Source organism: Melozone crissalis, unplaced genomic scaffold, assembly GCF_028551555.1.
Source record: "Melozone crissalis strain CALT ecotype California unplaced genomic scaffold, PUWL_Pcris_2 ptg000027l_1, whole genome shotgun sequence".
NCBI lineage: Eukaryota > Metazoa > Chordata > Aves > Passeriformes > Passerellidae > Melozone > Melozone crissalis.
This window is the reverse complement of record NW_026535805.1, coordinates 35,507,169-35,625,359: the sequence shown is the minus strand read 5'-3', so window position 1 is coordinate 35,625,359 and position 118,191 is coordinate 35,507,169. Positions and strand designations below refer to the sequence as shown.

At 40.4% G+C, this 118,191-nt stretch overlaps 3 protein-coding genes across 3 annotated transcripts; 2 read left to right on the top strand and 1 right to left on the bottom strand.

The window, feature by feature from the left end:
* The first annotated feature begins 20,370 nt into the window (after nucleotides 1–20,370).
* SYNJ2 (synaptojanin 2) lies at nucleotides 20,371–76,148 on the top strand. Its single transcript, XM_054280644.1, has 26 exons — nucleotides 20,371–20,443; nucleotides 28,773–29,043; nucleotides 31,434–31,659; nucleotides 40,143–40,226; nucleotides 42,001–42,062; nucleotides 44,815–44,911; nucleotides 47,906–48,078; nucleotides 48,483–48,564; nucleotides 48,793–48,942; nucleotides 49,040–49,205; nucleotides 51,059–51,250; nucleotides 53,339–53,423; nucleotides 54,628–54,768; nucleotides 57,696–57,888; nucleotides 59,526–59,684; nucleotides 59,897–60,053; nucleotides 61,813–61,930; nucleotides 63,729–63,947; nucleotides 65,165–65,243; nucleotides 66,419–66,587; nucleotides 67,000–67,134; nucleotides 69,714–69,848; nucleotides 70,865–70,977; nucleotides 71,687–71,795; nucleotides 73,049–73,233; nucleotides 74,985–76,148. Exons 2-26 carry the CDS (start codon nucleotides 28,940–28,942, stop codon nucleotides 75,762–75,764), a joined length of 4,113 nt encoding a protein of 1,370 aa, XP_054136619.1. The 5' UTR covers nucleotides 20,371–20,443; nucleotides 28,773–28,939; the 3' UTR covers nucleotides 75,765–76,148.
* Nucleotides 76,149–76,350: 202 nt separating this feature from the next.
* GTF2H5 (general transcription factor IIH subunit 5) lies at nucleotides 76,351–108,088 on the top strand. The gene is made up of 4 exons (XM_054280646.1): nucleotides 76,351–76,354; nucleotides 105,116–105,140; nucleotides 106,025–106,120; nucleotides 107,688–108,088. Exons 3-4 carry the CDS (start codon nucleotides 106,086–106,088, stop codon nucleotides 107,866–107,868), a joined length of 216 nt encoding a protein of 71 aa, XP_054136621.1. The 5' UTR covers nucleotides 76,351–76,354; nucleotides 105,116–105,140; nucleotides 106,025–106,085; the 3' UTR covers nucleotides 107,869–108,088.
* On the bottom strand, nucleotides 80,834–104,887 carry SERAC1 (serine active site containing 1). Its single transcript, XM_054280645.1, has 17 exons — nucleotides 104,846–104,887; nucleotides 102,116–102,207; nucleotides 100,711–100,747; nucleotides 100,285–100,421; nucleotides 99,872–99,961; nucleotides 98,806–98,937; nucleotides 96,557–96,678; nucleotides 94,382–94,510; nucleotides 92,930–93,043; nucleotides 91,479–91,641; nucleotides 89,141–89,291; nucleotides 88,209–88,350; nucleotides 87,325–87,425; nucleotides 84,295–84,392; nucleotides 83,572–83,754; nucleotides 83,073–83,216; nucleotides 80,834–81,220 (listed from the first exon to the last, which is right to left on the bottom strand). The coding sequence occupies exons 2-17, from the start codon at nucleotides 102,204–102,206 to the stop codon at nucleotides 81,090–81,092; spliced, it is 1,965 nt and encodes a 654-aa protein (XP_054136620.1). The 5' UTR covers nucleotide 102,207; nucleotides 104,846–104,887; the 3' UTR covers nucleotides 80,834–81,089.
* Nucleotides 108,089–118,191: the final 10,103 nt, after the last annotated feature.

Here is a 118,191-nt window from a genome sequence, read left to right as displayed (position 1 = left end):
TGCTGGCATCTCTGAGCCCCTGTATCTGCTGTAGGGCAGTTGGAGGGGGTCATTGCTGGTATGTTCTTACCATTGTATAAGAGTGCTGTGAGGGCTTTGGTGAGCACAGCGCCCCCTTACATTACTATCACTATCAGCACTCACAGCTGTACTATGAACCTTAAATATCTACTGGCATTTCTTAAACTGCCTTAAAATGTGAGAATCCAAACTTTGTGTTTGATTGAGGTTTTTATGTCACTATAATGTCCAATGGCAACCTGGGACATTATAGTGACATAAAAACCTCAAAGGTTTTTATGTTTTGGAAACAAAGCCCAAAATGAGGGAGTGATGCTGTGTATCCCAGTGTTCATCTATCTATATATTATTATTTTAAATGAAATTCCGAGCCAGACACAGAATCTTGTCAAGCTTGGTGTATCCAGAAACTCATCAAGTTAAACTCTTGCAAAAGGAAAAGCTGCCTCAAAAGTAAGGGCCACACAGGGGTGAGGGTAATTTTTCTGACTATTGACTAGTTCCTGACTAGTTGAGTCATAGTTTTAAACTCAGTAAAGATTTTGTTTAAAAATTCAACAGCTGGGAGAGAAGTGAAAACTTAAACATAGCATCTGTTGCATTATAGTAGGAAAATATAAGCCAGGCTGCTTGCTGCTGGGATGGATTTGCTGAGCTTGACATAACTGCCCCAGAAGATTTCCATCTGACTGCACTCACCAGGACTCCACCATTCCAGACTGGTTATGCCAGCAGAGAGAACTGAGGAGTAAGAAAACTCTTCATGTGTCTTCCCTGTTTGAGTAGTGACACTTTTCTACCTGGTTACAAATTGGACCTACCAACCTTAAAGCAAGGACTTTTTTCCAAACCTCTAGGAAGGAGGTAAGTCTAGAACATTTCTTCCCTACTTTGAGAATGTTTATGCTTGTTTGGCAATAGAAACAACTTGTGCCAGTCTATCTGCTGCTTACAACCACAGTCTTAATGCTTGGCAGAAAGGAAACGCATCCAAAAAAGCCTCCCAAACAAATAAATCCACAATGCAACTGTTCATGAAAGTCTTCCAAATTTAAACCAAATTCTCAATCAGTAACAGAAGGTTGCTATCCACAAACTGGTATACTACAAAATAAGCCTGCAGGATGGCTGCAGGATTTGGGATCCATTTGAATGTGCTGTAAAATTATCACTAAAAAGGGCAACTTACAGGGACTGCAGTGGTTTCACAGGGATTGAGGGGCTGCTCCTAGGGTAAGAGTTGTTTGTAGGTACTGTCTGGCACAGCTCCCATGAGCAAGGAGTTAATATTGTAATTATCTAGTGTTAGAATCTAGTAAAAATGACTAGTGGTCTTAAGCCATTTTTAAATATTAAAATAAAACAGCCCTTCCTGAAGTGATTTTTTTTTTTTTGTCACACAATAAAAAAACCCAAAAACCCAACCCACAAGGAAACACTGTAGTGGATGCTTGTAAGGGAGTCTGAGCAGACACCTGCAGGTAGGCCCTGGGCTGTTTCTCATTGCTGTGGAGCCAGAGAACAGGAATCAGCTCAGGTGCACTGCAGAACCCTGGCTGGGTACAGGTGTGTGTGTGGCACACAAAGACAGGACAGGTGTGCACTGTCACTGTCTGGTTCCATCCTGCCTTTCCATCAGATGCAATGACACCTCAGCTGACCCTGTGCAGCCAGCTGAGATCTTACACAGCAAAGTGGTTCTGCCCTGTGCTTTGCCAAAGAGGCTGTGCTGGACAGCTGCTGGCCCTGAGGGCAGAGAGGAGGTGTTGAGTGTGAGTGTAGCTGACTTCTGGCACGGTAAGGAAACATTCTGAGAAATCTGTCTCAGGATACCTTAGATTTTTCTCCTATGGGACTCCAGCCACCACTAAGTTTAACTCAATAGCCAGCATTAGGCTATTAGTTCAAGTTCAGATAAACAAAAAGTCCTGTAATCACCCTTATCAACATGTACAGGTGTGCTTCTTAAAGCAGCAGGTTGCTTTAAAGTAGTCATAAAGACTTCTCTGCAGTATGTTGTATCCTGACTCATCCATTCTGAGCAGCAGCTTCTACAATTAAACTGAGTTTAGTTAATCTGAAAGGCATTCCCAGAGGCATTTTTAAACACACAGAGCATCTCTGCTTTTATTTAGGCAGACTATAAACTCTCTACATCAGTGTTTCCATGTGGAAAGGATCTGCACTGGTTCTGCCCCTTCCATGTAGTTTGCAATAAATCTCCAAGACCTGACAAAGTCTATTTCAAATTTCTGGAATAAGTAAAAAGAGAATTCTGCTGAACTCCCACAAAAATATGCAGGGAACATTATTCAAGATAGCTACTCTGTACTCTCAGCACAGGAAATCTGTCACTGCACCCACCTTTTTAAAAGACACAGGAAGTAATTGCAATAGCTCTAGGTGTCAGGGTCACTAATTACAGAATCTAACCATCAGTGGACCAACTGGGCAAAAAGCATCATAGAATGAAACAGGGGGAGGGACAGAGAAGAGGAAGGGTAACAGCAGGGCAGCAAGAAAGGCAATCCAGAGAGCTGCTTATGTAGAGGTAACTACAGCAAACACATTGCACAAGGTGAATCCTAGTGGACAGGGTCTGTGGCAGAAGGGCTCTTACTCTTGGATTCAGAGGGATGACACGAGCTGGCTTTCTCCAAAAGCCACAGCTTTGCTGAGCTTTTCCAGCCACACCCACACAAGGTCTTTCCACTACATGCCCCCTCCCTACCAAACTGCTGATAGTATTTTGGCCTGCCCACCCTCTGTGCTCACCCCTTCCCACGCACAGCAGCATTCCCGGGTTGCTGGGGCTGCTGGGGTGTCTGTAATGGTGACTGAAGTGAGAAAGTGTCCTAGGAATTGAGCACAGCCTACAGAGAAAGATGGTTTCTCGCCTCCCTTTCACCCAGGTAACTTTTGAGATCAACACACACATATTTGGAGTGAAAAAAAAAGAACAGTAGTCTGCAAATGAGTTTAAAAATTATGTTATCTTGCACATACACATAGTCTGTGGATTTAACTGGTGCATTAGGAATAATGTAACATACCAAATGTTTGTTCAAATAACTTTGAACCTTGGTATTCCCTCAGTTCTTCTCTTTTCTGGTCTGTTCCCCTCACTCTCACACTGTGCTTTGTTAGCTACCCCTTTACAGCAGCACTGACAGAGATAACACCTCATTCTGCAGTCCTCCTTTCCTTTCAAGAAAAACATATGCTATTCATTCTGCCCTCACCATAAATGGGGCTGTGAAATAGCTTGACTCCTTAGCCAGTTTGCTCTATTTTACCATTTTAGTTCTTATTTAATCTTCTCCAGTTCAACACTGGTAGTATACTGAGGAACTCCATTAACTACTGTGATTTGAACTACTTCACATTCACTGTCTTTTCAAACTATTCAGTCTAAGTTATCTTGCCATGAAGCTGCTGAGAAGCAGAGGAACACCTGAGATTTATTGCCCAATGCCATTCAAACTTTACAAAAAGCAGTTGAAAAAAGACCAAACCCCCAATCTTTCAGGTAAACAAATATGTTCTCTTCCTTCATAGGAATGTGTTACTACACTGCCTCTTGCTCCCCTTGCTCTTTGGTGTGAAAACTCTGCTAAATTTGAAAATTAATGGATAGGGCTTTCTAAAGCATGGGGAGGCATAGCACCACAAAGCATCTGTTTATAAAATGAAATGAGAGAAAGAAGCCTAACTTCATTTTAAAAGCACCACATATGCTGTACTGGAAACAACTCAAATGGAAAAAATGTTGAACATTTGATCACAGAAGAGTGAATCTATGCATGCAAGACATTTTGTTTTCCTTTTAGACAGTGACTGAAGTGACTGAATGACTCTTTTTGTTATGTGGGTTAGTATCTGGCATACAATCAGTAGTCCATTATCAAAGGCATGAGCTAGAAATTCTATATCTTCAGATAGATGCAGCAAACAAATCCCAAACCTTAAACGTGGGGAATGTTTCCAACTGAATTTTGATGTGCCAACTGAGATTCTAGATATAGTATTTCAGATTTTGGAGAAATTAACCTACTCATTCCAGAGATGTAAGGTTTTTCTCAGTAGTTGTAGGATGGTGGTACTGGTTGTGAGGTGGCTAATTTGATTGTATTAAAGATGTGTTCTCCAAATAGAAAACTATTTTTAAACCCTTTTTTCATTCAAATACTTGAATAAAACTGAAACTTTTAAATGGACAGTTTATGTCCAACTTTCACTTTTGTTCACCAAAAACCCAAAAACAAAACAAAAAAAACCAAACAAAAAACCAAAAAACAAAAACAAAACAAAAAAAAACCAAACCACCTTAGTTTTACTTTAGTTTTGTGTTTTATATACAAGAAAAAAACCAGAACTGGAATGTGAGAGAACTTTAAGATATAAGCCTCCACTGGGTTTATATATACATTTCTGTTAACATAGAACATGTGCTCCTCTCATTAACAAAATCCTGTTATAAAATACTACAGCTGTAAATAGCCATTACTGGACATAAACACAGTTAAGATGTCCTGTTATGTTCAATCAACTCCCACTAAAGTTTGCACACAGAAAATTCATAAAAGATACTCTCCCTTGAATGTCTGATCCCACTGAGGGCAAACTAGAGTTCAATAAGCTTTAAATGAATTAACATTCATTAGTTATGAACTGAACATGGAAATGCCATTCTCTTTGTCCTCTCTTCCCATCCCCCCGCAATTTCTAAATGCCTCATTTTAAGTCTCATCTACCCTGCATGCTCCTTTGTTTTTTCAAGTATAGTCTGTGTTACCAAATAGGACAAAATAACTAAAGATTTTTATATTAACAGAATTCATTTACAAAATCATAGTAAGAGGGATCAAAAATCAACATTTTCCTCAATAAACAGAGTGTACCATCAAAATTATCCAGAAACATATAAAGTCCTGCTGTCACTTGCCTGACTGCATTTTGTCCTTGACTTTCCTAATTATTTTATTATTTGGTTACTCTAAAAATACAAGGGTGGGGGTGTCTTATCATTTTAAATTATTTCCTTTTCAGGTCAATTGTCAGAATCATAACCTGCTTTCTGTTGTGTTCTTGCATTGTCCACTCTTGTATTCATCTGTTTCTCTCTGGCTAGTTACAACATCTCAACAGACAATGAAACTTAAAGGATTCTGAACAGCCATGAAAACTGTGCTTTTCCTTCATACAGATATGGAACACCAACAGAATAGTGAAATTCTTATTTAAGAATGAAGATAGGAATCCCTTTGTTGCAGGCAGTCTCTTTAGCAGTCCAGTGTCACACCACCTGTGACAATGATGGCCACTATGTACTGCTGAAATGCCATAACTGGCAATGTGGGATTGCCTCTTCCTGGAGTTTTCTTCACAGCTGATTCATGGACAAAAGGAAGGCATTTTTCTTTTGCCTCATCAAATCTATATCCCTTGGTATGGGGTAACCAGTAAACTCTGCTTTCACTGTTGATAAGCAAGAGAGGTGTGCACAATTTTTGATGAAGAGGTATGTGCTCACTGAGGAAAACCTTCCAGCATACTTGCTTCAGCTCTTCCTGTGCAGATATTAAGCAGCCCACTAAATTCAAATTTTCTATTTTATTAAGCATTTTGTTTTTCCTATCAGGAGTTCCAGAAAATGAGGCAAGAAGCAGTGGAAAACTCTGTGGCTTCCTAGTCCTTTGAACATAAGAAAAGGATACCTACAACTAATCATAAGCATGTCAGTCTGGAAGAAAGAATAAAAATTTTATCTGGTAGTCTGGTCACTATTACTGCCTAAATAAACGTCATCTGACTATTGCTGCTCTTCTGCACATAGTTTTGGGATGAAGAATGTTAAGCTTTAAACCAGCTGCTGTTACTGAAAATAGTCTCCTAATAAGAAAAGGCCTGTGAATGCAGTGGATCTGCCTCTCCAGAGAGCCCTCTTTCACTTATCACACAGAGTTAAAGTATAGGTGGAAGAGGAGGTGAGAAATTCCACTGACCCCCCAGCAATAGTTCTTCATTAGCAGCATTTCTAAAACTGTTAGCACTCCACCAGAACATCTCTCAACCACTTCTGCTACACCTTCAAGAGCTTGAATTCACAGCCCAATCTTCTGCCAATCTGGAGCTACAGCCTGCAGCCAGATAGACCCTGACTCAGTCTGAGCCTAAAGCTAGGTTGCTTCCAGTCCAACCACCTTGAGCAGCCAGACCTGCACAGTTCATTCACTTGAGAAGGGAGTTTATTCACCCAAGCAAGGAGCTACAAGATTTAGGCTACTGATATACTTAAAGTCAGGCATATGTTTAGCTCCTGCTGAACCAGAAGCTCAGGTCTGAGCCCACCCACCTATCTTCCCCTTCCAAATAATTGATTAAAGAGTAATACAATACAGACTAATTAGCATTAAAAGTTTCTTTTTCCTGTTGTAAGGATCATGGACCCCAATGGTAAGGAATAAGGGGAGCATGTCAGGAAAGGTTGTTAACAGGAGCAGAAATTTGAAAATATTGTCACTAACTGAAGCAAAGAAAATGTCCCTGCATCTCTCCTCTTCCACTCATGGCAAGGTCAAACATTCTTTGTCAAAATCTGAACAAAGCATACTAATTTTCCCCTCATGTTTCTCATGCTTTTCAGTTATTTTTGAGGAAATGCAGTGGACGTTGGTGACTAACAGTGACCTAGCTCAAACTGTATTGGATTGTCTCTGTAACAAAGTACCAGATGTCTTTTGCACACAAAGTTCTTTACTAGGCCAAGAGAAGTGTAACCAACTAGAATAGAAAGCTCTTCTCTCAATTTCACCAACAGTGTTAAGAGTTGACATTAAAACCCCACAGTTACTTTCAGAGCAACATTTTGAGCACTTTAGCCTAGAAGTTATAAATGGTTCTCTGTGTCAAATTCAGCTGTAAAAAAAATTCATTCTAATGTTAGCTAGAAAAAGTGGAAACATAGTGGAAGTTTTTGCATATTAGCAGCAGTTACTTGTTTTGAATGCCATGTGCAGGAAAAAATATGCTAAGACATTTCCCCTATTTCTTCTTTACTTGCTAAAATCAAAAGTTTGTCATAAAAGGCAAAACCCAAACTGTTTTCAATGACCTTGCAAACACACACATTTCCTGAGGAATTTGTGACCACTGAGGCTGTGTGCAAGTGGCCAAAAATCCTGAGGAAATGCCGTCATATATTTAATCTCAGAGCTTCAAAAAGTTACTGAAAAAGCTATTTCAGTAGCATAATATTGGACAAAGAAAAGTATCTTATGGTTGCTTCCACAGTGTATCATCAAAGCTTTTTGTAGAGCTCCAGACTGCAAAGTTCACTCAACAGTACATAAAGACAGACAAGAAATACTACAGGGATACCCATCCTATACCCCAAAGTCCAGGATATGGGGTTCACACAGCTATTCCAGACAGAGAGCAGGCAGCTAAACCAAATACTCCTTGCTCTGTCCAGTTCTTCTAAACTCGGTCTTGCAACATCCCTGTTGTTCCTCTTCAGATGGTCTTCAGCCAAACAAACAATGCCACCTGCTAAGGTGGCATGCAGGACTCTTTTTCAGGGAGGCAGTAATCCAGACCCTGGAAACACCCATTATCAGAAGGACCTGGGAGCAGGAGACATTCTGATGCATAGCAATGCTTCCAAGGTAAACAAGGGGCTGGGGAGGAGAAGGGATTAGAAATTCAAGCCAAATGGAGTGACTTTGAAAAAGATAGAAGTGTTCAGACATTACACTGAGGTAACCACTGAGGTAGCAGCTGAATGCTTGAAAATATGCACAAACACAGTGTGGACATTGTCTTCAACACAATTTATGCCACAGGAGTTAACAGGAACTGAACTTGGTTTAGTAGCTGAAGCCTGTGTCCTCCTACCATGGGGGCTGCCCCTAACATACCACTGCTGCAATTTTGTTTGAAATGCATTTCACATAGTTCCACAGTCAGCAAACATCATCAGACCTTAAGGATCCCCATCCCTCCCCTTATGATACAGAGGTAGAAGGACCTCCCTGCCCCTATGAAGACAGGAGCTGGAAAAGGAGTTGGAAAGAGAAAAGGTAAGCAAATGGACAGAGCTGCAGACAAGAGATATTCTACCCTCCAAAACAGTCCCACTATCCTATACATGCCAAATAGCAGAGAGAGCCCACTGACCTGTTGCTTCTCCCAGCTGAAGGCTGCAGGGGCAGCAGCAGATCACCTCCCACTTTTCAGCTGTGAGAACATTCAGAAAGCAATGCAAAATATCTGTGACTGCTCAAAGGTAGAAAGGGTGATAAAGAACCAAAGATGGGTGAAGAGGGGCAAAGAAGCTAGCATGATGAAATTGTCAAGACAGGAGATTAAAAGGAAGGAAAACTCCAAAGAGAAAGGAGGATGAAATGAAAAATTGCTGAGGAGGTAATGAGAGTGTATGGCCTGGGGGACTCCTTAAATGACTGCAGGAATTAATGCTTCCATGATATTCACATACATAAGGTCCAGAGCAAGACAGCTCAACTCCAAATGTCCACTAAAAGATGATCTGTCAATCTCAACCCTTTCCCTTAAAAATGGACTTCCATGCATTGAAACACAGTCTGGTTAGATGAAAAGATCTTATCAAAAAGAACGCATCCCAAATATATTGAGGAAGGTTCCCGTACAAGCCCTAAATTTAGATGTCAGTCTTTGTGAAGGAGGTTTGTAAAAGGAATGGGTTTATTTACTGCTACTCGTCACCATTTTCTGATTGTTCCTTTCTCAGGCTTATGTTTCTAACACAAAGCCTAATGAACTGACTGACTGCTTTTTCAGTGGATGTACTGCAATGCAACACACTGAAGAGATCTGTTTGTAAGAGCTTAGAACAGACTCAATCAGAGAGTGTTTTGTCATACACACTGCTAAAGGTTCCCAGTCTGCCACCTTCATCTGAGTTTTTCTCTCACTTATCCTTATCCCCTCATAATGATTTGAGGTGCTAAAAAATACTATCCCAGGTGCACCAATCCTTTCTTCAGTATTTTACCCAACAAATCTGACAGTAACCTTTTTATTAACAATCCTAACTTGTGTGTTCTTGGACACAGTGAAAAGAACTAACAACAAAAATTACTAAGGAGTTAAAACACAGGCAAGAGAGGGACATACCTGTGTCCTCCCAGTGAGAGTTTGTTCTCATGATGGAGTTTAAAGGGGACTGTAAAGAATAATTCCTTAAAGGCAAAGACACACACAAACACACAGACAAACAAACAAACAAAAAAAGTGGGGTTTTTTTTCTGCTATTTTTAAACACATAAGTGTATGATCCAGGGCAACTTTTTAAAGTAATGTGACACAACTCTCTTGGGCAGCACTGATTAAGTGATACTTTAATAATTTCATCTCAAATGAGCACTTTTCTCTAGGGAAAGAGTGAAAGATGTCAAAGACATAAACTGATTTTTGGTCTGCCATTCACATTGGGTAGCTGTTAGAAAGGAATCCCTTTCCTGTTTAAAATTGAGCATGGTTAATCTATGTTCTTACATCCTCTAAAACTCCCAAACTTTGAGCTGTGTGCTGTCTTGCTTTTTTCTTCCTGGTCACCTAATTTCTTAAGTTTCTGGGTAATTTCTTTTGCTTTACCCAGTACTTTTCATCTCACCCTACACACTATAATCAAAGTTTAGGACTGGGCCGGGGGGGGAAGCTTCATGCAAACACCAATCCTACTTTCCACGCCAGACCCTTTCAAAATGCATTGTTAAGGAGGCACCATAAACAAAGATAAAATCAATCTCCTTTCGGAATTACTGCTGGTTATAAAATAAATAAACCAGATGTGTGTGACAGAAAGGCAGTATCTGCTTTTCAGTTTTTTTCCATCACGTTCAAAGTAAGCCGGGACTGTGACATTCCACCTGGCAGCGCACAGCCATGACCGACGTTCTCAACGTAAATGTGAGACAACAATAACAGTTTGCAGTTTTCTCTACACCTTAACTCAAATTCGTGATGTTAAAAAAAAAAAAACAAACCAACAGAATTCTGCGTGGTTTACTCGTGTATGAATAGGACTACACGTTCTGCTAGAGATTACAGCCAGTTTTCTCTCATCTGAACACACTGGCGAACCTGTGCCTACCTCTTCGCTCCTTCTCGGTGAACCCCGGGAAAAAACCAGCACTCACCCTGCACAGAGTCACTAGGGAACTGTGATGAGAACCCTGCAACACCAGAACAAGTGCGCTGTGCCTTTGCCCGACGCTCTTTACACCGCGGGACAGCGCGCAGTGGGAGAGCAGCCCCGAGGGGAGCTCCGTGCCGCCGGGGAGCGCGCCGGGATCCCGGGCGGCCGCTCCCGCAGGAAGCGGGAAGGAGCGGGGCAGCAGCGGAACAGCTCCGGCGCCTCAAGGCGCTGCTGGGCCGGCCGCGCTCCCGGCGGCTCGACGGCGACCTTCGCCACCCGCGGGGGTGGGGAGCGGCACGGCGGGGCCGGGGCGAGCAGGGCCGGGCACAGCTGGGCTGGGAAGAGGCGGGCCGGGCCCCACAGCGCCCCGCCGGGCCCACAGCGCGGCCGCCGCTCCTCCCCGCACCCGCGGGCTCCTACCTGTGCCGGAGGAGGAGGAGCTGCGGAGCCAGAGGGACAAAGTTAACTCTGGAAAGTTTACCGTGCGTGGGAAGAGAGAGGCGGAGAGCAAAGGGGAAGGTCGCTCCCGCTCCGCCGGCCGCAGCCGGGGCTCCCCGAGGAGGCGGCCGCAGCGGCGGATCCGCCCGCGGGGCCGCTCCGCTTCCTTCGCCCTGCGCTGGGCGCCCCGGCCGCGGAGGCACTCGGGGGCCTGCTGAGGCGACCGGCGAGGGGCAGCGGGGCACGGCCGCCCTCCTGGCCCGCCTCCCCGGGAGAAGCGGCCAGGACCGGGGACGAGTTCCTGGGGAGGCTCCCGCGGGGCTGCCGGCGGCCCCCAGCCCGCGCCGTGCGGCTCCTGCGCCACCGTCTCCGGCGGGACCCCTGCGCCCTCCTGCCCGCGGCCGGCGGCTCCCATGGCTCTGAGCAAAGGGCTGCGGCTGCTCTGGAAGCAGGAGCCGGGGCCGAGCGCCCTGCTGGAGGCGCGCAGCCGCCAGGACTGCCTGTTGCTGGAGGCCGGCACCGTGGCGGCGCTCAGTAAGTGCCTGCGGGGGCGGCCCTGGGGGCCCGTGGGTGTCCGTGGGTGTCCGTACGTGCCCACCTCTGCCTGTGAGGGGACAATGGGGTGCGACGGCAGCAGGCGGTGCCCAGGAGCATTGGGGCACTTTCCTCCAATGGCATAGAGAGAGGAAGGGGAGCGGAGCCACCTCCAATGGGATGCTGGCTGCGGGGAGCGTCTCGCCTCACTTACACCCGGGCCTCCAGCACGGCCCTCCAGGCTTGGCCCCTTGCTGGCGCATTGGGGTGAGCCCCGGTAGGTGCCGTGCATGGAGGGCTGCCCAGCATCTCCCGATCCGCGTTCCATCGCTGCTCTGGGCATCTTTAGCGTCCTCACCAGCAGCCGGGGTAGAAGGAGCAGGAGGGGCCACCCGGCTGCGGTGGGGTCTCGGCACAGGGCACCTTTAGGGTACAAGAATTATCCCCTACAGCCTTGGCTGCAGAGGAGGGCCCAGGTAATGAAATCAGGTCCGCAGCCTCTTGAGGAAGTTTCTACTCAGCTATATCAGGCGCTAACCACGACTGAAGATAGCCAGCTCACAACAGAGGGACGACTGACTTGAGATTTGTCTCCCATAAAAAACTCCTGGCTTCTTGCTGTGTTGCCCCTGTGGTTTGACCGCTATTTGGTTACTTGAGTGTCTGGCTCTTACTGGAGGAGTCACGTAAACGTTCTCAGGGTTGTCTCACTTTGTGCTTTTGGTACTTGTTGGGCCTGAATTAATGCAATGCTGATGTCGCTAATGTTGAGGCAGACACACAAAAATTAGGTGACTGAGAATTCAAGGGGCAAAAAGTAATGTAGGAGAACACATGCTTGTGCTGTGTTTTTAAATTGTTTTCTGCATAATACCTATGTCTGCAATCATGCTGCTGTCCACAGCATTTTAGGAGTCTGTGTTCAAGCAGCTCAAACTGTAGTTTGTAGTAAGATCTGTGTGGACATTGTGATTTACACAATGTCACTTCAGGATCTGGGTCCACTGAGCTGAATATTCCACAGTGTACACTGGCAGGACATGCAGAATAAAATGATGAAAGCAAGAAAAGTCATCAAGGGGCAGCTGATTTTCTCAAGAATGGTTCTGATAGTGGGAAAATTTTGACCAGTCATGGAAAAGATCTTATTGCCACACTGTAGGGATTTTTGTTTGTTTTGTTTATTATATTTTATTAGAGTTTCATGTTGTGCAATATTTTGGGTGTTCCGTTTCTTGCAAAATTCTTTGGTAATAGTGGACATAAATGTGTTACATTTTTCTCGAGGGGGATTTTGTGTCAGATTTCAGTGAACTGGCAGTGCAAAGTCAGTTAGTACTGAGCAGAACTTTACTCACTTTCCCTGAAAAAAAAACCTGTTGACATTAAAACTGAATACTAATGGGGTTTGGTCTGTATTTTGTTATTCTGATAAAAATCTAAAGCTTCCTAACGCCAATGTGCATGAATAAAAGGGAGAGTCCAGTATTCACCTAGCCAGCCCTCAGCCACCTGTATGACCAGTGGTTGAAATGACTTGAAATCTCACTAATTAAAGGAATCATCAACACTGAGTAGTTTTTTCTCCCCCAGTGTTGCTATCCCCTGTTTGAATTGCTATGCCTGAAATGATTTAGTGGCTGGGAAGTTGCCCAGATGAAAAGGATCTGGTGGTGCTGCTCAGCATCCATCTCAACATGATCCAGCAGTGTGCCCAGGTGAACAAAGAGGCCAGTGGCATCCTGGTCTATGTCTAAACAGGAGTGTGTCCAGAGACGGACAATGGAGCCAGTGAAGGATCTGTGGCACAAGCCCTGTGAGGAGCAGCTGAGGGAGCTGGGGTTGTTCAGCCCGGAGAAAATGAGGTTCAGGGGAGACCTTATCACTCTTTACAGCTGCCTGAAAGGAGGGTGTAGCCAGGTGAGGGTTGGCCTCTTCTCCCTGCTAAAAAGTGAAAGGACAAGAGGACATAGCCTCAACTTGCACCAGGGCAGGTTTAGATTGGCTATTAGGAGAAATTTCTTCATGGAAAGGATGGTCAGGTATACGGAAACAGGCTATGAGGGAGCTGCTATGCCTGGAAGTGATCCAAAAGTGCGTGGATGTGGAAGCTGGGAATCATGGTTTAAATGATGAACACAGTGGTACTAATTTAATGGTTGAGCCCAATGATCTTGGACATGTTTTCTAATCTGAATGATTTTGTGATTCTATGATTATAGAATTTATCCAGTCTCTCTTAAAATGTGTTAGAGGAATTCTGAAGTAGTGATTTGTATAGGGTAAAGGGCCTGTTTGCCTTGCCTTTTGGAAGTCAAGTGTCATGTCTTGAGATAACTGCAGTCATGTCTGTGTTGGCATTCAGCCCACTCCATGGTAATAACTTCGTCATTTTATTTCATTTAATTCCTCTATTCCTTCCTGGGTTGGTTCCTGTATTGTGGGAAGAGCTAGTTTGTCCAGTGGAGCCTGTTTAGATAACTTCTGTTTATGCAGCAGAGGACCAGAAAAGGAGGGAAAACCAGTAGTAGGTATTGTGCTGGTGAATTTAGAAGAATTGTGAAGAGGAAGCTTCACAGCAGGGTGGTAACAGAAACAACATTAATTCTGTTTTGTTTGACTTGCCTTTAGGTTGTTGCTAACCATAGAACTCGGCAGTGGGAGGTTAACATAAACTTTGTATATGTGTGGTTTCAGACATACTAGTTCTAGGATTGTGTTAGTTTTGGCCTCTCTGTCTAGTTTTCTGTTTCTAAAATAAAGTTCTTTAAAAATTGCATACCTGTGGTGAGAAGGAGTTATGCAACTGTGCCTTATGCAAACCTCTACAGTAAATAAAAGCAGATTGGTATACCTGGAGCACTTAAATTGTACAACAGTTTATGTAGTTTTGCAGTTGCACCCTCATGTAAATAGAACTGTAGAGAGGAATAATCATAGATGGACAGTGAAGGCTTCAGAAGAAATTTTAGTCATTGCTCTTTTTTTTTCCCCCCCCCCATGGGTACCAAGTATCTCTGCCCTTGAACAGGCATGACATCTGCACTTGTGTAAAGTTTAATTGCTTCTATAATAATTTTGTACTGGAAGAAATTTAAATGCTGAATTTGACCTAGTTCCGGTGGCAGAAGGGAATGAGGATTGTCCTAGAAGTGGTGTTACAAAAAAAGAAATTTGAAAAAACACACACTTGTGCAGAATCAATACAGGCTATAGACCGCTGGCACACTCCTCATTAAAATAAACACTTTCAAATGTGTAAGCTAACAAATTGATGCTGTCTTGTGAATGGATGACTTAATACTTTTTCCTCTCTTGATATCTTATAAAGATAATGATGACTATTTTAGTCACAAATTGATTATGTTTCATCATTTCCTTACTGCATACACAGATTTAATACCTGAAAAATATTTGCATCCTTAATATCCTTTGCATCCTTTCCAGTAGTGGGAAAGTATTGTAAGGATCTCTAATTGCCTGAATGTCAGCAATTTATAAAGTGAGAACTTGTCCTGTAATGGAAACCTAAACTAAAGAACTTTTGGAAAAATCAAGAAATCAAAACTCACTGCAGGAAACCTAGTTGCATATCACTAAACCCCTTAATCTGCATAGTGATGTGATATCAACAGAAGAGTTTTCTGTTCTGCTGTAAGTTGAATAGTATTTTTGAGGATAGGAGTTTGTTTTCCTTCTCTCATGATGTCACTGTAGGGTGGAGGGTAAAATTCACTGTTTTGAATTGAATGACACATTTTGCTGGAGGCTTTTTTTCCCCCCCTATCTGCTGGCAATCCTAAAGCTTCCAGAAGGATGGGTGAAAGCCTGGGACAATTCTTCCAGGAATTCTCTGAACTAGAAGATCCATATATTCTGCAGAAGAAACTTAAAGTCATGAAGGATAAAGAAAAATTGTCATTGATTTAGAAATTTTTGCTTAATACAACAGGGAGTATAGTTAGAGATGCTATTCCTAGTTCAAACACGTTACAGTTTCAGTGGTTTGCAGATGAAGTGAACTGCACAAAGTAGTTCTGGATTGCTGTCAAGGCAATTGCTAAACTAAACTAAGGCTATGGTGCTGAAAATATGGTGATTTAACTTTATTATGGCAGGTAGTTTCAGTGAAAAGCTGTCAACAGGAGTGCTCTGCTATTGAATTTCAGCATAATAATATGTTTTCTCAAGGGCAGAGCCAAAGGCTGCAGAGATTTTTTTTTTTTTGCAACCTCTTTGATTCTGCAGCTGTTTTATAAAGGATATTACATCACCTGTTATGTTAAATCCTAAATGACCATGGTGTCTGGAAAGTACAGAAGTTCAAAGCTGATACAGTGTGTGTTTTTGCAAATATGTCTGAGGTTTTTCCTGACTTTTACCCACAGATCTGGGAAGTTAGCCTTTACTAGAGACAAACTTACATATAGTTAAGGTGTGTGTACACTCTGAGGAGGAGCTCTGTGCCTCCTCTGCTGCTTCACTTGCAGGTGTGTGTGTGGTTCTCTGATGCAGCAGAGTGAAATCAGGGTAAAGCCTTGCAGAACCAGGAAGTAGCAGTTATTTACCTGTGCTTTATCTTTTCCTTCTTCTGTACAGAAAGCTGTTTCTGTGCTCTATGTACATTCACTGTTTACAATTAGCTTTGCTTTTGTGGTTATGTGAAGAACTGTGCCACTGAGTGGGGTGTGGAAATCAAGCACCAATACTTGTGTAAGTACTGTGAATGCATTTCTAAGCATTCTATCCAAAACAGTGAGCCCTCCACCATGGCTCATTTCTACTCCTACACCCAAATATTCATACAGCTAGCACAAACTTCTGTGAAGTTTTCTGTGGTTTAGTGGTGTTCAGACTTTTCCATTTGTGGAAGCAGTCTCCAGAGCAGCAGTCCTGTCTTCCTTGGTTATGCTGGCACTGGGCACTTGCAAGCTATGGTTTCTCAGGCTGAATATCACTGCTTTAGATGATAGGAAAAAGTGTGTGTTGCAATTCTTTCACTATTGTCAAAATGCAAACTGGGTGCAGAGAGGAGGGAAGATGTGTTTGTGTAAGTGTAGAGTGTTGATTACAAGGCTTGTTTTCTATGCTAGGAGACAAGTAGTGGTTGTGATGGATGAATTCTTTGTAGTGGTTATGTCTGTAGTGACTGCTGCAAGTTTCTATGCAAATATGAGTCATCTATGGCAGAAACCACATAAAGATAATGGCCAAGCTTCAGAGAAATCACTTAGGGACTTCCCTTTTATTTTTGTGACTGCCTGTAGCAGCATGGAGCTGGCCAGTAGAAACTTGGTGGTTTCATTAATCCATTATTCTTTGATTGTGAATTAATATATTCATATATGCACATCCAAGTATGCAAACATTGTCTCTCACTAGGAGCAGATTGTTCTCAATCTAATATAGAAAGCCAGGGAACTGGTCTTTCCAAGATGCCAATTTTCTATTTTGTTCATTGTCTTTTCAACCAGAAATGTATCTTACTAGAAAATTAGTAAATACATTGCTTAATGTTTTAACTATTTGGATTGTCTTAACTGTAGCTCTGGCCACAGACTTCTTCCCAACTCTGCACTGCTTGGCCTGTATGGTGTTTCTGAATACAGTCTGACTTTCATAATGCCTGTGTAGCTTGGATAGAATGTGAACAGGAAGATTTTAGAGGTGAAAGATATTGAAAATACAACAAAATAGTTTAAATGTGTCTGCAGATGACTGAAAACACAATTTGGAGGTAATCATCTAAACTCACATCACAGCAGATATTGGACTTATTTCTAGGTAAGGTGCTTATTGTAATGTATATACAGGAGTTTGGGTATGAAACTTGTGTTTGATTATAGTTTTCCCCTGTTTCTGGGGAAAGTTCACACCTCTTTCTCCCAAATGCTAAATGACACAAATAAAGCCATCCCATAACACCAGTCCTATGTTTCTTAAAGTACTTAGAAATATGCTTGATATTACATTTTTATAGCAGTACCCTACAGCCAAGCAGGTGACTATTTCCAGAATTGGGCTGAAAAATCACAAGGGAGAAACAGAATCTATAACTCAGTCTCAGACTCTTTTTATTTTATTTTTTTTTTCAAGAACTTCTCCTTCATTTTTATCATGAAGTTGCAGGTATTACTGTGTCTGTCCTTAGTGTTGGACTTGGAATTTTGGTACCTTTCTCTACCCTCTTACTCCAGTCCCTGACCTTTCTGGGGTCCATATGCTTGAGAGTTGTGCTGATTCTTGCTGAAGTCTGGGGGTTCAGCCCTAAGGAGGGATTGAATGAAGGAAACTGCATATGTTTGTTTGGCCAGTTCCTTCTAGCTGGTAAATTGAAATTGCAGCTTTTACAAGCAAGAAGTCACACTTGGTCAGGCCATATGGTGTAATGTAGTTGTATATCTTTTCATGGTGTGGGGATTTTTGGCTCCGAAATATTTTATGCATGGAAAACATCACTTTTAATTTATTATGTTGCAGCTTGGTTTCATTGAATTATTGCATGCCTCTTGTTTTACAAGGGTTACAGTGTTTCATAGAATTATTTCCCTTTAACTCTTATGTCAGTTTTCAGTGACACAAGTAGCACACAAGTTTTTTCTCTGTGTAGCCACAGTCTTTCTGATTCTGACTCATGTCCTAGCATTCCTCAAATGCCCTAGGAGATCTTTTAGGTTTTGATGACAGTTATTTGAGATTTCAATGAGATTTTGAGATTTATAAATACTTCTTTTTAATAACAGGATATGAACCTGGCTCAAGCCCTCTTCAATAATGTGCTTTGTGCAGCACCAAGGAGTTTAACAAGACAGGACGCTTCAAATTCCATTGGTATCTTTAACAAAGGGAATTTACACACACCATGCCCCCAAATGTGGTCCATAGGCACTAAGACATTCTGGCTTCTCTCTGCATGACCCACAGACATGGCTGTGTCTGTTGAGTGTCTTCCTTTCCTGCTCCTTCCTTGCAGGCAGCTCTGCTGGTGCTGCTGTGCAGGCACAGGCTCTGACAAGTGTCCTGCCTGGAACAGCAGCGTTCCTGTACCAGGACTGCCAAAACTCAGCTCTTTGGCTGCGTGTTTAGAGCAGTCCTGTGCCAGCTGCTGATGGGTGTGTGATGCCACTGGCTTGACCTGGGAAACTCCAGTGGCTTCCATACATGCCAGTGGCAGGTACTTCTTGCCAGCAGTGGAATGAGCCATGTGTTGCCTAATTCTACACTGCAATAAATTCCATTCTTTTGGATTGTGCTCTTACCAGACACTCTAACAGCCAACTTTCCAGCTTGTAATTCTATTTTGAAGAGCATTGCCATGCTTTTGAAGTGACTTTTGAAATGCTTTCAGGTTGTGCCTGGCCTGCAGCTTTATGAGCTCCCACATCTGTCTCAGATCTGAATCTCTTGGTGTTTCCCTTGTTTTAGATTTCTTCCTAAAGCTGGAATGTTTGGAGCAAGAATTTTGGTTTTGGTTTTCCCTTTTTATTTTAAAGTAGCACAATTATTTTAGCGTAGACAGCTTTTAAAGGAGGGTTTAAGAAAAAATTTAAGAAAAAATTGTCAGTATATTGTTGCTGCTCTTTTATACTTAGTAAAGATGCCATGGAAAGTGAAACATCACCTTTTTAAACCTGCTTTTTTTAATACATAAGAAAGCCTTGATAGGGAGGTTTTTTTCAAAGATAGTAATGTTGTTATAGTCTATCTAAACTGGTTTTGTGAAATTGAGTTTTTTTAAATGCCTGAGAACTGAGCTTGCTGAGTCTCAGCCCTTAAAATGTGTCATTACTGAGTATTTAAATCATTACTGTCCAGAGGTTTATGTTATGCAATAAAAATCACTTTATCCTCTGTCTGCTGCTTATGCTTTGCTTCACTGGTGTGTGTGGTATCAACATTTTGCTAGTTTCTCCGATTTACTCAGTGTTCTAAGAAAGTAGAGTAAGTAAATTGCGAAACTATGGTAGTAAAAACAAAATTAAGAAAGAGTTAAACAAGTCTTCTTTATTTGTCACAAATGCAAAAATTGAGATAAACATGTTTTAATTACTCTTGGGGGTTGCCTCTGCTAAGGAATTTTGCGAAAGGAATTGTCCTTCATTTCACTTCAAAGTGTCAGCAATATATGGGATATTTATTTGTTTTCTGTGTTTCTCACTGAGCTCTTTGCCTCTTGAGAGTTATAAAGAGAAGTCTCTCTCTTTGCTCTTCTATCATCCATTGCAAGCAGTTCAGTTTGTCCTTTTTATACCCAGAGGTTTCAGGTTTTAACTGCTGAAGTTAATTAGGAGCATAAGATTGCATATTATTAGCAAATCTCTGAAAGTATTATGTTGCTGTTTATCTGTAGTTCAAGAAGTAAAAGGACATTTGAGGGTTACAGTCTATTTTCCTCATTTGGGAGATTAACCTTGCTCCTCATTGGGAAATATATACAAAATGAAGTCTTACTCATTCAGGAAGTATGCTGGTTTTATGTTAAAGTAGCCAGTGGCAAGTTTGATCTGTGGTCTGGCTTAATGTCTAAATGTTCAGTATGTGCCCATTGAATGTGCTTGTTGCAGAAATGCACAAATACAACATGACCATCTGACCCTTTATTTATTTAATTAACTAATTCTTACTTCACTAAAATATGTGTAATTCCTCTTGAAATCAACATCTGGTGTTGTGTCTACATCAAATCATGTTATCTTGCATAAAAAATTCCAGTTCTGTCTGGAATTAAACTGAGTCTGGAAGTATAAACTCTCTCTTTTTGTACATCAAGACATATCAATATATTATCATCAAGCTATTACATTTTAGCTTATGGCAAGACTGATTTATTCTTGCTCTTATTTTAGAACAGTGTAAAGTTTACATGTGCTCATGTATTTATTTATTCTGACTTATGTGGCATCTGTACCATAGAATAAATTTGTTACTAACAACCAGGTTGATTTGAAAATAGAGTGCTCTTTTTTCTTTTAGGGTGGTGTGTGGAAATGTGCATTTCTGTCCCATCATGTTTTAATCTCTATAGTTTTACAGCATTTTAAACCTACCTTTGCACTGTAGTCTTGTTGACTGAGAAAAATCAACTTAGGTAGCATTGGTTCCTATGCAACAGGAATAAAAGCAATCTGAAAATTTTATGAAGACTGGATAACTAAGTTTCCTGCCTTTCTCTTTATTCCTTAGCTCCAGAAGAAAAGGATGCAATTAAAGGACAGTATGAAAAGCTTGTGGATGCTTTCGGCTGCTTAGGAGAGCTTCAGCTTAAATGTGGTAAGTCACCATCTGTATGCCTGAGATTATAAAATGCCCAGACAATGCTAAATGACAAGTGGCTAAAGTTGTCTAATTCCTTAAATTGTGAAAGCTAGTTGCACTTTGTCATGTACAGTCTTGAAAATATTTGTTTCTTTTTCTGTTTTGGGCCAAAACCATATTACTGAAAGATGGATGGATTTTTTCTTAATTTGTTTTGTCTGACATTCTTAGCTGCCTGAAGATAATTGCCATTCTTCTTCCCCTACCACATTTGTCCAAGGCAAGCTATGATTTCTTAATTCTTCTCTTCTTTAAGGATCATGTTTAGACACTGATTATCATGGTCATCTGAGAGTACAGTACTGCAGATTGCCAGTTCTTGCTGTAATGCCTAATTGCCTTTAATCATACATATGGATAAGGATTTGCAGAAGAGGGCCTCTGGCTTCAATTAGTATAGTGAGAAATGTTTATTGTCATCAATGTAAATTTTGGTACAGTTTGGGAATCTTGATTTAGCAAAGGACTTGTCATTACACTGCCTGCAGGAATGTTAATGGAAATAACATGTTTTAAGAAGAGAACTGCAGTGATTGATTTGAAGATAATAGGGCCTTACACAGTGCTTAAAAATCACAGATGATTTAGATGCATAAATAAAAAAGCACTGTACGTGTTGTTCCCGGGCTGGTACAATGAGCCCTAATTTTCACTTGGAGAAATGACAAGACTTTTCCATGTAACTTGATGCTTGGTCAAGGAGTCTACCAAAGGGAGTAGTGGTGTGAGCACTGGTGTATTTAGGCCAGTAGATATAACTGTGTAGTTTTATACCCTGCTTGCCATTTTGCAGCCTGAAAACTATGGCTTGAAATTGACCTGAAGAGGCAACTGCAATCTGAAGAACTTTTGTGTCATAATTTAAAACTGTAGGTCCTTCTAGTCTTTTTTAATGAATGTGGACTTTTTGTTTGTTTTGTTTCTTGTGGAGTTAATTAGACATTTCTCTGGAGATTTAAATCAATTTGCTAATGTAATTTAAAGCGGAGGACTCGTGATTAGTTTTTCTTGGCACATGGGTCTGTTTTTCTTCATAGAAGTCTAATGAATCCTGTTGTAGTAATAAAGGAATGTAGCTATTTAATCCAATCTCTTCAAGCTACATATAAGGGTAGTTTTTGTATGTGGTGGGAACCAAATATATCCAATTTTTGTCTTCATGTTAAAAGGTGAATGATTTCAAATGGGCCGTGAAATATTCTCAGCCTTACTGTTTCTCATGTCCTTATTTCTTCTCAAACAACATATGCTTAACTTCAGTGCTCTGAAAGTGTGAGGGTTTTTCCTTTCTGAGCTTTGTCACTGTACCTCTGCCTTGTTCTAGTATTAATGACAAGTTCTGGTAGAGGACTTGCTTTGGAAGGGATTGTTAAAATTCAGTGAAAAGTCAGAGGGTCATGCTGTAATGGTAAGTGAAGGTAAGCAAACCTTTTCTGCTTCTGAATGTTTCAAAAAGCAAAGATACATGTCTGCTATCTCACTATTCAAGACGTAGCCTGAGTTTTTGTCACAGTCTGGTTTAGACTTTCCATCTTACATGTGAGTTCCATCCCTTTAGCTGTTGCTTATGTAGAAGATTAACACTACAAAGTAATTGTACTGGGTTTGTGTAGCAAGGTTTTGGTAGCAGGAGGGGCTACAGCTGTGGCTTCTCTGAAAAGCTGTCAAAAGCTTCCCCTGTGTCCAATGGAGCCAATGCCAGCAGGCTCCAAGACAGAAGTGCTGCTGGTCAAGGCTGAGCCCATCAGCAACAGTGGTAGTGCCTCTGGGATAACAGATTTCAGAAGAGGGAAGAAAACTGCCCAGCTGAAGCTGGAGAAGGGCAGAGTTAGAATATGTGAGAGAAAGAGCTCTGCAGGCACCAGGGCCAGCGAGGAAGGAGGGGCAGGAGGTGCTCCAGGTGCCTGAGCTCAGATTCCCCTGCAGCCCCTGGTGCAGAGCATGGGGAAGCAGCTGTGCCCCTGCAGCCCATGGAGATCCATGGTGGGGCAGAGACCCACCTGCAGCCCATGGAGATCCATGGTGGGGCAGAGACCCACCTGCAGCCCATGGAGATCCATGGTGGGGCAGAGATCCACCTGCAGCCCATGGAGATCCATGGTGGGGCAGAGACCCACCTGCAGCCCATGGGGTCCATGATGGAGCAGAGATCCACCTGCAGCCCATGGGGTCCATGATGGAGCAGAGATCCACCTGCAGCCCATGCCAGAGCAGGGGGATGCCTGAAGGTGGCTGTGACCCTCTGGGAGGCACACTGTGGAACAGGGTCCTGGAAGGACCCATGCAGAGAGGAGCCCATCCTGGAGCAGGTTTACTGGCCAGATTTGTGACAGTTTGTTCCAGAAGGTCTGCACCTTCTGTGAGGGACCCACTCTGGAGCAGTTTGTGAAGAACTGCAGCCCATGGGATGGAGTCATGCTGGAGAAGTTCAAGGAGGACTGTCTTCCATGGGAGGGTCTCCATGCTGGAGCAGGGGAAGAGTGTGAGGAGTCCTCCCCATGAGGAGAAAGGAGTGGCAGAGACAATGTGTGATGAACTGATCACAGCCCCTATTTCTCTTCCCCCTGTACCACTGGGGAAGAGAAAATTGGGAGTAAAGTTAAACCTGGGAAAAAAGGAGATGTGGAAGAAGGTGTTTTCCTCATTGTCCTACTCTGTTTTGATTTGTGATAAATAAAACTAATTTCCCCAAGTTAAGTCTGTTTTGCCCATAACTGCTCAATGATGTCTCTCTGCCCTTATCTCGACCCATAAGCCTTTCATTTTATTTTTCTCCCCTGCCCAGCTGAGGAGGGGAGTAACAGAACAGCTTTGGTGGGCACCTGGCATCCAGCCAGGGTGAGTCAAACGACCACAGGAATGCAGTGGAGCTTTTTCCATTTTTGTATAATGTATTTTAGCAGCTGCTAACAAAGGCATAATTTGCCAGCTCTTCTCTGGGCTTCAGTGGTTGCATAGACTTTGTTCAGAAGTATCAGCATTTTTTCTTACTACTGGAAACATACAGACCATAAGTATTAAATTAACCGAGACTATTTGTGAAAATACATTCCACTGAGATGTTAAGAGTATATTTGTAGAGCAGAAGGGAAAACTTTCTGCCAAGACATGAAAGATGTCTCTGAACATTTTAATTAATCTGTAAATATCGCTACTTAGAAATCCAAATAAATCACATTGTATGCCTGCCAAAATAGATCATGCTTTTCACAAGAAAGTAGATGAAATATGTGAAACTGACTCACAAAGTTAATGTTTCCCACCAGTAATAACATTCACTTGTATGTACTTATGTCTGTTAACATGACTCACTAAGTTCTTTTGCTTTCTTTTGTGAGATGGATGGCAGCAGAATGAATTGTACAGTGTCTCTGAGCTGTACCTCAGCCAAGATTTTGCTGCCAAAGAAGATCTAGCAGTGACAAATACATCTTAAGCAAAGTGTTAAAAGAGCTGGCTTTACAGTGTTTTTTCAGATACTGTGATGTCAGGAAGAGATGCATACATAAGGGGATATTTTAACACCATCAGCACATAGGTTGTTTGATTTAATACAGCTGCTGTATTTGGGGAGGCATTCTGAATTCATGAGATTGTGTATATATTCTCACTCTTGTACATATACAGTGTATAGTTGAAAGGAAGATATTTTGAAAAGGACAACTAAGTACCTGTCTTCTGTTCCTTTTGCACATATCCTAAAAATGTGGTTGTGTTTAGAAGAAAGAGAAAGAGGAGTATCTTTGAGACTAAAATGATAGTTTGGAAAGTCTTGGCTCTTTTCATAATTCTGTTGTAGATATACTCAGGAATTTTCAGCTAGGTGGTTAGAATGTACTGCTCTCCTGTGTTCTGTTGCTATTTTTGAAGATAGATGAGAGGCAAAATTGGTTTTCAGTGGTCTACAAAATGGAATGGAGTATGTGTGGAGTGGAAATGGAAAAGTCTGAGGGAATACATGACTGTGATGAAATGGAGAAAGAGCAAAAATTGGAGAAAATTATTTTGGAAAGAAAAGGCAGTCTTGAGTGAAATAGTTACAGTTAAGAAGGACAAAATAAGAATTGAATATTGGACTCCTTTTCACTGTAGCTCAAAATAGACAACATTGAAATCATCCCCTAAGCTGCAGGGGAAACAATTGCCTTGAGTTGTGTAGACAGGTTAAATACAGAAACTGCAGCTTATTATTGTACAGTGTGACGTACCAGAACTGCATTTCCTGTTCAACTTGGATAAAGGCAGTTGGTTTCACAAGAGCATTTGAAAAAACGGATGGAAATTATTATTGTCTTGTTTCTGTGCTAAATATTCTTCATCCTCTGCCTCTGTTGTGCAACCTAATAAAAGGGCATTCAGCTCATATCACTGTGAGCAAAACATTTCTTACATTTCTTCAAAAGTCTTCTTTACAGATTGTTGTAGTGATTGATAGCTGTAATAGGGCAAAATAATGATCTTGGTCACAATACATGAACATTTGTACCCATTTATCTGAAATCAAAGTTTGGCCATAACTTTGAAATATTTTTTTTTTCTTTAGTACTATATGTGGGTCTTGCTTTTTCATAGATGTGTTGCTGTAGAAAGCATGACCAGTAAGGAACACTTCACTTCTTGCTCTAAAATTATTTCAGAGATTTCTTTAAAACATTCCATGTTGCATCCCAAGGACAGGAAGGACATTTCTACAGTTGTGACCTTCAATTGAAGTTCTTACATTCCTAAATTACTTTCTTCTATGTGTACAGTTTAGAAGGCTAGTATTAATGAGGATTTTACTTTAAACTACTTGTGTAAGTTAAAGGAGAAATAAAAATATTTTTATTTTCCAAGGTGGGGTATGGTAAATAGTCTACAGCTGACGTGTTTGGTGATTGGTACCAAGAGAAACTGACCTGAAAAGGCAACTGAAATCTGAAGGACTTTCATGTTATAATTGAAAACTGTAGGCCCATCTAGATGTTGCTGGTAAAGAAGGGAAGACAAGGAAAGCCTTCTCTGTGTTTAGCTATATAGCTTAGTGGTGAGTAATTTCTTATACCTTAATGGAAACATGACTAAAAGATCATAGCACAGCTGTGTTTTGGCAGCATTAATTCTGCTGTGCGAGGTTCTAAAAGGGTGAAAGGTTGACAGGAGCATTACCTCCATTCAGAACCCAATGGCTACGTCTGTGCTGTGAATAAAATGGGGAGGACACAGGCACAGAGCATAGGATATTGTGATCAGCTTGTTCCCTGTGCCAAGAGGACATGTGCATCAAGCAGGGATCTTCCTCCTACAGACAGTGCAGTGATAGCCCAGAGCTGGTTCCCAGGACCATTGTCCAAATACCACCTGGAATGAAAGTGCTATCAGAGGATGGGGCTTGGGACTTTTTTGCAAGGTACAGATTCAGAGAGATTTGTGTTGAGCTGGGGCTATGATGTTATAGGGTTTCTGCATTGTCTGTTTTGCAGCAAATGCAAATCCTGAGTCATTTAAGCAAATAAGAGAAGTTAGAGCTGTTCTGAAGACCACCTCACTCACAGCTGTTCTGAAGACCACTCACTCACAGCCTGGGAGGACCAAGTAGCAAAGCAGGCTAGCTTTAACATACCTTAAATCTCTCTTTTCATCCTTTTCCTCCAGTTTCTGGGCTGTAAGTGTGAGCTCCTTTGCCAGCCTGTCTCTGTTCAAAGGTATCATGAGAAGTGCCTGGTGGTTGCTCTCTAATTTGGAGTACTGTAGAGAGATTATTCTGTGTGAATGGAACTGTAGAATGGCTCAAGTCAGAGGAGACCTTTATAGACCATCTACTCCCAATGCCCCTGTCATGGACAGGGACACTGCCTCTAGACCAGGTTACTCAAAGCCCCTTCCAACCTGGCCTGGAACACTTCCCAGGGGTGAGGCACCCACAACTTCCCTGGAAAACCTGTTCCACTGTTTCACTACTCTCGTTGTAAAAGAGATATATCTTCCTTATATTCAATCTAAATTTCCCCTCTTTCAGTGAAAAACTGTTGCCCCTTGTCTTATCACTACAAGCCCTTGTGAAAAGTCTCTCTCCATCTTTTGTTATAGGCCCCCCTTCAAATATTGAAAGGCTGTAATAAGGTTTTCCCTGAGCCTTCTTTTCTCCAGGCTGAACAACCCTGACTCTTTCCTGTGGAGTTGCTGCCCAGTGGCAGAAAAGTATCACAGCTTTGGAAAACCAATCTCCTTACACTTCAGGGAAAATGCAATACCTTCTCAGGCATGATTACTTTTTTGGAGCTTTTTAGCTAGTGATTTAAGGGAGTAGAGATGCTGGACCTTGCAGTATGTGGATAAGTATCCCATTTGGGGGTGAGTGGTTGAGTGGAGGAGATAGTAAAAAGAGTTTATAGTCTCTGGTAAGCAAAAGTAAGTTTCTAGCTAAGGCAAATATTCCTATTCAATTCCTTCTTGAATTAGAGGATTATTCTGTTTAGATTCAGTGATTTTCCACTGGTTGCAATGTCCTGCAACCAGGACAGAACCACAGGTAACAAGCTCTGTATTATTAAGCTTTTGTTCTCTTTGGCTAATTTAATGTTGACTTTCTCATTTGATGTCTTCTGAACTGTGTAGGAAAGCTTTACGTCACCGAAGGCAATGAAAGTACTTGTACTCTTTGTTCAGCATCGCTGCCAGGCAGCTCTCCAAGTCCTTCACTACTGTTTTTTTGTGACTAACCAAGCTGACTGATATTAAGGCATGCTAATAGTGTTTCTGTGTATTGCTTCCAAAGTCTTGTGAGTGAAGGTTACTTTGAGCTGATCAGTTTTGCATGGTTTCAGCTAAGTCACAGAAGCTTTTGGCTATCCTGAGAGACTGCTAACTCCTCCTAACCCTTTCTGGAGGCTGCAGGGCAGTATTTGGTCAGTTATGGACTCTTGTGGTGATAACTGATGTGTCTCCTCTTTTTTATTCTTTATAATTACACAAAGTCATGTGCAAAGGAGGAATAAACTGTCAGTATTTCTAGCCCTCTGCTGCGATATCACAAGCACGGAAAATATATGTCTTGAAAGCACTCAAGAAGGAGAACACAGCACAGCGTTGTTACAGAAAGAAATGTGATGAACAGAGCTTTCTAGTAAATACCACCTACACTGGCCTTTATACAAAACTGGAGTCAGCAGAACAGAATGAATAAGATCTAATCTCCCACCTTGTCCTGCCATTCCAGTCCCACGTGCCTACACAAATATTCTGGCCCTTCTGAAAACCACCCCTAACTCTACCTTCTGTAGCCAGCCTGTTATCTGAAAGCAAGGACTCCCCTACTGGTGTTTCAGAAAAAGAGTAGTTGTTGTGTGAGAGCTGGTGTGCATTTCCAGACAGTGGGTCATGCTGGAGGGTTGAAGAGTGATCCTAAGTGTTCCCTTTTGTGGTCTGAAGCCATATTGTCCCAGATTGTCACTGTGCCCTTTGCTAATTAACTTGCTCTCGGCAGGTCAACTGTTGGTTCTGCTGTGCTAAATTAATAAATCTTGGCTCATTTCCACCTTTTCTTACTAGCTAGAGTGACTAGGATGACATTGTCTCCATTTCAGGCCAATTTAAGTGAATCAAGCAGTTTCTTTGTAGCAAAACCAGCATTTCCAGAAAAAATTGTTTTACTGTTTCTTAATTACCAGTTCAGAGAGAATGAGCAGAGGTGGAGATGGTTCTGTGTATGAGAGATCTGATTACAGTGATGTTCTCCAGCTCCAAATTTATCTTTTAGCCTTGGGGCCCTGAAGTTCAGCTGCTTCGTGATTTCACAGTTATGGCAGCTGTAATTGTTTTAGTGATAGCTGAGGTTGTTGTTGAATCATGTACATGCTTTAGTGATACAAAAAGCAAAATCTTAAGAATTGGTAATACTGAAATTTTACAAATGTCTGAACATGCCCAGCTTCAGCTGAAGCCAATAAAGAATCTGAATGCTCTATGTTCTGTAGGGTGATGAAATTGACTTTTTGAGTATTGTTCCAATGGTAAGCACTTTGCTCTTCATAAAGTCAGTGGGGAAAACACACTCTAGTGCAACAAAGGATGTCGATGGAGAGGTGTTATGGGATATTGTGCAATTGCAGTCACTTGTCTGCAGTTAAGAGGAATTCAGAAATGTGAAGAACGCGGCCTGCGTGCCTGTTTTTCCTGTTTGTTCTCTCGTGAAGCAAAGACGCTGGCCTCTGCTGGAGCCCTGTCGGCACTGCATGTGACAGGACTGATGAGGAGCCGAGTCCCCCTGGAAATAACCCTTTTGTAACTGTCTGTCACTTTCTAGGTAACGCTCGGCTGCACTTTCTGGTCCTGGTGACAGGCTGTACGTCGGTGGGCAAAATCCTGGATGCTGAAGTTTACAAAATTACTGCAACAGATTTCTGTCCTCTCCAGGAAGAAACCAAGGAAGACGAGCGCGTTACTGCCTTGAAGAAAATACTGAACTCTGGGATGTTCTATTTCTCCTGGCCTAATGCAGGCTCAAACTTTGACCTGACTGTGCGGGCTCAGAAGCAGGGTGATAACAGCTATGAATCTGGTAACTCGTTCTTCTGGTTAGTACTGCGTGTTCTACCTGAGTCTTCTGTTGTCCCCACCTGTATCTCATTGCTCAGACTTTCTCAGAGGGAAGTGAACATGCGCATTTCAGGTCCATCTCCCTTCATTTCATTGACATGTCCTTTTACAGGGCAGGTGGCTTTAATGAATTCATGGGAACTTGTGTTTAATTAAAATTAATCTGATAGTGAAGTGCCATTATAAAATGACATATTATGCTTCAAAGGGGGAAATACCAGATATATATTGCTCATACTACAGAAACATCTCTTCTATGTCATGAATAGTTTCCCCTGCAGTCCTTTTAAGTACTTTTCTTTAGAGTTATCTAATGGAAACCTGTGCTTGAACTGTTCATAAATCCCATTGTTTGCACTGAAGTATGTGTTATTTTTTAGAAGTAGGTGTTTGAAGTCTGTAGTTTATTGTTTCAGTAATGTGCACTAGTTTTTATGTTGAAAACATCAATATTAATATGTTTACAGCTCAGTGCAAACACAAATCACACAAAACAAAACTGCTGCAATACACAACTCTGTGCTTTTTACTTTCTTGTGCTTATAAAGCAAAGAAAAGTTATCTCATATTGTGGTAAGTATTGGTTGAGGGGAAAAGGGAAAACACAATGCTGGGTTGATGTAGTTCAGTTTGTTTGCTTTGCAAGTTTTGGCATAATGCTTGCATTTCTATACCCTTCCCCACCCCCACCCCTTCTTTTTAAACAAAAAGTCACACAGCAGGCATAGCTGTTCTGGAAATAAATGAGGGTTTGATGTAGGTGGAAAATAACTGGTGGGGTTAAATGTGAATGTGCTGCTAGAATGTGCAGTGAGGCTTGTGGCCCAAAGTAGGTGAATATTAAATAAGCAAAAAAGTTCATAATGGGTGATAAATTAACATGAGAGAGCAGTTCAGTTAGGCTAAATAATCTTTCTTGCTATGATGTGATTTTGACTGGTAAGATTTAGTGGGTTGACTTTAAAACTAAAGAAAGATACATAATAAATACTTGCTTTCAACTGTGCTAATGATGCATCCCTCTCCAAAAGGTGACCAAGCATTGTCAAGTCAGACACATGGCAGAAATTTGTTGTACTCCAATGATGAGACTGCTAAGATGACAATATCCCATAATAAAGAACATTTAAAACATCTCCTTTTCCCTCTACTGTCTTTTGAAACTTTTTTCTTGGAAGAGAAGTATATTTGCTGCTTCTGGCTAATCCAGAAGTAAATTCTGAAGAGTTTCCATTCTGCAGTATGTTGTAGAACAGGGAAAAGTGGTGACAACATCACATTAAAGGCAAAAAATTGCTCCAAAAATTTATCTTGAGGTATTTAGGTGATATGGGAAATTTCAGACAAAAAAATAGATGCTTGAGGAAAGTAAACAATGAGATAAATAGTTATACAATGAAAAGTGTAAGATGACCTTAGTTATAGGCAACGCAAACTGCCTGTTTAATGAACTGCAACAACAACAAACAATTCTACTGGAATTTGCCTGAGTGAGGACTTCCTATGCAAGTAGAAGTGGGAGAAAGAGGTGGAAGAGATAGCAAAAATTGAGCTTAAAAAGAGCTAAATTGAGCTAAAAAAAGGAGCTGCTTTTTCTGTTACATATTTAGATTAAAAATGTAACAATGCCTTGCACCTTTTTTGGTAAATGCTGTACTCTAAAAGAACAATTCTTCAGGGGTTTCACTCTCTTTTACAGATCCTCTATTGAGCAATGCATGGCCATAAAAGATATTTTCCTGGCCCTCCTATGTAACTTAAGGCACATTTTGAGACATGAAGTAAAGAAACACTTCATAATAAAAGAGACTAGATTTGTTAGTTAGACGTGACAGGTTTCTTGAATTGTTGATCTTGAAGGTTAGAACAGATGTTCCTCTTCATTTTAGTAGTACTTTTTGCAATATCTCCAGTGACTTACAGATCCAGTTTCTGCTTGGAATTTTTTTTTTCTGAAAATCCTGGTGGATTTTGAACCAGTTCTTCATCCTGTAGTGAATGCTAAGGTCCAGGCAGTACTTTTGTAAAAAAAGTGATTAGCTTGACATCACTGTAATTTATTAAAAGATTACTAAATATAAATTTCTGGAGCTGAAAGAGGTGACATTTGCATCTGAATTTATAAGACAGGTACAAGATATAAAGACAGCACCTTGGTGGCAGCTGTGTGGTTAAAATTTGCCACGTTCAGTTCAACATAGTAGTTCACAAGGGTTTCTTCTCGATATTTCCTGGGCAGAGATAAGGTACAGCAGAAAAGGGGTCATAAAACATTACTTGATTAAATTAGCGATTGTTGTCAGGTGGCACCCATGCCTGTCTGTTTGTTTTACTCAGTAATGTCTCTGTATGTTGTTGAACCTTTCAGGAACCAGCTATTGCATGTGCCCTTCAAGCACTACCAGGTGAACTGCTCCGACTGGCTGCTGAAGGTGGTCTGTGGGGTCGTGGACATCCGCACTGTTTATGCTTCCCACAAGAAGGCCAAAGCCTGCCTCATCTCCCGCATCAGCCGCGAGCGGGCCGGTGTCCGCTTCCACGTCCGAGGGGTCAATGATGATGGACACGTGTCCAACTTTGTTGAGACAGAGCAGGTAAGTGCTTGTATCCAATGGCTTTGCATCATTTAGTCCACTCGTGTTTAATTGGGGCAGAATTTTCAACGAGAATTAAAGAAACTCAGCAAGATTTTTTTCAAACATTATTGCGTGGCAGATCTGTTTGTTCTTGTCCATTAAGCATTTCTTTGCAATCTGCTCTTCTTCTCTGTTTCTGACTTTTCCATTCACACGGTTTTCACTAACACTTTTCACTTCTTTCCTGAGTGTGAAAGTCTGGCCATTTGATACTGTAGTGAAATGTAGACAAGGGTTTTTAAACCATTCAGGAAGGTGTCTAGCAAAGATGCTAGAACCTCATCTTTGATTAGTAAAGTTCACTGTCAAATCATCTTTCTCTAGTAAAGAAAATGTTGAAAAAATAACATCATCTCAGAGTCAGCCAAATTCCAGTTCAACTAATTTTGGAGGAGACTGCTTTTATATTCCCCACTGGTATGTGGGGCATTCTCTCCAATGTGAGGTAGTATGACAGTTTTTATACATACGTGGTGAAAGCCTCATTTCCAGCTGATGCTGAGACAAATTATGTGTGTGAAATGCATTCAGCAGGCTCCCTTGATTGGCACAGCCAAACAAAACAACTGAGTCACTTGGTTTTATTGCACATGGTTTAGCTTGCTGCCTTGAAATTCGGCAAAAAGCACTGGACCATGAAGAATCTGAAGTCTTGTGTGCCAGCTGAAGTGAGTGCTTTCTTACTCAAGTACAATCACCTTTTCCTTTTGGAACTGAAGTAGTAATTACTAGCAGTCAGAACCATCATACAGAAATGGATCACTGTATAAACAGAATAGACAAATGGCTAGTAGTTTTCAACAAAGAACAGGGATTTGCTCCTAGAATTTGGTTGTTTTCAGCATCTTCTGGGCATATCTACAGAGCTGGATATGTGGTATAGATTGTATGTGTCTGTATATGTAGGTGCATGTACAATGAAAGTAAATTGCTTCTGTGATGCTCATAAGGGGAGCATGAAAGAGTGAGAGCAGCATGGAGACACTTGAGCTGTGTCATTGCAAGCCTGTGCCTGATGGCTGAGGAAGGCACCTCCTCTCAAAGGAGCCCACACTTTTGTGGGCTGACTGCACTAGTATTTCCTCATGGCAATGTGTGAATGTAGCAGCTCTCACCCAGTGAGCTCCTTCCTGTTATCCCACTGCATGGGCCAGGCATGCCTTCAGGCAACTGTTTGTCCAAAATCCAGCCGTGTTTGGGTACTTTCCGCATTTCCTCTAAGATGTTGTCTTTGTAACACTGCGTTAACCTTTTCACCTGGTTCTGCCTAAAGGCACATGTAGAGCTACCTTAGATTTGACAGTGCTTTGATCCTCAGGAGGATGCTTGGAGGAGTTGCAGATTGGTATTCCCCAGCCTGCTGGTGAGGTTTGATTCCCAAGAGGTGCTCAAAGCATGCCCAGTGTTACACATGTGACTTTCTGTCCAGTGGTCAGAGTTCTCTCTGGGCATGTGGGTGACTTTTTGCTCATGTCCCTCCTTTTCCTGGTTTGCCTGCATTTTCAGTTAGGCTGACAGTTTTCCACTTAGTGTTCAGGCTCCCACAAATTCTGCCTGTTGGATGTGAAGTTCTTCCCCTCTAGTGCTTGGGTCTCTAATGTCAGCCTTTGAATTCTCTGCTAATAATTCTCTTGTGTGCCACTGCTCCAAAGCAACTGCAAGTGAACTCTTGCAACATCTACACCTTTCTAGAAAGTCTGTCAGTGCATTGGGAGATACAGCTATGTCTGCTTACTGGAAAGTGGAATTTTCCTTTGGAACCTGGGGACAGAAGAAGGGAGATCTGCCATTTTAGGTGATACCTGGTACATTCTGCTATTTCAGTTGAGTATTTTCTTATGAATGTTAGTGCAAAGCACTAATCCTGTTACTCAGGATTTGAAGAATGTTCTCTTGATGAAATGCAAGGGAAAGAAAGTCACTTGGCAGTTGACTTATTATGTGAAATACTTTTGCTATCCTGCTCACTAGGTGGGTCAGAAGTAACTCATTTTATTTTGTTACACTCCTGGAGTACATCATGTTACAAATTATTAGCATGAAAAATAAGTTGGCCTTTGTATTTCAGCAGAAAACCTGAGGATTGGTCCTGGTGAGTGGCAAAACAGTACTTGATTGCTGATGCTTCCCTTAGCTGGGTCTGGGTCAAGCTTTTCATGGGAATTGCTGTGTTTTGTTCCCATTCAGCCATATGCTGAAGTGGGAAAACCGAAGGCTTTTAAGTGTTTTTTTTTCTACTGGGCAAGCCAAAGTGCAAGAGTGAAATGGCTTTAGGGTGAAAGGCTTGAGCAGGTTCAAAATTATAACGAGAGTTTGCAGTTTTAAAGGGTTGTGTGGTTTTGTTTGTTTTCAAAAGCCAAAGCAAAGAAGGAAAAGGTTGCTGTTACTAATGGTGCTAAACACGTTTTACCAAGCTGCATGTCCTAAGAAAGCAAAGTTGGGCTAACCACTAGGATGCCTGAGATCTAGTTCAAGCTGGCATCCTCTTGCCATTAGGAAGGAAGAGTCCAAGAATAAACTCCTACTTTCATAGTAAACGACTGACTAATCTCCTGTGAGGTAATATCTTGGCTGAATAACATTTTGTTTCCATTTGCTGGAGCCTGTACAGTGTAATGGTATGTTGGCTATGTGCTTTCATGGATAAATAACACCCTAGGATTCTGAAAACCCAGGACTTTTCCCCTCTTTGTAGGAATTGCTTCTAACATTTTTCTGTTTTTAGAAGAGGGAGAAACAATTAATCTTATCTCCAGGCAGCTCTTTTATGCATAGATGGTATGCTTTTGTCTCCCACTGAGTTAGCCTTGTGGCATTTCAGCTCTGCAATGAGTCATTTTTTTGTGGGCTCACTTAACTGCTCTGAGTCAGTGTTTGAGAAGAAAGGGGAAAAAGTAAAATATCTTCACTTTCTCTTTAAACAAAATAAGAACAACTTAGAGTATATCTTCAAGCTTTTTGATCATTTGTCTTGTGCCTTTATGAAGAAAGAAGAAATAAAATATTATAGGAAACACTTAAGGAAAAAGAAAATGAAGGGAAAAGAAGGCAATCCCTTCAATGTGTACTTTCAGATTTGCTGACAAATGTTTTGTAATGGGATGGTGTCCCTTTCTACTTGCAGTTCTTGAAGTATTGCAGTTAATTCTCAAGCAGCTTTTAAATCAGTCTGTTTCTCAGTTGTAGCTTAAATGTTTCCTTTCACCTTTTTTTCCTCTCCTAGTAATCCTTTGAAGTTGAGACTGTGTTGCATTTTTATAATTCTTTTCTTCTGATACCTCTGAGGAACTAGAAATGCTCTCTTCAATTAGTCTGTATGCCTGTTACTGTTTACATTTCAGTTCTTCTCCCAGTTATCCTCCAAAGAGTTACACTAAAATCTTAGTATGTGGTTTACAAGGAACAATTCTAATTAACCAAAGACAAATAAATTGTTTCAGTTTTTTCTCCTTCGTGGAATTGTTCAGTAAAGAAAATTGAAACCTTGAGAAAGCACTAAAAGGAAATTCCATGAATTTGAATTAACCTTCCCTTTCTTCCAGTTTCAGAAAAAAATGTCAGACATGGATTAAGGAAAATGATCCCTATTTCACAATACCTCCTAGACTGTATTGGATAGCTCTCCAGGAGAGGAATGGATGCAATCATGTGGTTGATTTATTTTCTGGATCAAGTTTTAATATGACCGCAGGCAGGGCAAAAAGGATTATTTTGGCAGATATATCCTTGGGTCCCGTGGTCTGAGCTAAAGGCACTCACAGAGAGGTGTGTTTAGGCCATCTGCTGTCCACACTCTCTGTGGCAGAGCTGGGGATCCCCCAAGCCATCTGAGTATCCATTTCATCAGGCACTGTGTCTCTGTGTACCCCTTGAGTTTGTAGTGAATTTTGCTGTTTGAAGTTGTGACCAAATGATTATTATTTCTAATGAAGGTGGGTGATGGAGATTAATGAATAAACTATTCCAAGCGATAGATGGGCACAGCATGCTGGGATCAGAACACCAGTGGCTTGACACAGATGTTTGCTTCTTGTCCAGAAGCTTTTTAGTAGTACCTGTGTTGTCATCTTATTGCAGGGGTTCCATACTGTTATCTCTTTACCCAAAAGTTCCATACCTTCTTGGTGTTTCTTGTGGACAGCTCCTCAGAGCACTGACTCATCTTCACAGAGCAGCCAAGTGACTCCAGTTCCTTCTCAAGCAGCCACCCCACTCTTTTATAGCACTCTTCTTCTCACTGGTTACAGCTGGGGCCTCTTAAAGTCAGGCCCGTTCCTAATCTTTGATAATTGGCCCAGCTGCAACTCCTTAGGGGTAAGATTACTTTCTACACTATCTTTATTTTCCTATAGTCTACAACCTGTGCATGAAGTTTGCTTACCAGGAAAGATCCTTGGATTGCAGGGGCAAGGTCTGGCCCTATGAAACAGAAGAGAAAGATTGAAAACTGTCCCATTGAACTGTCAGTACTATCACCCTTAATCCTGAGCTGGAGAAAGAAGCCATAAAGAGAGTCTAAGACCACAGAAGCTGAAAGAAAAACAAGGCAAATTCTAACACCAGAGGTCAGAAGCCAAGTAATCTATTGTTAAGGCAAAGAGGTCTTTCACATGGGTTAACTATATAATTGCTACAGTGCTGTCTGATGGGAACCTGGTCTGGATGTTCATGCAGCTGACAGGGTTGGATTGTAGTATGGGCCAGAACCCTTGAGATTAATGAAGTAGACCTCAAGTGTTTTGAGGATTGGATAGGAATGAACATTCTCCCTGGGGTACATAGGCACCAACTTGCTGTCATTTTGGATCTAAGACAAGAGATAAGATTCCACAAAGACAGAGATTTAGCAGGATGTATGAATCCTAATGAGCAAGTGTTGTCCAAAAAGTAACTGATTGTTGTTGAATTTCTAGGGAAAAACCAGTATGATCATCTTGTCCATGAGAAAAGGAAAACAGAGGACAGGAAAATTCTGGACATGAGGCATTTAACTTTTCTTTAAGTTTCTTGTCTAAAAGAAATGTTCATCTTTTGTCTAGTACCTTAGAAGAAGGGAAATGGCTCTGCTAGAGGACAGGGTAATAAAGTCAATACTAGAACAACAAAAAATTGGGATGGATATGTGCTTGTAGAAAACATAACATTGTGCACAAAAACTGATCAAGGCTGTGAAGAATACGAGAGAATATGTCCATGCATAAACAACAAATTTGGGATCTTTTCTTTATGAGTGTAATTTCAGTCTAAATATATTATCAGTGCTTATTTAATATTTCAGCAAATAGGGTTTCTTACAGTGTATGTGGCTGCTAAGATTATATCCATTCCTGATCTGGAAAGCTGTGTTAGTCTTTAAACCTGCTTTCTTAACAAGTCTGCTGGTAGGAAGTCTGTTGCCACTAATATTGTAAGATCAAGAGATGTGTACACTAAAAAGGCAGTGTCAAGATCAGGGGTCATGTTCCTTGGAATGGTGAATGAAGGATAGTGAGTATTACTGAAATTGAGGGAAGATTTGCACAGTTATAATGCTTAATGAAATGGTTAGAGTCGGTTTAGGAAGGAATGACTGGCAGAAAAGTCATTTTAATGAGTCTCCCACTCATTAAAAAAATATTAAGTCTTTTTCCAACTCGCTGGCAGCTTGGAAGAAAATAATTTTGGATTCATCTGGGTCATGAGAATGAGGTGAAAGGATTGTGAAAGACCAGAGAATTGCTCCAGAGAACAGAATGATGAGCCCTGTAAGCAAACAGGAAAAAAAGCACTTTCTGTGAATTACGGTGTTGGAGAGGCTGTGCTCCCAGTTCAAAAACCTCATCTGATTTCTAAAAGCTGCACGGCAACATACATTAAAAATGTCAGTTTCTTTAAAATGCTCTGCCATCATAAAAGAATCCTGTATTAGAACTCAGCTTCACAGAGGATCCCCCAGCCCATCACATCAAGGTTTAGGCATCCTGTTTAGGTTACAGGAATGATCAACTAGTTTGAATGCTTTGGTTGTTGTTCAGTTCTCTAAAGGGACAGCTTAATAGAGCAGAAAACAGAAGAGGTAATGGGTCAAAACCAGTGAGCAGAAAATATGAGTGGTGCTGGTAACAAACATCTGTTAACTCACTAATAAGTGGAATTAGAGCATCTGTTAATGCAGAAATAAATGTTTGGTCAGTATTTTTCTTCCATATTTGGCAGGAAGCAGATAAGTTATATATTCATGGTCTGTAACTGAGGAAATACTTTCCATTTAAACTGTAACTCAGAAGGATGTTAAACTGCAGATACTGAATTAGTCACTATCTATTTATCAGTGGGTCTAGAGATTTGCAGCTGGATGTCTAAAAGAGCTGGTCAAAGAAATACTTGAGCTGTCAGTTTTGCACTTAGGTATGGAAACAGGGACTTCCCAGAATACTGTAAAGAACATTTGATCATCTGTAGCAAGCTGTTTGAGTGGCCGTCTTGTACTTCAGGTAAAGCTTTGTCTGTATTTGTCATCCTTAAGTGTTTCATTTCTACTCAGTAATTGTTAAGATGATGATTGTTGCCAAAATTTTAAGTAGGCCAGTCCTGATTTTTTTTTGCACAGATTCAGGTTCATTTAGTATTAGTCAGGATAATGCTGGGACTGTAGTAGTGCTATTAATTTGCTTTACCTTGGAGTGAGCTTCTTTGGGTCCATGGCTATGAGTGAAAAGATGATTCATTGTGTAGAAGTCTCTGACTCATCTTGGCACGACCTATCTCAGGGAGAATGTGATAAAAAGGAAGAAGGTGGGGCTGCTTATTCCTCTCCTAGTCCAGCTGCAGAAGGAATGATCTCTTCTGAGCACAAATGTACAAAGAAAAGGCATACCAGTGTGTTGCCATGGAAATTTGCTCCTGCACTCAGGTGCCAATAATGTTCAGAAAACTTTACTGGGAGAGCATATTTTAGAGCCACATTGCTCAAACTGTGGCACAGGCCTTGCAAGAAAGCTCCTCTGAGCAACCCCTCTCTTGCAGGGGGTTGTGCTACGATGGCATCTAACAGAGAAGAGGGTTCTTAGTGCTTTGGTGAGAGATTAAAAAGATGGAAACATAGTTTTGCACTATGGCTGGACTGGCTATCCTTGTAGCACTAACATTTTGTCCATGATGAAGCCACTTAAATCATCTTAGTGAAATGGAGACAGTTTCAAGTGCTCTGCAAAAATATGGTAAATATTAGATAAATGTTTTGTCACCAATTTTATCTAAATATCTCTTTTTCACACATGTAGCTCTAAAAACTGTACATTGATAATGCTTATGAAGACAAGAGGTCAAAGTCAGGTACTTTCCCTGAGCCAGCCATTGGCCACATCTAGTGGCAAATCCAAAAAGACAAAAACACTTTGAAGCTTAGAGAAATCCGTTTTCATGTTCTGTTCTATTTTCAGAGCTCCTAGCCAGCTGGCAGCAGCTGTGCCAAATGATATGATGTGGTGAGAGTAGCTACCTGGATAACCTGGATACCATTCCTCCTCAGGGCTGCAGAGCAGGCATTGTCATGCATGAGATAACAGAGATGTGTATCATGTGTATCATGTATCCTCCGTGGAGAGCAGCCAGGATTCCACTGCTAAGTATAGGCCAGAGGAGGGAGCTGGGCTTTGCACAGTTGCTCTGTGGTCATATTCAATCTGAAGATAGTACCTTTTATGCTAAGTTAACATAATGTAACACTTGCACTGGGGACTGTGGATGGGGGAAGGCAAAAGGGGAAATTGGTCTTTGTTCTTCGTATGGATTTGACCCAAATCAGCTTGTTAGCAGTAGTCCTGAGACCACATAAAGGGAGAGTTTGAGGTCTGGTTGGGAAAAGAAGAATTTGGAACCTCTTGTTGTGAGCCCCCTTGAAAAGAAGCAGATCACATTGCTGCTCACTGTACCTCAGGATGGGAGAGGCAAAGCTGCTGGTTTCACAGAGTTTTATTTGGATTCTCTGACAAGGCACAGCATGCAGTGAAATAAGAAATGGTAAATACAGCAGGAGATAAGCTTATCCTCCACCTGACGTTACCCATCATCAGTCACAAGGAGCAATGACATTTTGCACAGTTGAGTTTTGTGAGAGGGACAGAAGGAGAGTGTATGCCTGGTCTTTCCGAGAGTCTCCACCAGCAGCTCAAATCCAACTTGATTGTGGGTGAAAGATGTGGTGGTGTTTGAAGTTTTCTCCTGTTTCTGGTGAGAAGTGAGTTGAATCTGCTGTGATGACATGAAAGCAAATACGTTGTGCTTTGTTCCACTGCTTGCGAGACTATGGAAAAGAGGCTGAGCGGTAAGTGGATACAGGGAGATACATGGTTTACTTTTTTTTCCCTTTGAGTTCAGTGTCTTTAGCTGTCACCTGATGAAGGGGCCTCAGGCTGACAGATCTAACTGCAGAACTACTTTCCTTTTTTGTATTTTTGCAGACAATTTACTTGGATGATGATGTCTCTTCCTTTGTGCAGATCAGAGGTTCTGTTCCACTGTTTTGGGAGCAAACGAGGCTTCAGGTAAAGAAATAATCAGAAAGCTTACCTTGCTTCTCTCTCTTGCTACTTACAATTTAGAATTAACATAAATATATATATATTATTTTTTAATATGAGCTTCAAAGCTCATTCTGCGGAAGTGATGAGCTCTTTCATTTTAGATTTGCCTTGTAGAAATTTTGTGTGTTTAGATAAACAGAACTATGCCAGACAAATGGCTGTAGGTGACTGAAGTTTAACATTTTTGGGTGTTTGAATGCCTCTACAGGGAACTGTTTGTAAGGGACTGTGTCCTGATGTTATAAACTGAAGCTTACAGCTATATCTTTGTAACATTTTCAGGTTTATTCCTATGAAATGCCTGGTTTTCTTGATGATATTGACCTCCATAATACAACTGGAGTGTTTAGGGATACCAGTGCTCTACAGGAGCATGCTACTGTGAAACAAAGTAAAATGTCTGGATGGTGTGTTTTTGAGGTTTCAGTCAAAAGGGTGAAAATGATCTAATCTGATCTTTTGTGAGTCAGAGATGTAGGATTTCATAACAAGATTATTGCATCAAATATATGGTCTGTGACTTGCAGCTTATATATACTGTTATAGGGCCAAATAAGAATCTTCCTAGCACACTTTGCATTCTTTTAACAGAGGGATAAGCAGCTGAAATCAGTATGCACATATATTTTGTGCGTGTTAGTAGAGAAAGTACATTACATAACTGGTTTTTTAAAGATACTTTAAAGGTTACATGATACTTTTTTTGATCATTAAACTAGAACCTATGTACTATTCAGAGGCACTGAATTTAGCACAAAAGGAAATGACTAAAAGACCCCTGTTGTCTTTCAACACCATCCAGTGCAATACTTGCTTCTTTTTATAAAGCAAGTTTGTCCATATGGTCCATATGATTGTGCAAGTCCTGCCCATGGTGTAGCTGTATCCATCATGTAGCACTGTTGATCTGTATGTTACAGAGCCCTCAAGCATTTTTGGCTATTGGGTAATATCTCTAGTTAAACAGAATTTTTGATTTTTTTTTTAGTAGGCCTGACTTTTTTGCCTAATTGGATTAGATTATATACTCTTACTCCTTGCGTGTGAATGTACTGGCACTGGTGTTAGAAAGAATTGCAGAAACCAACCTCATGAAAAACAAATAAAGATGGTGAAGTATAGGAAACAATGCATGATCCTATACATATTTAGGAGTGTAGCTTTTGGAGAGGAAATAAGCCCTCTGTAATAATTTTGTAACAGTAGCTACCATTCAAAAGGAACTTGAGGCTACTGTTGTTGACATCCACGTTAAAAGACCTGTTAGTTTGAGGGTATAGAATTTCATCCTTCATATTTTGAATCACTGTTCTGATACTTTTGAAAGAAGTCACAATACACAACCCATGGAACTGGCATAAATGTATCCCTCTCTACAAGGCAAGGGCAGTAAGAATGCTAGGCTCACAGAATACTCGTGTGAGGCAGTGTGTGCTATTTGCAAGAGGGAGCTGGCAAAGAGATGTGATTTGTTTGGCCATAAAAAGATGTGTAGGTATCCCTTTGCTTAATGGTAATTGTGTTTTCACTTGTAATTGTAAATGTTGTCTAATAAAAGATGGGGCTTTTGTGTTAAGGATGTTATGTGTGGGGGTGGTTGGAGTCTGTTAGACATGTCTGGTGCTGTTAAAAAAATGTTTTTCTCTGAAGGAAAAAGGGAGACATCTAGTGACTTAGGACTTTAGCAGTTTAAGAAGGTTTTTCTATTTCTTGGTCTTCTAATATTTTATTTTAGGTTGGTTCCCGCCATTTAAGGCTCAACAGAGGTCTGGAAGCCAATGCACCTGCCTTTGACAGGTAAGTTTCATTCCACTTTGGCATCAACACAGCAGCTTGGCATGTATCCAAGGTTCCATAACTTTGTCTTCCTAGGAAATCTTGAGAAACCTCTCTCAGATGATGTGGCAAATCTTCCAGGTGTGGCAGATTATTAAACTGGTTTACTTAATTTAGTGACTTCTTTTGGTGCTTTCTTTCCTTCTTGTTTTCAGTGGTAATTGAATTAATTTGGTCTTCTAGCTCATTTCTTTAAAAGTTTGGGAATACTGAGTGATATGCAAAAGAAGTGTTTATGCAAACCTTTGTGTTTATGCCAACAGATGTGAGTTTACACTTATGGTACACAGGATATGTGTGCTTTACCACTCTAACAGAAGTAGCTAAAGGGTAAACACTATTTTCACTCCATTCTGCATTTGGTCTTTTCTTCATTGTTTTCCTCCTACGCAGAAATAGCAATGCCTTATTCTGTGACCAGTGTTGTATGATGCTATTATGCTGATGCTTTCTATTTTATGCAAAGACTGGCTTGTAAACATTTAAAACCCATTAAGACTCTGTTTGTCAGCTAGAAACTGTAGAAAAAGACATGCATTAGCTTGATTCCTTTGGATGTCTGACTAGGAAATGCTATCCTCTAAGGGTATATTTCTACTGATATCCATGGGAACAGTGCCTGAAAAGCACATGAAGAATTTGGTCTGTGGGAAATTTTCACCTTGTAAATGCAAGTCAAGTGATTAATTTCTGTTTTGGTTTGGTTTTGGCAGATCAGATTGTATGTTGATTTTATGTAAGACTTCTTTATTACTTCAACTGTTAGCACACAGGACATTATTGACTGTTAATGGTTTTTCTACAGTGAAGACCCCAAACGGGATTAGAATCTAAAGGGGCTATACACCATAGCAGTTTCTGCTCCAGAGGTTCTTGGCCTGCATTCTCCAAGCTTTTAAGGATCTTAAATCCTACTGAATTCAATGGCCTTTGAGACCCTTGGTCTCATGGCCATCTGGTGATGTGATAACTTGCCCTGCCAGTGTCTCTGAAGCTCCATCCATAAAGGTTTGCTTTCCACAACAGAGATATTTTGTGCAAGAAAACAGTAACTTATTTAGCATTCTCATGTATTGCCCATGGAATTAACTACCTCAGGAAGTAACAACCTTTTAGTCCTGATCCTAGTACAACTGGTGAATAGCTTTCTCCTAAAACATGCACTATACCTCCTTTTCCTTGTGCCAATAAGTTAGATGGACTTAGGGATCTCTCTGCTAACAGATCTGCAAAAGACAGTCCTTTGAAAATGGGCAAGAAAGAAGTGACTGTTTATATGGAAAAGTACACTGGAATTTAACAACCTGCTACAGCTTTTCCAAGATATTAATTTGGCCTGTTACATTTAACCATGTGAGAAATGGATGGTAATCTTGTTAGATATTTTTTCCATCCTCTGTCTCTCTCCAGAGAGACAGATTTCTGTGGAGAAATCCACGGGGAGCTTTGCTTTCAGTATTCAAACAGGTGACTTGAGCTTCAGTAGTTCTGTTGTAAGGAAGCAACACTGCCAGAGAGGTAGGATCTTGATGCTGGTATCAGAAGGGTGCCAACTACATGGGATGAGCTGGCATACAGAGAACTGGTTGCAGAATCAAGAATGCACCAGAAAATATATTTAGCTGTGTTTTCTGAAGGCAATGCTGATGACTTCTTTCTTTTCTCCTCTTCCATGGTTTTCTGTGTAACTTATTTCTGGTTAAAGGATTTAAAGAGTAATGCCAGAAGCTGTATGCTTCCTGGTTTTCACACACTTTGCCATTACATGCTATTTTGCAGTGTGTAATAACTTCTCATTTTTGTGAGTTTATTTTTCTTGTCTGTTTCCATCCAGCTTCCTCTTAAGTACTACTACAGTGTTGTCTGTACATGATGGAAATCAACTTTAAGATCTGATTATGTCTTGATGAACCAGCACAGCTTCTGCAGACCATGCATTCCAACTTGAAAAAGATATTTGAGGGGAGAATGGGTGTTTCAGCATCTGGCTTAAAGCTCTTAACTTGAGTCCCTAAATGTCAGGCTTTGAGATTTTAGTGACATAGACCAAAAAATGCAGCCCACTTTATACTTGTCCTATTTTGAGCTTTTCCTGCAGATTCTGAGCCAGACAACTTGGCTAAAAGGACCTTTGTTCTGAGCCAGTGCAGCAGTTCTTATGATTAGTCATCTTCCTGCTTGATTTGAGTTCAGAGTGAATGTCTCCATGTTGCAGTAGCTCAGAGATGTTTGAACCCTGTCACCTGTGATGTGTGTTTGGACCTCTCTGGCCTTGGCACTGGAGTTGTAGGCCCCATTGCTGCTGCTGACTCTTAGTCTCAGCTCTGCAAGATGCCAGACAATTCCTTTTGAAGTGTAATACATTTTCCTCTCTTCTTGTCTTTCCTGTGTAGTTCCCAGGATAACAGCCAAGAGGTAGAACCATGAAGAGCAATGTCAAAGCTAACAGTGACATAAAAGATTAGGGCCTATTTCCTAAGACACTTCTTTCCTAAATTTCAGTACAGAATACCGTATCTATTAATTGCGCACTTTCGCCATTTTTACTTTAATAATTGATTGCAAGGAAACTGAGAAAGATGTCTGTAGATGATATGGCAAAGACTTTCTGCTAGATGAAACAACCAGTGATCTCTACTTTGTATTTTGAAAATGGCAGTAGGCAAAATAACTTAGTTTTGTTTAGTACCTATTATGGTTGCTTTTGCTGTAGGCATATGATGCTTCTGAAAGAGCAGTATGGAAAACAAGTGATCGTTAACCTGTTGGGAAGCAGAGGAGGAGAGGAGGTGCTCAACAGAGCTTTTAAGGTAAAAGCAATGATTTTCTTTTTAACCTCTGATTTCTCTTGAGCCTCCATGTTCTTCTGTTTTCCTTCTACCCCAGGAGGTGATGAATAGTATTTCTAAAGAAATTATGTTAACTCTTTACCACGTGTTACCTACTGAGAATAGTGCTTCTTGGTTTCACGGCTTAGTTTTCAGCACGACCTCTCTGCTTACCTCTTCATACATTTGCTTACATTCTCTTAACCAAACTTTAAAAGAAATTGCCTGAATGCTCCTAAGGATAGTTCACATTTGCAAAAGTGAGTCATAGCCAGCTTTGACATTGTATGCAGCCACCTATGCAGTTCCCTGGGATTGCCGGAGCTGTCTGGGGGCTGGGTGAGCCTTGATCTCTGAGCACAGTGACCTAGCATCACTGAGCTGTCTTGCTCTGATTGTAATGGGAAATAGCTATCTAGCACTGTTTTTGTTGGGAGTTGGCTGCCTGAGCACCAGATGACAGTTTGGTATACAGAGAGAGATTTTCCTGGCCTCTAAGTGTCCCCAGGCACAACTAATACCTGAAAACAAGGATGTCAGGCATTGTAGAACTAAAGCTATGCTGCTTTCTAGTGTGGTATTCTTTTTAAACTTAGTGTGAACTTAAAGCTGCTGATTGGCACTGAGTGGGATTTGCAGCAGTGCAATAGCTGCCTGAATCTGGCTGGGGGTTGATGGAAGTCTGCCTCCTTAGGTGCTTGTTGCTTTAGCAAACTGACTTAGATACTTCAGAAGTTATGTTCCTACAACTAGTGATAGGATGATTTAAGTACACACCTACAGTAAGTGCCATGTGTATATCATTGGTAGAGAATGATACCAGCAGTTCCAAGCTGAAACATTTATTATGTGAAACTAAACAAAATAAAAATAGTGCTTAAATAATAGTCCCTGATCTCTTTCCCTCTCTGTTGCAATAGTGAATTTAGAGGGAGTGTCAAGTTTGTTGTCACTTTTTCTGTGTGACCATTTCCTCCTCCTGCAAAAGAGCTGGGAAGGACCATCTACTTCCCCAGCAGAAAATGATAAAGTGAAGGTCTCCCCTTGTACAGAATGTGGCCAAAGAAAGTGATTAATGACTAAAACTTGCAAGGCAGTGAGGAAGGCACAAGAGTGGAGTCTGGTCCTGGTTTCTGTTTTCAGCTGCTTACTGAATTTCTGCATGACATGGCTAAGACTCTGTAATCTTTTGGTTTCCATCTCCTTAAAATAATGTTGCTTGTTTGTTTTGCAAACCCTACTGAAATTTAAAGGTTAAAGATAACAAATTCTGAAATGCTGAAATAACTTACATGGATAAAAAATCACATTTGTTGATAATTTGATACTTGTATTTTCTCAAACTCTCACATTCTTGAAGATCATGTTCTAGCCAATATCATCCAACCAGACATTAAGTCAGAGACTGGGCATCCCTTGAATAAAGACCTTGCATTTGTTAATTTAATTTAAATAAATTTTAAATTGTTTTGTCTAAATTGTTAGTTTTTTGCCTATTTTAGAAATAAATAAACTCTGAAAATAACCTGTAAGCTCAAATAATTTAGACTGACACCACTGAAAACCAAAGTTTTGTATTAGTTCAGAATGATTCCTTGGTCATTTCTTTACCTTTTTGTTTTCAGAAATGAATGTTAGGAAAGAATATAAAGTTAATTTGACTTTGATGATTTAAAAGGGCTTGAATTAAAAATAAAGTAATTCATAGGAGTGTGATTAAGTTTGCAAGCTTGTCTCCTGTCATTAGTTTCTCCATCTTTTTTTGCTTTTATTTCTTTCTCTTCACTCTTGCTTCAACCTTAGTAATTCTTATCAGCGTTGGTTCAAATGATTCTTGTAATTACTGCTGCTGGGCTCTCTTGATCAGAATGTCACAGTTACCACCATTCATTTACCATTTATTATGCATTACCTGAATCAGACCAGACCAAAAATCAATACTGTTCCCAGGAAATGCTGTTCCTCCCACAAGCCTTCCCTATAATAGATGTAATTATGTTTACAGTAAAAGCAGGACTGTAGTGTAGAGTTGCAAATACTCTGACAATAATTCACACTCCAGCAGTGGGTAAATGCCATCCTCAAGTGCATTACTAGTGCCAGCATCTGTCAGGGCAGATTGGGGTGTCAACAGTAACAGTCTGATGAAATACATTTTACAGGTCTCTTTCCAAGCACTGCCTTTAAATTTCTTTCTGCAGGAAAGGCTTAATGGCTTACTCAGTACAATTATGCTGGTGTAACTGCTACATGTACACTTTTAATGTAATATCAGATTTGTTTTGTCCAGTGTGTGTCACAATGTAAGTGGAGAAAATCATCCATCTCTTGGCGTGAGAATGTGCTGGAGGGAAGAGAATAGACGAAGGCTTGCACAGTTTGAGTTAATGTAATGGTTCTCTCTGCCTTTCTTGTGGAGAACAGGATGTATTACTGTTGCAGATACCTTAGCGATGTAGATGTACTGTGGCAGATACCTTAATGAAATTTGTGGTGGTTACGGAAATGCATGTGAGGTCATTGAAACTGGAGATGAAGTACTTGAGGCTATTTGTGCCTCTTCTTTCACTTCTGCAGTTTACCACAAACACTTTATAGTGTGTTTCCTGGAGTGTAATTGCTTGCTTACTTCCTCCCCCTGAGCCTGCCTAGAGCATTGCTAGTGCTGTCCTCACCTCATGCACAGAGGTAGCAGCAGCCCATTGCTGAAGGGCTGCCACCAGCCAAGGCACAATTCTATGTATACTTTGCAGTTACAGTTTTCCTGCAGGACAATTGGGTTCTAACAGTCAGGTTTACTTCTGTGAAGAAAACAAACAGGGAACTTCAGTTGCTTTTTTCATGTCTGGTCTTTCAAAATTCCCTACGAGCTATGTGATTAACAGTCAAGGCTAATTAATGATAAAAGCTTGCTGGTATCAATCCTTACACGTGACTTGAGCAGGATTTTTTTCCTTCCTTCTCTTATCTAAACAGAAACTGCTATGGGCATCTTCCCATGCAGAAGACAGTCCCATGATAAACTTTGACTACAACCAATTTGCAAAAGGTGGGAAAACTGAGAAACTGGAAAATTTGCTAAGGCCTCAGCTGAAGTTGCACTGGGAAGACTTTGGAATCTTCACAAAGGGCGAGCATGTAAGTCCACGGTGAGTGTCACTGCCCCTCTGTCCCAGTGTAGCTGGGCACTGCTTGTGCTGGCCTTCCCAGGTTTCTTGCTGTGTTTGGACCATGACCATAAATTGACCATCTTGAAATAAAATTTTGAGACAAAGTGTAGTCTTGGTGCTAAATCAATGATTTGGCTTAATTGCGTCTCCATGGTTTCAAATCTGCAAATTTACCAGTGCGTGGATTTGCTAATATAGTGTTGCAGATGTAATCAAGTAATTAGATGTGTTAATGGAATATATTGTGCACAGTGTGCTTGCACCGTCAATACGTGGGTGGGTGTATTCAGGCTGAACATTTGATGATCTTGTTCAATCAACTCATGATTAGATGTTATTTTAAAATATACCATTTTCTCCTCCCTCCTCTTTGGTTACCAAAGTCTGCAGACAGGTACTTTTCGAATGAATTGTTTGGACTGCGTGGATCGTTCTAATAGTGTACAGTCCTTCGTTGCACAGGAGGTGAGTGTGTCAGAGGACCTTCCATGGGATACCTGTAGTACATACATTGACTGTTCCATGGGAAAGACAGGAAAGAGGCTGTAAGTCTCAGTTATGCAGGTCAGTCTTGCCGCTCTATGGTACAGAATGGTGCTGGCTGGAATACTGAGGATAAAAAGCAAAAACACATTTGAAAACAATATTGGTTTCTTTTTTGTGTTTTTTTTTCTCCTTCTGCACCTAATCCAGATACTGTTTGCTCAATTAGAGAGCCTTGATTTGAACTCTAAACCTATAATTGAGCGCTTTGTGGAATCCTACAAGGAGATGTGGACTCTCAATGGTCAAAATCTGAGCAGAGTATTTAGTGGCAGTCGTGCCCTTGAGGGGAAGAACAAGGTAAAGAAAAATGGCAAAACTCTTTATTTACAAGTAAAGAAAGATGTCCTATTTATTCTTCAGTGTCACTTGTATTCATAATTCCTGTCTGCTGTAGGTTGGGAAGCTCAAGGATGGTGCCCGCTCTGTGTCTCGTAGCATCCAGTCAAATTTCTTAGATACTGTGAAGCAGGAAGCCATTGAGCTGCTGCTCATGGGTGACTTCTACCGTGAGGAATATGCAGACAAGGGCAAGATGCTCATGGACCAGACTGCACTGCTGGGTAAAGCCAGTCTAAATGCTCCCCTTTGTTCTTGCATCTGCTTTTAGCTGTCAGATATAAGCAATTGTACCCTCAATCAATATACAAGCTGCTGTTGCACAGATCTGTTGTTTAAAGCACTACTTTCAAATGACCGTAGCACAACTCTTGTGCTTATTTCTCATATTTTGTTTTGAAAATGTTTTTCTGTTCTTTGATAGTGATAATCTCTGACAGTTGAGATCTGAGGTCCAATCTTAGAGCTGGACCAGAGGGAAAGATTTTAGGGCTATATTCCCAGTCTGCCCTGAGTTTGTCTTGAAGAAGTCTCTTGAGCTCAGCCCTTTTATCTCCTTAATTGTGTCCTTGCTCTTTGCACATGCTTTTAGCCATTTGGATCTTTAAAGGCACATCTTTGTTATTTTAGTTCATTTCCTGCTTTGTTCCAGGCCCCTAATAGTCCACAGCATGGACATATTTGTTTGCACCCATCTAGAATAAACTCAGCTCTCTCTGAGAAGATATTTGCATGCAAAATATAAAATAATTTCACCCACAATAAGTATTGGGTGGTCAGTTTATTCCAGAGAACCATTCAGCACCACTTTAGTCCTGGGCTTGTTCCCTGATGTTGACCACAAGGAAAATGTAGATTACTTCTCTATGCCTGCCTGCAAGTTGGGTAGTTAATGATTAACTCTGCTTTATTTGTTTAGACAGCAGAAGCACATTGCTAATTTTCTGTACTCAGCAAAATAAGTGAATATAGCAGGGGTTTTTTTTGAAGAGTTCTTGCCCAGCTAGAGAGGCATGGCAGTGCTAGATTTGTACTGATGTAAGACTGTGCTGCTCTCCATCTTTCCTTCCACATTCTAAACTTCTAAGGGCTTTAGTTTAAGTTGTAACTTTTGACATGCTTGATTGCTTGTCCTGGTTTCAGGAATAGAGTTCATTGGCTTCCTCGTGTGTGGTATAATGTTGTGTTTTGGATTTGAGACCAATGAATGGGTGAGTGCTTGTGTGCTGTACTTGGTTGCCAGCTGTGTTTAAACCACAGCAGGCTGGTAACACACACTGAGGGTTTTAGCTGTTGCTATATAGTGTTTATACTAAGTCAAGGACTTCCCACTTCTCATGCTCTCCCATTCAGAAGGCTGGGAAGGCTACAAGAAGCTGGGAGGGGATGCAGCCAAGACAGGTGACTCCAAAAGGCCAGAGGAATGTTCCATACTAAATGATGCCATTCTTGGTATATAAATTGGGAGGGGAGAAAGCTCCCCCTCCACCTGAGGGCTGCTGCTTTGGAACTGACTGGGCACTGTGCCACACTGGTTTTGTATATTCTAATTCTATTTTTATTTTCCCCTTTTCTGTCCTGTTAAACTGTCTTTATCTCAGTCCATGTGTTTTCTCACTTTTACTCTTGGGATTCTCTTCCACCTTTTGCTGCAGGGGCAGGGAATGAGCTGGGATAAGTACTACTTAGCACTGGTTGCCCAGTGGGGTTAAACCATGACAGTGCTATAGACTAAACTGAAAAGATTATGAGAGATAAAAGAATTTTTGCTTATTACTTGAAAAAGTACAGAAAAATGTAAACTAAAAGCCTGTGAGCAGCCATTCCCAAGCTTTCAAAGGGTGCCTGGTTTCTGGAAGAGAAATTGCTGACATCAACCCCAGTTATCTTGTAGCTACTGCCATTGCCATAGGAGTTATTCCCTACCCTTTGTATTGTTGCTGCTAGAGTAATGTTATTATTTCAGAGTGACTGTGCTGCTGCAGTGGGGATGGTTTCTGTCCTTTTACAGCACATTTTCATCCTTTTACAGTTTCTTCTTTTAAACACCATCTTTCTCTCTCCCCTCTTCTGTCAGTAACTCCAAGTATTTTGAAGGCCATGTCAGAGCGTCAGTTTGAATTCACAAGCTCCAAGCGCGTTCGTGTTGCCACGGGGACCTGGAATGTGAATGGGGGAAAGCAGTTTCGAAGCAACATCCTTGGCACCAGTGAGCTGACAGACTGGCTGCTGGACTCTCCCAAGCTCTCAGGAGTTTCAGAATTTCAGGGTAAGACTTCACAGTCAAAATGTGTAAGCAGTATTTGCTGGCATCTCTAGAGACAGTGAGTCAGGACACAAGATTTGACCAGCCTTTTAAAGGCAGTACATTTTGGAGGGCATTTTCTGTCAGTTCTTAGGGGTATATTCAGCTTCTCCGTGCTTTTGCTGCCCTGCAGAAGTGGAATGGTGTGCAAGCTCCTGACAGTCAGAGTTCTTTGAACACTTTGAAACAGTCCATGTGACTGTTTCAAACCTTCAGCACGTCAGAATTCAGAGCTCTCTTTCATGCCATCTGGAGATGTATCTACCTATTCTGCACTCTGTATATAATTTTCTTCTTCCATATCTCTGTTCTTTGTTCTTTGTCGTAAGCAGGAGCTACATGCTTAGGTGCCATCAGAGCATCTCGGTCTCTCATCTGGAGCTAAACATATCTATGCAGTCTGGACTGTGAGCTTGTCTGGAAATGTTACTATCAAAGCCTTCAGACAAAAATATTTACTTTGTTGAAGGCAATATTTCCTTTCTTTAGCAGTATAGAGAACTCTTATGCTTGTGGCTTGATGAAATTGGCTGCTGAATTTCTTATTTATGGAACAAGGTCAGGTATTGCAATTGATTCACAGATTTTTTTATTAAGGTAAATGAGAAGGGAACATTCTGTCATTTAAAAATTGAGTGGTTGCAAAACCCATGCTTTTGTTGTTATAGTGGAACATTTAGTTTTCTGCAGGCATCACAGGTATAGTCCTGTACCTAACCTTGTAGCTCAGGAATACATTCCTCAAATCCTTGGCTCCCTTATACAAGTTGTCTCATTTGAACCCTTAGTTCCTGAGTGGTATGTGATTAGGTGCAGACCACTGTATTCTGAGCAGTCTAGGTAAGTGATTAGTCCAGTCTTTTTCAGAAGCACTTCAGATGGGTTAGCACATGACTGTGCCCATAACACTAAAATTTGTTGAGAGCCTGTCATGTGTTAGCCTTGCCAGACTGTCCCCTGAGAGAAGCAGAGGAGCAGGCAGCTGTGACATGGTAGGTCTGAGCAGCTTCTGGAAGGGAACTGAGTTATGAGTTATGTGAATGGGCAGGGCTAGGGTGCAACCATGCAAATGTCTGAACCCATGTTAATGCCAGTGCAGTGCCTACACAAATGGGCAAGTGTTCAAAGACAGATGTCCAAAATTATTAATGGGAAATACATGTGACAGTGCCTGTCTGGTTAAGCTAGTAAAGGAGGCTAGCTGTCATGCTAGTTTCACCCTTGTGTCTGCACAGAGTTGCTGCATATGCTGCTTTTTGTTTGTGATTTCTGAGTCAGATTTGATTTAGGTTCCTCTGTTTGTCTATGTTTGGATCTTCATGTTGAATTAAGTTACAGTCACTGTGGTCATATGACACTTTAAAAAAATTTAAAACTCTTTAGGCAATGGACAGACCTAATGGGTCAACAGATTTGCTTCACACTATTTTATGACAGCATCTGATCTTTGATGTTTCCTCAGAGTAATATCTACAGTGCCAGGGAAAGAGGGGTGGAGGTTATTGTGCTCTAGGGTGATCTAACCTTAAATATAAGTGATCTAAGAAGGACTTGGAAGAAAGAAGGCAAGAAGAAACGTCAGAACCATCCTTAAACTAGATAAATTTGCTAAAGGCATTGAGATGGAGGTGACATAGTGGTGTCTAGACAATTAAGTTCAGTTACACAGGAATCTATGTCAGAAAGGAGGAGCACGTTGGATAAAATGACAAGAGGGTAAGAGATGGTGACTAGTGAAGTGTTGTGGCTTTAGTGATGAGTGGAGTGTGGGAGAGGGGGCTTAACACTGCTACAGTATAATGTTCTGTTCTGAACTGCTTCCTGCAGGAGACATGGAGACCAACTGGTGGGAGAAAAGCAGGAAAAAAATTCAGAGGAACTGCAGGGGATGTTTTATGAGATTAGATTAAAGGAGCTATGAATATGTATATCTTGGCAGGGGATACACAAGATAGAAATACAGGAAGGATCTCTGACAGAAATTAGAATACAAATCATTAGAAGAAACAACAAAATTGTAATTCTGGCATGACTTTTCCTTCCTGCCAACAGATGATGATAACTGCCCTCCTGACATATTTGCAGTGGGATTTGAAGAGATGGTTGAATTAAGTGCAGGCAACATTGTGAATGCCAGGTACGTAAAAAAAAAACAAACCACCAAACAGACAAAACCTACAAAAACCCCTAATCAACCAACCTAAAAAACCAACCAGCTAAAAAAACCCCTTGCAACTGTAAAAAAACCCAACCCAATGAAACAAACAAAACTCCAACAAAAAGAACATAATCTTCCCCAAAGGAACTGGCCATGTTCATTTTTATGGTCACTGGGCTCACTCAGTTCCAAGTCTGTTGTTTGCAACCATAGCTGGAAATATATTTTCCATTAAAAATGTCACTGGGATGATGTTGAAAGTGCTCAGTTTCCTAAGTCTCTTAAGTCTTTATGTTGTCAGAGAAGAATTGTGATGGTTGAGCTTGATCTAACACTTGTCCTTAAAGCTGTGTCTGATGTTGGAAAAATGTGCTTAATGACTACAAATATAATTGCCATTCATGTGGGAATTCTAAAATTGTCTAAAAATGTCTCTGTGGCTAATTGTATTTGTGAAAATTGTAGAGAAGATGTTAAATGCAAAGCCTGAGGTTGGCACATCAGCATGTGCAGTAGGCTGTTGTGCTTACTGATCCTAGTGAATCTGAATGGAGGTGGAATGCTGAAGATCATGTTTCCAATGCTGATTCATTAGGCTGGCCACTTAGTTGTCTGTTTTGGGAGTGAGAAGTTACAGCAGTGCTTAGTGTGGCTGCTGGGCTGGTGGTGTATCTGCATGGATATGTTGACTTTGGAGAAAAGAAAAAGCTAGATCCACTGATGTGAAGGTATATGCAGCTATTCACAAACCTTTGCTAGGAGCAGCCAACAGCTGTGAGTAGCCAGTCACCTTCCAGTCACAAAAAAAGTTAAAAGTCATGAGATTGATTTGGAAATTTGTTTTTATGGTTATGATTGCTGTAATCAGCTTCCAGTTATCCCCAGTGAATGGGTGTATCCAATGTCATGTGAGTGTGGGTGTTTCTAAGTGTATTAGACAAATCCCTCACACATCCAGTAGCAGGATAACTGTATGTGTGTGCTGTGCCTGGACTCACTGACCCTGCTAACTCTAGGCTGCCTTACAAGGAGGTATTATCAGTCTCTGCCATGCATTCTACAGCACTTCGTGTTCTACAGCCTAATGGGATGTCTGTAAACCTAAGGCACAGTTAGTCTGTTCATTTTATTGACTGCATGTGGTTTGTTTTGATTCCATTAAATGATTTTATGTTTGTTCCAGTACAACGAATAGAAAAATGTGGGGAGAGCAGCTTCAGAAAGCTATTTCCAGGACTCATCGCTACATTCAGCTGACATCAGCACAGCTTGTTGGTGTTTGTCTTTTCATCTTTGTACGACCATATCATGTCCCCTTCATCAGGTAAAAAAAAAAGCCAAACCAAACAAACAACTACAGCAACAACAAAACAAAAAAACCCAGCAAACCAAAACAAACAAAAACCCCACCCCAAAATAAAACTAATCTAACAACAACAACAAACCTCAAACCAACTAGACAAAAAAAATCCCCAAAACCCACCCTCTGTCTTCAGTGACATCTGGTGTTGCAGCATGGCCAGAGAACATGGGGAGGACTTGCTCATCTTGGTGGGAGTCATGCAAACCTGTGTTCTGGTCTCTGCTCAGCATGGAGAAGGGGCATGCTTCCAGACAGCAACAAGCTGGAGTCCATCTCCCTGGACAGCACAAAGGCCAGGCAGCCTCAGTGCCTTCCTCCAGGTAGCTGCAAAGCCAGGCATGCTCCAGGTGGGCAGTCAGGGTGTAGCACCTTGTTTGGGTGCAATCTTCCTGGGAATGGAATGACCTGGGCTGGTAAGTCCAAGAGCGTTTGATGCACTGAATGAAGGAAGTGCCTGCCTCTGCCTGAAGGGCAGGTTTTACTTCTAGCCCTGTACATGATTCCTTATGGAAACAGGGATAGTTCTAGACCTAAAAAGAATGGGGGAAAGAGACCTAATTTTGGCCCTTGACATTTTATAGAATTGAGAGGTAAGAAAACCCATTAAGTGTTTGTCTTTCCCAGATGGCATGAGAACCAGAACTGTGTGCCCAGTCAGGAGGGTGCAGAGCTATGTATCCTCTGCTTACTGGCTCAGCTGTCCCTGGAGAGTGATCAAATTCCTCCTAGAAAATTACCCATGGGGCTCCATGCATTAAAATGCCTTTGCTGTGGGCAAGAATTATGCGGGCTAAGTGTAAAAGAATTGTGCAGGCTAAATGTAAATGGTTAGGAAGTGAACAATTAGCCAAAACTATCTTTGGGCATCTGTCTGACCTTAAAGCCCCGAGATCCAAACACTCTTTTCTAACCTCATATTATGGCACTGATTTGCCACTGCATTTTGTGATTAAAATATCAAAAGCTGCCTTTTTCTTCCCTGTGATCTCATATCTACTGAAAACCTCAGAACAGAGCTTGTGCAACATCAGGGGCTGTAGGCCAGACAGAGCAATAAAATGCAGGTAACTCTGATGGTCTTGCATTGCTGCTTTCCAGTAATCTTTCTTCAAAATTATTTAAAGAATTTTTTTTTTTTTGCTGCTGCTGCTGCTATGAAGCAGTCCAGAGAGAAGTGTTTCTCTCAGTTTGTGACTTTTCACCTGGCTTACAAAAAATTCGAGTAATCCAGTAAGAAATTTGTGGTTTAAGTGGAAATCAGAAGCAGAACAGCATAGTGGTTCTATTGCAGTTGTCAAACTGCTGGAAATTGGATGTAGCCCTTTGAAACTCAAGAGAAAAAGGGAAGTTGATTTTACTGACCAAGTTTCATTATTTAATGCAAATTTACTGCTATGTGCTATGTGAGCATAATCAAATCTAACCTGTATGCTTGCATATTTTTCCCATGTCTAGAAGAGGAAAGGAAAAATGATCAGAAGTGCAAAAAAATGCTTCTGTGCTTACAGAGATTGAAGAGATTTAGACAGAAGACAGAGAATAGAGAAATAATGAGACAATAGCTGGTTTATACATCAGTGAAATGATTGATGAAGTACAAGCAGCTGAATTTACAGCGGGTTATTTCAGCATAACCTTTGCCATGAATGAAAATCAGTTGAATACCAGCCAGGAGATGGGTAGGCAGGCAGCAGGAAGGGAGAACTTTAGAGTGAAAAGACTGAACACCGTGCTTCTGTAGGAGTGCTTAAAACCCATTGTTTCATAGAAAACTTTGATGTTCCTCCTTTGCCTCCCTGAGGGTGTCTTCTGGTGGTGTCCTGCTGTCAGGAAAAGACAGGAAATTAAAGATAGAGAAAAAAGGTACAAAAGATGGGGGAGGAAGTGAGAGGAAAATGAAGGGGGTGGGGAAAGGAGACCTGTAACATCTTGCATCATTTACATCACGAATTTCTGAAAATAACTCAAATAAGACTTAGCTGTTTTCTGCACGTCCCTTTTTAACATCAGTAATATTCTTGTCAGATCTGCTTGATGTTTTCTCTGGAAAGTAAAATTTTCTCACTGGGAAAGGCATGCACTGTACTACGGTTGGCTAAAACAATGATCTCACCATTTACTTATCTGATCAGACAGCCATGCTTTGTTCTTGGAGTAGCCTGGCTATTTGGGAGAAATTACCCTGAGAGCAGGTGGTCTGCTTTATCAAATTATCTTTCTGTAGTGAAGTGTGTGCTAATCATCACATTGAAATACTAAGTGATTAGCAACATGGAGACCTTAAGCAATTTGTCATCAGTACAGAACTCATTTGAGAAGTTACATATAAATAGTTGTATCCAATAATCTCTGATTTTATCACATCTGATTTAATGAAGTATGGGTTATGATCTGCTGCTCTTTAATTAAATGGAAAATGCATCATGAATTGTGAAGTTGGGTTTCAACACATATGAACAGTAAATTGTTAACTGTCTGAAAAGCACATTCCCATATGTTCAAAAGTAAAAGGAAGCATAATGGTAAAATTTAGTTATTGTCAATATTTTAAGGATCATGGTAGAGGGAAACTTGAAAAGTATATTCTATAGAAATTCCCAGTATTTCAGAAATTAGGTTGTGCTGGTCTGTTTGGAAGGGACGAGAAAAGGAGAAAAATATTTTCAAATAGTTTTCTGTGGTATTGTATTGTATTAAACTTAATTTGAAACACAAGTACATGAACATCAAGAAACTAAAAGATGTGCCTGAAAGCAGCAAGCTTTCTAGAGGGGAAAGGACATGGCATTGTAAACTGGCTTTTCCCTTTATATTGCAGTCAAAGTTAATTGAATGTTTGTCCCTGAAGCCCTTTACTCTGTTCCCTTTCTATTTTTTTTTTAATGCAGGGATGTAGCAATAGACACCGTGAAGACAGGAATGGGAGGAAAAGCTGGGAATAAAGGGGCAGTGAGCATTCGTTTTCAGTTCTATAGTACCAGTTTCTGCTTTATATGCAGTCACTTGACTGCTGGGCAGACTCAGGTGAAAGAGAGGAATGAAGATTATAAAGAAATCACACAGAAACTCAGCTTCCCAATGGTAAGTGTAGATGTATGTGTGCTAAAAGTATTGGAGATAAAGGTGGTATCTTTACATCATGAAAGCTGGTCTCAGGCTGCCTTTGATGACAGGTCATCAAAGAAGGCATCTCAGTACCATGAAAGAAAATGTTAGCAAATAAATAAATAAATAGGGAAGTATGTTTCACAGAAGAGTAGGTACTACCAAATGTGGCACTTGCTTTACAAAAGTACTAATCCTTTGAAAAACCAGAGTTGCTCCAGTGCTTGAAAAGTCCTTGGCTTTGAGCAGTTAAGCTCTAGATGACTGATGTTGGAGCTGGAGAGCGATACTGATAGCTCTTGCTGGCTCTAGTGAGTGAGAATTCCTGAAAGACCATCCATGCCATTCAGTGCAGCAGTGCCTTGGCTGTTTCTGGTCGGGTGTGATGGATCAATTCTTGGGCACTGGCATGGTACCCTCTGTTCCCTTCTTTTCGTCCTGAATGTGTCACTCTCAAGGAACTGCTGGCTTCTCTCAGAGTGTGGCAATAGGCACCACTGGTCTGCATGAATAACTTTTCCCCTAAATTGTGTCAAATCAGTCACCCTAGTGTTTTAATTCCAGCTTGTCTCCTCAGGCCAGTCGATAACCCATGGGATTTGGTGGCAGGGCTCCTTTGCTTCCCTTAATGTTGATTGCTTTAATTTTCTTTCTTGAGCCTCTCTGGAAAGGCCTAAGCCAGGATGGGATTGGTTGAGTTTGTGTATTCTGGTTAGTCAGCAAAAAATGTCATTTAGTTTGCAAAGCATAAAATTTTACCTTCCTGTTGTTTGTAAGGTTTAGAGGCTTGGCACGTGCAGCATATCAATCAGTTGGTTTATGTAGGAGCTAATAGTGACAGACTGGACGTCCTGCAAAGAGGATCTGTTCCAAATGGCCGTAAAGTTGTGCTTATGGTAGTTTTTTCTTCTAACTCGTTAACTATTTGATGTCCTTTACACTTTGAGCAGCTGAAGGTACCTTGTGTGTATAATGCATATAAAGAGTGCCCTCTAGTGCTGTGACAGCCACAGCCTGGAACGTTTCCCTTATGAATCTCTGGTGTTTAGAGGCTTATTGCTGTGCTGGGAAGGAAGAAAAAAAAAAAAAAGACTGTTTAGAGAATAGGATGCTAAATTTAGAACTGGAGTGAATTTTCATTGACGTTTGATTTCAATACCTTTACAAAACTATGACGTGCACATAAGATCGAATTTGGAGGTTGTTCTTACTCAGGAGCTTGTTGCTAAATTTGCCTTGGTACCAGAAACACATTTTGTGTTATATTTAGAATATGCAAATATATGAATGTGAAATGTCTTAAGGAAACAAACATATTTTGAATATTCATGAGAGACAAATTGTGAATATAAAGCTAGGATCCAGCTTAGACATACCTTCAGGAAAGTGGGGTCAGAGTCTGACATTATTGTTTACAAAATTCAGCTCAGTGGAGTGCCAAAGCCAGAGAAGGAACCATTCTATTTTAGCACAAAATGAATTTTGACAAATAAATTGTGACAAGTAGGTCCAGTATTTAGTAAGTCAGAGACGAGTACTACATTTCAGTGCATTTTAAAGATGTTTTCATGAATGTGATTTAGCATTAACAGTATTCTGTACCTCAAAACTAGGGGCAGAACATGTTCTCCCATGACTATGTCTTCTGGTGTGGTGATTTTAACTATCGCATTGATCTAACGTATGAAGAAGTCTTTTATTTTCTCAAACGTCAAGACTGGAAGACACTTCTGGAATTTGATCAACTACAGCAGCAAAAATCCAGTGGAAAAGTAAGGCAGTGTGTCTCATTTTCTTCAATAACTGCATGTTGGCTGGGTCTTTCTTATTCCTTGAGAGAGTAAAGAGGTTGCATTTCAGACCCTTGTTTGTAGCACTTGAATGCAGCAATTGGTTTAAAAATCAGAGCATTGTGGGGAAGTTGATACATCACAGTGGCAGCTTTCTCATCTGTAACTTAAAGAGATGTTCTTTATTTAATTAGATTTTTAAAGACTTCCATGAAGGGACTATTAATTTTGGACCAACATATAAATACGACGTTGGCTCGGAGGCTTATGATACAAGTGATAAGTGCAGAACCCCAGCATGGACTGACAGAGTGCTTTGGTGGAGAAAGAAACTGCCCTTTGAAAAAACAGGTGTGTAGAATCCTTCTTTATCCGAAAGTTGTGTTAGAATTCACCTAGAACCCATTAAAGGGGGCTTAATCTACTGAATGGTGCTTTACTCAAGCAGATGTTCTTTCAGCTTCACTGGATTAAGTGCCAGAGATAGAGAAGGCCCTTTTTTCTTGGGGGTATGTGAACAAAGGCTTTACGCTGCAGGTGCTGGGAGCTCACTAAGGAACTAAAAACAGCCCAGCTGTAGCAGTACAGAAATAATTCTGTTGTTTTTCAACAGAATCATTAGTCCACATGAAGTTTCTGTGTTATAATGGCTAGATAGTTAAAACTGCACTTCTCAGCAGATGTAGAAACAGTTTTCTGTAATTTCTTCTGTACTGGTAATTCTTAGGAGTAATTCTTCTAAGTTATAGAATTGGGGAGGTTTCATTCATTAGTCCTGATAAAGTACTTTGAATTCATGAGTGGCCAACACAACAGAAAGGCCATTTTCACTTGTTATTCATAAGTTGCAGTTAAGAAATAAAAAGTCTTTCTTTGCATATCAAGAGATAGTTCTCATAATCATTCTTTTAGTCTGCAGGAATATATATCCCCCAGTGTTTCTAAAATTTGAATAAATTCATATTAGGAGTGTAATTGCTGGAGAGTTAATTTGATCTGTGCCTGCAGATGTGGTTTTTCACATGCCTGGAAATTTCTGCTTGGAATCTAAGTCATACCATGACTATGTTAAGTGTAAAAACTACAAAGTGAAACTGGGGCAGTGAAAGAGTGCATGTCATCATGATAGAGTTATTCCCTCTTATCTAAGGAATGAAAAACAAATTAAAATGAGGAGCCTAAACCATTGATAGAGATGCAGTTCAGGGAAGAAAAGCTGTATGAGATATAATACAGAAGTTAAAACAGCCCCCTTGTGTAGGTCTGCCCCAGCTGGCTCACATGGGTCCATAACTGACTGGTACATTCCCAGCCCTGCACAGCTTTCTTAGTTTGCTGCCAGAGTTCCTCTCCTTTAGTGCTGGTGGCAAGGCTCTTCTGCCTCTCAGCTCTTATTGTGTTGCATCTTGTTGTTGCTATAGGCTAAATGACTGCTTGCTTTATGAGAAGAAAGTGTAGCCCCAGTGTGAGTGACTAGGATGAAATGCCATATTCCATATTAACTCATTTTCAGCTTCGCAGGAAAGAGGGACAGAGTTATCCATTCAGTCAAACACTGACCCAAAAACTTCCTTGTTACTAACAACAACAGAATACCTCACTCTAGTGTCATGTCTGGAGCACTTTCTGTACCTTAAGGGTTGCAACAGAATAATTTGGAGGTTGGATTTTCATGGGTTTGGTTTCTCATATCTCTTGTGTATTATTCCTCCAATCCCTGTCTAATACTCAGATTTACAAAATAGTGTCCAAGTGCAATGTCTGGTTTTATGCTTAGTGTTGAGGTAGGACATAAAATACTAATATGACTATGAACCCTTGTTGTACAGATCATTAATTGGGTGACATTCTGGTCAACAATTTTGCAGGTTCTTACTCTACTGATCAGCTATCTCAGTTTCACTCCCAGTCCTTTCTCTTTTTTCTTTCTAGTCCCTAACTTCTAAATCTTGTAGGATACAAGCTCTTCTTTGAATGATATATATACAAGAATTAAAGAACCCCCACCGCCCACTAGTAGGGTCTGTGGAGAGCTTCCTAATAAAATAGTGTTTAACTGCTACTAAAACTGGATTTGAGTGACTTTTAAATTATGTTTTGTGCTGCATAGCTGGAGAGATCAATCTTCTGGACAGTGATCTGAGTGCTGATACTAAAGTCAGGCATACCTGGACCCCTGGAGCCTTGATGTACTATGGGAGAGCAGAGCTGCAAGCATCCGACCACAGGTAACTAAATAATCAGAGAGACTTTAAAATGTGCCATGCTGAATTACACCTTCAGAGCAAGGGACTAAGTCTGATTGAAACAGGAATTACACCTTTATTCCATGTTCAGTATCTGCTTCATGGGTCTTTTCCTCTCATGGTGAGTTTTATGCTAGAGTGGCAAGTATCTAAAGTCATGTATTTATTTTTCCTGCACGGTGATTGCAGCTAGAGTTGGATAAGTTGCAGCAAGAGGTATAGAAAACAGAGCTTTCTGTTATTGGGTTTGAAAAGCTCTGATACCTAAGGAAGCTGCTCTGATGGATTTCCACTCAGCTTGCTGCAGGAGAGGAGGAGGTAGGGCCTGAAGAGGTGTAAGCAAGGCCACACAGGGACGAGTTTGGCCTCTTCACTCAAGTACTCAAGTGTGGGGCTTCTGTGCCCCCTTTAAAATGGGAAATGGGAAAAGGTAGAAAAATCAAAGGCCAGTGTTTCTGGTTGATCTATATAATTGACTTCTCTTTAGGGATGTGAATGACCTATCTTTAATAAAATTGTTCTCCACTTCTGAGAAACAAATTCTGAGATAAATACACTTTGAAAGGTCCCTTATATTCAGAATATTTCCCTCACCCCTTGCATGCTTTGTGGAAATGCTACAATATTACTCCTCCTAGCAATGCTTAGTGACCCCTAGTAGCTGTCTGTGTGCTTCTGGTGGTGCTTTTGCATTCCAGGACTGTTCTGTATTCCTCTAGCAGTGAAGGAACATGCCTCTTGCAATCAATTTCTCTGTGTCAAGGCTCTGGCATTGCTGTGTTCTGCAAAGCACAGCGGAGCTGCTGCTCTCATTATGTAGGACCCTGAGGATGGGATCTGTGAAACATGACTGTTATACATGCTTTTCTATTTCAGCAAACTTGACTCCAAAAGCTGCTTTTTAATTACAGTCAGCAGCTTTGCTTTCCCAAGGTTTGTGCTAGAAAAAGGGCATAGCTGTATCTTTGTGACATATGGAAATGCATTATGATTCACAATGCTTATGGAAATAGTTAATGCTTCCTATACATTTTTCCCCTTTGTTATCCCTTTCTAGCCCTGCTGTTGTTGCTTTCATGTGTTCTGGTAATGTGTATTCAAGAGCCAGGACTATTGCAAGTAGAAGACAGCAATTTTGACATAGTTGTAAGAGCAGCTGTCCCAGTCACTGGTCTGTGTGTATATGCAGGTGAAAATCTGAGAGTGTGGATTGCGCCCACTGAGATGAGATGAGTTCTACTCTTTCAGCCAGCTCTCTCAATTTTATTCAAATCTAACACACAGAGAATTTGTAAGAAATGGCTCAAGAAGCAAGTTTGCAGTGTTGGCTGCTTTAGTGTAATGAAGTGGCACATATTTGCTACATGACAATGTTATACATCTAGAATACCTTGTCCTTAGTTTTTATAAGAAGATATGTGGCCTTGTCTAACAGAAAATCATATATTTCCGTATATATTAATAATATAATATGTAATAACATAATATATGTAGATGTTTGGGGCCACAGCTGTTTGATAATGAGTGAAGTATCCTGAAATTTTGGTCTGTAGGTTTGCCATAAGTGCTTCATACAATTGTTATTTCAAGTCACTCATGGTGTGTCTTCAGTTACATTCAGCTAATTCAGGACAGGGAAATATAGTTAATAGTGCTCAAGACATGATGTTAACCACTGCAGAAAAAATGAATCTTACCTGTTCTCCTTCTTTATATAGATTTTAATTTTATATAAGCAGTTCTTATTTTTAAATTAGTATTTTTCCTTTGTTTTGTGTAGGCCAGTATTAGCTATTGTAGAAGTGGAAGTTCAGGAGGTTAACGAAGCTGCCCGTGACAGTGTTTTCCGAGAAGTGTCATCTTTCCAGGGACCACTGGATGCCACAGTAGTGGTGAATCTGCTGTCACCAACACCTGAAGAGAAAAATGAATTTCCTGAAGACCTGCGTACAGAGCTTATGCAGATGTTTGAGGATTATGGCACTGTTGTTCTGGTCAGGTGAGTGTGGCATGTGAAATGGCATGGCATTATTAAAAACCACAGACTGTCCTGACAGAGTTAACTTTGTATTGGAATATTAGGTATGTAGAATTCCTTTACTGCACTTTCAGTTCTTCATTAGAAATTGAATGCAAGTGTTTTGAATATCTTACACCTCTCAACAATCTTTTAAAGAAGTAATCCAGCAGGTCTCTTGTCTGACTGAAAGAGGATTTTATTCAGTACAATGCCATAAAAGCAGAGACTTTGATGTAAATCATCATCTTTAGATTCCGGCCTCATTTCCAAGCATTGCTGCTTCTGGTGGATCCTTGGGCCCTGCTTCACCTCCTCTGGGGGGGTCTGCTCTCTTCCACCACTCTTTCACACTTGGCAGGAATTCCTGGCTGGCTCTCCTTCCTGTTGAGGGTCATTTTGCTTGTTTGTTAACAGTACAGCTTCTCACAGAGCTGTCACCCACTGGGTTTGAGAGGGAGAGTGTGATACCTTCTGGCAGAGCAGCTTTATTTCATTCTGATTGATTCTCTACAGGGCTCCAGCACAGCTGTGAGACTTCTGTTTTGAGAAATACAGGCAAAAGACCTAACAGTGACCTCTGGGAAACACTGCCAAAAACTTGTTCATGTTTATTTGATTCATTTGTTAGTGGAGAAAGCTGATGACCTGTTATTGTGTAGTTTTATGAAGTACTGATATAAGCTGAGGGTTCCAAAGCAGCTGTCCAGGAAAAACAGCACCACCTTGCTTGTAAATGAAAGGAGCAAGAAAAGAACATGTTTTGGTGGATTGTTCTTGGTTTATTTTGTTTTTAATTGCTTTAGATCTTGTTGGAATACTACTCTGGGAACATCACATGTCATCTGAGGTGTAGGATATGCAGAACCACAGAAGTTAGTCCAGAGGGACTGGGTATCCTGCCAACAGCTACTGAGATGTTTGTCCTGCTGTTCCAGGGTGATCCAGAAAAGGGCAGGGTTCTGGGGTCATACAAGGGAGGATTGGAGAGAAAAGGAGCCCAGCTGGGATTCACAGACCACCTGTTCCTCCTCAAAAAATGGACTTGTGAATGAAAATACAACTAAGACCAACTGCACAGCATTGCATATGTATCCTGTATATAGATCTATATGGTGGATTTCTATCATTCTAGCCTTCAAAGGATTTTATTCGGTGGTGAAACAAAATGTTTTTTCTCCTCTGCCTTTTTTCATTAGGATCTGTGGAGGTCAAATGCTGGTGACATTTGCAGACAGCAAGTCAGCTCTTCGTGTTATGGATATAGATGGTGCCAAAGTAAGCCTTTCTCAAACCTATAATAATAATTTCATAACAAATTTCTCAAAAGTGGTTGCTTAGAGTGAAGTACTTGAGTTTCTACCTAAATCAAGTAGCATTATTTCAAAGAGTTATTGCTCATGAAGTCCTTTACTTTCACATCTGCTGAGGCTATTAATGCAGTACTTTAGTGTCAGGATGGCATGAGGTGACTTTTCATGGATCCCAAGCAGTGCTTAGGATCTGGCCTCTGACACCTGTGCAGAACACGGACTTGTTCATGGTTGTGGCTGCTTGAAGCAGTTCTCCTGACATTCTGTGTGACTTCATACTGTTGCCAAAGAATCCTCATGATTATGGTTTGGAGATTTTTTGTTTCTTCAGTATCAAATAGGTTCCTTCTGCTAAGCTGTGACAACATGATTCATTGGCTTCCATGGCAAATCCAGCATTAGCAGTAGGAGTTTACCTTTACATCCCCTGCTTTTCCTTCCCACACACATACTCTACAAATCATCGACCCCCTGTTGAAAAAACTGTTTGTGACTGCCCTGTAAACTTAATACTGAAGTAATGGACTTTAACTCTCATTCTTCTTTCATATTTGCAGTTTTATCTTCTAATTTGACTCCTGCTATTGATGTAATTTCAAGCACAGACTGAAACACAGTTGTGTGCACACAGTATGTGAAGGTGCTGGGAATCTGAGTTGGGAACTTATAAACTGATTTTCCTGTCAAAGCTGCTGGCTTGTCTGCATTTCATCCTAAATGTCATAGAGCAACACACATAAGCAGCTGAAGTCCTAATGTGTTTGAAAATACACCTTCCCACGTACATCACATATGAGATTTTTCTGGTCAGTCTCCTTACAGGTAGCAGTAGATACAAAACTCATGTGTGTTTCAAAGCTGCTGACTCAAAACCAGCACCCTCTCATGCCAATACTGCTATTCCAGTGTCATTTTGACAATATTTGATGTATCACCTATTCCTCCAGTGTTTCCCAAAAGCATCAGCAGTGCTTTTGAACTGTGAAGCTCATTTTCTTTCAAGAATATTTTTACAGTCTGGAAACTTGGTTGTGGGGGTAAGAACATTCTGAACAGGCTGACAGAACTTGATTATTCTGTTCAAGCATTCTTGTTTTTTGAAGGTTCTTGGCAAAGGGAAACAGTTCTTTCTGTGCTTAGGTTAGAGGCAGAACAGTGAAGATCCAGCCCAAGACTAAGGACTGGCTAAAGGGCCTTCAGGAGGAAATTGTTCGAAAACGGGACAGCGTTGTCCCCATGTCCCCCACGGCAAACTCCCACCTTCTGGAAGAAAATTTTGACTTCTCAAGTTTGGACTATGAGTCAGAAGGTAAGCAACATGCTTCTAAGCTAAGTAGTGAGAAATTGCTTTGCTGACTTTAGTTGCACAGAGTCAGTGCAGGACAGTATGAGTGTCAGTGGTACCTTAATTTGTAATGAAGCCACACTTATTAAAAAGGCTACTGTAATTAAAGCCATGACCTGACTCTGTGCCTTGGCATAGAACTGTTACTTAGATCATCCTGTCAATTCAGTGTTATATGTTAGCAAATTCAATGTATGATACAGCTGCCTGTAGAGACACACTGTAATGAAACACATGGCGTGGTTACACAAGAATCTTAGGTAATATATATTAAATTATTAAATTAACTGATTATATAGATTAATTAATTGAGAGTGTAGAGAGACAGAGAATGACTTTTCTCATGAATTCTTTGTTATCTAATATTTTAATCCAGGTGATATAGAGGATGAAGATGATTATTTAGAGGATACTCTGTGTCAACACCTAGCAGCAGACACAGCAGAAGATACACACTGTGCATCCACAGCTCTTTCAAACAAATCTGGACAAACCCCCCGCCTGTATAAAGGTAAAGTATCCCCCTTCCTTAAGGTAAGACCTGAAGGATTGTTGTTTGTTCTCCTGTTGTATGTATTTCCCTGTTCATTTATATTTTCATTCTATGTTCTCCTGTAATACCTATTAATGCTCAACTCCCCTTGAGTTAGTGACTGTAGTTGAGGTCCTCAGGCATAACAGCAATACAAATGATGAAATTCATGATGATTCTCCTTCTCTCTAGGCTAGGGCAAGGCAGGAAAGCTGAAAAATGCTTTTCTAGACAGAGGAAATTAAATCTTTTTATCCATTTGATGTTGTTTGGCACCAGAACATACAACAAAAAAATTGCATGCTATTTTCTTATTGGTGAGGGCCAAAGCAAAATCAAACCAGAAGAATCCTGCTGATTCAGTGATGGGCTCAACTCTGTCCTTTGAGCAGTAGCAGTGGCAGAAGAGTTAGCTGTAAGCTGGGAGGTTGCTGTGTTCAAATTATTTCAGAGGCCTGAAGTTTCTCTTTTGTTCCCATTTGATTTATTTGTGAAGGAGTCTAGGTTCGTGGAATATATATACATATAATAATTCTATAGGTACCTCATGAATGTGTAACCTTTTTCCTCAGTTACCTGGCTTGTTTGCACATTATTGTGAAGTGACTTGGTAAAAAGAAGATAAAGCTGTGGAGAGAAAACTGATAAAAACTGAGGCAGGAATGAGCCAAGCCAGTCTTACATTGGGATGTGATCAGGACGTGCTTGAGTGGCCGAGCATTGACAGGCTGGGATATGTATTAAACACCTGGTTGTGACAGCAGTGATTCAGTAGCTGTCATTCTGCACTCTCTCAGAAGTGCTTTGTCTTCTGACATAAAAGTGAAAACTTTTAATACCCTCAAAGGTTGAGTCAGAAGTAGAGTTCAAAAAGATTAAACGAAATTCATACACTTACACAGACAGATTTTCCAAACAGAGTGATTTATGGCTTTCTTGCCCACCTTGAGTCACAGGCTGGGTTCAGTGTGCCAGACCCACAAGCCTATCCCTGAGTAAAGGAGTGATCAGTCACTATTAAATACTGTGAAGTCAATCACTTTGTATTATAGGGTGCCTTGCCCTCAAATCACCTCTGGCCTATTGTGTGATGATTCATTAAGCCACAGAGAATTGCAGTGAATCTTGTCACTCACACTAACTCTTCTCCACAAAAAATATCACAAAGTAAATAGAGGTAATGGAGTATGGTTTGAAGGGGGTCAGGGAGGGGTCATGGTCTCACATAACTCAAAATATGATATATTCAATTAATCTTGAAGTGTCTGCAATTTCAGATTCCTCCATAAGCTCCCAATTCTGCCTGAATACCTTCTAATTGAAGGTATGATGACTGTGTAGCTGGTGGTAGGCACGGATAGAAAACAGTGACAGGCACAATAGTGTATGTGTGTTTCTGAGGTCAGGGAAGGGCACAGCTTTCACGAAACTGATGTCCCTGCCAGCAGCCTTTCAGGGATGGAATTGAGTGGTAATGGCTGGCTTTTGTTGTGTTCACTTTTACTGCCAGAACTTCAAACCGTGCCTCCAGGTGCCTGCATGACTCCTCGGATCCTGCTGATGAGCCCATATCTGCAGCTTAGAAGTACTGAAAATGCAGAGAGCGCGGGAGGGCGGGCTGGGCAGACCACAGGCTCTGTCTCTGTGGCTGCCATCTGCTGCTGAGTGGGAGCAGGAAGCTGTGAGGCAGCTCGTGATCCCCTGCAGAGCACAGTTCTCCGAAAAACAAGGGTTTGTTTACAAATGCCTGAAGTGTAAGAGACTGCTGCTGCACAATTCCTTCCCCATCTCTCCAAAACACAGGGACAAAACTAAACCCAGTGGATCTTGGAGCTCTAAAGAACAAGAGCTGCATAGCTGGGCAGCCATGGCAGGGGGAGAGGGCTGAAATGAAAGTCCACACTATAGCAGATGGAGAAGAATAAAGCAATCCATACTTCACCCCTCTCCAGCTGTCAGAAGGGTTTAGGTGGGATGAAAGACTGAGTAATTAGTTAGTGATGTAAGGTGCAGCCAAGAGCCATCAGATTGAGGCAGCTGTACCTTTTAGGAGATGTTGCTGGAAAGCAGAGATGTCATGATTGAACTGTTCAGACAGATTTTTCTCTGATATAAAAACAGTTCTCCTGTGCAAGAAGAGGTGCCTGATCCTCAAATGGAATTCCTGTGTTTGGGATGGAAAGCAAGGAATTCACCATGACTAGCCATGACAGTTTGAATGGCAGCAGGTTGCCACCAAGTCTGGCTGTGAAAATCTCAGAACCTAACAAGGTGCCCAATAACCCTGGAATGGGATGCAGGCATTCTTTGTGTTGGTGCAAACAGCTAATAAATGGTGGAAAAGGAGAGAGAGAGAAGCATTTGACAAAAGGGGAGATGTTTCCTGCAGTGGGAGCAGGCAGACACGGGGGGAGAGCAAAAAATGTGAACGGAGCTGTCGTGTTGCTGCGAGACCTGGCTGAGGCTTGCCACTCATGGTCACCTCTCTCCTGATCTCTCAGAGCTGGTGTGCCTCACCCAGAGTGTATCTAACACAGACACTTGCTAAATGTCCCTAGATGATGCAGACCTCGCTGATTTGAAGCGGGAGCTGGAGGCCAGCGGGGAGCGCAGCCGCCGCATTCCCAGCAGGTCTCTGTCCATCCCTACCCGGCCTCGGCCACTGCAGCCACCACAGAGGCCTCCCCCTCCCGGTGAGTTGAACTCTCTCTAATGTGGTGCTGGCCCCAGCTGAAGAGCTTTAGCCTGTCCTGTCTGGGTGACAAAGAAGGTCATACCTTGTTCTGAAATGTCAGGTTGTCGAGGGACTTGGACTTGCTTTCCAGCCTGTTTCAGCCTGAGTATTACTGCTATTAGTAATGGGAGAAGTTTGTCTTCAGGAGGACAGACACTCCACAAAAGAAATGTTTTTAGTAAGGCTAGAATAGCAAATATGTTTCATACTAGCTCACCACTCAGGTTAGTGAGTTGAGCAGCCAGTTTGTGGCAATAAAGATGATTGGTATTTATGCCTGCTGACTTCTGCAGTCACTGAGTGTTTTCTTGCAGTTTTTTGGATTCTGAATTAATTGTAATCAGAATTTTAAAAACCTTTGAGAAAATACTTATTCTGGACAGTTTTTGTCCTTTTCTTCTTCCCAAGCAATTCTTGTGTTTATGAAAGAAATGCAAAGTGGATTATGATTTTCAGTGAGGCACAAGGGGAAGTGATGCTTTTTGTTAGCTCTGCCCCCCTGAGATGCCATCCAGAGCTGTGCTGCTCCTGTTTTTATGGCTACTTCTGGATGAAAGCTGATTGCTAGATGAGCATAATCATCTTCGCCTCCTGTATTAGACAAGCTATACATCATGTTTTTCTTGCAGCCCAAAAGTCTCTCTTTTGTGTACATTTTCCAGACTCAAATTAGAAGTTCTGTGACGCTCACCTGATAGAAGATGAGTTCTTTAGGATTATTCCCATTCATTTTTGAGTCTGTTGCATAGAAGTGCCAACATTGCTATGTGTATTTCTGTGCCTAGAATGCAATGGTAATGCTCAGCTGAGGTTATATAATTAATTAAATGAAAGAAAGACTAACTACAAAACTGCTTCCTGAAAGAGTTCAAGATTTTGAAAGGGTGATGGAATGCACATTGGTTTTGCTCCATTGCAGATAAAATTTTGTACTGGCTCTTGAATGTAAAAAGCCATTTTTTATTCCTCTTCCAGCTGGAACATCAGGCAAAAAGTCCCCCTCAGATGGTTCCCTCTCTCCAGGAAGCCATTCCACCTGCTCCATCCTGGCAACAGCAAAGCTGCTTCCCGGAGCCCCTCAGCAGCCAGTGAGTCCTGCTGCCCAGCATGGCCCCTTGGCACTGGCCTGTTCCCTCCCATCCACACTGAGAATCACTGCAGGATGCACCTGTCACACCAGGAAGGAAGTCCATCACATGTCTGAGCTGCAAATGCCAAGATAACTTCTTGTACTGTAATACTAAACTGTAGGCCTGTTAGGCAGCACAAAAACATTAATAAATGGACAGGAGTTAGGAAGGCCAAAGAGGAAGAGAGAGAATGAGTGGTGTAAGACCAGGGCATTGTTGCTGCTTTTTGACAGATGCTAACTTGAATTTTTAACACTATCATCATATGGTTTAATTGTTTTCTCACCTCTGTTTTGGTGAGCCATGCTAGTGCCCAGAATGCAGGAAAAGTCTCGACCACTGCCAGCAAGGCTGTTAGTCTCCTGAGGTGACCAAGACCAGAATGTGGAAATGCCTCCTCACTCCTGCCTTGCTGGATGAGGATCCTAATGCCTTGAACAAGGGATGGCTGAGGGAGCAGCTGTGGCACTCAGGCATTGGCCTTCTGTCAGCTGCCAACAAAGATGTACCATTTGCTAAAAAATTCCCATTTCTTTAGTATTTATAGATCACTGACTAGCCATTTGCAAGAACAGAATTTCACAGGTGCATGAGCTTAGCTGCAAAATTAGAGGTGTACAAGAAAAATCAGTTTTCTCAAGATGATTTTCTCCTTTTTTTTTTAAAGCCCAAAGTCCGGACTGGAATAAGCAAACCTTACAACGTCAAGCAGATCAAAACCACCACAGCTGAAGAAGCAGAAGAAGCTATTAGATGTCTTATGGAGGCCAAAGGAGGTAAGCCCAGCTTTCTAACTGACTTCTAAAAATCTTTAAATAAAGAAAAATGTAGGTGTGTTCATTTCACCATAGCCCAGATGCACATACTCCTATTGGGAATTTCACCTGAATACATTCTTGCAAAATTGTATGTGGTATTCTCTGTCAGTTCTGATAATATTAACCTTTTTTCAAAATTATTAAAATTTTATTTTTTGTTGTAGAAACTGCTACTAGTAGAACCTTGGGTTATTTATGCCCAGATTTAGTCAGAAAAATTAAAATATAAAGATGGAGTTTTACTAAACTGATGGTGCCTGTGTTAGCTCAGAGTTGCATAAACGATATTTGCTGCTCTATTTACTGAATGCTCACTATTCCAAGCAGAACTACAGAGCAAATGCAGCTCTAGGAGGAATAACCTGGATTCTCTTCACATTTGGACAGCAAGTACAGCTGTAACCTAGATAAAAGCTTGCACTACTTCAGCTTGAATAGCTAAGCTAAAAGGCTACTCTGTGTTTAGGCTCTCTGTGTAGTCCCTGGAGAAGAGAGCTTCTTGCAAGGGCAAGTTAGGGCACAAAATTACTGTAGGTACTGTGAATGTACCCCCCAGGGCTGCATGCAGTCTTTCTGCTGATGCTGTGAATGAAAATGGCTACCTGAGTTTGCAAGGCTCTCAGTTTAGGAGAAAACCACCCCTCTTCATTTATACCTAGAATGAATACAATCTGCAATAATCCCATTTATTCAGAAATATCAAAAAGGCATCTTGATGTTTGTTCCTCAGGGATGTTCATTTCATTTTGAAATCAGATTTATTCTCCATTGATTTTGAAATTCAGATTCATTTGGTGTGGGTAAGAAAACTAGTCCGGTCAGCATCACTTCCAGTCCCTTGTTGGCATTTACAGTTCTTTCTAAAACATTCTACAAGATGCACTTGGTATCATTAACTTGGTTTTCCAGATAATGGCAAAAGGATGCTCAGAGCTTGAGCCCAGTACTCCTGAGCCCCCAGCCAGTGTTTTATCCACCTGGCCCAATGGTGGCACAGCACTGCTGGTTTGGCATGAAATTATTTCAGACAGGGAAGTTTTCCCCTAACAGCCTCTTACAGATGTTACAGGATTGCAAAGCTCTGTGCTTAGTTCCAAAACCTGAGCTGGCCCTACAGGCATGAACATTTTGGGAGACATGGTTGTGAAAGAAATTATCTTGGATCTATGTTCTGATCAGGCTGAGATGCCATATTTGCTTTTGCTTTTCAGGAGTACAGGAAGATGCAGTAAAGCCTGTTCCAGCCAGAAACCAAACTTCCTGCAAACCTGAGGCTCTTCCCAGCATCACAAAGTCAGCTTCAGGAGCGGTGCCTGTGCCTCATCGTCCACCACCCAAAGTTCCAACTCCAAAGAAGCCAGTGCCCCTGCAAAGGACAGGAGCCAAGGGGGAAAATGTAAGAGAGTTGCAGCAAAATGCTCCCAGCCTCCATTACACAGTGTGAATGAATGATGGAGGTTGGAACCACTGTGAATGCCTGGCTCTTTTTTGCACGAAGTCCTGTCAAGTCAGCAGGTGCTGGGATAATTTTGTGTATTACAGTCACAAAGGCATAAAAATGCAAGAAAGATTGGAAAGAGAGCCATATGCAGCTTTTCTATTTGTCAGTCCATTCTCTTGTTGTTCTTCTGGTTTGTCTAAACCTTATCAGGATTTAAGACTCATTTGTTCTTTATCACAGCCTCTAATTTTGACCATGAGTTGTCTGCTCTGTAAGGATTTGAGGCAGCTTCTTCATCAGTTCTGTGTCCTGTGTCCTTTCTTGCTTTTCTTACACACCTTGTAATGGGATTCAGCCTTTCAGTTTGAATTCTGGAGTCTACTCAAGAGTTCATGGTCTCAAAAATACAAAGCTGTAGGTGTTCAGGCTTTAATGTATGCCAGGTCTCTACAATGGAGACAATAGTTCACCTCTAGAGCTGCTAAAATGATTATCTAATTTGTAAAGCAGTTTGAGCACAAGAGGAAAGACAAATATAGCATTTATATTCTTCCTTTGACAGAATCTCTGCTAAAGAAGCTCTCTTCTAAATTGTTAGGGCTCCTGCCTTACCTTCTTTTGGTAAAGGCATTCACCCCTTCTCTATAATGGACTTTGTGCTCTCTTTACTTAGCAGATTAACCAAAAAACCCAACCCAGACAGCACAGTCTATGCCGAGGATCGTCAGTGTGTTTTGTTTAGGTTGTCACCATTCCCAAGGCACTCTTGAAAGGTGCTGAGAGGGATTGCTATTTTGGTGTTAGTTATGTGGGAGCTTCTGCAGGAATAGATCTATTTCAGGCTGACTGCCCTGGAATTCCACTCCTTCCTCCATCTGAGGGAGGTCAGATGGGAGGTGTGTACTTGAAAACCTCTACCCAATCCCCCTCTACCACAGTCAAATGCAGGCAACTTAACAGCACATAGGGAGAAGTGGCACCATGAGATACTGACTAAATATTTTGCCTGCATTAAAAAGCCTGTACGTTATCTTTTAATATTATGCAAGAGTAATAAAGAATTTAAATGCTTTCATTCAGTCACACAGAGTGTGAGAAATCTGAAGCAGTCTTTGCTTCTCCTAGGCTGAGCTGGGCTTGTTATTTATATACTTTTAAATGGTGGATGTATGCTAGGCTGGACTTTGAGACCTTATTTTTATCTTCAGTTGCCAGCATCAGTAAGACAGGACACAGCCCTTAATGCATTTATTGGGTTAGCTTAAGCTAATTCTCCTTCAACCTTATCTATCCAAATAAGCTACACCTAAAGGCATGGGCCTCCCCATGCAATCTTGCTTAAGTAATATTAGTCAGCAGAGAGATGGAACAAATAAATAACTCCTCAGAACTGTGTTAATTTGGCCCAGAGCAAAAATTCTAACCTGCAAAGGGACATGGTCAGAAGGAGATGTGACTAAACAGGCTGTAGGGTCCTGGTCCTTCACTAGCTCTCTGAAGGCGAGTGCAAGGTGCAATGCATGAGCCCAGAGCCCAGCAGGTACAGTGGAGCACTTGCTGTCAAGCCTCCTCTTTGTAGTGCTTTTTTTTCCTTCCAGGACTGTCAGCTGTTCTTAGTAATGCTGTCAATTAGACTTGCACCAGTAGTGACTCAGAGTTTAAGGTCCCTTTTTGTTCTCACATTTCTTCTTCTATTTCCTCCTCAGGCCATGTCTCCAGAAGACCAATTCGACCAACAGACAGCACAGTCTCCTTTTGGCTTGCTAGAGCCCCATCTAGATGCTGTAGCTATTCTTAGACCAACCAAGATCACTCCAGTCCCTAAACCCAGAACACAAGCTGGGAAGCCTCAAGAGAGCAGGGGGAGCAGTGAAAGGCAGCCCCTGTCAGCGAGCACAGCTGAGGCCATTGTGCTGCCTCCTCAGAACGCTCCCTTTGCCCCAAAGGTGCCACCACGAAGGAAGAAGTCGGCTCCTGCAGCTTTTCATCTCCAAGTTCTCCAGAGCAGTGACAGCCCCCTTTTCAGTGGGTCACTGTATAACTCCAACAACAACAACCCTGGCTCCTGCCCCCAGACTCATGGCCCTGCTCGCTCGGCTCCCACAGCCTGTGCCGGCCCCGCAAACAGCACAACTCAGCCCTTGGCACCCAGTGCTGCAGAACTGATGGGGAAGCTCCAGGGCCCTTCTGCACCAGCAGGCCAGCATCCACAACAACTGGATACCGGCTCCTTGCCAGAGAACGCCGATCTTCTGGACCTGGACATTCATTCTTCCTTCCCTCTTTCCACACAGGCACTGTCAGCTACTTCTCCAGCACACACTTCAGAAAATTTAAATCACCCCAATGTGAAAGATTTCAGTCACTGGGTTACATTTAGTGATGATGAAGACGGCAGTGCAGTGGCAGACGGGTTCAACAAACTGCTCGTCTTACAACAAAACAAAAATACCTTAAAGAAAACAAATACTGACTTAGAGTTGTAAAATTTTACTCCCTTAGGGTTCCAAAAGAAATCATAATTATGATGCAAAATTTTAAGAAAAAATCTTTTTTATATTTAATGAAATAGATCATCTGTCCATGCTACATTTCATTTTCACATTTAAAGATACGGCCCCTGGAGGGAAGTATATGAAGTACATACAACCTAACATTACCTACAGCTCATCTGAAAACTTCCTTATTCTAAGTTATTTCTTTTTATTAATCCATCTTAAGATGTTTTATTTCATTTCAGGTACAAATCATATGCAAGAACATGTAATGATGTATGGAAAAAAGACATTTAAAAAAACCCCAACATTTTCCTTTGGAATATATATTTTAATCAATTTCTGTTGTTTGAAATAAAGCATCCTTACTTCGAAGAGTTCATCTGCCAGTTATTCTGGAACAAACATCCCAAGGAGGAATGTACACCAGTATAACAACAGCAGTAACACTGGTGTTGCTCTGCTGCAAGTTTCCAAAACTCACCCTGGTTTTTGTTCCAAGCCCATGACCAACAGCACACTTTGAAAGGAACTGCAAAGAGATGCTATAGGCTGCTTGTGCATTGTCTATGCGGATCCCGAGGAAATATGGGAATGGTTGAGACCAGCTGATGCCACAGGTGTTGACATGGGCATGTCTTATGCTAAAGGCAGTTCAGCAATTCAGGAGTTGTGTCCCTGTTCCCACTCTCTTCCCAAGCAAATGCCATGTCGGTCTTCTGTTTCCACAGCGCAGGTGAGGAGCGAGCTGGTCCTTTCTGCCTTGCCTGTGGGGCAGAACTGTGCACGATGGCTGCCATTTGTGCAAAGCAGGCAGCTAATAACCAGATTGCAACTTGTCATGGTAACTTGTTAAGAGAAGCATCAAGATCTTTCATTAATAAAGGAACAAGAACATTTTTAAGCAGGTGGTAAAGCTGAAAAAACAACTAATTTTCAAAAAAATTTTTATGATGTATTAAAAAAGTTAAGGTTTTTTTCCTTTTTCTACAGGAAAATTAATTAGCTTGTTCTGAGCTTCCCGAACACTGGGAATGCAGCCATTTTCTTCCTCACAATGCCTACCTGTTTGTCTGCCACTGCCAGATTTTGAACACAAGAGATCCTGTAAGAGAGGATGCTGCCTTTGAGCACCTGTCATCCTCCTCTGCTCTCTCATTTGCCAGACACTCCAAAAAAACCCCCAGAACCTTCAAAGGCCAAGCCCATAAAGCCGAGTGCTAAGCTTCTCCTGTGTGTGTCAGCTTAACGTGGTTGCAGGCTGGTGAATAATAGAATATACTCATTTCCCTACAAGATGACACAAAGCCTTTGCCTCTTGGTCCTCCTCTTAAAAAATACAGTGAATATTTATGGGCACATCTCAGTATGAAACATTAGCAGTAAAAAAGAAAGAGTACGGTATATGATCACATCCAACATTTTCTGCAAAGATAATTAACAGCTCTAGGACAGCTAATTTACATGTTAATGAAAGTGTTAGCAGGAAAGCCAATTAAACTGGATTTATACAAGTCAAATAAAATCTGCTTTATTACTCTCCTTGAATAAGAGACGGATGTGGCCTTTAGCATTCTCTTATGTCTGTGTCTGTGGCAAGCTGCCCACTGAAGGATGAATCCCAGCAGCTCGCTGCTTTATGCTGTCAGTGACAGGAGATATTGCTCAGTCGCAGCAAATCAAGGCAAGGGGACAGACAGTCCAGCTGAAAAGGTTACAGCACAGAATGAGGAATCTCCTGTCCCAATAAATTACCTTCCACACTGATGCCCAATGTCCCAGCCAAGTGTTTTCTCAGAGGCAGGAGCTTGTGACCTGCTTGTGATCTGGTTCTAGTTTCAATGGTCAGAGGAAGCAAAGCAGTGCCAGACTTGCTCCATGTTTGGGAAATCACTATGGAAAACTCAGACTGCAGGAGGCAGTGACTCTTTCCTTCTCATCTGGGATTAAGCCAGGCCCCACCATGCAAAAAGAGGCCAAGTAACCTGAACCCTTACTACCCTGATGTCCACAACCAGGGAATCACAGCACAGCTCTGCTGCCCATCCTCATTGGGACAGAATCAATGGAAATCAGTGTCCTCAGGGACAGCTGCCACTCTTCAGGGGCATATTTGTATGGTTGTAGGGAGTGGTTATCCTGTGACATGCTTTCAGTCATGAAGCCAGCACTTGGCAAAAAGTGCTGATGGCAGCTGTGAAGCCAGGTATGATTTACCAGACACAAGTCTACAAGTGTGTGCCTTTAGTATGTGAGGCTTTGGCAAGACACCACACATGAGCTTGCCCATGGCTGCAGTCCTGCAGCTTCAAGTTGCAGTAGGCACCCTGGTGGCTCTGCTGCAGTCGTGTTTGGGGTGGATAAGTGGCTCTCCTTGGTAAAGCAACTGCCTGATTCAGCTTTTTTAGGGAGGTTATCACTGAAACAAACAAAAGAAAGAGAACCAAAACATTGGTTAGAATTTTCACTCTGGCAAAACACCATTTTTGCTTTTCCCTTTTCATCCAGAATTGGGATTTTCACCAGATGGAAAACTTCTCATCATCTTTTGTGCATCGGGAAGCACAAATCTCAGCAGGAGCCAGTTCACAGCACTGTAATCACAGCCATTGAATACTTGGTTGCTGTTAATGCTAGAAACACCAACAGTTATACCAGACTGCTGGACAGCAAGAGCAAGAGGACTGACCAACCCCTTTTAGCCTTCCCTTCCCATCTCACCATTTCCTCTTGGATGCCACAATGCAGATGAAACATCATCTCCTCAGACAACTCACACACAACCTGCCTGCCACACCTGCAGCTGAGCCACTGGATGGCATTAAGAGAGTACTTTGAGACCTGAGAGTTTACACAAAGACACTACTCTCAATTAATGTGACACCAGGAAGCATAAAAGCATCCAATTCCTGATGAGAAGCAGACATGAATGCTCAGCCACAGAGCTGCTGGCCCTCAAACTGATGTCTGTACACACTTCAGAAGACACTGCTGCAAAATCCAAAAGCACAACTGACAAACTGCTCAGTTTGGCAATACGTGCCAGACCAGCCACCCCCCAGCACTGTGCCTCCTACCCAAGCAAAGGGCAATGTCACATTCTCCCAGCACAAGACAAGCACTAAAAGATATGCAGATCTTTAACAAAAAAGAACATGGTCCAGAGTATTCAGCTGGCAGATCATTAACCTTTAATACACTTTGTGACATATCCAAGACATTTTAAAATCACATTTCATTAGTATATTCCAAAAAAATAAAACCCAAACCCCCAAACCCAGCAACCTCCCACCAAATATTAGTTTTAGAAGTTACACATATATAAATACAGTTACAAAAAGGAGAACATTGCCTTAAGAATTCCAGTTACAAAACATAGATGCATTTGCTAAGATTAATGTTTAAAGTCACTGATCTGAATCTGTGTAAGCCAAAGGAGTCTACTAAAACTAATAGATTTGTCACATGAAACAAGCATTCAGTTATTAGAAGCCTTGTCTATTCACCATGAATTCCAGATACTCTACTCTGTGCATACAAAGTGTACTACTATATTTACACTCTGAAGTCTAAACCAGTGTAAAAAATATAGACCTCTTCAGGAATAATGACATCTCTGTTACATTTTCTATACAAAATACTGCCATGCAGTGTTCTTACCTACCTCTCAGTTAGGGGGGGAAATGCTCTTTTTGCCAGTGTAGTGCTGTACAGTCTCTGTACTGCTCTTGTGAATTTTACTTTGCAGTTCCCTCAATTTCCAGTGTAAAGTTGTATTCAAGTCTACAAATTCAAGTGTATTTTGCGCTGGAGTGTCCTCCTGGGCTGCCCTCAGGACCTGGCAGGACTGCAGTGCCCACAGCACCAAGGCCATGCAGAACTGCAAGGTGCACCCCACCTCCTTGGCAGCTTTCAGAGCCATCATTTGAAGGACGCTAATACTGGATCCATCTCACAGGAGTGGCCTGAGGAGACACCTCAAGCCTGTCATCAATACAGACCTCATTTAACAAATGGTCAGCAAAGGCAGTACAGCTTTACACAGCCCATGTTTGTTTTCAGAGAGGGATGCAGGTGTAAAGAAAGGGACTAAAGAGACCACAATAACATGAGGCTGCTTTTAGCCACAGTGCAAATTATTTAAGACTTCAAAAAAGTGACTGTGCACTGCCATTTTTTCATCTAAAAATACTGATTTCTCATCAGTACTGTTAGGGTATCCTAAACATAAACAAACAAACTCAAATAAGACACTGCTGGTTTTCTCTGTATCTACACCAGCAGACATATTTGGGCCCCAGGAAACCAAAACATTTGTGGTAATTTCCAGTGAGGCCTTACAATCACCTGATTTTCTTCCTGCTTTACCTTTTTCTACCTCAGCTTCAAACTGTAAGCATCAGCTTTCTTGTCAGGGCCTACATCTGTTGTGCTCCACCTGAGCATTTTCAATGCTCTTCTTTAAATCAGCTACAGAAAAGTTTCTGTATGAGTAACACGAGCCAGGGATTTGACTGTACCAACTTCCTGGAGTCTCCCAAGAGCAAAGAAGAAGAGCTGAGCTCATCAAACACACCCTCAATGTGAGCAAGCACAGAACTGCCCTGTCTGACCAGATACACACTGTCCTAAGGAAAGCAGTCTCACAAGCTGCTAAGGTTAGGAGGGAAATGTACAAGATGAACATTTCTTTTTTTTTATTTTCATTAAAACAACCACAATTTTCTAAGCAAGGCAAGCTACCAACCTGTCTCTTTCTCATGCAGAAAAACAGATGCTGTGTCTGCTGACCAATCTGGCTGATGTATTAAAAGAAAAGGCAAATGACAAAACCTCCTAAAATTGGGTCACTAGGCCAAAGTGCTACCTTAATTCACTTGAATACTAATTTTTCAGGCTCCAGTCAGGCTACCCTAACATGGACAGTAAACCAAAACTTTGCAGCAGCCACATGTTGCTTCTGCCCTTTGACACAACAAATAACCACCTCATTTAATTGTTTCTAATCCTGTCTATAAGACTTTATCCCAGGTGTATATTTACCTGCTTTCAAAGCAAGCTTAGGTTGGTTTTTTTGCTAAAAGAAGATACCCTGGGCACACACTTTCTTTTTGCCAAGTTTGTATTTGTTTTGAATGTATTTTGAAAAAGAAATGGACAGGTGCCTAAAGTTCAAGATATACAAGAAATTATTCAGCAGCAGATACTATTGACACAGCACCCTTGTAATTCTGCAGATCCCCTAACAAATGTTAGAAGTTTCTGTGTTACACCAAACACAGGACACAAGCAGGAAAGGATGGCAAAACCTCAGTCTCACAGTTCTGGGGCTAAAACATCCTGAATGAACTTCAGTGTACGTTGATACAGGAAAGCATCCTTCTTCTTTGGCTTGCAAATATTTAGATGATTAACATCCACTGGAATAAGGTCTCCAATTCCTATGTCTGGAGAAGGGAAAAAAAAAAAAAGAAAATCAAGTTCATAAGACAACCTAGACTGAAAAGAACATCTTGCATTAGCAATCTCTCTCTCAAAAACAACTTCTCCTATCTTCAGTAAAACTCTTTGTGCATCATTATTTTTTCATGTGCTAAAAGCATCAGTACACACAGTTATGGCCTGATAGAGCTCTGTGCTGCCACAAAACCCACACTGGCACATGAGACACCATTAGGTCAGAGTTCTACTCTTTTTGAAATACACAAATGTACATTTCTCCATACAGACAACTTTGCTGAAACAAAATTTCATTTTACTGATAGCACAGTCCTGACTGAGGTTTAAGCATTGATATGATCAGGGATGTAGTTTAATGCATGGTAACCTGAACCTGATCACCACTAATTGCCCATATCCCTTACACAAATTGACATGGACATTAAAATCTGGACTACAATGAACCTGAAATTTGCTGCAAATCACTATGCACATTTCCAGATAAATGAAATATTTACATTGCTTTATTGTAGAATACAAATATTCCATTTTCAGCTGATTTTGGGCACACTACAGTACAAAATTTATTCTTTCTTGACAGCCATCACTACTAACTTTCCAGTTAGGATGCTGTGACTGCCACATTCTAGTTTATTGTCTATTCAGTCATCACCGAGAGAAATCCTCCATTTTCCTTTGACTTCTGTATCTCAAACCATGTAAAACTACACTAGAGCAGGATGAAGCTCTGCTTTCATGTGCCCAAGCAGACCTGCAAGAAAACAGGGAGCTGTTTACCCATCAGCCTGTGTTTTGAACAGAGTGGCCTGCTACAGACCTGCCATGTGCCCTCCAAAGGTGTTCCAGAGCACTCAGGTGCTGCACTAGGTGTCACCCCTAGAAGAGGAGACGTGCTACAAAATTACAGGTGCACAATACTCACTGGGGTTCTGTTATTCAGCCCTCTTTTCAACCTTATTTTGTTAAATAACAACAAAACAAGGTTCAGTTTTTCAGTCCTTGGCAATAAAACTGCATCAGCAACATTTTTGCAAAGCATTGCTGCTCCAGAGGATCTGCTGCAAAAAACTGCTAAATAGTGACTCAGATAAACAGGGATGTACAGCCCACCTTTTCCAGAGTACCTAACCCTGCACTCAAGCTTGTGATTTAGCTGGTGGAAAGCCTGATCTAAAACCTAACAAAGCAGTGGCTTCTGGCTTTACAGATACCTTGGGCAGTGCAAAAGAAAGACTGAAAATATAAGACTTAAAACAGTTTTCTAAGCTGAACACACATAAATAAAAGCAAGGGAAAAACATGTCTGGTTTCCCCTTCTCCTAAAAAAGGCAAAAAGATGGAGGGAACTCTTCAGGAGGCAACCTCTATTGCTGGAGTTCATGAGATGTGGAAGGTAAAGGATTCTTAACACTGAAAACCAGCTTTGTGACTTTTTCCTTCCATTAGCAGTTGCCTAATTTTCTTTCTTAGTTTTTTAAAGGAGAAAACAGCTGGAGTTTACAGAAGCATCTGAAACACTATGCAGCCTACCTATTCAAAGATAAACCACAATTAGTCATAATTCCAAATGAAAGGACTCCAACATCAGACCAGGGTCTACCCTGCTTTTTTAACAGATGTTATTCTGATTTCACAAAATCAAAACAAACAACTGTTATTTTAAGATCTAAATGTAGCTGCTTTTGATCTCAGTAGTCAAAAGTTTAAACAAAAACCCCCACACTGTAGTAGCCTTATTTTTCTACATTTTTACCATAACATTTATAACCTTTTCTCATTATTGATGTTTACATCAACAGATATCAAATTAAATAAATTAAATGGCTATTTCTCACTTACCTGCTGACTCTACAGGTACAACATGCAGTTTTAACATGCTGCCTATGTGTGTGGGTAGGGTTTCTGCAAAACTCAGCACTGAAAATTTCTTGTCTTTGGCAAAAGACAAGAAGTCATCATTCAGCTCTTTAAGGGCAGGAGAATCTGAGAAAGAGCAACATAAATTTTACAGTGTTACAAGATTACAGCATTCTTCTGGCAAGGGTGAGAGATGTTTTTATTACTATGACAGTAAAAGGTGTAGCATTTCATTTGTAATCCCTTTTTCCAGCTAGCATATGCAATAATTCCTTCTAACTCCCCCTTTTCCCCTCACCTCTGCAATCAAATGAAACAACTACTCAGAATTGCTTGCAATAATTTAACACACAGCCCAAAACATAAAAAGGAGGTTTGTTGGTTTTCCCCAGCTTTCTCTGACAGCACAATGAAAAAACCCAAAGCACCAAGAACAGCTTAGCAGAGTTCCTGTTGCTCGATGGTAGCAAAGTGAACATACCCTTGCTGAGCTCTTTAACCTCCACAGATGGGAAGAGGAGATATCTGGCATTTATAGAATATTCAGCCAGCTGGGAACCATGGTGAGGTACGCTATAAAATATGATTCCTCTGGTGTTGTTTACAATTTTATCCATTTCTGGATTCTTGGAAGCATCCACCAGCATCCTTTTGACTAGAAGACCTGGCAACAGAAGCTGAATTAATGCAGGGATTTAAATCACTGGGAAATAATGACCATGCTATATTAACCATGAGACAACTAACCATATTCTTGCCTTGGTTGATTGGTCCTTAGATTGTCAAATATGTAAGATTAACTTGAAAAAAACCAAATCACGCTTGAGGAGGCATCAATATAAAATGTCAATGAATGATGCAAATCCAAATTTGATTTCTGTTATTTGTTGCTAATGACATTTACTATGTGCCTGATCATGGAGAAAATTCTGCCTCTGGATTTCCATTTACATGAATTTCAACTCAATGAGTTTTTAAATCAACACAGTAAGAACAAACAGCAATAACAATCCTTTCAAAATGTATATGCTATTAAATATAATGCATTAAGAAAATAGAAATCTGTTTTTCATTTTTAGGTCTTCGCCAATTTTTTAAATAAACTATTCTGAATAATTGCATTTCTACCTGAATTTAGTTAATGGCTTATTCTGAAACCTTTAATGCAAATAAATGCTTTATACCAAACAGGCAACACGCTTACCACCCATGCTATGGGATACCCACACCAGAGGTCTGTCTCCAATCCCAGCAGCTTTGAGCTTGTCAAGCAGCTCACTGCTCCTGAAAGCAATAGACTCCCTGCACAGAGAAAACAAACACAGGCATCATGGAGCGTGACAGGCTAAAAGGCAATGCTAAAACACAATGAATTTTAGTGCTGCACATTTATGAAAGTGAATTAGGTAAACAAATATTAATTATTTCATTATTGTTTCTACATTGAAAAAAGCAAAAAACTTTTCTAAGGATCGCTTCATAAGGACAATGGGAATTGAGCTAAATTCAGTTTCTTGCTCTTGCTAGGAAGTCTTACTTTAATTTTGCTCAGCAAACATTTCTGTTTTCTTGACAAGTTGTTTTATAGAGTTTTAAATAGTTTCATTATACACATTGTAGCAAAACAGTTGTTATTCTGTGAAAGCAACATCAACACATAATGAACTTTACACCCTGCACCATGAACAAACCTCATACACACTTTGCTATACAATGCTCAAAATATGGAGCAATGCACAGAAATTTAAAAACTAAGTGCATGATGAACCAATACATTTAAAAAATCACAACCAATGTCAGTTATACTTGCCAGACAATCTCCAAATGCTTTCTACTGGAATAGTATGAAAGCACAATAATCTCCATTTTATAAACAAGAAGACTGAGCTCTGGAAAGGATAAGCTACACATTAAAGTTTGAAAATGAATCTGTGGTAGAACCAAAACAAAACCAATGCCAATGCCCAATCCAAGCCTGAAAGTGCAACACTTGCACTTTGCTTTGCTCCTTGCAGTGTAACCAGAATCAAACACAGAAGGTCCTTGGGTAATGAAAACATCAGGATATGGGGGCAACCACTGTGCAAAATAATTCACTTCATCTCTATTGGTCTCAGCATTCTCACTAGAAATTGCTTTATAACACATATGAAAAGAATAATCAAATGTGTCTTTTCAGATGAACAGTACGCTCTAGGCTAGCAGAGAGACATAAAAATTCACTTCTGAAACAGTGAATGAGACTGTACATTTAAGACCAAACCTAAGGTTGTTTTTCTACTGCAACCTCATTGTTCCTGCTAGTTAAAAATATCTTCAATATCTCTCATTTATTATTAACCTCATAAAATTATAAAATATTATGGTTGGGTGATCATAAATAGCTAGTAATGTAATTTTCCATTTTGTAATGAAAAAGATGTTATCTTTGGGAAAGAAAAAGGAAATATATGTTTATTTCTTTTAACATACTCGCTCCAGACAGACACAAGGAGAGTTTTCTTAGAATCATACTATCATTTACATTTAAAAGACCTGCAAGATCATGGAGTCCAACTGCTAGCCCAAGGTGGACTGCCAAGTCCACCACAAACCCATGTCCCTAAGAGCCTTATCTGCCTGTCTTTATATTATCTTCAAGGATTGGGACTCAATCACTTCCCTGGGCAACCTCGTCCAGGGCTTGACAATGCTTTTAGTGAAGAATTTCTTCCTAATACCCAATCTAAACCTCCCCTGGTGCAATTTAAAGCCAATTCCAGTCTTCTAGGACCTGCACAGGTAACCACCTACGTGCTCCTTACTGTAATTTTTCTGCCTAATTTCAAATAGGCACATTAACAGTCTCGTGTTCCTCATTTTCTCCCTGCTTACACATTTTCCTTAATGCAATAATTGCACTGATCTTTCATATAGCCAGAGAAAAGAGGGAATGAACAAGTACCAAGTTCCCAGTCTATTATACATGTTGAATTTTCTTTCTTTTTCATGCACCTGCCCCTGCTGCAGTACACAAGTTGAATTTACAGTACTACTTACATGCCTAAATATCTGCATAAATGTTTGAAGCATTCTGATTTAAAGATCACTGAACCTAATAACCAAATTCTATTCAAGACAAAAAAAATCTTTACAGGGTCAAAGTGTTCTTATTTTTCAACATGTTTGGAGGTAGCATCTTCCTCTGACCTACCCTGTTCAAGGTCAGTAAAAGCAGCATTCCTCTAGCAAGGACAATTACATTCTGATTGAATCAGATACAGTTATTGTATTTTATCACCAAAGTAACATTTTTTGAACAACAGTATGTTTGTACCAGAAATAGTGTGGCCAGCAGGACTAGGGAAGGTTTGGTGAGGCAGCATCTCAAGTCCTGTGTTCAGTTTTGCGCCTCTCACTACAACAAAGACATTGAGGCTCTACATCAGGTCCAGAGAAGGGCAATGGAGTCACTGAAGGGTCTGGAGCACAGTTCCTATGAGGAGAGGCTGAGGGAGGGATTAGCCTGGAGAAAAGGAGGCCCAGGGAGGACCTCACCACTCTCTACAGTCACCTGAAAGGAAGGTGTAGCTGGATGGGGGTTGGCCTCTTCTCCCAGGGAACAGTGACAGGGACAAGAAATAACAGGGAAGGTTTAGGTTGGATACAAAGAAAAATTTCTTCATCAAAAGCGTTGTGATGCTCTGAAACAGGCTTCCCAGGAAGTGCTTGACTCCCCTTTCTTTGAAGCTTTTAAAAGGCATGTGGATGTGGCACTTAGGAACATTGTTTTGTGGTGGCCTTGGCACTGCTGGGTTAATGATTGTACTTGATCATCTGAAGGGTCTTTTCCAACCTAAATGATTCTATGAAAATATATGCTTCATTTTATCAGGAGTATAAAGCCACAGTACAGTGATTTTTTTTGCTGTGCTTATGAAGCATTATTGTGTCACTTTAAAAAAGACACATCTTGAGACATAAAGTTACACTTTCATTAACTAATAGCATCATTTAGTGTCGCCCTTAATATGAAGCAAAACAGACTAAGAATTCACAAAATTGCCACATGTAGCTATCCACGAGGCTAAAAACTTCAGCATACCATGATTATACTTAATGGTTTTCCTAATTTGATTTTTCAAAGCAACAGGAAAAGTTAAATTGACTCTTTAAGAGTAGGTGATCCCAAGGATCAGCTTTACAGGTCTATGTCCTGGCCCTGCCTCCAAACTGCAGATGCTGCATTTCTTACCTTTGAGCCTCAACAGGACATTTTGCTTTCCAGTCACTCAAATGGGTGTCATACTCCACAGATATGATCCTAAGGGAAGGACAGTCTGAAGCAAGCCATGTCTAAATTAAAGAAAAGTAAAACCAAAGGAGCTTATAATTGATGTACTTAAATTCTTGAAAGCAACGGAGAAAAGATGTTACTATGGGGACAATATCAAGAAAGACTTTTGCTCTTCGGTTAATCCCCAAATACATGTTACACCTGGATTGTCATTCTTTTATCACATGCTGGTGAATTCTACATTGATTCTGAGGCACAAAGCAGGCAAAGAATGGAGATTCATCTCTAACTCGTGCATTCCTGGCTCCCTCTCCTGGGTGAAATGAGTTACTAAGATTGCCAGCAGGACTGATCAGTTCGAGTTTCAGAGATACTTTTAGTGGCTATACCAGTGTGTTTGCTTGGAGCAGTAATTACTTATTCACCAACAATACTCAAATAGCAATCTGCACAAAGTAAGGTACTCAGACACCTAGGTAAGAAAGGGAACTTAATTTAAAATGTTATTCTATAAATCTTCCTCAGCAATAATGTTCCATTAAAAAAAGAAAAAAAAAAAGAAGAGAGAGCATAAGGAAAGCAGCCATTGCCACCTCTTGCAGTAGCATGTGAATGATGTTGAGAACATAAAACTTAGCAGGGATTTCTCCTTGCAAGAACAACAAACAAGTCATTAACAAAAACTTATAATCAGGAACTTGGAAACTGTCACTTGCATAACAAACTACAAGTAATTGAATGAGAAAAAGACATCTGCCAGACAGTGTCCTTCTAGATGCTCAGGACAGCTCTCCTGAATCAGCAAGTAGCAGCCACATGTGAAAATGTCACTGTTTTTTTACCTTTGGCCAGCACTGAGTGTATTCCTCCTCCCCTTCTGAGGCCCTTCTATCCAAATGCCGGTCCATGTCCTGCTGCCGCCAGGTTTTAAATGCTGCTCCCAAAAGCCCATGAACGAAGAGGATGTCTGCTCTGACAGGCTGGCTGATCAAGCAAAAGGAAATTGTAAGAGATATGTGGTACCTGTCCTTTTAGCAAATTGAAACTTTTAACCTAAGGGATGCCAAAATGCTTTTTTTAACATGACATGTGACTTCTTACCTTACGGGCAACATTTCATGATATTTCAAAGAGCATACTCAGAAAAAAACAAAAATTAGGGAACCACACAGAAGAAAGATATCAAATGAGGCATGGAAAGTATCCATATCATAAATCATAATTCTTTATAATGAAAAACACCTTTCCTGCCAGCCACTGTTCATGTGGCTTGGTAGCTCCAGCCTTATCATCACATTAGATCTTCACTGTAACCAGAGTAACACCAATGACCCAGGGAACAGTTACCACTGACACCCAGACTGCTTTAGTCCCAGACTCACAATCACAGTTACTGAGGATGAAAATTTACTGCAACTTAGGCCAACATGTGCTGTTGCCAGTAGAATAATTACAAGGCACTGTATCCCAAGAAAAAGTGCAAAGGTCAAACAGTTGCAACCCACACAAAGCAGCAATTGATTTCATGTCTTGTGTTCAGATTTTCCATGCATGACAGTAATACTCTGTCCACACCTAGGGACTGCTCCAACCCCCTTTACTCTTCTTCCACCTGAGAATCTAAATTCAGCCCTTTCAACCCACCAAAGAACAGGAGAGGCAAGGTAACATCAGTACAGCAGCACTCTGATGTCAACTCTTCCAAAGTGTTGTAACAGAACAGCAGAACAAGTAACTCCAAGTACAGCATGTACAATGACTCCTTCTACTTTACCTGCTACGATATTGTGGATGTAAGACATAAACACCATCTGCATATTTTTCTTTCACCATGTCCCTGTCTAGATTAGCCAAAGCTCTGGATGCATGAGAAGACTGAATGATGTATGGGGATTTCATTACTTCAGCAAGAACAGAAACCCAACCTACATTGAGAAAAGGAAGGGGCAGGTCAACTAACAGAAACATCATCTGAACAACAGAATTCAGAAACATCAACCATCAAACCATACATCTGAAAATAGATGTTAAAACTTAAGAATGGCAACGTCAAAATAAATTAATTCAATCTACTCTTTACCTCAGGAAAGTGAAGGCTAGCTAAGTGGAATCTTCTAAATTTAAAATTCAGATGTATTTTACTACTGTTCATTTTATGATCTGAAGAAGAACCCCTTTCTCAGAAGAAAAAGAAAGTGTATCAGCAGGTCAGTATAGCTGTAGCAAGAACAGATCTCAGATCCCTTTTTGCAGCTAAAATGCCAGGAAGATGGAGACAATGAAGCTTAAAGCATAAAAAAGGTATAGAAAACAACCTACAGAAGCAATGGCAGGTAAAAAAATTTGGTGCTTGTTGTGAAAGTACAATAATTTCTAATTCTAAAATCCAGCATAAGAAAAATTCTCTATGTGATTAAAATATCTTCACTATTCTAAAATTTGTATACTATTTATACATTAGAAACATAAGACAAATTGGATATAATCCTCAATAAAATTTTAAGTCAAAGATAGTATGGCTTACAAACACTTTATGAAACTTCACCTAAGGTGTAAAATTTTCTCAAACATGGAAGGCAATTATCACAGACTACTGAGAAATGTAAAGGAATATTTTTAAATGCATATGCACACATTTCTTTCAAATCCTGATAAATCTTGTTGTTGCTAGCAAAAACAGCCTATAAATCAGTTAGATTACAGTCAAGTCCAGAAATAAAACCTGGGAATTTACTTCATGAGCATTGTTTCAAAACCATTACATTATGTTGTTACTAGTATAGTCAGTAAGCTGCTAATTCAAAACCATTTACTGTAAACTGAGAAAAAGAACAAATTGACATTTGAGTTTTGCCTTAAACTAACAAAACTACTAGGACCTTTCAGGACTCTACTCTTTTTTAAGAATAATGTATTTAAATTATGTTTCTAAGCAGAATACATGCTGACCACTGTGAAAGTTATACTTAAGTATAACTTAAGTATATCTTAAGTCTACTTTCAGTTCTCCAAACACAATGGAAGATAGTCTGACTAAAACTAGCTTGGTCTCTGGTTTTGCATTTCTCAGTCAAAATGAAGAGTCAAAAATAACTGTTCAGAATCAAAAGTAAGTGCTCTACTCCCAGATATCCCATCACAGCTACTACACAGTGCATTACTGTTTTTCCTCTTTATGTGCCAGCAGTTTTTGCAAGAAAAAGAGCCTCAGAGGTTCTTTCTTCTTATGCATCATCCAGCAATAAAAGAGAAGCTTTATCAACTCTGGACTAGTAGTATCCAACTGCTCATCTCTGGAGTTTGATTCACTGCCTAAAATTCCTCTTGTACTGAGAGCTCTGTCCCAGGGAGATGCTGACACTCCTGCTTCAATCTCTTCTTCTACATGTATGGTTTCAGCAATCATTAGGATTTAAGAATTGTGCCAGAACCCGGGACAAAGGCCTTTATGTCCAGCTGCCTTTCTTCAGAAGTGAGCAGTATGGAAGCTGCAGACCAATATAAGAATAAGAATACAAAAGGACAATTATACAATTCTGATTCTAGTCTATACCTTCAGATTTTCAGCAGTCAACTTTGTTTCCATTTGTAGAACTTTATGGATTTTTCATTTCATGAATTTGTCTCATCACTCTTTGAAGCTCTATGAGTCTTCCACTACCATGTTTTGTGGCAAGTTTTATTTTGGTCACACAACATATGGAAAATACTATTTATTTGTTCTCTCTTTTTATAATTTAATGTACAAGAATCTTTGGTCTTGCATTACAACAAACAGCAGATGACCATTCCCTCTTTGCCTTCTCAATGCCAGTGAAGAGAATTTTATAAATCTCTGTCATATTCTCTTCCAGTTGCTTTTTCCATGCTAAGTGTCTTAGTCTAGTTATTTGTTCTTCATATCACAGCCATTGCAAATTTTTAATCACCCTCACCATCTTTTCCCATGCCTTTGCTTCTTCTCCTTTGTGTAAAAATGCACACTGTAATTAACATCAAACATCAGCTTGGACTTACAGAATTGCATATTGACATTTTCTATTTATTTCTTTTATTTATTTATCTGAAACTTTTGGAGTAGAAGACTACCACTGAGACAGCTTGCCTTTTACCTGCACGTACTATGGATGAGTGCAGATGTTCATCCAAAGCCATGTTCCCAATAATGCGGATTATGTTCCTCTGGATCTTTGCAGAATCTTTACGTAGCTGGTATATCCTCTGCAGTAGCTGGAGGCCTCCTTTAGCTTCAATTTTATCACAGTGAGAGGAAATCTGGGACGACAAAGTAAATGCAGTGACAATAAATAGACATTCTGCAAAAGGATTTTTAGACACTGTTAATTCATAAATTTGAGGGTTTTAAGAAGTAGGTATAACACACCCCTTGTTGCATAGAAATTAGATTAATCTAGAATTTATTATGCCATATTTGAAGAGGAAATAAAGGTTTTAATATGCAACATGCATAATTCCTATAAATTGACAACTTGAAAATCTCAGAGTATGAACTCTCTACCCTTCTTCATGTCTGAGGGAGATGAAATGCTCTCCACTTGGCATGATCAAATTTCAACTCAAGTTCGAGAGTCTGAACAGGTCAATTGTCTGTATTTGCTAAAGCACTATCTCAACCAGAGCCACTTGTCCATCACTCAAAATGCAATCATTATAATTCCTTCTCTTCAAAATGAAAAAGACTTTTTTACATTCCAAATAGTACTGCTATCATTACTGATCCTAAGACAAACAATTTAGTCCAGATGAATATGCAGGGTAGCTTTGGAACTGCTGATATCCTCAAGCCTGTGGCTTTCAACAGGCATTTGGAATGAGTACACACACCTTGCTTAAACTGAAAATCTCAAATGTAACAAATTCTAGACTAAGTCAGAATTTCCATGTATGTGGAAGATGTGAAAAGAATACCAGGAAGCTGCACTTTATCCATCCCAACTATCAGTAACCATTTGGTGTTCTCAACACTGTTTTTCAGTATTCTAGGCTTCTGAACAATTAAGTGTACACAGAAAAATGTAGCAATAGGAAACAAGATGCAACACTGTTACAAAATGTCTTCCATACTCCTCATCTGTGCCTACAAAAGCAGACTGGTCCTGGGAAGACCACTGTATTATTAGCTGTTTGCTGTGCAATATTCTGCCCAAAGAATACCTTTGTGTATGGGTAAGGTCTGCATTCTGTTCTGGTTTCTAATTAGAGTGAATTCATGACACTATTTTGCTTTGTGAAAACCAGGCATTACATCCTCAGAGCTGCCCTTTTACCTTTTCAAAGACACATACAAGTATAGTACAGGGGAATTTGTAAGGGTGAATGAGAAACAACAACAAAACTTACAGACACTTCCTCAAGTGAAAAAAACCCTACCATGTTACAGGAAAGTGCTCATTTCACACCCATCTCAGTTGTTTAAACATTCTTACAGAAGGAGAAAGGGATAGGAGACAAGGAAATGGAACTCCTTCCCAATACATGAGAGTGCATTAGAGAGGAATGTCTATAAATGTAGCTTTTCAGTTACAATTTGAAGACAAATTACCTTAGAATGCTGTACTAAAGCCTGCAAGCAAAAGAGTTCCACTGTCTCTGAAGGGACTATACTCAATGTCTCACAATATGGAAGTCCATTTCCTCCAAAACACCACAAGCCTCCCTGAAATGAAAAACCATAAAAATAGTAACACATTTCAAATGGCTACATTAAAAAAAGGATTTCTAATCTAGAATGTTAAGTGCGTAATGATCTATAGAAATTGCTTTAAAGAGTGCACAGCATGCATGCACTTCTCAAAATGTACAGATTACACAACAGCACATCATAAAAGTATTTACTTTTTTAAACTGGAAATATTAACTACATTTTCAGTGTGGTCTCCTTAGTCTATTAACTTCAAAACATACAATAAAGGGGAAAAACGTATTATTTTCATTTTGTTAATGACTGTCATCTTTTAAGATCATTTGCTTAAGCATAAAAAAGCAAGAATCAGCGTAACTCCAGACTTGCAAAACTTAGAAGAGGAGGAAGAAAGGTCTTCAATATGTGGCACAGCCTCAGAAGACCAGTCTCTCCATCACGCAGCAGAAAGACCAACATAACCTCGATAAAAATCAAAATACTTCCAAGTGTGATGTCTTACCAAAGCTCCCTTTGTAGCACGAGCTCTGGCTGTGAAAACAGTAAAGGAGTGATAGTGTAAAAATAGCACACATAACTCTGTCATAGAAAATAAGGAGTTACTGCACTCTGGAAGCTCTAAACGAAGACTGACAAGCATTGTTATTAAAATGATATTCATTTTTGTTATTGCATCTTTTAAAAAATAAAAATCACTGATTAAGGAATTTACACAACAAAAAGTAAAATTAACAGAGAGAGTGGATGAAATTGACATAAATAACATTTTTAAACAATAATGGCACTTTAAATGACATTCCTAAAGCCACTTAGGAAGTTGCTGTACAGACACAGTTGGAGAATTCCTAGATCCAGGTCCCAACAGACCACAGACTACTGCAGTTCTGGTTTGGGGGACCTATTTCAAAGAGGCACTTCCAAGTGATGTAACAGAGTTTACTATTTAAGGTGTGCTAATAACCTACCATTTTACTAGAGATTTAAGGGAGGTTTAATAATCTCATCAGTAAAAGGACATTCAAACAACAGTAAGATGAAATGTGAAAAATCATTTTATGAGCACTATAAGGGGAAGGAATGTTTTGGACAGAGTGTTGAAATGTCTGCTTAATGGGAAGGCTTGTAAGATATAATCCTTAACTACACCTTTCAACTAGCACAGCTGGGAAATATAAACAAGCTTTCAAGTAGAGAGACTGTATTTAGAAGAGATTTTGCTCATGTTCTACATTCACAAAGTGTCTGTACTTCTCTTCCTTTTACAATGATAAAAAATACAGAAAAATATTTATATCTTCGAGCTCTGCAGGCACACAGAACCCAAACAGTTCTGTTCTGCAGATGGGAACTCACCATTTGTGCAGCCAGAGTCTGGCTACTTTCCCGTAACGCAAGGGATGTGAAGTACTGGACACATGGATCCAGACCAGTCTGAGGTAAAGACACCAACAACAAACGAAGTTCATCTTCTATGGGATCGTCCTGTGAGAAGTAAGCATGAACAGCTTTTAGGTTATTTTGTTCAAAGCATGAAGCAAAATGCAGAAGAGAGGAATATCTGAAATAATGGAATCAGCCATACTAATGAGGCCGTAAAATCTGAACCTTGGACTTAAGTGCTCTGCAACTTCAGTTTAGTAGTTTTATCTGTAAAGACTTTAGAAACTGATAATTACAAAATCACCAAATAAATGATAAAAAGCAAGCTTTACATTTCATATTTTGGTGATATTATCCTGATGGTTCCAAAGACAAGAACAAAAACCGATTCCTCTTGGCAGAGGAATCTTACAAGTTCATCCTTAACTAATAGAAATTTTCATAGAATCATAAAATACTCAGAGTTGCAAGTGACCCACAAGGATCACAGAAGTCCAGCTCCTGGTCCTGCACAAGACCACCCCAAGAATCACACCATGTGCCTGAGAGCATTGTCCAAAACTGCTTGAGTTCTGTCAGGCTTGGGGCCATGACCACTTCCCTGGGGAGCCTGTTCCACTGCTCAACCACCCTCTGGGTGAAAAACTTATCCTGATATCCAACCTAAAGCTCCTCTGACAGAGCTTTAGGCCATTCCCTCAGCTCCTGTCACTGGTCACCGGAGTGAAGAGATCAGTGTCTGCCTCTCAGCTTCCCCTCACAAGGAAGTTGTGACTGCAGTGGTCTCTCCTCAGTCTCCTCCAGGCTGAACAGGCAAGTGACCTCAGCCACTCCTCATGTGGCCTCCTCCAGGCCATCCACCATCTTTGCTGTCCTCCTTTGGACACTCTCTAATAGTCTAATATCTGTTTTATACTGCAGTGCCCAAAACTGCACACAGTGCTCAAGGGGAGGCCACACCGGTGCAGAGCAGAGTGGCACAATCACCCTCCTCATCCACCAACTTGTGATGCTGTACTTTTGGTAGTGCAACATTAAAATTAGTGTATAAATTATTAGTAAAAAATGAAGACATTTCTTTTAAAGTTTGGTCTGAAAAATTAATATAAGTATCAGTATAACAATCCATATATTGATAGATGCCACAAAGTAATTTCATTTGCTCACCATCATTGAACTTGCCGTTACTCTAATTCTTTGATAAAGTCAGAGATGGAGACTTATTTGCGTAGAGCTGCCACAATGATTTGCTTCAACTTCCTGAGCAGCAGATTGGCAACTCTTAACTTCAATCACCTAGCAATCACATTGCTGTAAAAATGTATCCACAACCATATACTGGTGTAACCGAGTATTTAAGGACTAGCAGGTAGAGATCCACTATCACATAATGTTACGAAGGCAAGAAAGCAAAAACTGAGACTATCACACCCAATCAAAGCTGATATTCAGAGTTCTGTTGGTTAAGATACACAGGTATTTTCTGACAGGGCTTTCTGCCCCTCTTCATTCTATTAGCATTCCAAAACACCTTGTATATTATACTTCATATGCCAGCTCTGTTTATTGAAGAAGCTGATGACATGACTCCTCAGACCATCATATATATAACATATACATACATTTCAAATGCGTTAAGCTAATTTTTAACTTAAAAATAAAGCAAGGCCAAATGTATCCAATAAGGATCTGCTGGCACCCAAAAGCTGGCAGTGAAGAGGTGGGCCTTCAGTAGAGCACTAAGTACTACTGAAGAGGCAAAGGCCTCCAGGAGCATACTCTGCTCCTGTGTAGGATTCTGTCAGTGTCAACAAGGCAATCCAGGAGGATTTCTTCACATTGCCTACTGGATAGAGACAAGCAGTGTGTCTGTCAGACTGGTAAGTGGCTCAGACTTCACTGCTTGTAAATATATCACATGGATAACAGTCTAAGAGTAATAACTGATCAATACTTCCAACCTTATTTCTTTCCATCATGGCACTCCCTAATGCAGATATACCCCAAGGGTGTATCACATATTACAGTTTTCTATTTTGGTATTTTACTACTAGTCAGTTACTTTAGATGAACTTCACTTTCAACAACAGTAGTAAAAAAGAAGTAAGCAACTAAGAATCATCTAATACCCACTTTTCTTTTACTTACAGTTTTTATTTTTGGCAATGGTGGTGGAGGCAGGAAAAAGCGCAGGTCAACATCTTTGGATCGAGCCAAACCTATAGCAGTCCTTTGATCACAGGTTTGAGCAACTGTGACATACTGATAATCTGTTGTACAAGAATGTTAGAGTTAAAACTAACCTTAGATACTTAATTTTGTTTTAAATGTAGTTTGTGATCTACTTTGCAAATATACTTGAAAAGAAGAACTATCTCTCTGCAGTTCACTTACAAAAATCTTCTGATTTTCTAACCATAAATTCCAGAATTTAAAAAGTGCAGATGTTAGACCAGCACTACACTGAGCTGAAATCCACTTGGGCACTAACTGTTCATTAAAGGACAGTTTGATAATTCAGTGGCAAACTGAAGGAAAAGAAAATAAAACCTTGAAGTGGATCAACACTTTTTTCTACAAAAATTTCCTTCTATTCCTGTTACTATTATACAATTCTAGAACAAAACTGACAAGCCATTTAAAAGATACTTTTCACAGTCATAGATTGGCAACACTTTTCCTTTGGTGGAGGTAATTTATACCTGCAAACTGAACTCACTGGAGCCTAACACTTTGTCCTAGTTGTGAAAAATCAGCACATACTTTCAGCCCTAAACTTTCTTTGACTTGGTTTTGAAGCATCAGGTTAAAAAAAGCTTGTTTCCTTCATGAGGCAGTTGGCAAGAATAATTAGTGTTTGTGAAATGTCCAAATACTTCAACAGTGAGCACTACAGAGAAAGGGAGATAACAAAAGGCACTAAATTTCTGATACTGGACATCTTGTGCTCTGAAATCACCTGCTAAGAGTATTCATCTACAAAGAACAAAACTCAGTTTTTGTATATCCTAGCTTTGAAACATTTTCAAACACAGTTTGCTGGTGTAAATTCCCTGTGGAAATTATTTAGAATTTTAAAAAGGCGATTTGAAACAAGATAAATCCCATGGTGTGGAATTGCACTGGAAAAGGGAAAGTGTTGCGATGTGTCTTAAGCTTCCGGGTTCCTTCCCCAGGTGTGCCTATACCTCTCTCCCTTCCCCCTTGCCCCCATGCTGAGTGAGTCCTGTCAATCAGGCTTAACATTCCAGCAAGGCGTGGTGTGGTTGGTCAAGTTCAAAGGATGCCCCTATGCCCAGGGGTCGTTGGCCTGCCTAGGTGTCCCTCGTCCCTTGAGACCCTGCCCCTCTCACCTGGTTGGGTGGCTCACCTGTCCCCTCCCCTCCCCCTGCCCCGGGAGCTTAAAAAGGTAATGAGGCCATGCGGTAATGATTCTGTTGGAGCAGTTGCCTACGTTCAGACCTCTGTAACCTTGGAATAAACCTCTGGACATTAAACCCTCCAGCAGAATCCTCTCCTTTTTCTCTTCACCATCGCCTGAAGCTTTCATCCTGAGGAAAACGAGTTCCTGACAAGCCTGGACTTGTTCAGTGCCCAGCTGCAATCTCCAGCAGCCAAGGTATCTCTGGGGTGATTTACACCACAGTTGCTGCCTTTGGCCCAGCAGCGAGGATCAGACTGGCCCAGGCACCATCTAACTGCTAATATTGGGATTCATATTTCAATAGGAAAGATCCACAACTGACTAAATGACTGAAACAAGAGTCCAGAATGGAATGTCACCTAGTTTATATAGCCTGGTGGTGGAGGGGAAAGGAGGAAACACAAATACACATACACACACCTCCCCTTTACCTGGGGTTTCAAGGATATTTGCTGCTAGAGCAAGAAGGAGAACTTATTACTATTAAATAATAACTAGGGCAAAAAATGTCTCATAGATAATGCTTGCATGTAGCAGCCCTCTACCTCTGGTTTGTCATTACTTCCTATCAGCTCCTAACCAATTTTTATTAACTTAACCAATGACCTTAAACTAATTCTTACATAGGCTTATAAAAAAAACCACTGCCAAAACTTGTGACTGCATTAGCAATCCCAACAGAAAACCCAAGGAACTAAAGAGCATGAACTGCTCTCCATGCCACAGCAATGGTTACAATCCTGTGGTGGGGAAACAGAGATGCCTGCACTGCAGACACTCAGTGTATCAGGGTATTAGGAAAGAACAGCTACTTGATATGTAAATAATTCCCCCACATTTTAGACAAATTTCAGAGCATATTTATGCTTCTTGCAGCTACTAGCTTTTCTTCATGTTGTCAGCAGGCTTGGAACAGCTAACTGAGACTGTGTGGAACTTTTGGGACAAATTAGGCTACATCAGCATACATTACCATGCCAGTGACTGTTGCTTGCCAGGTCTTGTACAGCCTGCAGTCGGGTTGCTTTGTCTTCTGACTGAGTTCTCTTTAAGAGAAGCCATAAGGCACACTCATGATCTTCTCCATCAAAGGTACTGAATTGTTCTTTGACCAGGAAACAAATGAAATCCAAGTTATTATTAATGAGCATTTTAAGCAGACACATTTCCATTAGTGGAGTATGGAAATATGTAGTTTTTAAATATTTGAGTATTACTTGTTCCCAGTAATTAAGAGTGTAAATTAGTACACATTAAATTAGTGCAATGAACAAGGACAGAATGACATCAGTAAAATGCTGATCCTAAAATGTTGAGATTGTCTCATTTTAGTGGCACCAAGTTGGTATTTCATGTATCTACATGACAGACAACCCCTGGCTGGCACTTACCAACCAGAGTTACCAGTAGGAACTGCAAATTATTAGCAACTCTTGAGGCTCTGACCTTGAAGAATTAATTTCATAAGATGACAGTGGAGATGCACATTGCTATAATCATTTAACAGAGAGTTAAATGAGAATAGACAGTATGCCTCAGGAGCAGAGTTTCTGATAGGAATGGAAATTCTTGTTTCAAATTACTTGAAAAAGCAGTAACACTGATCCAAAAAACTGTGCTGCTTTCAGTTAATACTGTCAATTTTGATGAAAGCATACATACTTTTCTAGAATGAGATTTTGGGAGTATTTCATCCCACAAACACCTTTTTTACACAAAAATGATATCAAATAAAAAAAAAACGACTTGGTATCTTAAATTTTAAATCACTTCTGGAACAAGGAAAAAAACAACCCTCAAATATCCTCATAGCCATCACTTTCACTTACTTTAAGAAAATAAATTATTCTAATACACAGAAAATAGACAACTGACTGAAAATACATATAAATATAGAAATTGTAAGCTATATTATCACAATTTCAAGGACCAAAGAACATGTTAACTTTGTAAGAAAAAAATGTTTTACTTCCTAATTGCCCTACTTCTTACTGTAAAAAAATAATAACCATAGATAAAGTCCTACTTTCAATACCTACCACTAAAAGATGTCCGGAAGATTTTAGCTTCTTTTTCTAGAATTCTCCTCACTGCTTTATGGATTTCTTTTCTGGCTCTGTATGTAATTCCTACAAGAGTATTGTTATATTACTGGAAGTCTAAAAGACAGTTCCCTCACCTCACATTTTGTAAATATATGGAAAAAGAAATATACACACATATACATATAGACATTGTATAAAGAGAATTATTTGATATATAGAGAACTATGTATAGAAAGAACCATCTTAAAAAAAACCAAACCAGTCAGCAGCTTAAAATAAATTTGGTGGCATTTCTTGGTAACAGATTTCAGGAAACAGAACTTTACTTGTTATATAAGGGTGACCTCCAGAAACATTCTACTCTCTTAGAATTCTGTTTTTGGAACTCAAACAATTGTGCATCTTACCTTGATATTCACTCGGGCTTAGAGAAGCTGTACGTACATATATATAGGATTTCAGTTTTTCTTGATGTAGAGCTTGAGTATCGATTTTCAGTAACTTATTTAAGGACAGGACTTGATAGGTAATGAAAACAAAGCCTCTTTAAAGAAAAAAAAACTGCATATGAATATCAACTAAAACAACATAATAAAAAAATTAGCAATCACACTGGCATAAACGATAGAGATTTTACCATTTATCTTGATTTAGCAAAGTGGAGAAAAGGCTACAAATACTTGAAATTAGTTATAACTATCAGAAATTGTGCTTCAAGACTATATTCTACCATGTCTAATGTCCCCTAATACTGTCACATTTTTTGAAAGATATACATATTAAAATTTAACCATATCTTTAAGTTACATATATGTTCATTGGTTACAACTTACCCTAGTATAAGTGATCCAGTTACTTTTGCAACTTTTCCTTGAAAAAATCAAAACCAAACGTCAAACAAAGTTGTGTGAATCACCTCAATATATGCAGAGTTACCATTTGATTATCAGACAGTAAGAATACAAAATCATTAAGAACAAGCTTTAAAAAAATTCTATTGCTCTCTCTCTTTCAAGAAATTATTAACCAAAATTTACAACTGGAGAAAACATTACTCGATTCAGATTTCCTGCTCTCCTAAGCAAGATGATAAAACATGTCTCCTGCCAGAGCCATTTACTTTGAATATTGCTACCTCTCAATTGCATGCACTGCTCAGCTATCAGAAACAACAGTGAACTTTCTCTGCCTGTAACACTAGCAGTGATGTGGAAGTCAAAATTGTTTTAAGGAGTTAACGTTTTCCTACATGTTGCAGCTATTTCTTCAGTGTATATTGCAGCTATTTCTTCAGTGTATATTATTACACACAGGACTATGTATGTTTTTGAGAAGTCCTGCAGCGTCTCCATAAGTAAATACATTTAAAATAATAATTCAATTGAATCTAATCTATAAAGCAAACAGATAATACATGCTGTTTGCAACAATTTGCCTTTTAAATAAAATTATTCCTTCCAGATTTCAGCTACTTTGTATCTACAAAGTCCATCTGATTATCTGGACCTAAGGATCTCTATCCAGAGAAACTCTTATCATTACCAGCAGCAGCAAACCCACTGTAACACATCTCACCTATCATGAATAATTTCTTTTCCTCAGCATGAATTGGGAGACTTGCCCCACAACCACTGCTATCAGCTTCCATCTTTGTGAGGCCATAAGAATTTTGCATGCAGACAAGAGGCATCAGCTACATGTTGAAGAAATAACTGGCAGAGAAGTTTGAAAAAGAAAAAAAATGCAATGCTTCCTGTAGAACAGAAATTGCAATATCCTATCTTTAATGCTCAGAAATAAATTTCAGAACTGTAAGAATTGTTATTATATGCTGAAGACACCAAAGAAAACGGAGAATAAGCAGAGCTTGAAGTAAATAAGAAAAAAGAAATAATATAAACAAGTTTTATTCACTGTTTATGAATGTAACTATTTCATGGCTCTAGAGACTACAAAAAAAATCAGATACAAGTGGAATTGAAGATAGTTTAAGGAGATCACATTTAGTGAGGGAAAGACCCTCATCTAGCGTTCATATCTGCTCCCAGATAATCTGCCGGTGTCATATTACACATCACCATGCAAAGCAAGGTCAGAAGCAGAGAGCAGGAACAAACAGAAGCTTTTAATCACTAAGCATTCAAGGGCTTAAAACTTCAGTATTGTTTAATTAAGCATGGTGTCACGTCATTCCTTTGTATTAACACTTCAGATCAATACATAATGAACTCTACTTACTGATGTCATACCAGGGTAGGTGTTTTTTTGTGGTTGGACCAGAAGTTCCTATTTTTCTGTAGCAAAATACACAGTAAGCAGCCACTGACATTCTGCATATTGAGGGGGAAAGAAAAAAAAGTAATGATTGATTTGAGAATTACAGCAGAAATCCTGTAGCATTTTTTCCCTGACTTTTTACAGCAAAGGTCATGATGGGAAAGGTCATAATAAACCATGTTTGTGTCATTTCACTCCATATAAAGCACTCTGGCTAAAGAACTCAATAAATTTCTCAAATTATGGGCTGAATAATGGGCTGAGTTTCAATTATAAGAAAAGTTTAAAGCAGCTTTTTTATCAATTATGTTACTGTTCATTTTAGTGACTTAGTATCTCCAATTAACTTCTCTGCTTCTATGTTTCCTTTCCTACTTAGTCACTCTTCCCTAAATACCAGATATGGTCCTGTCTCCATCAAGACATTATTCAGTATGACATGAGCTTTAATACAACTTAGCAACCAAGCCCTTTTAAAAGTTCATTATTTATTGTGTTGGCAAGTTTTACTTTGACTAACAAGAATTAATGAGCTACTACATTAAAACTAACACTTTTTGCATACAGTGCAGAAGTAACATGAAACTCCTATCTTCTAAGTGAAATTTTAGTGTCTGCATTGGTGCAATTATACTAACTGAAATATTGAGTTAATGTGTTTATAGGGATGTAAAAACACACCAGTATCTCTCAAATATGAATCAAATTCTTGTCAAATAAGCTCAATTTGACACAATCACAACCCAAAATGATAAAATGTCACATGTATAAACCTGATGCTGAAATATGGAAGCCTAATTAAATTCAATTACCTCCTTGAATTTAAGGTAATCTCTGCAGACCACGAAAAGTGTTTATATCACTTTTATCCTCAGTGTCCAACATCTGGACAAGGGAACTCTTTTTGTGTCCTTCCTTTAACATGTCTTCCCTCTTCTCTTATTTCCCCAAAAGTTTTGATTTTTCCCTTCTCTCCTCCTTGTGTTTGGGAGATTTTTGAAAAACAAAAGCATTACCCCAGCATTGTCAAAATCACTGCAGACTGCTTTTTGACTTGTCATTTCAACATTGTTTATCCTTTCACTTCAACAGAGTACAACACACTATGAAACACTTTTAAGACTTTGACCATCAGTCCTCTAGAGACACCTCTCCTGCCTCCAAATTCCTTGTCTCATGACAGCTCCTTTACTCCCAGAATTACAGTACTCACATGTCACAGACATATTTTATGAAAAAAAATATTTTCAGGATCTTTTCTCCTAAGAAGCTCAGAAGCTTCAGCTTCTCCATGTTTTGCTGCTTTGGAATGTGATTTGGAGAATTGTTTACCCAGCATGTGAAACTGTTTTTACTTGATGACCAATGACAGCCACCTGTGTCAAGGCTGTGAGCAGTCACAAGATTTTATTATCATTCCATTACTTTCTAGCCTTCTGATGAAATCCTTTCTTCTATTCTTTTAGTATAGTTTTAATGTATCATTTTCTTTTAATATATCATAAAATAATAAATCAGCCTTCTGAAACATGGAGTTGAGATTCTCGTCTCTTCCCTCATCCTGGGACCACCACACTCACATTTCCTCTTCTCTCCAACCACAGCCTGAAATAAACATGTGGTTCAGTGGCAGCAGGTGCCACAATTGCTAAGATTTCAAACATGCACTGCAAACACAGGAGGACACAGTGAGCACGGCTGCTCTGCTGCCAGGAGCTCCTGTTCAGGTCCGGGAGCAAGCACCGAATTATCAAATGTGAAGGGTCTGGAATGGACCTTAAGGATCACCTAATCCCAACACCCCTGCCATGGGCAGGGGAACCTCGCACCAGACCATGCTGCTCACGGCCTTATCCTGCCTGGCCTTGAACACTTCCAAGGTTGGGGCATCCACAACCTTCCTGAGAAATCTGTTCCAGTGTCTCACCACCCACACAGCCAAGGATTTCTTTCATAATATCTAATCTAAATGTCTCCCCTTTTCGTTTGCACCCATTACTCCCTGGCCTACACCACAGTTCCTGATTAAGTGTGGGACTTCCATCAGTCTCTGACCTCCCTGGAGGACCCCTCAGACACTGCAAGGTTGCCGTGGGGTCTCCATGCAATCTCCTCTTCCCTAGGCTGAGCTGCCCCACCTTCCTCGCTCTGCTTTCACAGGGACGTGCTCTAGCCCTCCCAGCGACTCCGTGGCCCTTCTCTAGGCTTGCTCTAGCAGCTCCGTGTCCTGCCGATGCGGGGGAGCCCCGGCGCAGTCCCGCCAGAGCGGAGAGGGGGCAGCATCGCCGCCCCGCCTCAGCCGGCTGCTCTGGGGGCTGCGAGCGCGCACTGCCGCCTCTCGCCGGGCTGTTCACGCTCAGGCACATACAAATAGAACGCAAAAGGAGCCATTTCGCACCGTTTCACAGCCGGCCCAGGCAGCTCCGAGCCCCGTCCCGCACCGGGCTGCGGTCTCCACCCACCCGCCCGTGACTGCGCATCTGGGGCGTGTTAAAAAAAAAGACAAAAACACCACCGCAAACCTAACTTTAGGCAATGCAACACGTAAACGGGCAAGGAGCCAGGCAGGGGTGGCTCTGTGCCTCTTTCCAACGGGGAGGAACAGCACACCCACAGTTACCCTGAGCCCCGGCCCGCCTGCCCAGCGCCGCCCGCCATCCCAGCGCCCCCCGCCCGGGCCGCAGCTCGCACCTTCCGCCTGCGCCGCCGCTCCCTGCGGCGGGCCCCGCGCGCCGCGTGACGCCATCGCGCCGCCGGCAGCCCCGGCCAATCCGCGGGCACTGCCGGGGGCCCTGCGCGCCTGCGCATGCGCGGCGAGGCACTTCCACCGGCAGGGAAGCGGCACGGAAGGAGGGCGGGTGTGAGGGAGCGGATCCTGGGAAGCTCTTTGTGTGCGGTGGAGGTGAGGGAGCGGGTCCCGGGAAACTGTCTGTGTGTGGCGGAGGTGAGGGAGCGGGTCCCGGGAAACTGTCTGTGTGCGGCGGAGGTGAGGGAGCGGGTCCCGGGGCAGCCCTGTATGTGCGGCGGACCGGAGCCCCCGGGGACCTCTGCCCAAGGCGGGCAGGATGTACCAGCAGCTCCTCTGGGGGGTAGCGTTGTCGTAAGGAGTCTTTGAGTTTAACCGAGGCGTTGTTTGTTTGGATTTATGTGTTTGGGGGGTGTTGCGCTTTCAGGTTTCGTGTGGTCCAGTGCTGTTATAGGTGATAATATAACACTGACTTTCGCGTTTATAGATTAGTTTTTTGCATCACAGGTAGTTTGATACGGTACAATTTATACTTAGTTTAACTGCTTTTGTATACTATAACCTGTCAGTTTGTGTTTGCACTGTATAGTTCATATGAATATGAATAGTGTGATAAATATGCTATATCGTAAGCTTTAGCAAACTGTTAAAATAGAGACTAAAATCCTTCTATGTAGATAACTCAGAGAATGGTGTAAAGCAATTATGTTGTGTCTTACATTTGTGGACTGGCTTCTGCAAGTGATGACAGTGACAGAAAACAGAGCATAACAATCTGGGGAGGATTTATCGATTCTTTGCTATCAGAAGTGTGAAACAACAGGATAGAACTACAGGAAGAAATAAAATATATGGGTCTAATCTGCAGAATGTCCTGCAAGTCAAGTCAAAGGTTAAAACCAAGCATGAGAAACATCAAAATCTCAAAGGAACATTTGACTAATGTATAAAGTAATGGATATGCATGTAACCCCAGCAATGTGACCATATATTGAGAACTTGATTTTAGGCTACCTCTGTGCTCTTTGGCCGTTTGCCAAAAGCACCCCAGCACTGGAAATTTGTCCTCTTTTATCCTTTATTAAACATCTGAAAATTCTAAAGAATGAACTCTGTTTTCACAGTGTGATCCAGAGCAGGGGCTGCTCTTGCCAACTCTTCAGCGTTCGTGAGGGAGCCGGGAAAATGGTGAATGTTCTGAAAGGTGTTCTGGTTGAGTGGTGAGTAACAGCCTTTCCTGCCTCTCCTTGTGTCAAAGACTCTGTGTCTTTAGACCTGGAAGTAACTGAAGAGCCCAGACAAAAGGAATTATTGTGGGAAGGGTGGTACTGAACAAGCAGAGAAAAGTGCAGCCTTTGGGGGAAGAAGGAGAAGGCAATTGTAGAAAATCTTAATGCCAAACTCCCATTTTTCTATTCAAGCAACTGTTTTCCACTTATGTCTAACCTCTTTAAGAAAAGAAAACTGCATATGAATATGGGGTAAAAAATAGGATGGTGAAGAAGTTAGCAATCACATTCTTATAAAAATCCAGGTTTTTTCAAAATATATAACGGTCTGCAGATTATTATAATTAAGTATAGTAGAGAAAAGGATGTAAAATACTTAAAATGAGCTTAAACTATGAGAAATTATGCTTCAAAGCTGTATTCTACCATGTCTCGTGGTCCCCTAATATTCTCCCCCTAACATTTTCTGAAAGGTACACCAGTTAAAATTTTAGCTATGTATGTTAGTTATCTATAGGCTTGACAGGTATGACTTATCCTAGTACAAGTGATCCAGTTATCCTGGCAATTTTTCCTTGAAAATGTTAGATGCTGTCTCTTGTTCTTGGTATTGCTTGCAAACAGAGTTTCTTGCTGTTGTTGTTTATGAACAAAGTATTTCTCTACTGATTCTTGAGGGAGGCAAGGTAATCTTTCATTTCTCCTTTCCTGTTTTGTTTTTTTTAATCAGCTCTAGATTGAATTCAATGCAAGGCAAACATTTGTTTGTAGATCATATTCCAAAGGAATGTGCTTGGAGCTGGTAAATGTCAGCTTTTGGTGTAGGTGCAATGTACCTGTTTTCATATAATCTCACTTCTGGACTCAGACTCGGGCCCCTGGCTACCTCCAAAATTAAAGGAAGCATCACTCAAGATTTGTGGGGTTGTTCAATAGCATTATATGATGTGTACACTTGATCTCTTAATATGTTTGCAATCTATATCTGCACAAAAGCAGTCCCATACTTCCAAAATGTTTTCTTCCAAACATTTAAATTTTTGTTTAGAAGGTGACATTGTGACTGTTCAGTTAGAGTGTGAGAAATGTATAATTCTTATGTGAGCATTCTTTGTCTGTGCTCTACTCCTTGTGTGAGATCTGTGTTCTCCTCTCTTCTGGTTATCCTTATGCTTTAAGGAAACGTTTTTATGAGGCTATTGCTGAAATCAGAAATATAAGTTCAGTCTTGCCTTATTAAGGGTTGGACTTTTGAGTTTTAGTTTTGGTTTGAGTGTTTTTGAATTTTTTGAAGCTGCCTTAGCAGCAGCAAACAAAATCATCTCTGTTAATAAAGCAGAGATTGGTTCTACTCATTAGACTTTATTACCATTTTATTTTTGTCTCTATAGTAACCAAAACTACTTGGAAAGAGACGACTTTTACTAAACAAACTGTATTTAAGCTGTGAAAATTATTTCCACTTTTTCAAAACCCTTTGGGAATATCTTTGAATGGGGTTTCTTCTGTTTGCAGCTGTACCTGTGAGTTGGGGTCTGATGTGTGTTTGTCTCTACAGTGACCCTGCAATGAAGCAGTTTCTGCTCTACTTGGATGAGTCAAATGCTTTGGGAAAGAAGTTCATCATACAAGACCTGGATGAAACTCATGTCTTTGTGTTAGCTGAGTTGGTCAACTTCCTCCAGGAGAGAGTGGGCGAGCTAATGGACCAGAACTCGTTTCCTATTACTCAGAAGTGAGAAAAACCAGAGAAATGAGATTACTGCAAGTTTTGAAACAGTGAATTTCAATAGTTTGAGTTGTTCCTGTTTTAATAGATAACACTGTGGCATGTAAGTTCTACGTAGAAGTGGTTACTATAGAAAATGCATCATTTTCATAGACAAAATAGTCTGGAATTGGATTTTGTTTCTCATTTTGAAAGAATGTGGTATCTTTATTAAAAGACTTAAAATTATACACTTGAGGAGTTCCCTTGAGAATTTTTGATGCATGCTCTGATTTTCATTTAGGTTTTTGTCTTGCAAGATGATCTGACCCAAAAAGTAGAGTAGTTTTTGTGTGTTGGAATGCTCTGTGAGGCCTGCTGACCTGTCGTGTTCCTGTGTGTGACTGAATCTGATTACAGCGTGACTGGTAGAAAGTAAAGAATGTCTGTTGGATCTGTGCTTGATGGGACATCTCTAAACTGGAGCCATGGCCAGGTACTGCTCTAACTTGGTTTTATACAGCAGGATGAGAGTTGGTCTGAGTGCTTTGTTGTGTTGTTTGGGGTTGGGAGTGTTGGGGTTTTTTTGTTAGAACATGTTACAAATGTAAAAACCATGATGCCCCATCCGCCTTGCCAGCTTTTACCAAGGCTGTGCTGTCTGAGTTGTTCTGAGTTTGGGGAGAAGTGGAAGGGGTTTGGAGGGGAAGGAGGGATATGGGGTGATTGGGACAACAAAATCTATTGCCCTAGATCATCATAAATTAAAGGGGTAACAGAAATGGGAGACCAGTCCTATAGATATGATTGTATTTTTTCACTGAAGCTGATAGTCACAGTAATTTATGTGATCAGACTCCCATGCTGTACCTAACAAACAAGAAAGCTGGGTTTGGATTTTTGGGTATGATTTTGGGGTTTCTTTTAGCTTAGTTCTTTTTCCCATATTACCTTTTGCTGTAAAGAAAAAAAGCTTTGGAGTGTCATGGTTTCGTTGTTTGGGGTTTTTTTACACTGTATTTGTAATGTTAGCTCAGACAGTGGCTTGGTTTTGAGACCTGCTCATGTACATTAGATAGATGGCACCTTTTTGTCTTTGAAAAAAAGAACAAGAGTAAAGAGAAAGGCTTTTATAAGGAACAGTTTTCCTTACTGACACTCCCACTACTGCTTGTTTTCTCATGTCCAGTAGATATCAAATTAATTGGTAGGTTTGTCCTTGTTTTTTGTTCAGATTGGTTTTTGGTTTGCATTTTTTTCCTCAGGAAGAAGGAATCTTCATGAGAAAGTTTCACTAGATGTTTTTAATCAAAAAGCTGTCCAAAGAAAGTTCTGTAGAATTGTGTATGTTCAGGCTCATGTGGATGAGCAAATAGCCCTGTAAAATATAACTTAATGACATTTCTGGTACTTTCCCTTTTCTCTGACTGTATAGAACAATGACTTTGGGTCCAAATTCTTTCACAAGTGGGTCCTTCCCCAGTCATGTAGATTAAGAACCAGCTACATGTCTTTACCTGAAATAAGAAGTTTAAATCTTATTTATAAATGGTTTATGGTTTCTTACCTTATTTCTTGAGATTTATCTCAAGAGACAGATCAAACATTGACCTCATAATTGTTATTTTTTGGAATATTATTGGGTGCTCATTTAATGGAGAAATAATCAGTAGTTTTACATGTCATTATAGCTTAGTACAATTTATTTAGAAGTGTCTGTTTCCTTTTTTTGGAATCCTAGTTTGTTTTCCATCCTGATTCTGCTGAAAGGTAAATCATCCATCACTCTCTTCAAATGACAGCACTTGAAAAGTCAGGTTTGGAATTCCACGTGTTAAGCTTCTCTGTATTTCACATGTCTAGTGCTCCATTTCTATTGTGACTTTCCTTTTCAGTCTGTAATAAACGTCTTGCAGTTCTTGTCTTTTTCTCTTGGTGAACTGTACAGCTTTGCTGCTGTATTCCCTGTATTTTAGCTTATATTTACAATTGATAAATGGCTTGTGCAATACAGGGGGATAGAAGTTCCAAACTGTATAAACTAAACTGTTGGGCATGCATTCTTGTACTCTCTGCTCACAATTTGGGTTTTTTGAGCAAACAAGTTAATGGACTTTTAACTTCTAAACCTGTCAATACTTTTGATCCTTCCTGTACCTAAACAAGGCATAAGCAATTCTGTGCTGGAAGAATAAACAAAAGATGTAAAGATGTAAGTTGGTATCATCATATGTAGTCTAAGGAGCTGAGTTCACTGTAGTTCCTAGAGAAAAAAGAATCTTGAATCAGGTGCTATGGTGAAGGAAATCCAATGAGGAAACTTTTAGAAATTTAGTATGTGTATGATTTTAAAAAGCAAATAAACAAAAAACCCAAGCAAGGATTTTTGTGATTTGAATAAACTTGGACCTCTGAAAGGTTTTGATTGTTTTTACATGCATGTAGTCCTAGAACTTTCATGCTTCAACAACAACAAAAATATTTGCCCTAATGGGAGAAGAGTAGACACTAATGTTAAAAATATTTATACATTTTGAGATAATCAGTATTTACACTTACAGATTTTAAATGTTTGTGCTTTCATTCAAGTGCGAAATATTACTGGTGAGTACAGCTTGGAATGAAACACTGTGTTAAAGATACATTTTTTTTAAGGTCTGGAAACATTTGAGAATAAAAGCTGTAGGAGATCTGTTTAAATATATCCATGCTTTGATGAAAGAGTTGATAGGGTGAGAAAGTCAGCTCTCACTGTATTTGGAATATTGTATGTTAATTTAATGTTTGTATCCATAACTAGTATGTTCACTTCTTTACTAGTGTCTATCAAAGAATTAGTGTTCTCAGGTCCTGCTTGAGCAGCAAAACTAAAGTTTGAGTGAGAGACTTGTTGCTGCTTGTAAAGCACCAAATTTTATCTTGAAGGGCTTTCACTACTCACTTTTATCTCTCAGTTTGAGTTGAAAGTATTTTGTGTACTGGAAGAAGAGCATGGTAGTACAATTACATAAAAGACACTTACTTGAACTTCCTTTATTACTTGCTACTTATTTATACTTGAATCTAAATAAGATTGCATGTTCACTTGTTAGCATTTTGTGATGTAAACAGTTGTTCCTGTGTAGTTACTGTAACTTGAACATGCTCATAAATTCTTTTGTTAACACATGCAGAAGCTAAAGAGTTGTATTTGACAGAAGGATGAGACAGATCTCTAAAGCAAGGTAAGAGAATTTGAACAACTCAAACAACATGTTATGTGGGAAGAGTGGGATGGAAACTGGAAGTGCAGCTTCCTAGTGAAATAAAGCAATAACATTTCATTTTTATTGAAGATTGTACTGTTGGGCATTTTGGGTTTTTTTTGTTTGAAACCTCAGATTTTTTTAAAAAAATTGTTTATTAATGACCTTCAAACAAAGTTGTGTAAAAAGCAAATAAGTCTAAATGCTGTCACATATTTAGTCTTATAAATTGTGGGATAAGCTAATTCTGGAGAGGAGGTTGTTTTAGCAGAGGGGTTGGCAGCACAATGAGTATGACCCTGGTTGGTCAGTATAGATAGGGGTTGTAATGACTTGGTGCACTTGTGACCAATGCCTGAGTCCCTCTTCCTTCTCTCTGGTACGACAGCTAGCCCAGGAAGAATAATTGTCCAGTAGAGTAAAGGAGGAAATGACCAACAATCACTAGAGAGAATGGATGTGTCCTCAAGAAAGAAAATAGAGAATGCTTTAGGAAATTCTACCATTTTACCAGAGAATGGATTTGATTCTGTAGCTAAACTGCCTGTGTTTCACCAAATAAAGCAGGCATCTGAATCCATTTGAATAATAGTGGGTTTGTTTATTTGTTTAATGAACTTATAATGATAATTGGAGGACTTGGTGGGGGGGGTTATTTCAGATTTTTGGCTTTTGGTACTTAGTGATGAGAGCTAGATGCTGTCTGATGTGCTGTTCTAAACCTTCTCCAAGTGCTGTTATACATTAAGAAATCCTGCTTTACAGTCTTTCCAGGTTTATAGGGTGCATTCAAAAGCATATCCTCTGATTCTCTCTTTTTTTTTCCTAATGTGCCATAACAACAGATTTTACAGTTTTTTTTCTCACTCAGCTCTGCAGGGCCACCTCATGTGTGTGAGAACAACTCAGAGAATGTGTATTTTATGCATTAACAGGATTGTTTACTGTGAGCTGAAGTAAACAAGATTGTTTGCTATGAATGAAAGAGAATGGTATTTCATGATGTCATTAAAATTACTTATATTTAACCTTTCTTAGTTGGCATCTTCACCATAAAAGTTCAGTCAGCCCCTAGGCTGAATTTACAAATACAGGGCACTAAAAATCATACATGAATGGGTATACATACATATCTATATCTATATATGTATTTCAAGCACTCTTTAATAATATAAACCAGCACAGTCTGAGAGGTATGTTTTGCTCTTAAATTCAAACAATAGGCCATTGAAGAAAGCAGTAAGCTTTCATAATAGATTTTTTTTGTAGTTCCAAATTTCCACGCTGACTCCTTGACTATCCCACAAATGATCCCATTGAAGCTGGTGGTGGTTACTGTGAAATGAGTGCATTACTCAGTACGTTAGAATTGGATGTTTGTTCTGTAATTTAGGCTGTAGCAAGGCCTGTATGTGCTGTACAAAATCAAGGATTCAAAATAAGGTTCACAGTGATGGAAGAACAATTTCTTCCTACACTAAGTCATTATCTATGGGTTTATGACCTAGCAGCTAATCAGAAATGTAAACAATAGGATATCTGATATAAATTTGATGTACGCCTGGGTTTTTGTTTGGGTTTTGGGTGTTTTTTTTTCCGAAATGTGGAATATAAGTAATGTTTTACCCATCTTTGTTTCAAATAAAAGATTTTCAGGACTGAAGAGCTGATAGTTTGAAAGCAGACCAGTAAGGGGAGCTCTTGCCAATATTTTAAGCTGCTTAAAAAAATTGTTGCAGCCTGGGCAGTGGTAGGTCAGAGACTTACTGTGCTTTGGACCATCAGATATGCTTTCAGCTGGAGATGAATATTCAGCTTCAAAGTGTCCTTCTAAAAAGATATTCACTGTTGGAGATTTTGGAATACTTTTAGCTCAGAAATTTCATAGCTGTTTAGGTATCCGGTGTTTTCTCTTTAGGCGTAGGTACACAGCCGTGCCACATTAAAATGGTGAGTCTGAAATGTGCTCTTGCTGTCAGATGTTACTGGTAGGTCTGTGTATCTCCACACCATGAGCTTGCTTTAGAAGTTGCTCCATATTAAGTTAAATAGATCTTAGTGAGTGTAAATGAAAAGAATTCATTGTTGATAAGAAGTAAGATTTATTAATTTTTTCCTCTTTATTTCCTCATAACACAAAATGCATGTGATTGTAGGGTACCTGTTCCTCAAATCACATGCATCATACTGTGTGGAAGACCATACAACATTCAATCTTACTGTACTTCAGTCTGCACTGGGGATTTCTGCATCTTTGTCTGTACAGTGCTGCTCATAATGCATGGAAGTGAGATATACAGAAAGTTTTTCCCTCCTTGGCCCCCATATGAGTGGCCTTATTGGTTTACAGATGTGTAATGGTAAAATTCAGTACATTCCCTAACCAAACAAAAAACTACTACCAATTAAGTTTTAATATGAGGGGCAACCCCTTCTCATTGTCTTTGAATATTAGAGATTTTATTTTTCATATAGACAGAAAAAGTAATTTTCTCAGTTCTGATTGCTTAGCACTAAAAGGAAGATTAAGACTAGAAACAGACTATAAAATTGCTGCCTGGCGAAAAAAATTTTGAAGTTTTAGAAAATTTTAGAGCATTACTGCTAGCTTTTATCTTTTTGTGCTTGAGCAATTCTAGGTGTTAGTAACAAGAAGTGTAAGGTTCCTGGAAGAAGTCTTAAGACTCATAATACCAATGCAGGAATGTGCTTGAACACACCAAAGCAAACCCGTCTAACACCAAAACTGACAGATCACTGATTGGCCACATAACTAGCCCCTCAGGAAAGAAACAGCCACATTTCTGGGTGACTACAGACTGAAGGAGCTGACTGTCAGAGCTGTGCAGCTGTTCACTTTTCTATTACAGAAAAGATGGCCCCAGCTGTAAATGGCAGGATGTGCAGAGCCATGGGCACCCTTGCAGCTCTGAAGATCTCCCTTGCAGATAAGAGAGTGGTGCACGTTTCTGCAGTGTTGGCACAGCTCATACACTGTCAGTAGGGAGGTACACACACGGAGCAAACGATCTCTCACCATTTCCTGGGTTCTGCTCCTGAGGTACCAAAGCTAGAGGGGTGACATGGGACGGCAAAAGAGAAAAAAGGCAGGAAATAAGTGGAACAGTGTTGGAGAATTTTGCTCAGAAATGGCTTAAAAGGCAGCTGTGAGGAGCAAATTCTCACAGCCTGTTTCTGTAAACAGCTAAGTTCTCCAGCCTGTCTTCAATAACATGGAGGCCTTGAGAACTTTCATAACAGGGTGAGAAAATAAATCTTGGATTCAATAACAAACCACAGGTATTGAAAACAAAAGGAGGGGTTAATGTGTAATCTGTGACCTATGATGAGCTCAGATTTTGCAATATGCATGAGCTTAATTAACACCACTATAAAAGTGTGTAAGTGAGATCAATAAATCAGTTTGATGCTGATCAACAAGGATGGGTCGTCTCCCTTTGCTTCAACAGAACAGTATTTTAGGCTTGTAACTAGTATTTCCTGTTAATTCTGAAATTTAAAAAGATCAGAAGGAGAATAAAGATCAAAAAGTTTACTTGCAATTAACTAGATCTTAATTGGCTTACAAAAGGCTCTGTGTTTATCCAACCAGAGACCAATTATATTTCTTAATATTTATCCTACTTAATATTTCTCAATATCAATTTCTTAATATTAATTATTAAATACTAAAAGTTTATTAAATATTAAATAGTAATTTATTAACATTTCACCTACCTTTCTTAATATTACACCTACTAGTCTACTTGGCTCTGTCCTGAATGGGACCACTTTTCTCTGTGGAATGATAGTGCAGTTTAACTTCCTCTTAATCTCTTAATTCTCCTACACTGGCAACTTTATTGTGTGTAAGACGTGTTTTGCCTGTGTGTCATATCATTGATTATACAGGTATTCCAGAAGCTAGAATTTCAGCAGAAGTGAGTAACCCTGGAATAATGATGACCTTCTGAATCATCAACCAGATATGAAAGAAAAATTTCAGCTGTAAAATGAAGCATGCTCCCTATATTTGATTTTACTTTTGGTCTAAACAGAGACTAATTTTATCTTTTAATATGAGGAAGGTTATAAAATCAGTATAAAACTGAAGAAAAAAGAAGCCTGGTTTCTTAATGAATATTTGAACTCAATATTGTTAAACACAACCACATCAAGGCCAATGAAATGAAGGACTGTGAGAGCTTTTAGTGTTGGTCAGGTTGCCTTTTGGGCAGAGGGAGCTGCAAATAGCACTTGAGAGGAGCCCTAGAGGAGGGATGAGGAGTGGGCAAAGCCAAGCATCTGACCAAACCTGTCAGGAGGACTAGGGAACCTGAAGTCTTAGAATCAGTAAATGTTTCCCCTTTAGGCTTTGAGTAGGGTTTTTAAAAGCTATTTCTGCCTGTTTAGCCTGCTGTGTGACAGCAGGAGCCAGAAGGAGCTGTAGGGAGTGGGAAGGAACAATTCTGAGGGTGGATGTGTTTCAGAAGGTGGTTTCTAAAGTAGTTTGCTGCAAGTATGAAAAACTAGACCAAATTGAGACTGTCTTTTCAATGTGCAGTTATTCTAGCTCATTTTTTAATGTACTGTAAAACAAAAGAAACTGCGAAGGTCCAACAAAAAACTTTTATTGTTTGACTTGGTAGCTATGAGAAGCAATCCACTACACTCTAAATTTGGAACAGTGAAGGAAGCTTTCATGTAATGCATTTTTGCATTGTCATTGTAGTTACATGAATATCATAACCAAAGCGAGTCATAAAAACAAATAGAGGAGACTGTGAATATAGTCTGCCTGGACTTGAATAAAGCCTTTGACCATTTCTCACTGCATTCTCCTGGAGAAGCTCAGGGTTTGGCCTGGTGTTGTTTGCTGGGTAAAAAGCTGGCTGGATGGCAGGGCCCAGAGAGAGGTGGTGAATGGTGCTGCATCCAGCTGGCACTCTGTCACTTGTGGTAGGCTGAGTGCTGGGGTCGGTCCTGTTTAACAACTTTATCAGTGATCTGGACTAGGGCATTCAGGGCACCTTCAATCAGTTTGCAGGTGACACCAAGGTAGGTGAGAGTGCTGATCTGCTGGAGGGCAGGAAGGCTCTGCAGGGGGATCTGGACAGGCTGGACCAGTGGGCTGAGCCAGTGCTACGAGGTTCAGTAAGGCCCAGTGCTGGGTCCTGCCCTTGGGTCACAACAGCCCCAGGCAGGGCTACAGGCTGGGAAAGAGTGGCTGGGAAGTGCCCTGGCAGAAAAGGACCTGGGAGTGCTGGCCAGCAGCAGCTGAGCATGAGCCAGCTGTGCCCAGATGGCCAAGAAGGCCGATGGCATCCTGGCCTGGATCAGCAATGGTGTGGCCAGCAGGAGCAGGGCAGGGATTGTCCCCCTGTACTCAGCACTGGTGAGGCTGTGATCAGTTCTGGGCCCCTCACTACAACAAAGATATTGAAGCACAAGGGTGAGTCCAAAGAAGGGGAACTGAGCTGGTGAAGGGTTAGAGCACAAATCTTACAAGGAATGGCTGTGGGAGCTGGGTGTTTAGCCTGGAGAAAAGAAGTCTTGTGGGAGACCTTATCACTCTCTACAACAACCTGAAAGGAGGTTGTGGTGGGGTGCGGGTTGGTCTCTTTCCCCAAGTAACAAGTGATAAGAGGAAATGGCCTCCAGTTTTTCCAGAGGAAGTTTAGGTTGGATATTAGAAAAAATTTCTTCACCAAAAGGTTGGTCTGGCATTGGAACAGGTTGCCCGGGGAAGTGGTGGAATCACCAGCTCTGGAAGTGTTCAAATGGCATGTGGATGTGGCACTTGGGTACATGGTCTTATGGTAACCATGGCAGTGCTGGGTTAACAGTTGGACTTGGTGATCTTAGAGGTTTTTCCCAACCTTAATGATTCCATGATTCTACAGCATGCTTCCTCTCGGAGAGAAAGAGACCTTTCCTTGCCCAACAGGATTTCTTAACATTTAGGGAGGAAAGGGATTTTGCAGTCCTTACACTGAGTGCCATTACTGTAAGGTGGAGGTCTCAAGGGGGAACAAACATAGAAAATTGAATGCTAATAAGGATAACCAGACCTTTCACATCTAGAATTTATTTTTGTGTCCTTCTAACACTGGGATTAAAAGGATCAGTGAAATCCCTAATCAGGTATTCATAAAAGCAAGGGTTGTTTCTTAAATAATTTTGTTTGGACACAGAGCTGCTTTCTATCATTGTATTATATTTTGCTAAAACCATTAAAAATGCAAAAAGTCATCATATTCTTGCAGTGTATTTTTCTACTGTTATATCTAGGTTGAAATGTGTTTTTTTTTTTCCAGTGGAATAAATGGACTTAAATATTTGGTCATGTTTCTCTGTAGAACTTCCCACAATAATGCAGGCATTATGCTGTAATTAAGCTGGGTTTAATTTGGGTGGCTTTTAAAATGAATTAACATTTGTTTTTGCAACAGTCTCTGTATTTGTCATATCTTCTAAAATGGAAGGTGACAGTACAGAGTACACTAATTTGGGACTCTGGTGCTAAACTGTGCTTAAGACCTTGAATATTTTGGTGCCTTTTCTCTTATTTCACATTTTTCAAGATTTCTCTCTTTACTTTTGTATTTGAACATTATCTCCATTGAATTTTGGAAAAAAAAAAAAAAGGACTGCTTAAGTTTTGCTGCACTGTCCTTTTACTCTTTTACTTAAGCTGCTCATGAGACCACACTTGGAAATAAGAGGTTTTGAAGAAATTATATATGGTATGGGTCTCTTTAGATTTAAGCTGAAAAAGATATAAATTTATATCTCAGCCATTAAGGCACTTGTCTGAAAAGCCTAGTGACCTTGGAAATATTTCTACCAGCTGCTATTTGTTTTAATATTCTAATGTGTTCTTTGCTGAGAAAGTGATATTAATTTATCTTTTTTATATTGTAGACATATTCAAAGGGCTCACATTGAACTAGGGTTTCATAATGCTGGACTTCTTGTGAAGTGCATAAAAAAGGAGCCTAACCTGATGCAGTAAGTAAAATAGGCAAAATTACTCTGTTTAATAGAGTAACACACAGATAGTCATGTCTATTTCTCCTGGCCCTCCTTAGTACTCATTTCAAGTTTAA

What these genes read in the sequence shown, in the direction of transcription:
- SYNJ2 (XM_054280644.1), top strand. Translation starts at nt 28,940, where the DNA reads ATGTTCTATTTCTCCTGGCCTAATGCAGGCTCAAACTTTGACCTGACT. An exon ending in ACTGCCCTTTGAAAAAACAG is followed by an intron (nt 60,054 to 61,812) that starts GTGTGTAGAATC and finishes TGTGCTGCATAG; the next exon opens with CTGGAGAGATCAATCTTCTG. An exon ending in TCTTATGGAGGCCAAAGGAG is followed by an intron (nt 71,796 to 73,048) that starts GTAAGCCCAGCT and finishes TTTGCTTTTCAG; the next exon opens with GAGTACAGGAAGATGCAGTA.
- SERAC1 (XM_054280645.1), bottom strand. Translation starts at nt 102,206, where the DNA reads ATGTCAGTGGCTGCTTACTGTGTATTTTGCTACAGAAAAATAGGAACT. An exon ending in ACTGGATCACTTATACTAGG is followed by an intron (nt 100,422 to 100,710) that starts GTAAGTTGTAAC and finishes TTTTCTTTAAAG; the next exon opens with AGGCTTTGTTTTCATTACCT. An exon ending in GGTTAAAGAGCTCAGCAAGG is followed by an intron (nt 83,217 to 83,571) that starts GTATGTTCACTT and finishes GCTCTTTCTCAG; the next exon opens with ATTCTCCTGCCCTTAAAGAG.
- GTF2H5 (XM_054280646.1), top strand. Translation starts at nt 106,086, where the DNA reads ATGGTGAATGTTCTGAAAGGTGTTCTGGTTGAGTG. An exon ending in AAAGGTGTTCTGGTTGAGTG is followed by an intron (nt 106,121 to 107,687) that starts GTGAGTAACAGC and finishes TTGTCTCTACAG; the next exon opens with TGACCCTGCAATGAAGCAGT.